The 129,536-nt window shown below is 42.4% G+C and overlaps 3 protein-coding genes across 6 annotated transcripts; 2 read left to right on the forward strand and 1 right to left on the reverse strand.

The window, feature by feature from the left end:
* The first annotated feature begins 17,566 nt into the window (after positions 1 to 17,566).
* Positions 17,567 to 78,252, forward strand: ZNF318 (zinc finger protein 318). 3 transcript variants are annotated; one of them, XR_013487015.1, is made up of 13 exons: positions 17,567 to 18,136; positions 19,216 to 19,367; positions 24,483 to 25,101; positions 26,239 to 27,657; positions 29,510 to 29,609; positions 30,490 to 30,821; positions 32,960 to 33,166; positions 33,633 to 33,732; positions 35,240 to 35,358; positions 47,824 to 47,913; positions 61,978 to 62,101; positions 70,387 to 70,523; positions 77,879 to 78,252. XR_013487015.1 is itself a non-coding variant. In XM_020976810.2 (11 exons), exons 1-11 carry the CDS (start codon positions 17,651 to 17,653, stop codon positions 55,321 to 55,323), a joined length of 3,825 nt encoding a protein of 1,274 aa, XP_020832469.1. In that variant the 5' UTR covers positions 17,567 to 17,650; the 3' UTR covers positions 55,324 to 57,294. The 3 variants fall into 3 exon arrangements, 2 of the variants coding, with proteins under 2 accessions (XP_020832469.1, XP_020832468.1); XM_020976810.2 differs by lacking the exons at positions 61,978 to 62,101; positions 70,387 to 70,523; positions 77,879 to 78,252 and adding an exon at positions 55,123 to 57,294; XM_020976809.2 differs by lacking the exons at positions 47,824 to 47,913; positions 61,978 to 62,101; positions 70,387 to 70,523; positions 77,879 to 78,252 and adding an exon at positions 35,764 to 40,209 and having other exon boundaries at positions 17,574 to 18,136.
* Positions 78,253 to 100,873: 22,621 nt separating this feature from the next.
* Positions 100,874 to 107,602, forward strand: CRIP3 (cysteine rich protein 3). 2 transcript variants are annotated; one of them, XM_020976890.1, is made up of 8 exons: positions 100,874 to 100,964; positions 101,827 to 101,921; positions 103,043 to 103,100; positions 103,348 to 103,491; positions 106,020 to 106,091; positions 106,268 to 106,362; positions 106,711 to 106,768; positions 107,064 to 107,602. In XM_020976890.1, exons 1-8 carry the CDS (start codon positions 100,922 to 100,924, stop codon positions 107,123 to 107,125), a joined length of 627 nt encoding a protein of 208 aa, XP_020832549.1. In that variant the 5' UTR covers positions 100,874 to 100,921; the 3' UTR covers positions 107,126 to 107,602. The 2 variants fall into 2 exon arrangements, with proteins under 2 accessions (XP_020832549.1, XP_020832551.1); XM_020976892.1 differs by lacking the exon at positions 103,348 to 103,491.
* A 936-nt stretch (positions 107,603 to 108,538) lies between these two features.
* SLC22A7 (solute carrier family 22 member 7) lies at positions 108,539 to 119,946 on the reverse strand. The gene is made up of 11 exons (XM_078155344.1): positions 119,864 to 119,946; positions 118,738 to 119,757; positions 117,557 to 117,660; positions 117,093 to 117,247; positions 116,040 to 116,208; positions 115,544 to 115,667; positions 113,706 to 113,815; positions 112,999 to 113,213; positions 112,211 to 112,319; positions 109,010 to 109,216; positions 108,539 to 108,788 (listed from the first exon to the last, which is right to left on the reverse strand). Exons 2-11 carry the CDS (start codon positions 119,107 to 119,109, stop codon positions 108,734 to 108,736), a joined length of 1,620 nt encoding a protein of 539 aa, XP_078011470.1. The 5' UTR covers positions 119,110 to 119,757; positions 119,864 to 119,946; the 3' UTR covers positions 108,539 to 108,733.
* Between the last annotated feature and the right edge of the window lie 9,590 nt (positions 119,947 to 129,536).

Raw genomic sequence — 129,536 nt, forward strand, 5'->3', positions numbered from 1 at the left:
ATTCTTGATCTCCTTTTCTAGTTAGTTGACTTTCTTTTCATAATTTTCTTGGATTGTTCTTATTTTTTTCCCTAATTTTTCTTCAGTCTCTCTTATTTGATTTTTAAAGTCCTTTCCAAGGACTCTTTTTGGGAAGGTGACCATTTGACTAATGTACTCTTTGGGGTAGTAGAGCCTTTTTTTTTGCTTCAGTATCCTTCTCTGAAAATGAACCTTGGTCTTCTCTATTCCCATAGTAGCTGTCTATGGTTGGGTTCTTTCTCTTCTTCTTTTTTTTTTTATTGTTGTTTTTTGTTTTGTTTTGTTTTTTTTCGTGAGGCAATCAGAGCTAAGTGACTTGCCCAGAGTCACACAGCTAGTGAGTGTCAAATGTCTGAGGCTGGATTTGAACTCAGGTCCTTTGGACTCCAAGGCCGAGGCTCTGTCCACTATGCCACCTAGCTGCCCTTGGGTTCTTTTTCCTGTGCTTGCTCATGGGTTTCTTTTCTTTTTTTTTAAATTTTTAGCAGTTTATTATTGCAATCATCTCTAGGCCTGGGGTGTGAAGGATGGTGCCTCTGGCCTCAGCTCCTTCTTACAGTTATTTTCTGAGCTTTGTCCAGGGCCCGACCTTGACACTCTTTTCCCCTTCCAAGCCACAGCTAGGGCTCTCCCTATGCTAGAAATGTACTTGCTCCCTGAGGACCCTCCAGTGGCTATGACCTTCATTTCCCCCTCTAGCCTGGAAGGGAAACCAAGCACTGAGCTCTCCTGTAAGTGCCCACAGCCAGCAGCATCCTGCCCCACTGCCTCTGTACTCATTGGAGGTGTGCTGGTTCCTTCTTGCCTTCAGCCACAGCCCAGGATCTTGTTTTGGCAGCACAGCTGGGTCTGGCTTCCCTGGACAGCAGAGGGTCCTTCAATCTTCCCCTGCTCAGATATGTGACCCTCCCCTCCCCCATTCCCTCACCTGCACTGTAAGTGAGGTGAGAATTCCTGCTGCCTGAGGCTGAGGCCACCTCCCAACCCAGCTGCCCCCAGGGCTTGTTGTTTGTTGTTTCAGTGGAGATAGCCTGGAGATGTTTGCACTTCACTCCTGGGATCTTTCCTGGGACCTTCTCATAGCTGTAGTTCACCCTGAGGTGCTATTTTGTCTGGTTTCTGGAGGAAATCTAGAGAGCTTGGAATTTTCTGACCTACTCTGACATCTTCCCAGAATCTCCCTTCTTTGTTTTTTTTTGTTTTGTTTTGTTTTGTTTTGGCTAGGCAGTGGGGTTAAATGACTTGCCCAGGGTCACACAGCTAGTAAGTGTTATGTGTCTGAGGCTGGATTTGAACTCAGGTCCTCCTGAATCCATGGCCGGTGCTGTATCCACTGGGCCACCTAGCTACTCCCAGAATCCTCCTTCTTAACTAGAGGTTCTGCTTGCGCTTCCTGCAAGGACCTCCAACGTCCTCCTAGCATACTGGCAAACTCACTGTCTGTGCTATATGTCTTGGGCATGATTTTCCACAGTCCATGGGCTTGGGAAATATGTCCTCCTCTAGGGTTCTTATGACAAGTGTCCCACCTAGGTGACCATCGTACTGACCTCACTAGGAATTTCTAGACTTTCTAAATTGCTAGCTCTGATCAATGGGTACCTGGAGGAGTGGGATTGAAGAGGGGGCTGAGGGAAGAACAGGGAGAGGAGAGAGACAGAGACAGAGAGAGAGACAGAGAAAGAGAGGGTCAGTCCTTTGCTCAGTGGACAAAAGTACTCTCCACCAGTATACTGGGTGTAATCACTATTTTGGACCCATTTCTACTGGGGAATAAAAGTGTTATTATAAAAGCTGTAGTGGCTTTGTCCCTCTGGAATGCTACTCTGGCATGTCACCAAAAAGCAATCCAGTTTCTTATTTTCTGAATGTCTCATCATGTGCAAAAATTAATTACCTTTTTGGCAATTTGTTACTTGCAGGGGAAACCCTCCTGAACCTTCTGAATTTTTGATAGGGAATGTTATTTTAGTGGAAAGTCCAGGGGCATATGAATAAGACAAGCCTGCCTTAGCTAGTGCTACCCTACTGAAAAGAATTAGATTAACGGGACAGTGGAGCATTGTTGTATATCAAGTAGATATATTCCTGGGTGGAAGCGTGAATGAATGAAAAAAAAATATTTATTAAGCAGATTTTATATGCCAAGAACTATGTTAGGGACACAAATGCCAAAGCAAAGACCACTTCTGTTCTTATGGAATTTACATTCTAATAGGGGAGACAATACACAAAGGAGAGTGCAGGGGAACTTTGGACCAGAAAATTACAGGGATGATGAATGGAAAGGAAAGAAAGTGAAAGGAAAGAAAGAAACAAGCATTTATTAAGTGCCTACTTCATGCCAGGCACTGTGCTAAGCACTTTACAAATATTATCTCATTTGATCCTCTAAACCACCTTGGGAGGTAGGTGCTATTATGATCCCTATTTTACAATTGAGGGCACTGAGGTATGCAGAGGTTAAGTGACTTGCCCAGGTTCATACAACTACGAAGTTTCTGAGGCTGGATTTGAACTTGTGTCTTCCTGACTACAGGCTAAGAGCTCTGAGAGTCACTGTACCATCTAGCTGCCAAATATATTGTTATGCCCTACTAAAGAACAATGGAACAGCTAGGTGGTATAATGGGTAGAGTGCTGGGCCTGAAGTCAGGAATACTCATCTTCCTGAGATCAAATGTGGCCTCAGACACTTATTAGCTGTGTGACCCTGGGCAAGTCACTTTATCCTGTTTGCCTTTATTTTCTTATCTATAAAATGAGCTAGAGAAAGAAATGGCAAACCAATGTAGTATATTTGCTAAAAAAAACAAAACAAAACTCAAATGGGGTCACAAAGAGTCAGACCAACTGAAAAACAATGTCACTCAAGAAAAATAGCAGAGCTCTGAGGGACCACGTCACACCTATCGGATTGGCTAACATGACAAAACAGGACAATGATAAATGTTGGAGAAGATGCGGGAAAATTGGAACACCAGTGCATTGTTGGTGGAGTTGTGAAATGATCCAACCTTTCTGGAGAACAATTTGGAACTGTGCCCAAAGGGCTATAAACATGTGCAAACCCTTTGACCCAGCAATAGCACTTCTAGGCCTGTATCCCAAAGAGATCATACAAATGGGAAAAGGACCCACATGTACAAAAATAGTCATAGCAGCTCTTTCTGTGGTGGCCAAGAATTAGAAATTGAGGGGATGCCCATCAACTAGGGAATGGCTGAACAAGTTGTGGTATATGAATGTAATGGAATACTATTGTGCTATAAGAAATGATGAGCAGGTAGACTTCAGAAAAACCTGGAAACACTTGCATGGACTGATGCAGAGTGAAGTGAGCATTACCAGGAGAATGTTGTACACAGTAACAGCCATGTTGTGTGATAACTATAACTAATGTTGGATCTAAGACATCTCCAAAGGTCTCATGATGGAAAATGCTATCCACATCCAAAGAAAGAACTGTGGAGTTTGAATGCAGATCGAAACATACTATTTGCTATTTTTTTTTCTTCTGCTTTGTTTTGTTTCCTCTTTCTTGTGGTTCCTTCTATTGGTTCTAATTCTTCCTTACAACATGACTAATGTGAAAATATGTTTAAGAGGAATGTGTATGTATAGCCTGTATCAGATTACATGCTGTCTTGGGGAGGGAGGTGGGAAGGGGAGAAAAATTTAAAGTTTAAAGCTTATCTAAGTGATTGTTGATAAAAACAAATTAATAAAAATTAAAAAAAAGAATTGGAAATTGAGAGGATGGATGCCCATCAATTGGGGAATGGCTCAACACGTTGTGGTATATGAATGTAAAGGAATACGATGAATGTAATGGAATATTATTGTGCTATAAGAAATGATGAGCAATAGAAGGGGAAGGGAATGGGGGGGGATAGAAGGAAGAATAGATTGGGTGAAGGGGGAATCAAAATGCAGACCATCATGGGGTGGGGGAAGGGGAGGGATGGGGAGAAAATTTGGAATTCAAAATCTTGTGGAAGTGAATGTTGAAAATTAAAAATTAATAAATAAATTGAGAGGGGGGAAGAAATGATAAGTAGACAGACTTCAGAAAAACCTGGAAAGACTTATATGAACTGATGCTGAGTGAAATGAGCAGAACCAGGAGAACATTGTACATAGTAACAGCCACACTGTGCAATGAGTTTGATAGACTTGGCTCTTCTCAGCAACGCAAGGATCTAAGACAACTCCAAAAGACACAATGGAAAATGCTATCCACATCCAGAGAAAGAACTATGGAGTCTGAATGCCGATGGAAGCATACTATTTACTCTCCTTTTCCTTTGTTGTTTTGTTTTATTGCTTCATTCTTGTGGTTCCTCCCATTAGTTCTAATTATTCTTTACATCATGATTAATGGGAAAATATGCTTAATATGAATGTATAAGTAAAGCCTATATCACATCTAGGGGGAGGGGAGAAGAAGGAGGAGAAAATTTAAAACTCAAAATCTTATGGAAGTGAATGTTGAAAACTAAAAACAAATAATTAATTAATTAAAAAAATAGTAGTAGAGTTGATTTGATCATAGTTGTGGGGGTAGGGGGGGAGGGAGGCAGTGAAGTATTTGGCAAGGAAGAAATGTCTAGAATGAAATGGAATATGGTATCTAGGGCCTTCCTGAAGCAGTGGTTTGGGACAGGTTGTCACCACCACTCAGAGTGGAATGGGGGAAAGTATTTGAGTGAGGATCAATGGAGAGAGAATAAAAGTGGTAGTATGGAGGCTGTATAACCCAACTATCTAGCCAGGAGAAGGAATTAGAATGATGAGTACCAGGAGGTGCAAGCTAGTACAGAGGAAAGATATAGAAAATGATGGGAAACGTCAACTCTCTGGACACTTGCTGGTGGTCTCACAATGCGGAAAGCAGAACTCAGAAATTCTTGAATTGTTTTATTAATGACCTCATCCTTCAGATGCTATAAGAGGAAATTTTGGATCTCTCTGAGGGAAATGATGGGAAACTCGGGAAGAGAGGAGTGTGATGTCTGAGAATCCAACACAGAGAAAAATTTAGCATAGTCTATTGTGCTCTAGGTTTTAGGAGAGATTTCAAAGAATTCAGAAAAACAAAGACAGGTAGAATCCCATTCTATAAGGAAATTAAGAGGCATGGAAATTTCTCAAGACTAAAAATCTGACATCGCCTAGACAAAGGATTCTAAAAACAAAGCAAAGGAGTAGTATAAAGAGACCAATGTGTCTGCACAGGGAGTTCATCAAAACAACTCAGGTTCCAAAAAATGTACCAAAGATGGAAGAGAGAGTGAGCATAAAAGTACAACATGGCCTTGTAAGAATGCAAGGAGTGGGGCAGCTAGGTGCAGCAGTGGATAGAGCATGGGTCCTGGAATCAGGAGGTCCTGAGTTCAAATCTAGCCTCAGACACATAATACTTACTAGCTGTGTGACCCTGGGCAAGTCACTTAACCCCAATTGCCTCACCAAGAAAAAAAAATAATGCAAGGAGTGTTAAAGACCAGAATCATTTGACTTGGACATGAAAGTTAATCAAAGAAGGTAAGGGACTTACTGTTGAGTGGATGGAATGACAATAATGGACAATGGGAAGAAGGCTGAACTATTCAAATCCTGTTCTGCTTTGGTGTCCTCTATCAAGGAGAAAGAGCTTCAGACTAGAAAGGGCAAAAAAAAAATTGGTTAACAGGGAACTGCAAGCTGAGATAAATGAGTAAGAGTATCTGTCTGTCAGTGCTTTTAGGTTACTAGGCCTGGATAAACTATACCCTGGTGTAATGAAAGCTTTTAAGATGTTGATTGTTGAGCCTTGGTCAGTGATCTCTGAAAAATCCTGAAGAATGAGACAGGTGTCACAAGACTGGAGATGGGCAAATGTCCCAATTTTTTTCCCCTCAATTTTCAAAAAGAGCCAAAAGATGGACCCTTACTGGTGGATGCAGTGAACTTGACTTAGATTCCTGGCAAAATTTTAGAGTGCATTTGTAACGAACCACTGGCCCAGGGGGATGAGGGAGCTCTCTCCCACCAAAGAGCCCCAGATCTGGGCTCAGGAGGAGAAGATTCAATCCTGGGAGAACCCAGAGGTGTCAGGCTTTCATTGTTTCTGGTTCTTTATATCTCCCTCCTACACTATACAGTCCCAGGGCAAAATCAATTAAAGGTATAGCAGAAGCCTAGAGTCTCACTCCCTAAAAGCAATCAGTGTCCCTTCAACAAAAAGGTATTCATTGGACAAAATTGGTAGGAAAGACATTTATATTTTCTCTAAAAGAAACACAAAGAATGCATAAGAATGTACTGACAGGAGCAGCTAGGTGGCGCAGTGGATAGAAACACCTTCTCCCCCCCCCCCCCCCCCCCCCCCCCCCCGCCGCCAAGTTCAAATCTGGCCTCAGACAGTGTACACTTAACTAGCTGTGTGACCCTGGGCAAGTCACTTAACTGATTGCCTCACCAAAAAGCAAAAAAAAATGTGCTAACAAAGATTTTAAACAAGAGAAGGTCATCCATATTATACTCCCCTAGGAGACTGATAGAACATCAAACATGAAACATTTTGTGGTACTACTGAACAATCATTCTGATGAGGATGGGATCTGGACCCCAGAAAAGAAAAACCCTGGACTTTCCCACAAGGCCAAATCTCTGGTGTTCCCCTGAGGCTATAATCAACTGGCCTTTTGTTATGCCTGTACCCAATTTCCCAATTCTCTGTTACCCTTAACCTAACCTAGCCCTCCATTATCTTACCTCCCTATGGCCCCAGGCCATTTCCCACCCTCAATCCTAGCTAGGCTCCATTCTCCTTTGGCCATGTGGTGCAGGTCCCTGGCATTCTATTACCTCATAGTCCCAGCAAACTACATGGCCACTCCTAGATCCCTCCCACAGTCTTTCTGTATATAAGGTCCATCTTGTCTCCAATAAGATGCTTAGATTCTTATAATCTAGTCACTGCTCAGATTTTTACAACCTAGCCAATAGCTCACAGGTGCTCGGATTGCTTAAGAGTCTGGCTAATATGGCAGATCTTTAATAAATCTTTTCTTTGGCTGAGAGAAGGCTTGGGTTGAATTCTTTCGGACAGGACCCGCATATTGTGATCTCGGAGTCCCAGCACCCCTATGCCTCTAGACCTCATCCCTGACCAGGAAAAACTGCCTAATACCAAGCTCTTCACCAGCCAAGACTGGAAGGTACATAATTCTCCCCTCTCCCCCTAATCCCTTTCTTGCCCTGTAATTGGGTAGATTTCCAAGTAACTAGGAAGGCTTGTCTTGGAAGTGCTTTTCTGTCCTGACCTCTCAGGTCCCATTAGGTCAGATAGCTAAGAGGCTGTCTTGAACTCAGCCTGTCACTCTCAGGCTCCCAGTCCAGTGATTCTGTTTAATCTTGGACCTGTGCACACCTTCGGACTCCCTATCCGGAAGCATAGGCCGAATCCTCTCAATTCTCTCAGCGCTAGGGACTTGGAAAAACTTCAGGTATTTCTTTGGGCTTTTGGTTTTTCTGTTTGTTTCCCAAGGCTTATTCCAAAATCTTTTAAGGAGGGTGAGACTTCCAGTCCCCTGCCTGCAAAAGGTCAGTCCTCTTCAATTCCCAAAGATTTGCCTTTGGGCTGGCTTTTGCAAAATTGGGAAAAATGTAGTTTCTCTAAAGAACTTAGAAAGGAAAGGCTGGTGTCCTTTTGCAACACTGTTTGGCCTCAGTATCACCTGGAAAATTATGAGGCATGGCCCATTTTTGGGACATTATAGCAACTCTCAGAGTTAGAAAGATATTGTAACAGAGAATTGGGAGATTTGAGTAGGCAATAATAAAAGACCAGTTGATGGGATTATAGTCTCAAGGAGAATGCCAGAGATTATTTGGCCATGAGAAAGTCCAGGGTTTTTCATTTCTGGGGTCCAAATCCCATCCTCATCAATTCCAGTTTCATCTCAACTCAGCACTATTCAATCAACTCCCCTGAGGTCCATATCTTTTGGTGAGCCAAAGCATGACTTGGTGTCATTCTCTTGGAGATAATTATTTTTTTCTGCTCAACGAAGCATTGTAGTATCTGCAGAGATCACTTTCTGTTACTAATAACCCAGATATCTCAATAAATCCAGACATGTTAAGTCTTCAAAGGTAGCTGATAAGCCTGGAAACAGCTATCAGATTACTGCATGGTCACCTTCCTCAAGCTTCTCATGGTTTTCTCACCCCATCCCACCCCCATCCTTTGAGCTGACAACTTTGTCCCATATTTTGATGAAAAAAATTGAGGCCATTCACTGAGAATTCCCTCTTCATCCCTCCTCTTCATCTCACATCACTCAGATGCCTTCTTCCACTATATCCTCCTTATCTCACATGAAGAGGTGGCCTTACTCCTTGCCAAGGCTAGTACTAATGTCAAACGTGCTAATGTCAAACTCCAACTTGATCCTTCTGTCCAGCTAGCTATGGTCCTCTCTCTTTTCTCCCTTTCTTGGCTGAATGACATGAGAAAGCCATCTACAATCAATATTTGCATTTCCTTTCCTCTCACTGTCTTCTAAAATCTCTACAGTCTGGATTCTGATCTCAACATTCAACTAAAACTGCTCTTTCCAAAGTTACCAATGATCTCTTAACTGCCAATTCTAATGAACTTTTTTCGATCGTTATCCTTCTTGACCCTTTGTAGCCTCTGACAAGCACCCTCTTCTCATTGATACTTTCTTCAATCCAAATTCTCCCATCTCCAACTACCCGTAAGACATCTAGAAATAAATGTTCCATCAACATCTTAAAATCAACAATTTGAAAACTGAAATTATCTTTTATACCCCTTCTAAACTCTATCCTCTTTCTAACTTCTCTATTATTGTCTTGAGTACAACCATCGTCTTAGTCACCCAGGTTGGAGACCTAGGTGTCATCCTCAATCCTCATTCTGTCACCACTCTGCCCTTCCCTCTCCCTGTCAAGTCTTGTTGTTTCTTCCTTCCAAACATCCCTCCAATACATGCCCTTCTCTCCTCTGACACTGCCACCACCCTAGTGCCTGGTCTTCATCACTTCACACCTGGACTGTTACAATAGCTAATGCTGGGTCTCCCTACCTCAAGTATCTCAACCACTTCAGTCCATCCTCCACTCAACTTTTTTTTATGGTAGTTTTTTTGTTTTGTTTTGTTTTTTAGGTAATTGGGGTTAAGTGGCTTGCCTAGAGTCACACAGCTAGTAAGTGTCAAGTATTTGGTCTGAGGTCACATTTGAACTCAGGTCCTCCTGACTTCAGGGCCCTTTATCCACTGTGCCACCTAGCTGCCCCTCCACTCAGCTTTTAAAGTGATCTTTCTTCAATAGAGGTCTGACCGTATTATCTTTCCCCATTCAAAAAATTCCAGTAGCTTCCAGTTGTCTCCATGATAAAATTTAAACTCTACTCCTAGGTTTTTAGAGCCTTTTACAAATTGGCTCCTTCCTACCTCTCCAGTCTTGTACTTTACTCCCATCCACATTCTATGGCACAGCAACACTGGCTCCCTTGCTGTTCCTCATACGTGATATTCCATCTCTTGACCCTGTGATTTTTTTTTTTAAAGAATGTGCCTTCCACTCTTTCTCAGGTAGGAAAGCTGGAGCTATTCATAGACCTGATCCCACTACAGATCAGACCTGCTTCATTTCAGACCACACCCACTCTTCCTTAAGGCTGAGGTGGAAATAAGATAGCCTTCTGGCTCACTAGTGATAGATTGAAGGGAAGAGCCCAGCAAATATAGAGGGGGTTCATGTGATCAGATGCCAAGACCAGCCTTGGCTCCCCATTGTAAAGAGCCCTCCTGATTGTATACTGGGAGTCCTCTCTTTGTGACTGGGAGGCAGAAGAATTAGCTCGATGGGTATTGGAGGAAGCTGCCAGGAAGCACAAAGAAAGAGCCAAGGCCTACATTCCCTGGTGAAATAAGCTCTTTGAGGGCAGGGACTATCTTTTGTTTCTTTTTTGTAGTAGGTGCTTAATAAAGTGTACTGAATGTTTGATTGATTGATAAGTTGGACTGCAGGCATAATAAGACTGAAAGTATACTGCTCCTTCTGCAGTCAGTAAATAAAGACAGACATCTGGGCTTTTAGCCATGGTACAAAGAAAACTAAGGGGTGGGTCATGTAGCTAGTGGCTATGCAAGTGAAGAGATATCTTCACTTGGTGGGAGTGGGGACTGAGGGACCCCAGACAGGAACCCACCCTGCCGTCTCTCATCCAGAGGTTCAGGTTCCTCCTGAGATTAGAGCCAGGAGACAGAAAGAGAAGCATCCTGGGAGGAAAAAGAGAAAAAGGAGGAGGAGGATGACTCCCTATCTTGAGGGAGTTGGTTGCTGGTGGACTCTCTTCAGAGAGCCTTGCAGGAGTAGTTGAGTGAGAGAAAAAAAAACCAAACCTATGAGTCACTGGAGAAGGGTTTAATGGAGCTTAATACCGACCTGCCCTCCTGTACTGATTTCCATAGCCTGGGGGAACTCTCTGAGGGCCTGCTTTTGTTGTTTCAGTTGTGTCTGACTCTTTGTGACCCCATTTGAGGCTTTCTTGGCAGAGGTACTGGGGTGGTTTGCCATTTTCTTCTCCAGCTCATTTTACTGGTGAGGAACTGAGGCAAACAGGGTTGGGTGACTTGTCCAGGATCATGAATCTTGCTGACTTCAGGCCCAGCACTCTATCCAGTGTGCCTAGCCCAGGGCCTTCTTTTACAATTATCTAAATTTATCAAGTGGCTAAAATGGAATTATTCCTGCCTAGCTTCTGTAGAGATGAATTCCCTTTGGAGCAAACTCCAGATGGGGATCTGCTCAAGGGGGTAAAGTTCCCAGAGGAAATGGGTTTATAGATTGGATTTAAGAGAGGGGTATCTATCCTACTCTATTCTCATCCTATTTTTGAGGCCATTAGATCCCACCTTCAGAAAGGTAGAGCCTTACCCCAGTAGCTTCAGATTTTACCTGTTGGTCTCTGCTACTACACAGGCAGACAGGTATAATCTAGTCAATTGCTGAAATTTGAGCAAGAGGGGCAATTGTGGCTTGTGCAAACACTTCTGATAGTTTGTAAAGACATAGTGCAAGTTTCACCCAGTTGGAAAGCTTCCTTTCCTCTGGCAAGGTTTATACAACCACCACCTAAAAAGGGATTTTAGGGGACCATTCAGCCTATATTTTTGGGTGATGCCTTTAAAGAAGCTTTAAAGAAGTGAAATTATCACTGCTTAAGTCTGGTGAATGTGTATTTACTTTTGTTAAGTCATTTTCAGTCGTGTCTGACTCTCTGTGACCCCATTTTGGAGTTTTCTTGGCAAAGACACAGGAGTGGTTTGCCATTTCCTTCTCCAGCTCATTTCACAGATGAGGAAACTGAGGCAAAAAGGATAAAGTGATTTGTCCAGGGTCACACAGTTAGTAAGTGTCTGAGGTCAGATTTGAATTCAGGAAGATGAGTCTTCCTGACTCCAAGACCAGTGCCCTGTGTTTGCCAAGAAAACTGCAGATGGGGTCACCAAGAGTTGAACATAACTGAATAACAACAACAAAGTTTGATACTGAGGTGGAGGAAAGCAGATTCCTTGGTTGACTTGTTAAGTAATTCTAAGTTACAGGAGGGGTGAGGGAAAATCCTTATTCAGCAACTCTGGAAGAAGAGGGAAACCTCTCCACAGAGGTCTCTAGGGATGCAAAGATTTTGTATCATTGCCCTGATTGTAGCTCTTGAGGAGGGGCAGGTTTTGGCCAGTAGGCTTGATATTTTTTTTTTTTGAGGCAATTGGGGCTTGCCCAGGATCACAGAGCTAGTATCTGAGGCCAAGTCTGAACTGAGGTCCTTCTGACTCCAGAGCCGGTGCTCTATCTACAGGGCCACTTAGCTGCCCATCCCTGCAGGCTTTCAAGTGCTGAGTGGGTTGCCGTTCAGGGAAAGCCTTTGTATCAACCTAGATCCGAGGGTAGATTCCATGCAAGAGACTTATGACCTTTTAGCCACTTTACTGCAGATGTCTGTGATGTGTGATGAAGGGTTTTTGATTGTGCCCAAAGTGTCCCTGTGGCCCTGATGTTTCTGGAGCTACTGCTGCTACTCGTCATTACCAACAAAGGAAATATGTGACTCTATGTTGTCATCTGTGCCCTGACTCTGATATTCCTGGTTCATCATCACCATCTGGAGAGGGTGCAGGAGGGGGCACTCGGCACAGTCCTTGGCACACAGTGGGCAATTAATAAATAATAATAATAAAGAACATTTTTATATTTGAACCGCTATTCCCTGGCATTTCTAAAAGTCTATTAAAAAAAAGGATAGTGGAGACTTGAGTATGTTGTAAATTAGGAAGGAAGTAGTGGTGTGGACATAGATTGAAGATAAGAGAGAATGTAAATGACAGTGGAGCAATCTGCTGGAGATGGGAGGGAATGGGATCAAGGAAGCATGTAGAGGGATTAGCCTTGGCAAGGACAAGGGTCATCTCTTCATCTGAGTCAGGAGTGATGGAGGAGATGGGGGAAAAGATGCCTGAGTGATGTAAGAGGAGGAGGGGAAGGGGGAACACCCATATGAGAGCCTCAATTTTTTTTCCAATGATCTCAATTCTTTTTATTGAAATATGAGATACCTGAGAAAGTAGGTGAATGGGAAGCTTGAGGGGAGAGGAGAAGGTTTGGACCAGTTGTGATGGAGAGTGCAATGGTGAATTGATTAGGGAAAAGTAGAACGATTGCCTTGCTTCATTGAGGGCCAAGTTGTAGTGGGCCCTGTTTGTCTCCATTTTGTGATTTCCTCCAGCTCCACTCATTACTATATGAAGAGGAGCAAAAGAAGATGAAGGTGGGAGTGATACAGGATCAGCTGTAGGACAAGGAAGCAAGGGATTCAGGAAGAGAGGTTAGTACCGAGCTGACTTGGTTGACGAAGGGGTTGGGATAGGGTAAGAAGAAGCATCTGACAGAGGAATGGAGGAATTTGAGGTCATGGAGAAGACAAAGAATAGATTTAGGAGAAATAAAGCATAGGAATCAATGGAAAAATAAAGATATAAGATATCTGCATATGAGAATTTCGGAGTTCTTGAACATGAAAAGGGAATAATTGTGGGTGATGGCAGTATTAAAAGTGTATGGAGCTGAGGTGGAAGGATATCAGCATTTATTAAGCACTACTATGTGCCAGGTACTGTGTTCAGTTCTTTTCAGGTACTGTATTATTTGATCCTCACAACAACCCTGGGTTGTAGGTGTTATTATGATACCCATTTTATAGTTGAGGAAACAGAGGCAGACAGAGGTTAAATGACTTGATCAGGGCCACATAGCTAGTAAATGTCTAAGGCTGGATTTGAACTCTGATATTCCTGTCTCCTGGCTCATTGCCCTATCCACTGCACAACCTCATTACTTATGTTGGAGTAGAGAAGTAGGTTAAAGGAACTGACAAGTACATTCAAAAGAAGGAGATCAGGACAGTGAGGAAATCCAAGACATGTCAAGGAAGAATTAGTGGGAGGAAGTAGACATGTGTAGCCCAGAGAGTACGATGATACTTACAGTGACGGGATGGTTGTCTTTAGTACTTGAAGGATGATCTTGTAAAACAGGGGTGAACTTTCTTCAATTTAGCCCAAGAGAGCAAAAGTGGGAGCAGTGAGTGGAAGTTACAGGAAAGCAGATTTCAACTACATAAAAGAAAAATCTTCTAACAAATGGAGTCCTTCATAAGTAGAATGGGCTGTTTGTGTGGGAGATGGGGGAAAGAATGAAGGTAGTGAGTTCTCCGTCACTAAGAGGTTTTTGGCTCAATGTACAAGGATGGCTAAGGTTGCTGTAGATAGTTCTTTTCCCTATCCCAATAGGCAGGGGAAAGAGCTCTGTGTTTAGAGGCAGAGGACCTGGTTTCAAACCCTGCCTCTGGCTCTCCTTTCTGCAGTTCAGCCTTTTAGAATCTCTGACTCCCATCAAGACTCGGTTCAGGTACTACGGACAGTGCTTTAAGGTTTGCAGAGCACCTTACAGATATTATCTCATTCGATCCACACAACAACCCTGGGAGGGAGAGACTCTTATTGTCCCCATTTTGCAGATGGGGAAATTGAGGTGAAGTGATGCCCAGCAGAAAGTATCTGTGCCAGGATTTGAATTCAGATCCTCCTCTTCCCCAAGTCTACTGTGCTACCTACAGATATCTTTCAAGAAGCTTTTTGTGACTCTCCCCAGGGAGCTAGAGTGCCCCTAATTTATTTTGTATATTCCCTGTGTGTATATAGGCATGGTGTCATGACCAGATAATTGGCTTCAAAGCCAGGAAGACTTGGGTTCAAGTCCTGCGTGGCTCATACTGCCTGTGATGCTGGAGAAGTCTCTTGACTTCTCAGGGCTCTAGACAACTCTCTAAGGCTGTAAAGTTGCAGAGAGAATAGGCTGGATTGGTAAAGAAGTTTCCTCACTGGGGAATTCTCTAGACCAAAGAAATCACAGGTCCAATAACTATCCCTATTCCATGCATTTACTTATCTGTGAACAACATATTAAGGTTGTGTGGTACAGAGGAAAGAGCATTGCCTCTGGTATCAGGACCGCTGGAATCAGATGACTGGCTTGGTGACATTGGGCAAGTCTCTTAATTTCCATATCCAATCAGATATCACCCCCTGCCTCCTCCACATCCTCCGCTGGTCTGACAATTGCCCTATCCACTAGACTTTCATCACCTCAGGGCTGGAGTATTGCAATAGCCTTCTGGGTGGTCTCCCTGCTTTAAGTCTCTCCCCACTCCAGTCCATTCACCACAGCTAGGAGGCAGATGGACGGTGCAGTGAATAGAGTGAGGAAGACCTGAGTTCAAATTTTGCCTCAGATGCTTCCTTTTTTTTTTTCTTTTGGCTAGGCAATGGGGTTAAGTGACTTGCCCAGGGTCACACGGCTAGTAAGTGTTATGTGTCTGAGGGCAGATTTGTACTCAGGTCCTCCTAAATGCAGGGCTGGTGCTCTATCCACGGCACCACCTCGCTGCCCCTCAGATGCTTCCTAACTGCGTGACCGTAGGCAAGTCATGTAACCTCAGTTACCTCATCTGTAAAATGGGGGTAATAATATCATCTATCTCTCAGAGTGGTTCTGAGAATCAAATAAGATGATATTTGTAAAAGTGCTTAACACAGTGGCTGGCACACAGTTGGTGCTTAATAAATGTTTATTCCCTTTCCTTCTACTCGGCAATCAAACCGATCCTCCTAAAATACAAAGTACAAGTCTGACTATGCCACACGCCTTATTCAGTAAACTCCAGTGGCTTCCTATTACCTCCGAAGTCAAATATAAAATCCTGTTAGGTTTTTAAGGCCCTTCATAACCTGGCCCCTTTCTACCTTTCCAGTCCACCTTACTGTCCCTTCACCTGTGAAGTAATCCGGTGAAACTGGCCTCCTTGCTGTTCCTCAAACATAGCTCTCTACCTCCCTGGGTGTTCCACATGCTTGGAACCCTCTCCCTCCTCAATCCCCACCCCTCTTCCTTGAGGTCTCACTCTAAAGTCTCCCCTCCTTATACTTAGTGCTTTCTTTATTAATCCTTGTTTGTACACATAGTTGTTTACCAGATTGCTCCTTGCAAGTCTTTTTCCTCTTCGTATTCCCAGCACTTTGCACACGTTGCTTGACACATAGTTTCAGTAATTTCAGTCGTTTCTGAAGGACTCATGACTGCATTTGGGGTTTTCTTGGCAAAACTACTGGAGTGGTTTGCCATTTCCTTCTCTAGCTCATTTTACAGATGAGGAAACTGAGGCAAACAGGGTTAAATGCCCAGAGTTACACAGTTAGGAGGTATAAGCAGGCTCTTAAGAAATGCTAGTCGACTAACTGACCTACCTGTAAAATGAGGAGGTTGGAACGATAAACCTCTTGAGGTTCCTTGAAACCCTAGATCAGGATTCTTGACCTGGGCGGAGGGGGTATCTGTGAACTTGTTTTAAAAAAAATATTTTGATAACTTTCTTTTTTTTTTAAAGGAAATTTAAAGAAAAGTTATACTTCAGTCTTCACTCAGGCTTCATCGGTTCTCTCTGGGGATATATAGTATGAGTCCTTCAGAATTGTCTTGGATCTTGCTAGCCTTCTCGAGGAGGGGGGAGGGGAAGATACAGGGGAGTGGAGGGAAAGAGGAAGAGGAGGGAAGAAGGGAGGGAGAGAATTTGGAAGTAAAATTTTTAAAAAATGAATGTTAAAAATTGCTTTTACATGTAATTGGGGAAAAATAAAAGATTAAATTTTTAAAAATATGTATGGAATTGTCTTGGATCATTGTCTTGATCTGAGTAGCTATGACTTTCACAAATATTGTTTACAATATTACAATATTGCTGTTACTATGTCTGATGTTCTGGTTCTGCTCACTTCACTCTGCATCAGTTCATATAAATCTTCCCATGTCTTTCTGAAACCATCCTGCTCATTATTTCTTAAGCACGATGGTATTCCATCACAATCATATGCCACAACTTGTTCAGCCATTCCCCAATTAATGAATATTCTCTCAGTTTCTAATTCTTTGCCACCACAAAAAGAGCTGCTATGAATATTTTTGGACAAACAGGTCCTTTCCCCTCTGCTCTCTTTGGCATATAGACCTAGTAGGAGCATTGCTGGCTCAAATGTTAATGGACACCTTATAGCCTTTGGGCATAATTCCAAATTGTTCTTCAAAATGGTTGGATCAATTCATAATTCCACCAACTGCATTAGTGTCCCAATTTTTCCACATTCCTCCATTAATATTTTTCAATATTATTGGTCTCCTTTATAATCCTATTTATTGTATAAAAACATTGTAAGAAAGGGTCCATAGGCTTCACTATGATGTCAAAAAAGGTTAAAAGCTACTGCCTTAAATCTATGACTGCATGACCATGATCTCCCAATTTAACTTAACCAAAATTTATATTAAAATTTTTGTATTTTTAAAAGCATAAAAATAATTTAAAAAATTTTTAAAAATGCATTTGTGGTAGGATGGGCCTACTGTGTCAAGGAACTACAGTATCAGAAGCCTGAGATCTTATCACTCCCCCCCCCCCCGTGTTTTTTTCCCCACAGCGGAGGCTTAGGAGGACCATCCAGAGGGGAGGGCGGGGGCGGTCCCTCTCTCAGGTGCCCGGCCCCACCCATTTCTCTTTCCTCCTTTTCCCCAACCCCGCCTCCTTCAGCCCCGCCTGCGTCCCCTCAAATCTGGGGCCAGCGAGCGGAAGAGTCACGCGACCCCAAGAGGCTGGGCGAGCGGCCGCCATCTTGGCGGGGTAGCGGCGCTCGCGTCAGCTCTCGCCTTTCAGTCCCGCCTCCCGCCTTTTCTCCCTCCTCCCGCTCCGCTGCTCCCGCCCCCCCCTTAATCCCCGCGGAGACGCGGGTGGGAGGGAAGGAGAGGAGGAAGGAGGCGTGTCGCGGGCTCGCCCCAAAGACCCGGCGGCGCGCGCGGCCGGCCCCCCGCGGGGGCCCCTGAGGCGGCGGCGGCGGGGGCGGGGGCGCGCGCGCGCGGCGGCGCTGGTTTCCAGGGCACCGCGGAGTCGGAGCGGTCTCGGCCTCCCTCTCGGGGCCGGGCCCGTGCCGCCCTCGCCGGCGCCATGTACCGCAGCGGCGGCCGCTCGGCGGTGTCCTCGCATCGGCCCAAGGAGGGCGGCGGCGGCGGCTCCCGCACCAGCCGTAGCGCCGGCTCCTCCTCCTCTTCCACCGGGCCGGTCCGCCGCGCCTCCCCGCCGCCGGCCTCCTCCTCCTCGTCCTCGGCCTCCTCCCGGGCCCCGGGCCGCCGGCCCCGCTCCCCCTCGGGCCACCGTGGCCGCCACGGCTCGCCGTCCCCGCCGCCGCACTCTATCCGCGGCCGCCGGCGCGGCTCTCCGTCTCCTCCCTGGAGCCGCCGCGGGTCCCCGAGCCCGCCGCGGGGCCGCCGGGGCTCCCCGCCCTGCTCTCGCCGGGCCTCGCCTTCTCCGACCCGGCCCCGACGCCTCTTCCCGTCGGGCTCCGGCGGCTTCCGCGGCAGTAGCCGCTCGTGCTCCCGCTCCGACTTCGCTCGGGACGGCCGCGGAGACCATCCGGGGGACAGCGGCAGCCGGGTAATCCACCCCCGTGCCCCGCCGCCCCCGGGCTGGGGCCCAGAGCAGGCAGGTCCCCCGCGCCCTCGGCGCCTCCCGGGCCGAGGCAGTGTAGACACTCTTCCGGGCCTAGCCGGCCCCGTAGAAAGCGTGCCCGAATAACGGGGTCTTCCCTGAGGGATAACGGGAGTCGGGACTCATAATGGAGGAGCCCTTGTGGTGATGGACAGTGTGTTTTCCCAGGCTCTGGGTGAGATATGTGGGAAAATTTGGCCCCCCACCTACCCGTTTTTCTTTTTTCAGTAAGCCACCTTACATGTCACTCGTCTATAGGGCCTGGGTAATGGCAGTGCAGTGGTTTATTTTCCTGAGCAATCCTGCCTTGGAGGCACTGCAGTCATTTGGGGCTTCAGCCACCCCCCGGGGCTTGGGATAGACAGCTCTTGTCTTGCCAGGCTTCCCAGCAGAAAAGGAAAAAGTGGTATTCCTCCAGTCTTTTCTCTTTCTCTGAAATGAAATTGGCACTATTCAGAGTGGGGAAAAAGAGAGCAGAAAGGGTGTGAGGGGAAAGATTATCCTGGACAAAACGTCGTCTGTTTCTCTTCCCTCTCTTCCTTCCTTTCTCCTTTTTCCCCCTCCCCTTTTGAGTTCTGCTTGCTGAGCAACAGACCTTTATTCTGAGAGGTCTGTCTTGAATCCCAGTGACAGAATTTCCATTTCCTTGAGTGGTTCTGTGTGATGATGTACATGTGAAAGGTCATGAGCAGGGTTCCCTGGGTTTTTGGTCATGGATGAATGGACTATTTCTGTCATAAAAAGAGTAAGAGTATGGTGTCAAGGTCAGAGGAGAGGAAAAGGGAAGACACTTTGGAAAGGTGGAGGCAGATGCATCCTACCTTCAAGGAAATGTTCTTGAAAGTACTTGGAGTTAAGGAAACATCTTTTAGTGATTTTTTTCTTACTCTGGAAATAGTGCTTCCTGGAAAATGGGAGATTTTTTCTTGGTACTTTCAGCTTTATTCTTTTATTTTTAACCTCTGTGATCCCATACTCTTTCTGTCAAAATTCAGGGAACCTACCCTTATGTTTTGTCCCTGCAGAGGCGATCTCCTGGACTCCGTTCTGAATCTTCAGTGGAACAAAGCTTGCGGATCACTGTTGGCAACGACCGGTTTTGCCTTGGCTCACCTGACCCCCGGAGGCTTAATGATCGATTGGGGTCTCCAGTGGATAACTTGGGTGACATAGACAGGTAGGATTCTCCTAAAGCTAAGGGTAACGGTAGTGGCTTGTAATTGTAGACAGGAGGCTCTTAATTGCTGAAGTTCTTGTGTTTGAAGTATTGGGTATTGGCACTGAAATTTTGGACCCAACTCCAGCACAGAGTGTAACAGGGGAAAAGTCCTCAGGGGTTGGAAGGCCTCTGGGAAGCAAGGTTACTGATAAATACTATGCTGCCTGATAAGTCTATTTGGGTAAAAATTTGGAAGGGGGAAGGTTGATCGAATATGGTCAAAGTCTATAATTTTAGGAAAGGATTGGATAATGTGACTATGTCATTATTCAACAAGTCCTGGAATATTGAACTAAAGTGCCCTTCTTAGAAAGTTTTTGGACTAGACATATAAGCTGAGAATATAGATTCATAAGAGGTTAAATTAATGGGTAAAAAATCACAGCACATTTAAAGGGAAATTATGATGATGCTAAAATGGGAATGCATGGTAGCTGTCCTCCAGTCCATTGGTTATTGGTACCACCTTTAGATGCAGACATAATTTAGACATGATTGGTCTGACCCATTAAGGCATTAAATTCTAATATTGCTGCAACTAAAGGTTTTATTAAAAACTCAGCGTTGAGCAACAATTCAAATAATTAAACTAGCTTAATAACTTTTCATTTAAATTAATTTTATTGAAGAAATTTCACCATTGTTTCTGTTGCTCTGTTAGAATTCTTAGTTCCTTAATTCTCATTAACTTTTCCTAATGTGATCATTGTGTGAGGTCCATTCTTGTGGTTCTGCTTGTTTCACTTTTCATTATTTAGGCCTTTATAGGCCTTCACAGATTTCCTTTTATTTCAAGATGCTTATTGACCTTAATTGCATTGTATTATTCCACTTTATCAACATGCCATCTTTTAGCCATTCCTTTACTTTGGAACATTTAGGTTGTTTTTTTTTATTACATATAATTCTACTATGAAAATCTTTTAACAGATAGTTCTCTTGCTTTTGATAACACTTTCAGGGTATATCCCCAACAGTGGAATTACTGGGATAAAAATCATGATGATTTTTGTAACGTATTATGTACTTTCAATTTCTCTTCAAAAAGATTCTACAAGTTTGCAATTTCATCGACACTAAGTGTGCCTTTTTCTCTACAACCCTGTCAACCTTGAATTTTATTGCTTTTAATTCTTGCCTATATGAATGGTTATGAAGTAGTACCCCAAAGTTGTTTCAATTTTAATTTCTTTGACTTTTAGTAGGATTGAGCAATATTAAAAACTGATTATTAACAATGTGTTTCTTTTGAAATCCTTTGGCCATGTATCTTTTATGGATAGAGTTAACATTGTGCGTGGTTATATCAAAGTAAATTTTTATAACAGATAATTAAAAGAAAATAAAAGATTACATATTGAGGAACTATTTACATCAAACATGACAGATAAAAACTTGACATTTTAAGTGTGTAAGGAACTGTTCTGAAACTATTAGGTGTCAAAGAAAAGGAAATATATTTTGGAGAGAACTAAATTTAGACTTGGCATTGGTTCCCAATTATACAAGGAAAGTAACCATTTTGGCACTTGATTTTCCCAACTTCCCTTGAATTATGTAAGCTTGAGGATTGTGACAGTGTCTGTTTTGGTCCATTCCCAGCAGATTGTGAAAAGTGTACAAATTGTTTGGCAGTAAGTGTAAATTTGCTCTCAGATGAGAATGTATTTGTACACAATGCATAGAGCACGTGAATGGGGGAGGAGGGCATTGGACACAAATGTGAAGCAAGAATGAGAGCAACATAATTGCCCCTAAATAGCATTCACCTCAAAGCATCACTTGAAGTGGGCAAACTACAATGAGAGAAGGTAAAAAAATGTATATGGCTCTGTAGCTTTGAAGCCTTTGGTCTGGAGTCATGGCTTCAGTGTATATGAATGAGCCATACGTAGAAAACATTTATATCCACTTTTCCCAGCTACTTCTGTTTCAGAAAGTGAGAGGTCAGCTTAGGTAAGCTGATGAGGTGATTCTTTAATATACTGTGTGCTGGAGGTGATTTGCATATTTTTTATTGTTCACCAGAATATCACCCTTCCATTATAATGTACTAATAGAAGGACCTGTTTTTTAAAATAAGTAAATTTGGTTCTGCTTTTTAGAGAAAGGTGAAAAGTACAAGAAGTTCCACAAGGCTCTTCTCTATCCTTTTCTACCCCCTATCGCACTCATGTTTTTACATAGTTGTGACTCTTTTTCCTGCTCAGCTTGTGTTAGTCTTTGTTCCTTGAGACTGTCCACCAGGGCTTGTGTTATCTTTGGAACATCCTTTGGCAGTGAGCCAATTTTCATCTGGTGGTGGTGGTAAGAGGAGCTATTCTCCCCAACTCTTGTGTGTAAATGAATTATTTACAAATAACTTGGGGTTCTCTTCTTTTACTCAGTGTCTTTATTAAATCACATCAATCAGCTAGTATTAAATCCCTGTAATTTGCCAGGGATACAAAGGAAAAAGAACTATTCTTAAAGTGCTTACATTCTATGCAAGGAAGCAACACATACATATGAAAGTATATACAAAATAAATACCAAAGTAGTTGGAGAGAGTACTGGCAGTGGGAGGAAGATCAGGAAAGGCTTTATATAGAAAGTGAAGCTTGCACATCATCTTGAAGGAAGGGAGGGATTTTTAAGAGTTGTATGTGAGAAGGAAACATAGAGGATGTCCAGTGCAAAAGTGTGGATATTGAAGAAAGAGTGCTTTGTGTGTGAAATGGAGAGAAGTTGAGTTTGGCTGGATAGTAATGCACAGAGGTTTGGAGAGGAGAGTAACATGTAGTGAGCCTAGAAAATAAATTCAGGCTAGGTTGTGAAAGGTTGTGCATTTCGTGTCAGGATAGTTTACCTGGATGGTCATTTCTGCTCTGCTGAGTACATTTCTTTTTAGGATACCAACCTCCTCTTGGCATGTGTCCTAATTGGTTGTGTGGAAAAAATTTGTAACAACTAGCCTTATAAGCCAAAATGTGTTAGGTGAATGAATACATTGGCTTATGGGGGAACCAGTCTGGTTATACAGGAATTCTCTGCTGTCATGATACCTCCAATGCAACAACTTCCATTCATAGAACTTATTTCAGTACCTCTCATACTTAATTTTCATTCTTCTCCTTTCAAAGTAGGTTAGAGCCAGTACTTTTTCCCTTGCTTTTGCCAGGCTTGGAGAAAGGAATTTCCTAGAGTGCCATATGCAAACAGCAGTAAAGATTGTGGAGTCCCAACTAGACTATTTTTCTAACAGCCAGACCCAGCCAAACCTTGCAAAGGGTACCCTTTCCAGAACTGGACCTGACAGCAAGAGCTAAAAAATTTTTTAGAGCTTTCTGAGACTTTATGATCACTACCTTCCTTTGGGGTTACTTGGCTCATTGAGCCTTATTTGGGAAAGGAGACTTTTAAGTTTCTCTCTTTTTTTTTAAAAGGCAGTTGGGGTTAAGTGACTTGTGGAGGGTCACACAGCTAGTAAGTGTCAAGTGTTTGGTCTGAGACTGCATTTGAACTCAGGTACACCTGGTTTCAGGGCCCGTGCTCTATTCACTGTGCCACCTAGCTGCCCCTTATAAGTTTCTCAATGATCTAATTTTGGTATGTGTGTTCATTTAATGTCTTACTCCTTCCAGTATCTTTTCACTTCTTGTTGAGATGAAATCTGAGATCTTATGACTGGATTCCGGCTTTCTGGGAATTACCTTTCTTCATCTAGATTGACAGTACTTTATGCTGATACCTCTTCCAAGAAATAGCTTCCTTTACCACTGAAGATATTCGGGGGAAGGCTGGCTGTCCCTTTCTTAGGAATGTTGTAGAAAGAATTACTATTTAGGTATTTGAAATTCCTTCCAACTCTGAGATTCTGTAATATGGTTAGGCACTAAAAGTCTACATTATTTGGTAGTTGCATTGCACCATCATGTATTCTGGGTCTGACTAGGATCTAGCTTTGGCAGCACAAATGAATTTGCCAAATCCATATCTTACACTGGGACTTGTAACACCTACTTTACCTTCCACCTTCCCCAACACAGGGAAGAGGTGGTAATAGGAACATTTCTTCCTCGGTAGTGGTTTTATTTTCAACCTTTTCTGGAAAGATAAACTTTATCCTGGACAGCTTTTCATAGGGTTGTTAAATGTTATTCAAGTCTAGACCTGTAGAGGAAATCATGCCTAGTAAATACAAAATCAGTAGTAGAAACTGCAGAAGGCACCAATAATGATCATCCTAAGTTTAGGATACTGTCCCTTTGGATCTGAGTGAGAGGTAAGCACTTTATTTTTTGTGTTTTTTTTTTTAATGCAGATTTCTGAAAAGTTTCATGCTTTTGAAGTGCTAGAAGGTCTTTATAATTTGCTCCTTACCTCAAAAGACTCTTCCCTTCTTTAAATGTAAGCTGTCATTGGAAATCTGTCCTGACCTGGGTAGTGCTATTGAAAGCTTATGGTAGTGTGACATTTGATGTTTGAGGTATTTGACAACCTCTTCAGGAAGTGTGTGTTAGTACTGAGGAAAGAACACTTTGTGTGATGAGTACTTTCTGGGATTCCCAGAGTTAGGCTAGAAAGGTTACCTTTGCTTTGTAACCAGAAGCAGGGATATAGACAGGACAAAGGTTTAATCCAGTTTCTGTTTCCTCCATACTTGAAACTCCCCTTACCTTTTTACTTCTTTGAGGTAAAAATGTGATGAGCCAGAATATCACTTAATCTGTCCTTACCTGAAGAATAGCCTACTGCTTTATGGGCATTCAAATAGGGCAGAAGAAAGCTGACAGGAGAGGCCAGAGGATCTTTGAAACTTGGAAGCCAGCAGTATGATACATAAATGAGACATCTAAATACTCCCGGGAAAGTCATGTTCATTCCAGTGGAAATCACTTAGTAGCTAATTTTCCTTAAAATGGCTATTTCATGGCACCAAATATATGTTCTTAACTATTTTTTACCTTCTTGTAATATTATATTATCTTTTAGAATGCTCTGAGCAGTCCCAGAAGTATCTGTCTTTAATCTTTTCTGTCCTTACTGTCTTGAAATCCATTATATCCAGTGATTCCTCTCTGTTTTCTTCAGGGATGACCTGGCTGATGGTCCTATCTTCACACATAGTTCCCAGTGCTCCCGGGGCCTTGAGCGCTACACCACCCGGGAAGAAGGGCCCCTTAGCCCTTTTCTGGGGCGGCTGGACGAGGACTACAGGACAAGAGAGGCCTTCCTTCATAGGTCTGATTATAATCCCCATGTTAGCCGTCATGATGATCTCCTTCGAGACAGAGACAAACTCAAAGTCTCCTACTCTGTTAGATCTGAGGAAAGAAGCCGGGAAGCCAAACGGTCTCGTTATGATGACAGTGAGAAACTACATAGTTTGGGTGGGGACCACTCTAACTATGTCTCAGGTGCTCGAAACTATCGACAGCGAAGGCATAGCCCAAACTCCCGGTTCATGGACCCTGAGTTCCGGGAGCTAGACCTTGCCAGGAGAAAACGAGAGGAAGAGGAAGAGCGAAACAGGAGCTTGGGTCAGGATTTGGTTGGGGTAGATAGCAGCAGCAGCAGCAGTTGTACCATCTCTGGAGTATCAGGGTCAGAGCCAGGATATACAGTGCATCGACCAGAGGATGTGCCTATGATGCCCAAGAAGTCCATTTTGAAGAAGCGAGTAGAAGTAGATGTGGAACCTTCCTTGCAGGTCTGAATCCTATTTCTCTTTTTCATGTGCCCAGTCCCTCCTCTGAGCCAGTCTGGGTACATTTTTTTCTTATTGTTAAATTTTGTTTTTGATATAGCTTTGGGTACTTTCCTAAAGGGCTCACCTGAGCTCCTTTTACTGTGTTATACTGTTCAACTAAAGTGTATATATTGATAGATGCAAAGGTTTTCTTAAATAGGAGGTATTCTATCCAGGTCACTCCTAGGGATCTGTGGTGTTAATAGCACATCAGTGTTTAAGCACCTAGTTCTTTCTGTTTGTAAGAGGACCTACAAGGAGTTGATGGAGAGAACTAACAGGGGACCTGTCGGGTTTGCAAGACTGGGTATAGCCCTGTGAACCTAGAACCAGTCTACTTTGTAGTTCCTTGTTTTCCCTTCCCAGAATACCCTCTTCTCCCTCCCCACTCCCCCTCCCCCCCGCTTGCCTAAGGATAATTTTTTTTTTCATGTATAAGTTCTTCAACTGGCTCAGTAAGAACAAATGCATTTTATTTTTTGTTTTTGATTTTGTTATTTATTATTCTTGACAAATGAAATCAGAGCATGAGCATTTCTATTTTTATTTTTCAATTTTAAGCATTTTATCAATTTTTATATAACTTCATCTTCTGTAATTGATGTTGGTACATAAACTTCAGTTATCTTTAGGGCTGTCTTCTTTTTTTTTTGTTTGTTTGTTTTTAATTATTTTTTTTTTTGTTTTCAACAATCACTTCCATGAATAAGCTTTTGAGTTTTAAATTTTCTTACCCTCCCTTCCTACCTCCCTCCCCAAGACAGCATGCAATCTGATATAGGCTCTACATATACTTTCCTATTGAACATATTTTCACCTTAGTCATGTTGTAAAGAAGAATTAAAACCAATAGGAGGAACCACAAGAAAGAAGAAACAAAACAAAACCAAAGGAAAATAAAGAGCAAATAGGATGCTTCGATCTGTATTCAAACTTCATAGTTCTTTCTCTGGAGAGCATTTCTATTTAAAAAAAATGTAAAGAGAATTGTATATGAAACTATAACTTTTACAGTGTTGTAGTTGAACAAATGCATTTTAAATAGGATCCTGCCATGGATCTACTTAGGGGCTAAATTGATGGTATTTTTCTTTGTAGATGGAGAGTTATTCCAGCAGTACCAACTCTAGCCAAGAACTTCCTCTTCTCTCTGGCCACCCATCTCTTCCTCCAAGCAGTGCTACAGGCCCTTTTGCTTCAGAAGTTGAAAACAGCAAAGGAATCATGACAGAGACTATATTGAAGGAACCCCAAGAATCCTATCAGTGGGGTCCTCTTTCTGGGCTGCCTAAGGATACTAGCCCCCTCAGAGAGAAGTTTGGGAGTTTTCTAAGCCACAAGGAGAAAATAGATGGGAAGTCTGAATCCGGTGAGCGGCACACAGATTTTTTGTTACCCCATGAGAGAGCCAGCCAAGATGGCAGTGGTTTTTCCCGAATTCTGGGTATGTTGGCAGATCCTACCAGTGCACAAGAAAAGAGGCGACGTAGCTTCCCGGACATAGAGGATGAGGAAAAGTTTCTCTATGGGAATGAAGAAGAGGACTTGAAGCCAGAGTCCCCGCCAGAGTCCCTTGGAGGTCTTGGGAATGAAGCTCGGAGAGAGAGAGCAAGCTCCTCTCCCTCCCCATCATCAGCTCTGAAACTGGATGCTCGAGAAGAAACCAATCCAGAATATGCCAAAATCCATAACTTGCTCAAGACCATAGGGCTGGATATTGGGGTGGCAGAGATCAGCAAATTGGCTGTGCGCACCCAGGAAAGACTCCATGGAAAGAAGCTGTCCTCACACTCCTCAGCTGATCGACGTTCAGTAGATCGACGTTCTTTATCTGATAGGAGTTCTTCAGACTCACATAGGCTGGAAAGCAGGGAAGCGCGGCGGAGTGATACTCGTTCCCCTGAGGTGTCCCGGCCACATGCAGCCTCTCCTGTGGATCCTTATCTGAGGGCAAAGAACAGCCCCCCATTTCTCAAGTCTGACCACCCCATGAGCCAGATCCCCGGACCAGAAGTGGCTAGCAGCGGGCCCCGGTCATCTGCCATCAGATGTCTGATTCCCTCAGCCCCAGCTCCCCCCATTAGACTCCCACACTGTACTTCCTCTGTGACCCAGTTTCAGATTCCTACTAATACTCAGTTCTCTGCAGCTCCAATCCCACCAAACTACCAGACACCTGCTATGCCTCCTTCTACCTTTGATGCCTATAGACACTACATGGCATATGCAGTCTCTGCTTGGCCCATGTACCCTTCTCCCCAGCAACCTGGCCATCCACTGACTGATCCCCACAGACTTATGCCTATCACTAAACAAGTCACCCCTAGCCGCCCCAATCTTCGTGTAATCCCCACTGTGACCTCTGCTGAAGCCAAGAGGGATGAATCTCTGCTAGTTCCCATCCCTGTCATCAACAATTCTACCAAGGTGCCTGTTCGACTACCCATTCCACCACTCATGAGATACAATCCAGAAAAGATCTCAGATGAGAAGAACCGGGCTTCTCAGAAGCAGAAGGTGAAGATTAGCCTTGTGGTTGAATATCAACTTGGGTCCTTTGTTTTAAGCCATGGTGGGCAGCTCAGGGGCACCAAGTTTGTTTTTGTTTTCTTCTGGGGATGGGAGTTGTGGTCATTCACTGGTTTCTTCAGATGCTGCAAGAATTACAATACTCTGCTAGGCAAGTGTGCTTGTCCCCCCAGGTTTCCTTACATGTTGCTCCTTAGAGTGAGTGGTCCTTCCAGGGTGTGATTCTGGGTCCAACCTTGGGAGGACAGTTGTCTTTTCAACTTTTCTAACTGCCTTGTCATGGTGTCTGTTCACATTGCTGGGCTTTTGTGGTATTGAAAGCAGAATGTTTTGGAGTGGAAGTGTAAATAGTAATGGCTTTATCAAAAGCTTTCTGCCTAAGGGGGTGGGCAGTAGTTATGGATCTTTGTGTTTTATTCTAGTGAGTTTTGAACAGTGATCATAGGAAATAGATGTGGCTTGGGAAACATAAGCTCTGCTGTTTGAGCTTTTTCTAGCTGTCCTTACAGTGAGTAAAGTACCAGGAGTGATAGCTTCATAATGGTACCTCACATTTGCAAAGCACTTTCACATACATTCTTATTTGATAATGACCCTTTGTGTTCCCAGTCTGTAGGAGAATTGTAGAGATGTAGAAAACCTCAGGAACTTTAAAGCCATGGAAGAAACTTTTCAGCATTTTGTTTTTGGAGGAAGTTTTTTGTTTTGTTTTTTGCCTTGTTTATTTTTTGGAGGGGGAGGGGACTTAGAGATTAGAAATGTTTAGCACAACTGAAATATATGCAACACAATTTGAATGCCTGTTACAGATCTTTATGGGTCTAAAATAATTTTGTTACATTAGGAACATATATGTATGTATGATATGTATAGATATAGATACAGTTTTTTTTTAAATTTTGTACATTTTGAGATATGAAAACATTGGAAAAAGAACAGAAAATTAGAGTGTTTTTTTCCCCTTTTTGTTTTTTGTAGGCCTTTACATTTCTGTGCCTAGGTATTATAAGCTAGGTGGAGACAGCTAGGTAGTTGTATAGTAGATAAAGCACTAGATTTGGAATTAGGAAATCAGGAAGACCTGAGTCTAAATTTGGTCTCAGACCCTAGTTGTTGACTCTTCCATATCATTTACATCTCTCTCAGCCTCAGTTGTATCATGGGTAAAACTGAGATGATAGCTGTAGGACTTCATAGTATTGTTAGGAGAATCAAACAAGTTATTTGTAAGATGATTTGCAATACTTAAATGGCTATGTGAATGTCTGTTGTTGTTCATCTATATTCTTTGGCTTTTGAAATGGAGGCTGGTGGCTTCTATTAGAGACAGAACCTAAAAAAACTCAGAGCCAACTTTTAGTTACTGATTCTTCTCCCACAGTCCTGTGTATAGGCCCTACACCCAGGGCCAATGAATGCAAGGGCTTCACTATGATCTCTGAAGTTCAGAAATCATTCAAATCCATTGATCTGTTCTCTTGGTCCAGAAACACCATCTGCCATGCCCTTCAAGTGGAATTCTATTGGATCTAACTTCCTAACTTAGAAAGAGACTTACTGGGAGTAATCTGGTACTTCCTCAAATAGTGTAGCTGACTGAATAGACAATGTCTAGAGAGAGAAGGGAAGAGAAAGGTATGAGTTTTTTTTCTTTCCACTTTAGTAGAATAAAAATTAATTCAGGTATGAGCCCAAGGATACTAGGCTCAGCTCTAAGCAGGCATGTTCATCTCTTTGAGATTGTCAGGTATAAGAACTTTTGGGGAAGGGATGTTAGTAATACAGATGGAGTCTGTTGCTGGAAGTGAGAGGAAGCACCATACACTTCTGTACCCTACAGGTTATAGAAGAGAGGGAAAAACTGAGGAGTGACCGGGATGCACGGCAGAAGAAGATGTACTATCTCAGGACTGAGCTGGATCGGCTACATAAGCAGCAAGGTATTGTTCCTTGCCCTACAATGAAGCTGTTCCTGTGAGCCAGGCCCTTAACCCAGTTTTAAGAGAAAAGCCAATTGGAGAGCATTTAGGAAGAGTCTAGGACAATGTATTTGTTGCCCTTAAGGCCCAAGTTATACAATTTTACTGCCTTAGAAACTTGAATTCCTAGCCACATAGGAGAGGTAGGGCATCTTGCTCTAACATTAGTACTGGGATCTGTCAGTTTCATTGTTACAGTGGTGTGGGAGAAGAGTGGGTAAGAGTTTCAGAGAGGTTCATACTATCCCTGTCTGGGTCTGGAATAAGTGACCAAATAAGAGTAGAGGAGGCTCCATTATTACCTCTGTAAGAACCAGCCTCGTATAAGTAAAGAAATGTACCTGAGTGATTGGGAAAAGAAGGCTATTTCTAGGCCTAAAAAAATGTAGTAGGAAAGGGAGAGAATCTGGAATTTTGTAATTGATTTCCAGTCTGACTAGGAAAGCCAAAATGGCCCTCTGAATCAAGTTTAAATGAGACATGAGCAAGAAAACCTTTTCTGGTTTAAAGGCCCATTTAGCTATCCTATTTCAGACCATCCAGTCTCAGGAAGAATTCTAGATCGAGTTATCATTATCATCATCATCATTGTCATCATCGTCATCAGATGTAGTCATGGAATAGAAAAGGCCACCAGAGATTATGTAGTTCCTTCATCTATCTCCAGTTAGGCTTTACTTAAAACAAATGACTGCCTATTTTGCTCTTAAAAACCTTGGAAAAAAATTATACAACTTGTTCTAGTAGTTTGTTGTGTTTTTTTTTCCCCATTGAAATTGAAATAATAGCATATGCTCTTAACTAACTTGCCATATGATGCTTTCTGCTGCTGTCTCACCAGGAGAGATGCTCCGTAAGAAACGGCGGGAGAAAGATGGCCACAAAGACCCACTTCTGGTGGAGGTGAGCCGACTGCAGGACAACATCATGAAGGACATGGCAGAGCTGCGGCGTGAGGCAGAGGCAGCAGAAAAGAAACAGTCTGAGCTGGACAAGGTGGCTCAGATCCTGGGGATCAACATCTTTGATAAAACCCAAAAGCCTTCTAATGATAGCAAAGAGTCGTCAGAGAAGTCTGGGAAGGCTGAGAAATCCAAGAGCCCAGAAAAAGTGTCTCCATCCTCTAACAACTCTTCCTCCTCCTCCTCTTCCTCCTCTTCTTCCTCTAGCAAGGTAATGTCTGAACTTAGATATTGATAAGGAGGAGAGAGTCTTGGGGCTCATCAGGCCTAATCATCTGTACCTAGGTCAGGGCCTAGAAGAGCAGGGCATATGTGTACTTTTCAAACACAATCAGTTGTGTGTTATCAGCTCTCTTATTTAGGGACTGATTATTTCCCCAGAACTTATTGGAGTTGATAAATGTTTTCCTAGCATGTGGTGGTACCTTATGTTAATGGTTGAGAAAGAAGCATCAGCCCGGAGGTGGTGTGGTCCCTGATAGAGATCAGAACAGTGTGCAGAAAACAATGAGTTACATTCTTGGCCAGGTGAGATAGCAGGTTTTTTCCCTTTTAAAATAATAGCTTCTAAAATCACCCTTTTTGATGAATGTATTTATTTTTCTTGAATGAACTCTTTTGCGTTTGGCTATAGAATAGGTTTCTGGAATTCTACTGGCAGTTTTCAGCTCTTGGTTTTATTACTTGAATTTTTTTTTTTTTGTGGTCTGAGTTGTTACTGTGGACCTTGGGAGACTTAAGGGAAAGTCTGAATATGACCTTGTCTGAAGCTTAATACCCAAATGACTCAGGCCCTATATAATTTTGTTTTATGTCATTTCCTAGCCTGTTTGGCCTAGGATGAATGAGTTTTAGTATCCCAATGTCCTTTTAACACAGTTTTCTTCCTCAGCTAAAGGGAGTTGTGGTTCCTATTGCCTGCATCATTGTGAGTGGAGGAGCTCTGAAGGGAAAGAGTGCTGAAGTCTTGGTCCTTTGTAGTTGGCACATAGGTTATGATTATTACCTTCCTCAGATTTTGAGGTGATCTGTCAGCTTGACTGGCATTAGAGTCTGTAAGTCCTCAGTCTGAGTTGGCAGAGACATGAGTAGACCTGATGCTTCTGGGCTAATCTTGCAGTCTAATTTTCCTCTTCCTGTTGAAGAACTTCTTCCATGTCCATATCCTTTTGCCCTTGCTATTTCTCCTCTGTATAACTTCATATATGGATTAAAGGTTAGTGTTCTGAGTATAGTGATTCCCATGCAGAATGGCAAAAATATTTAGCATTTGCCTTTGAATCTCTAACACTTTCCTTTCTATTTCCTCATAATGCCCACTCTGCAGTGTATCTCCCATATCCTAAATTATACTTCTGTATCACTTCCACCGCACGCACACCACCTTCCATTTCTTTAGTGCTTTGCTCTCAACTAAAATATTTTAATGGGTTAATAAAACTGGTTTATGAAGGAAGATTTAGTGGGTTACCCTGAGGGGTTGTGTTTTTTGTTTTTTGGCTAGGCAGTGGGGTTAAGTGACTTGCCTAGGGTCACACAGTGAGTGTTATGTGTCTGAGGCCAGATTTGAACTCAGGTCCTCCTGACTCCAGGCCTTGTGCTCTATCCGCTGTGCCACCTGGCTGCCCCAGATGGGTTATATTTTATTTTATTTTACTTTTTTCCTTTTGTTTATTTATTTTTTGCTAGGCAATGGGGTTAAGTGACTTGCCTAGGGTCACACAGCTAGTAAGTGTCAAGTGTCTGAGGCTGGATTTGAACGCAGGTCCTCCTGAATCCAGGGCCGGTGCTGTATCCAGTGCACCATCTAGCTGCCCCGTGAGGGGTTGTATTTTTAAAAAACACAGATAAAACTAAAGGAATGGATCTCTAATGATGGAATTTTTATTTTTGGAGGTAAAGGGACATTCTCAGAGTCTTTCAAATCATAGTCTGAAGGTAATTACCTGTTCTACCTATGCACAATGCTTAGGCCTTCTCTTAAGCTTCTCAAAGAAGGAATTAAATGAGTGCTATAGTTTCTAAGAAAGGTTCTTTTGGTGCATTTTGTCTTATCTACTGCTGTGACTTGGTGCTTGTGGTGAGGTGAAACTGTGAAGTATCAGTGACTTTGTCTGAGAGCCAGTCTTCTCTAGGTTCCCTCCTTTTTCCTGAAGACCTAACTGATAGGTAGAGCTTGTATCCTGGAGGTATAGTCATATGGACCCTACTAAACCTGAAGTGGGGAATACTTTCTTTGAATTGTCCCTAGCATGGCTGGAGTTATTATGATAATACCTTTTTCTGAGAGGGCAGGAGCTGGTTAAGTCCTGAGCTCTTACTATTTGAAAAACTTCTTTCTCCCTGTAGGAGTCAAAGTCGAATAATGAGAAGTCTCATGCCAAGAGCCCCAAGCCCACAGATACCTCATCCCAGCCCTCAGCCAAGCAGTCTTCCCAGCTGGCTACTGTGTATGAATATTATGATGCTGGGAACCACTGGTGCAGGGATTGCAACACTATTTGTGGCACCATGTTTGATTTCTTTACTCACATGCATAAGAAGAAGCATAGACAGGTAGGTGTCCTGGCCTTTCTCCTCTCTTCCTTCCCTTCCCCTCAAACCTCTCTATCTCCTTCCACATCTCAAACTGTCTGGTGAGTGAAAAGTTCTCACGTGGGCAGGAGCCCTAATTCAAAGAGCCAAGCAACCCCTCCGAAGGAGACATCATCCCCAGAGCTCAGTCCAGGGGTCCTGGCTGTACCTAGACACCATAATAAGTGTAAGTGGAGCTTTTGTCTCTTGATTCCTTGAGTACCTGATATTTTTTTTGAGTTTCACTTCATCCATTGCTGGCTGCTTGCTCTAACATTTGTTTACCTTTTTCACAGGTGATTTCCGTTTTAACCATTTGGCAGATGGGGAGGAGGGGGAGGGTTGCTGGGGCTTATGGCCTCAGGTGGGAGAGAAAATGACAGAGAGGAAAGATGTATCCTTGAGTTATTAGTGCTGTTGTGTGAGCACCTCTGCCTCTTGCAAATAGACATTGGATCCCTACAACAGACCTTGGGCTTCGAAGATCCAGAGTGAGGCCAAGCAAGACACCACAAAGCGCGTCGATAAAATAACTGTCCCTGCCAAAGGTATGAACCCTTCTTTACTTACCTCATTTTTCAGCCAGTTGGTAGAGGATTCCTTGGGCTATGATAGTGGGAGGCAGCACTGGGATTCTTCTAAGAGAAGTAGCAAAGGATAGAAGTAGGGCGAGTGGTGTCCTCATGATCAAGGTCAGGCTTTCAAGTTATTGGCTCTCTTATGTACCATCCTCTTATTCAGTATTTTTTTCTTTATTTGAAGCTCAGTGAACTAAGAAAAGTCAGAGAGATGATAGTTCATTTTAACTACTTTTGCTTCTGAAAGAACCAAATAGGGTCTAGATTAGTTGTTAGGAGAGTGAAGTACTTAGAGTAATGGGAAATAAGTTACTTTGTCCTTGATCTTCCCTAGTTGAAAAGTAATCGCCATTTGTCATACTGTGGATCTGATGAATAAACAACTTTAACTGAATAATTTGACGTCGAATAACTCATATGAGTAGTTCTGGTCTGACTGTCTTGTAATACTGTTTGCAAACCTTTTTGGATGCTTAGTGGTAGTTGAGGTTCCAAGAGAATTGGCAACAGAATTATCTATCAAGGGACCATGAATTGCCTTCTGAGAACTCATCAACAAATGGCATCAACATAATTGAGCAGGTGACAAAGCTAGTTGTTTTGATTCTTTTGCATGTGGGGTGGGTTTTAGAAGCTTTTATAAAGTCTTTGTTCAGAAGGAGAGTGATTCCAAGGAGCCTGAACCAGTCGTAGGACAAGGCTAGAATAAGTAGGGAATGGTTAAAAGAATGTGCTCCATTCTTCCTGAAAACAAGGCAAGAAAAACTTGCAAATATTTCTTTAGGGGTGCTGCTTTTATCTAATCAATGAGATTTTTAAAACCCTGGTTGATGGAACTGTCATGGCTTCTTTTCCAAGATCTCTTGTAGTTGGCACATAAGCCTCTATCCCTAAGATGACACTTTGCTTTTAAGAAGGCCTGTATCAGAAGTATTTAGTGATTTTTTTTTTTACTGTTGTAAGGGATTTCTAAGAGAGATTTAACCTCTAGAGAGTGGAAAGTAAGGGGATGGATAACTGAATGAAAAAAATTTATCATTTTCTATGTGCCAAGCACTGTGTTAACAAATACAAAAGCAAGTCAATCTTTTACCACAAAGAGCTTGCATTCTAAGAGTGGGGGAAAACAAATGTAAGAGCCTGCAGCATCAGGGTGGATAGCAACGCCCAGTAGTCCAGAGAATGTAGTAGCGAGTGGAAGACACTCCAGAGAGTGCATTAAAAGGGTGGATGGAAGGGCCCAGGTTTCCATAGGTGTGAAGGATGGCAAGTCCTATGTTCAAGCCTTAAATTTGAGACGGGAAGAACAAACCATTGAGAGAGCTTCAAGGGAATAAGATTTCTAACTTAATGTAAGTGAAAAGCTTTGTTCTTTACCGTATTGACTCAAGGATGGGTAAATGGAATTTCCTTTAGCTGGTGTCATGGTGGGTGTTGTGTGCTCATTTCTTTAACTCTTTTTATATGCTTGCTCCAGGCTCTGAATTTCTGATTCCCATCACTGGATATTATTGCCAACTCTGTGAGGAGTTTTTTGGGGATCCAATTTCTGGAGAACAACACGTGAAGTGTCACCAGCACAATGAGAAGTATAAGGTTGGTTTCTTGAGTAGCATAGTGCATTACCCCATTTCTTTTAGTGCCTTTTTTTCTAACTTCCTTTGCCACCCCAACTTCACCAACTAAAGCCCATACAGAATTTAAAAAAAGAAAAAGTCATTGTTGCATTTTTACCCAAGTAACGCTGACTGATATGACTGCAGATTGGAGCTTTTTGTTTTTTAAAGCTCCACATCAAAAGGGACATCTTCTAGGAAGGTCTCAGCCCCCAGAGAGAAAGAGACACTGAGCCTGTCAAGAGAGTGTGTACTTCCTTAGAAAGGTAACCTCTGGTTTTCTGTACTGGTAACATTATTGTTCAAAACAGTGTCAGGACCAAGGTTTTCTCATTTTCCTAGTAACCCAAACTAGTCATTGAGTCCCTGCCTTTTCTTTTTCCAGAAATATGTGGATGAAAACCCACTGTATGAGGAACGAAGGAATCTGGATCGTCAGGCAGGTCTGGCTGTGGTCCTGGAGACTGAGCGCCGAAGGCAAAATGAGCTGAAGCGAAAACTCAGTGAGAAGCCAAAGGAGGAAACAGATGAGAAGAAGGCAAAGGTTGTAAAAGAAATGAAGGAAGATGAAGAAAAGCTTTCTGAAGAACTAGATGAACAGCTCTCTGAGACTTGGAACTCCCCAGACAAGCTTGAGAACAAGCGAAAGATGACCATAAAACTCCAGCTGAAAGAAGAAACAAAGGAGCCACAGACATCCTCCTCCTTTGGGAAGTTCAGCTGGAAGAAGTCAGAAAAGGACGATGAAAAAAGCTCTGCAGTAGCCCCAAGCATCCCTAAGGAAGAGAATATGGAAACCAACAAGGACAAAGAGGATGGCAAAGCCCAGGCTGGGAAAGTGAAGCCCATTGAGATCAAACTGTCTGGGAAAACTGTCATTGCTCACACCAGTCCCTGGATGCCTGTTGTTGCCACCTCTACCCAAGCCAAAATCCGGCCTAACCTTCCTATCCCTACCACAGTGCTGCGCAAATCTGGTTCAGCTACAGTGAGCAAGCCTGCACCTCTTAACACTTTCCTGTCTATTAAATCCTCAGGTGCCACTGCCAAACCTCTGCCAGTGGTCAAAGAGTCTTCAACTGATCTCCTGCTACCTCCTGACATAATCTCTAAGGCATTTGGTGGGGAAGAGGTGATTTTAAAAAGTTCCCCAGAGGAAAAGACTGTATTGGCTGAGAAAAATGAGCCAGCTCCCTTACCTGAGCAGCTATTGCCTCCACCTCCCCCACCGCCGCCACCGCCGCCACTCCCAGTTGCACTTAAGTCAGCTACTGCAACACCTGCTCAGACAAGCACTGGACTGTCTCCAGTCAAGTCAACTCCTACCATATCCCAAATCTTGACCCCCGGTATAGGGGGATCTAACCTCTTGACTCCAGTCTTGCCAGCTTCCATCTTGGCTCCAGTGCACCCTGTTGCCATCCCTTCAGATGAGGTGGCACCTGGGGTAAGTGAGAGTGACCATGACCAGGCGCTGCTGTCTGTACTGGTTCGTCCTCCACCACCACTCTCAGGTGTATTCAGTGAACAGGCCAAAAAATTGGAGAAGCGGAACTCATGCCTAGCTACAGCCAATGCCAAGGATTTGTATGACATCTTCTACAGCAGTGGTGGTAAAGGGAATCCAGAAAGCAAGTTGGGCAATAGCACATTGTCCAATGGGGAGAGTAGTAACTCCTCTAAAAATGAGAACTCTGATAGTTCTTTCATCCCTAGGGAGAGTGGTATTCTCCTAAGGGGGATGTCCCAGGATAAGAGTTTGGCCAGTGTTCCTTTGGACAGCTGTTTGGCCAAGCCCATTGCAAAGACTATGGGATCCCCAAAACAGCAGACAATTGTAGAACAGAGTTTGGGACTAAGGAATAGAGGTTGCCTACAACCTCTAGGAATGGACTTTGGTTCTGCTTCTCTGGCAGATGACCAGGGTAAGCCCCAGGAGGAAGTCAGCCCAGAGGCAAATGCTTCAACCATGTTGCCCTCTAGTCCTTATGAGAGTGAGACCAGTACAGACATGTGTCTGGAGGGGGAAGCTGACCTCAACTCAGGAGAGCCAGGTCCTCCTGGTGTAGAGGAGCCAGCCCCCCCAATGTCAGACGTAGCATGTCCTGCAAAGTTGGTAGATATGAGGGACCTTGGAATGGTTGATAACCAATCTAAAAGGATTCAAGAGCCCCACCTAGCTGAAGAGCATTGTGGAAGTGAGGTAGAGGCAGCCTCTGAGCTGGAAGAAGGGAGATTATTATTCTCAGAGGGTGTGGGGAAAGAGAGAATAGGTGACCAGGATGAGGAGCTTCAGACTTCATTATCCATAGTGCAAAGGGACCCCCACAGCCTGAAGGATTCCAGTTTGAAATGTGAAGACAGCTATGTATGGAAGAGAGAAGCCAAACAGACCAACCTGCCAAGGGATGACCAGATTGTTGATCAGCCTGAAGAAATGGTGGTAGTACCTGAAGTGAAAAGTCTAGGTAAGGTAATGACAGAATCACATACACAAGCTCAGTCTACTATGGAAATAAGAACGGACTCAGTTCAGTCAGATGCTAGATCTATGTCACAGACCCCACAATCAACAGGTGTCCAGCATTTTGCCCTAGAATCATCTATCCAATCCATAGTCAGGAGAAACATTTATTTAACAGGCAGCCCACAAGAGCAAGTTGTGCTGTCTGGTTGTGAAGAATGTCAAGAAGACCTGTCCCTTGAACCAGCTGGTGGAGCACCTAAGATCAGAGACTTCAAACCAGTGGGGGAAGAGCTGAAGAAAATGACCTGCCAACCAGCTATTTTGGAAGAAGAGACCAAGAAACCTGAGAACATCGAGATTCCGAAGGGACAAGAGTCAGGATTCTCAGACTCGTCCATTGTTAGTACTGAATTAATATTGGCAACAGAAAGCAAACCTGTAGAAGGCCTTGAAACTACAGATTTAGGGGAACTTTGTGCCCCAGGCAATCCAGCTTCTGATTTCTCCATTGGTAAGTTAGAACCAATCCGAGAGTCTTTGGCTACCCAGTCTGAGAATGTACATGAAGGGAGATTTTTGTGTTCAACAGGGTCAACTAACCTTACCTCTACTTTTTCTGAGTTTTCTTTTGAATCTCCTGAAACCATGGCACTTGACTTAGGGATGAAGGATGAACAAAACTCTAGGCCCAGAAATGAGAAGATGCCTGATTCTGATACTTTGGAAACTCAGCTGGTGTTGAAAGCTGTTGACGAGGACATGGAAGTAGCACGTGAATCCTTGGACCTTCAGGCTGAAGGAATGCTTCCTGAGGATACAGAAGAGACTTTCAAGTTAGAAGCTGAGGGGTCACTAGGACTGGAGTCAGATACCGTCTGCTCTCCAGGCCTTCGGCCATCTGCCTGCCAGCCAGACCTGGTCAGCTTTGTAACATCAGTCTCTGAAAAGCAGGAAGAGAAGCTTTGTTCTCTACCCACCGAACCAGGTGATATACCTGAGAGTAGTGGCCTGGATACAGGCACACTACAGCCTGAGATTCAGAGTCCCCCATCTGTGATGGAGACCTTTTCTCAGGTGGACAAAGACAGCACTTTGAGTGCTGCAGATATGCCAGCCTCAAGTTATCCTGGAAAAGAATGGGTTGTTAGTGCTGCTGTAGGCCCTAAGGAAATGCCAACGCAGGAGGAAGGTACAGTTGATGCTACCTAGAACCACACAAGATCTAGTGTTACCAGTGTTAGAAATGGAGAGGAGAGAACTTTCAGAGCTACTTGTAAATAAGTTGTGTTGGCTTCTAAAGCTCTGGTATTTAGAGGGTCCAGGAACTGACTGGTCCTCCATTTTGGAGACACCATTTAATGGTGCACTTAGCATCCTACAATGAATATTGGTTGAAGTTAGAAAATATACTTTCTTCTCCCTTTCTGAAAAAGTACTACATATACTGCATCTTCTTCTGTACAGATGTTTAAAAAAGAGAGAATATTTTTTTTCTGTGAATTCTTTTGCCAATTTCTTTTCTCGTGCTTTGCCATTAAAATGGATTCTGTCTGGCTCAATACATGGTGTGTTTTTGGTTGTATTTTGGCTTTGATTCTTTGCCAGTTCTTGGATTTCGGGAAAGGGAACTGGGGTTGACTAAAAAAAATTCTTTTGCTGTACTCCTACCCAGTTCCATTCCTTGGGGATATTGATGGATCTCCTGTTGGGAAATACCATAAGGCATGTTGACTTGGGAAATCTCCATGGACAAATGGAAAATAATAGTTCTTAAGCATTCGTCCTGGAATGACTTTGCTTTTGTGGTGTTTGAAATGAAGTGTGAGTAGTTCATTTTTTCATTGTCTCTCTTGATCTGTGGCATGTTAATCTCCCCAAATCCCTTGATTATTACCTGTGCTTGAGACCATCCTGTCCACCCACAAACCTGTATGGAAATGGCCTCAGTAAACATGGAAGAAAATCTAGCTGACTTCTTTTTTGGAAGACAACAAATCGGTAAGGCTCATGGCTCGACGCCTGGACCAGACACACTTTGAGGTCACTTACATGATTTTAAATGGACTTTCATTCGTTGTATTGTGATCCAGTAACTTTTTGTGTTAAATCGTTTAGCAGCTGATCCTGCACTGAAGAGGCTGAAGACCTGAACCTTATCTTGGGATCAGACTCTGTCCTTGTGCCAGGAACCTATGTGTGCCCCTCCCTTCACCTCCCATCCTTTCAGGCTGCTTCCACCATAGAGTGGTGTTTTGGGTGTATATTTTGTTAAAAACAATTAAAGAATTCATGTGTTTGGCTCACACAAGTTTAATTGTTTTATTTTTCATTGTAAATCACCTTGGAATAAATATATTGATCCAACATGTTTCATTCTGGATTTTTGTTTGGAAACCAAATACATTTGAACTGCAAAGGAAATGGGACCTTCAAATCCCAATGGAAATGACTTTGGTGAACACCGAAGAAAATCTAGCCAGACAATTCACTCCCTACCCCCAAAGCCTGAAATTGCTAATCATATTTTCATGGGAACTAGTAACACAGTAACTAGCTTTTGAATGATCAATATATGGGAAGTTGTAGGACAAATATGTGGACTGGCATCATCAGGTACTTGCCAGATTCATTTGTTCAATGTACCTTACCTGGGTACTGAAATCACAGGGCCCATGACCCTGATGTGGAGTGCTTCTGGAAAACAGGGCTCTTAACCCTTAATTTCCTTAATTACTAACATTAACGCTTTTGCCCCTCTTTGGAACCTGACAGAAATTGGGCTTCAGAATATCCACTTAATAGGATAATCCATAAATTACTATATAGATAATCTGTAAGTCACCATATATAACACATATCTCCTATATACACATACACACACATACATATCCTATAGAGCAAAGACCAGACTTTGCTCCTAGCCTGGGGTTGCTGTTCCATCAATGGGCCTTTTCTCATTTAAGGAGAATGGGTTCCTTCCCCACACCCCCTCCACTATGTCTCAAAATCCCAAATATGTGTTGGGTAACATCTCTTCCCCAGAGCAATGACTGAAGTGCATTATCCATTAGTATCTAGTAGCCACTAGCTTTTGTAGAGAGAGTTAGTGGATGAGAAGTTAATCAGTGATTTTGCATGTCCAAGTCCTGACCTAAGGTACCTAAGCATTATTAATCCTGAGCCCCAGAAGTTAGGCTCTACTTCTGTGGCTTGGTAGCCTTAAGCAGACCCAGAAGGTACCCTGTTGAATAGTAAATTCCTAAGCTTGATTTTTGTCACCCTAAGTCTTTATCTTTCAGGCTGGGTGTGTCCAATGTATTTGGAAGTTTAAAAGAAACCTCTTTGGACCTGTTTTTATCCTGATTTTGATTTTTTGCCCAGCACTGATTTACTCACCATGGTGGAAAGAATATGTTTAGAAAAATTATCATTTGATCCTAATGCTGCCCGCTATTGAGAAACTCGTCTTTTCTCAGCTAGAATCAGCCCCAGTTGGGAAGAATTATTGGTTCCCAGTGGTTTGGGAAAGCTTAGAATCATGTTTGTATTTGAGATCACAGGGCAAACAGTTGTGGTACCTCTGCTTTGGTAGTTTGGAGGTAGACACTTCAAATAAGCAGGCACATAGACAAGTCCTATGAGCTGCAGCTAGGATGGAGATTTGGGCTACAGCTGTTCTCCATATAGGTCTTCCATGTATTCCCTGCTGTTACTTCAGACCATTCCTGACACCTCCTGTGGTTTCTAATATGAAATAGCAAACGAGTTTTTAAAATATTCTGGACAGGAAGTGGTGCTGGCTGTGTGTTCTTGATTGATGATAGAGCCAGAACGGAGGCTCTAGGGACACTTTTCCCGGACATAGATAGGTCTACCTTAGGGAAAGAACAGAAGGCTTTCCAGGCTAGGAAGAGCTGGTTCCCTCAAGAGGAGCACTAGCTATGAAGTGGAAACTCTTTTGACTACTGTGCCTGGAGCGCTGTCACCTTAATAGAATCTGGCCTGTAAGTTATGAGACTCTTGTAAATGAGATTTTTTTTCTTGTACAGCTTCAAGCCAGTTCTTAAAAAAAACCCCACAACCCTGTACAATTTTCCCCCCTCAGCTCCACTCTAAATTCTAGGAGCAGTGTTATATAGTAGAAAGAATCCTAGATTTGAGAGTAGATCTTATCTTATGAGCTACTTAAGTCATTCTGATTGTAACACTTCCTTTGTAGAATGAAGGCTCCTTGAGGGCAAGGACTTGTTTGACTTTATCTTTGTGCCCCAGTGCCTGGCACAGAGTAGATGCTTAATGCTTATTTATTTAATTGAAGGGGCATCCTTTCCCTTCCTGACATTCTGTGAAATAATTGAACCGCTTTCATTGTGAAAGTATCTCCATAGTAGATTTGTAGCATTGGACTTGGAGTCCAGAGACTTGAATTCCCATCCTAGTTATCGTTTATGTGACCTTAAGCAAGTTACTTGTTTCTGAGCCTCAGTTTATCCTCTAGAATAAAGATAATGATGTTTGTCCTACCTGCCTTCATCCTGTTATAAGGAGGAAGGTGCTTTGTAGACCTGAGAGGAAATTGAAATGTGGTTTAATTCAGGAAAATAACTCTGTTTTAGCCAAAATTTCTTAGATAATTTCCTTGGCTTTACAAATGGAGAACTGACACCTGTATATCCTTTTCTTTAGCATGCCCTCGGAGGATAATTAGCAAATACAATATCCATTTATAAGCTGCCTTTTAAGTGCAACCAAAGAATCCATGCCTTTCTCCCCAACCTTCCACAGTATGGAAGGGGGACAAGTGAAGATTATCCTTATTTGTTAGCCAATGTTAAGGAGATAAATGGTTCAGGAACGTCATTTACCATGTTCTCAGTAACTAGAACCAAGAAAAGAACCAAGAAGGGAGAGCTTGTGTTTACCAAACGTGTCTACGTGGTTAGTTAGCAGGGTAAGGCTAGAAAGGCATCTTGGCCTACCAGAGAGAGGTTTAAATTCAGTCAGGGAAAGATTGTGAATCCAGCCCCACTCCCAGAGCAAGCCACTTAACCTCTCTGAGTCTCCAGTTTCCTGATCTGTAAAATGAGAGCCACACAGTAGTGCTGGAAAAATAAGGTACTAGTGCTAGAAATCTGGTCATCCTTGCTTGGACCAAGTAAGTAAACCTTTCAAGCCTCAAAACAGAAATTTTGTAACTTAAGTTTTCAATTCTAAACAACCTATAGGAAAAACATAGAATGTCAGAACTGGAAAGGACCTTAAATGTCATGTTGTCCAACCTCATTTTACAAATGAAAAAAAGGAAGCTTAGAGAGGGAAAATAACTTGCTAAGTTATTCAGTGACAGCCTCATTTTGAACCTAGGTTTTCTAATTCAGTTCAGTCCAATTAATTTTATAAGTTTAACCTGGGGGTTCTTAACCTTTTCTGTGTCATAGACTCAGAATGATTTTTTTTTCTTTTAAAGCTTTTTATTTTTAAATTTTATTTATCTGTTTTTAGTTTTCAACCTTCGCTTCTGTAAGATTTTGAGTTCTAAATTATCTCCGTCTCCCTCTGTTCCCCCCTTCCCAAGACCTCAGGGAATCTGATATAGGCTATATATGTGCAATAATAGCAAAATAATTTTTAAATGCACAAAATAAAATACATAGGGTTATAAAGGAAACCAATTATATTGAATTGTCAAAATATTAATAAAAACAAATTCACAGGCCCCAAGTTAAGGACCCCTGGTTTAAACTAAGAATTTTTTTACTTCTCGTCCCCCTAAAAAAACTCACCTCAAACACACTCAATGATTGTACAGATGTAACATTTCTTTGCTTCCATATGTTGGCTAATAAATAAGGATCATGGATTTGGGGAGGGGGGGTTGAGACTTTATATAAGTAATTTACAAACTTGATAATCCCTCATTCTCTCTTCACTTGTTCTAGTCTTAAAAATGAGCCCTTCTTTTTGCAAAAACTAATCTTGAGGGGCAGCTAGGTGGTGCAGTGGATAGAGCACCTGCCCTGGAGTTAGGAGGACCTGAGTTCAAGTCTGGCCTCAGACCAAACACTTGACACTTACTAGCTGTGTGACCCTGGGCAGTCACTTAACCCCAATAACCTCACCAAAAAACCAAAACAAAACCAAAAAACCAAACTAATCTTGCTACTTGTACCTTCGAACTTTACCCCTATCTCTCTTCTCTGGGGAGGTCCCTTCAGTCATCTCACTCTCTGTAATTGTCAACCTCTCCTTTATTCACTGACTTTCCCTGATGCCTACAAACATGCCCAGATTTCCCTGATCTTTTTTAAAAAAATCACTTGACCATACCATCTCAAACTACTGTACTACATTTATTTTCCTTTTATTTATATTCAAACTCCTAGGAAAAAGCTGTTTACATTTGTTGTTTTTACTTCCTCATACTCACTTCTCAGTCTTTTGCAATGTGTTTTTTATTCCCTCTATTCAACTAAAATTGCTTTCTACAAAATCACTGGTGATCTTTATTGCTAAATCCAATTGCTTTTTCTCAGTCCTCATACTTCTTGACCTCTTTGCAGTGTTTGCCACTGTTGACCACACACTCCTTTTAGATAAGTATTCTTTTTAAAAATTTAATTACATTTTTTTCCAATTACATGTAAAGGCAATTTTTTTTAAAGGCAATTGGGGTTAAGTGACTTGCCCAGGGTCACACAGCTTGGTCTGAGGCAGATTTGAACTCAGGTCCTCCTGACTTCAGCTGGTGCTCTATCCACTGTGCCACCTAGCTGGCCCTATGTAAAGACAATTTTTGACAATTGTTTTAAAAATTTTTTGAGTTCCAGATTTTTCTACCTCCTTACCTCCCTCCCCTCCCTGCTCCCTAAAATGGTAAGCAATTTGATATAGGTTATATATGTGCAATCATGTAAAACATGTTTCCATATCAGTCATGTTGTGAAAGAAGACACAGACCCAAAGGAAAAAAATGGAAAGTGAAAAAATGGCTAGGCAATGGGGTTAAGTGACTTTCCCAGGGTCACACAGCTAGTAAGTGTTATGTGTCTGAGGCGGGTTTGAACTCAGGTCCTCCTGACTTCAGGGCTGGTGCTCTATCCACTGCACCACCTAGCTGCCCCATAACATTTTTTTGTTTTTGTTTTTTTTTGTTTTTTGGCAAGGCAATTGGGATTAAGTGACTTGCCCAGGGTCACATAGCTAGTAAGTGTCTATGTCAAGTGTCTGGTGTGAGACCAAATTTGAACTCAGGTCCTCCAGCCTCCAGCCTTCAGGGCTGGTGCTTTATCCACTGCGCCACCTAGCTGCTCCAAAAATAATATGCTTTGATCTGCATTGAGACTCCATCAGTTCTTTCTCTGGATGTGGATAACATTTTCCATCATGAGTCCTTTGGGATTGTCTTGGATCATGGTATTGCTTAGTTATTCATAGTTGATAACTGCACAATGTTGCTATTACTGTGTATGATGTTCTAGTTCTGCTCATTTCACTGTGCATCAGTTCCTACAAGTCTTTCCAGGTTTTTCTGAAATCTGCCTGCTCATCCTTTCTAATAGCACAATAGTATTCCATTATATTCATAAACTACAACTTGTTCAGCTGTTCCCCAACTGATGGGCATCCCATCAGTTTCCAATTCTTTACCACCGCAAAAAGAGCTGCTATAAATATTTTTGCACACATAGGTCATTTTCCCTTTTTTAATAATCTTTTGGGGATACAGAAGTAGTAGTGGTATGGCTGGATCAAAGGGTATGCACAATTTGGTTGCTCTTTGGGCATAGTTCCAAATTGTTCTCCAGAATGGTTGAATCAGTTCACAACTCCACCAACAGTACATTAATGTCCCAATTTTCCCATGTCCTCTCCAACATTTATCATTTTCCTTTTTTTGTCTTATTAGCTAATCTGATAGGTGTGAGCTGGTACCTCAGAGATGTTTTAATTTGCATTTCTCTAATCAAAAGTGATTTTGATTATTTCTTTTTTATGCCTTATAGATAGCTTTGATTTCTTCATTAGATAAGTATTCTGTCTTCACTGGGTTTTTATAATACTGCTTTATCATTATTTTCTTCCTACCTGTTCAATATATTTTTCTCATTCTTCCTTTACAGAATCAACATCTGCTTCTTGCCTACTATATGTGGGTGAACATCTGGACTCTGCATCTTTTTCCTCTCTATACTCTCTTTTGGTGATCTCTAATATGGATTCAACAACTATCTACACAAATTATATCCAGATTTACGTATCCAATCTTCTTCTTTCTCATTTGGAGTCCAGGATCTCTTACTACCTGCTAAACATCTCTTTCTAGATGTCTCATAGGCATCTCAAACTCAACATGTCCGAAATAGAACTAATTTTCTTTCTTCCTAAGCCTACTCTTGCTCTTGACCTCCCTATTTCTGTTGAAGAACACCACCATTTTTCTAGTCACTTAGATTTACAACCTAGAAGTCATTTTGAATTTTTCATTCTTATCCAATTAATTGCAAATGTTATTGATGCTACTTCATGGGTATCTTTAGCATCCGTCCCTATTCTATACTCACACAGTCATCAGTCTCTTCAAGCCCTTATTACCTTTCTCCTAGACTATATCAACAGCTTCCTAATTGATCTTGTATCCAGTTTCTCTCCAATCTATCCTCCACAAAACTGCCAATTTGGTATTCCTAAAGCACAGATCTGTGTGCTCCCTTGATCAAGAAGTTTCAGTGACTCCCTATTATCACTAGGATAAAATACAGACTCCTCTGTTTGGCATTTAAATACCTTCACCATCTGGCTTCTGCATTTCTTTCTAAGCTACCTGTATATTACTCCTTTTCATGTACTCTACCTTCTAGCCAAACTGGCCCTATATATGACATTCCATCTCCTGCTTTTGTGTCTTTCACCCATTGCCTAGACTTCCCCTTCCCAACTCTGTCTTATAAAATCCTTCACTTCCTTCAATGCACAGCTTAAATATCACCTCATATAGGAGGTCTTTCCCTGTTTTCCTGTTATTCTCTACTCCCATTGCTTTCTATTTTTATATACATATTTACATTTGATGAAACGTAATAATACATCCCCCCAAGTAGTATTTTCCTTGAAGGCAACCTCTAGGCTGTTGTCTTTGCATCCCCAGCACCTAGTATGGTGCCTAGTACCTAATAAGTAGGCTATTAATAAATGAATGTTGGTTGATTGAATAACCATTAATCTGGAAACTGTTTGCACAAGATACATTGACCCTGTTTTTCCTTGATTCTGTAAGTCACTGTGACCCTCTTTTCACTTAGAAGACTATCTGAGTGTTCTCTTATATTTTAGGGAAGATAGGTGAGGAAGGGGTGCTGAAAGATGGCAGTTCTTCGTGCCATCCTCCCTGTTATCATCTCAAGGATTTCAAATTAGAGTGAAGAAGTGAGGGAAAGAAGTCTCTAAGGACCTTTAAGAGAACATTGAAGCAAACCTTAGGAAGAAGGACTCTTCTCCACAAGGAAGCCCAGCAATGCTTAAGTTTACATGACCAACCTACCTCACAAAATGGATGTGAGGAAAGCAAAGCACTTTGTGAACTTTAAAATGATATAGAAATGTAAGATATTATTAAAGCCAGCTATTGTTTCCACATCAAGTAATTGGATGGTTGGGGTTTGGTTTGGGTTTTTCGGAAGGGGGAGATTTTTCATTTTAAACAGAGAACAATTGAGATTTCTCAAAAAAATTATAATCTCAATTTCACTGTGTCCTAAACTTACCTGGAGATCTGGCTGAAAGGAGTTGATTAGCTCCTCATGAGCTAACATTCCTAAACCCCTTTCAAGGACCTAACCAAGAAGTCCCCCAGATCCCATTAACTCTTTAGTCTTCCCATTTTCTTTTCCTCAGTAGATCCCTTTGTTCTTCCTAGGTTTCCTATTTTCTATGTCCTTTTGTTTTTAATATTTGACTTTTTTCCAATTGGCGCCCAAACAGGGACATGGAAGACAGTACGAGGAGAGTGGCTCTCTTGAGACTCCGGAGAAGAAAAGAAAAACCTTGGTGGCTCAACACTGTGGAAACAAGGTAAGAGAGCGACAGTCGTAAAATACAGTCCTTTAGCAGTTTTAGGGCTAAAGGGGACACCAGGCTAAGTGGGATATAGGGAAAAGAAAAGAAAAAGGCTCGGTAATGGGAGCATAAGAAAATAGTGTGGCTTTGGAAAGGCCACGAGCACATACTTTCGATTTTGAGAGGCGCACTTGAAATTGAAAGTATGGGTCAAGTACAAAGTGCGAAAAAAGATCAAGATTGTTATTTAAAATTGTTAAAGAAAATGGTAAGGGAAAGAGGTTTACTTACTCCAAACAGCTACAGGAATTCTTAGACTGTGTAGAGAAATGTTGCCCACGGTTTCCACAAGAAGGAACAATAGATTTAGAGAAATGGGAGATTGTAGGCAAGCAAATGAGTGAATATTACAGAGAAGTGGGTCCTGGTGCATTCTGGATTGCTAACTTTTCAATTTGGAATGTGTTAAAAAATATGTCTTACGCCCCTGGAGAAAGTACCGTTAGCTACGAAAGTGATTTGGGTAGATATAGGGGCAGCAACAGATGAGGAAGAAGAAATGAATAAGGCCTTTGAGGAACAGTTGAGAATTGTTGAGTGTTGGGGATCTGTAAGGATGTAGAGGACCACAGGCTGTTCATGAGGTCTCACTGATGGGCGGAGGCCCCTCTCGGGTGCTGATTTATGAGCAAAGGTCACCTGGTTCGGTGCTCCATTCTATGGATCCTTAACAATCTTTTAACTCCGCTAGTTATTGTATGGTCATCAGCCATTTATTTGGGATTGGAGTCAGATAAGTGCACAGGATGTGCATGCACTGTCCTTAGCACAGCATGAACTCTATGTCATTGTGACTTGAGAAGAAGTTCCTGTTACTTTACTACTTAAGTGAATGCTTTGTTAAAATTAAACGGAGTTGCTTCCATCTTGTCTCCCGCCTCATCAATGCGCATTCGAGATAGAAGGTTAAGCTGGTCTTATCCCTTCAAGGTTAGTATAGGATCCTTGCTCTTGTGGTGAGCTGAGCTAGTCGTAGGACAGTTGAGGAGGATGAGGAAGACATTCCTTGTCAAGATTCTATAATACCGTCAGCCCCATCAAGACCACCTCCCTCTTATAGATCAGGTTCCCATAAGGACGATGAGGTGAAAGGTGTGTATTTCCCTTCTGTTAAATAACAGAAAGGTGAGTATTCCCCTAAACAACAGAAAGATGTGTATTCCTCTTCTGTTAAACAAGAGCTTGGGAAAAGGTTATGATGCAAAGGGTTGTTAGAAGAAGCAATAGAAAAGGCAGAAAACAGAGGGGAAGAAGTGCTCGTGGAATTAAAATTAGCTATTCCAAAAGGCATAATGTACCCGATATATGAAGGAAGAGGACCCAAATAATCCAGGACAAATGATTAGGGAACATAGGAATTTTGAATTAAAATTATTAAAAGAGTTTTAAAAAATCATCAATAGAATATGGGCCAAATAGTCCATATGTTCAAACATTATTAGATTCAATAGCTAATACAGCCATGGCTCCACATGACTGGTATTCACTGGCAAAGACATGTCTGGAGCCAGGAGATTATCTAGTATGGAAATCAGAATTTTTTGAGCAATGCCAAGAGCAGGAGGGACACAATACAAGAACAATGATCCCTGTTTCCATGGAGCAGCTCACAGGAACAGGGATGTTTACTGAACTGCAGCAACAACTAAATTATCCACTTGTAGCATATGAACAAATTATGAAGGCTGCACGGGAGGCGTGGTTAAAGGTTCCTGGGAAACAGGGTAGGGGAGCTTCGTTTACTCAAATAAAGCAAGGTCCCCAAGAAACTTTCCCAGATTTTCTAGCCCGACTTATGCAAGCCATACATAGGAGTATCTCTGATTCACAAGCAGCCCAAATACTCCTTCAAAAATTGGCCAGTGAAAATGCTAATGCCGATTGTAGAAAAGCCTTACAAGGCAGCAAGCCTAATATGACTATTACAGAAATGATTCAGAGATGTCAAGGTGTAGGGACCACACATTTTCAGGCACAAGTAATGGCAGCGGCTCAGGCAGAAATGATAGCGGCTGCCTTTCATAAAAATCAGAAGGGTCTGCGAATGTTAAAATGCTTTAATTTCAGGAAGCCCGGCCATATGAAGAAGGAATGTAGGACCCCTCGAAAGGCATCACTCCAGCCCCCCAGTACTCCTTGTCCTAGGTGTCAAAGGGGAAATCACTGGGCATCACAGTGCAGATCTACTACAGATGTTAATGGGCAGCCTTTAAACCCCCCCCCCGGCGGGGCTTGCTCCAGGCCCCGGCAAACAATAGGGTCAGTGCTTTCATTACTACACCCAGTCCCTGCTCCATGCCCAAAAGACTCATAATAACAGACCTTATTCATGCCACCCCGGGTAGTGCTGGACTAGATTTCAGTTCCAGTCTTGATAAGGACATCAGGGGTGAAGTGGTCTGCATTCCCACTGGAGTACATGGTCCATTACCCCTGGAGATGGTGGGTCTTATACTAGGTCGTAGTTCCCAGACACTTTGGGGACTCACGGTCATCGCTGGAGTGGTGGATTCTGATTACGCTGGAGAAATTGAGGTTATGGTATATGCTTTTCCCCGTTGTCGTTTTTTCATTCAAAAGGGGGAGAGGATAGCACAAATGATTGTAATGGACTATAAAATACTGGGAAAAACAACAGAAGAAATAAGGGGGACAGAAGGATTTGGTAGTACAGGACTGTTTTGGCATAGAACTGTCACAGACGCTCAACCAACCTTAAAAATAGAAGTACAAAGAAAGGAATTTGAAGGGCTAATAGACATAGGAGCTAGTAAGCCAGTTATCAGTTTAAGGGTCTGGCCTAGGGAATGGCCACTAGATGAAGGGAATGTGATGTTACAGGGAATAGGGGAAATAGATGCTCCTGCACAAAGTGCCACATAGCTTACATGGAAAGTAGAAGGACATCAAGGAAGATTTAGACTGTATGTACTACCACATATTCCATGTTGTCTTTGGGAAAGGGATTTATTGAAAAACATGAATGTTACAATAAATAGCAAAAATTTTTAGTAGGGTCATGGCGGATGAGAAAAGAATCATACAAGTACCAAAGATCACATGAAAAGAAGGGCCTCCCATTTGGGTGGACCAGTGGCCCCTTAATTTAGAAAAAATCAGGGCTCTTCAAGATATAAACTGGACAATTAGCAGCAGGTCATATAGAATTTTCCACTAGTCCATGGAATTCTCCTATATTTGCTATTAAGAAAAAATCAGGTAAATGGAGAATGTTAACAGATCTCAGACAAGTTAATGCCCGTATGGAAACTATGGGAGCTTTACAACCTGGATTGCCTTCTCCAATTGCAATTCTGGCAGAATGGCCTTTGTGGGTAATTGACTTAAAGGATTGTTTTTATACTATACCCCTTAGAGCAGAAGGTTGTAAATATTTTGCATTTTCATTACCATCAGAGAATCTGAAACAGCCTCACCAGAGATACCAGTGGAAAGTGCTTCCTCAAGGGATGAAAAATAGCGCTACCATGTGTCAACAATATGTAGTGGATGCTATAGATCCCATCAGGAAAAAATGAAACAGCCTCACCAGAGATATCAGTGGAAAGTTCTTCCTCAAGGGATGAAAAATAGCCCTACCATGTGTCAACAATATGTAGTGGATGCTATAGATCCCATCAGGAAAAAATATCCTCTAGCATACATAATTCATTATATGGATGACATTCTTTGTGCTCATCCACAAGAAGAACAATTAGCTGGTATTATGGGGGACATGTTTAAAGCTCTTAAAGAGCACGGCTTGGAGACAGCACCTGAAAAGATTCCAAAGGCACCTCCTTATTTGTATTTAGGACAAGTAGTAGGAATGAAAGAAATTCAGCCTCAGAAGATATGTATTAGACAAGATAAGCTAAAAAACATTAAATGATTTTCAGAAACTCCTAGGAGACATTAATTGGGTCAGACCTTATTATTTAAAAATAGGAACTCGTGAATTAAAGGATTTATTCTTAGAGGTGATCCTGACCCTACATCTTCTCGAACACTTACCACAAAAGCAAAACAGCAAGTAGAAAAGATACAGAAATCAACTGAAACTGCAATGGCTTAGCGCATAGAATCTGGTATACATTTAGAAGTTACAATATTGGATACCCCAGATATACCTTTTGGATGTATACATCAGAAAGACAAGTTACTAGAGTGGGTTTTTCAGCCTTCACAGCCAAAATATACTCTTCAAACATATCCTTCTATGGTAGCAGACTTGGCTAAGAAAGCCTGAAAAAGAGTATTACAGTTAGTTGGACATGCCCCTAGTATAAACCCTATGATAAAAAACAAATAGAAGAATTAGTCAAGATCACTCTTGGCAGGTGCTTCTTATTGTTTTTCAAGGGGAAATAGACAATACATATCGATACCCAGTTTTACAATTTGCTGGAAAACATCAGTGGATTATCAACACGACAGTAAAAAAGAATCCGCTAGTGGGAGCACTCTCTGCCTTTACTGATGCCTCCTCTAATCACATACTTTATTCCCCCTGATGAAAGATATGTAGCACGTGCACCATTTGATTCTACCCAACAAAATGAAATATATGCTATAATATTAGCACTACAAAGATATTCCGGTCCTCTTACTATATTTTCAGACAGTAAATATGCAGTAGGAGTGATTAATAATATAGAAACTGCTCAAATTAAAGTGTCATCTAATTATAATATCTTGCAACTTTTTATGATGTTACAAAAAACTATTTGGGAATGAACTTCCCCAATATATTGTACACATTTTTCCTTCACATTCCAGGACCCCTTACGCAAGGAAACCGAATAGCCAATGAACTCACTAGACCCACACTATTAGTCTTATCAGTTAATGAAACAAGAGAATCTCATAATAGGTTTCATCAGTCTGCATCGATGCTAAGAAAACAATTTTGGGATTACTAGAGAACAAGCTCATCAAATAGTGAAATCCTGTTGTAAATGTCTCCCTTACACCCCCGTGCCATATAAATTGGCTGTTAATCCACGTGGATTACATTCAGGAGAACTTTGGCAAATGGATGTTACTCATTTCAGCAGCTTTGCAAAGTTGCAATTCATTCATGTTACAGTTGACACATTTTCATCTTTCACGATGGCTACTGCACAACCAGGAGAAGCAGTACAAAATGTTATAGATCATATGCTTCATTGCTTTCCATTTCTGGTGTGCCTTCAGTTTTAAAAACTGATAATGGCCCTGCTTATGTTTCTTTATTTTTTAAAATTTTTAAAATTTTTTATTTTTTTAAATATAAATTTATTTATTTGTAGTTTCCGACATTCATTTCCACAAGTTTTTGAGTTCCGAATTTTCACCCCTTCTCACCCTCCCCCCACCCCAAGATGGCATGCATTCTGAATATCCCTGCCCCTAGTCTGTCCTCTTTTCTTTCTCTCCCCCGCTTCTCTTATCCCCTTCCCCTTCTAATTTCCTGTAGGGCAGGATAGACTTCTGTACCCCATTTCCTGTATTTCTTATTTCCTGATAGCATGTGAAAACTTTTTTTTTAAACATATGTTTTTATAACTTCAGGTTTCAAATTTCTCTCTTCCTCCCTCCACACCCACCCTCATTGAAAAGGCAAGCAACTCAATATAGGTTGTACATGTGCAGTTGTGCAAAACACTTCCATAGCAGACATGTTGTGAAAAACTAACTCTATTTCCCTTAATCCTATTCTGCCCTCCCATTTATTCTATTCTTTCTTTTGACCCTGTTCCTCCTCAGAAGTATTTACTTCTGATTACCCCTTTTCCAATCTGCCATCCTCTCTATCATCCCCCTGCTCCCCTTGTCCCCTTCTCCCCCTATTTTCTTGTAGGGTAAGACAAACTTCCATACCCAATTGAATGTGTATGTTACTCCCTCCTTAAGCCAAATCCTATGAGAATAAGATTTACTGATTCCCTCTCACCTTCCCCTGCTTCCCTTTCACTGTAAGAGACTTTTCTGTTTTTTTTGTAAGATAATTTACCCCATTCTACCTGTCCCTTTCTTCTTCTCTGAGTGTAATCCTCCCTCATCCCTTAATTTTATTCTCCAGATATGACCCCTTAATCTTCAACTCACCCTGTGTCATTATCTGTCTGTCTATCTATCTATCTATCTATCTATCTATCTATCTATCTACATACATACATATAATTTTTTTCCTCCAACTACCCTAATACTGACAAAGGCTCATGAGTTATAAATATCATCTTTCCATGCAGGAATGTAAACAGTTCAATCTTAATAAGTCTCTTATGATTTCTCTTTCCTGTTTACCTCTTCATGTTCCACTTGAGTCCTGTATTTGAAAGTCAAATTTTCTATTCAGCTCTGATCTTTTCATCAGGAATGCTTGAAAGTCCTCTATTTCACTGAATGACCATTTTTTCCCCTGAAGGATTATACTCAGTTTTGCTGGGTAGGTGATTCTTGGTTGCAATTCTATCTCCTTTGCCCTCCGGAATATTATATTCCATGCCCTGAGGTCCTTTAATGTAGAAGCTGCTAAATCTTGTGTTATCCTGATTGTGTTTCCACAGTACTTGAATTGTTTCCTTCTGGCAGCTTGTAATATTTTCTCCTTGACCTGGGAACTCTGGCATTTGGCTATTATATTCCTAGGAGTTTTCCTTTGGGGATCTCTTTCAGGAGGAGATCTGTGGATTCTTTCAATTTCTGTTTTGCCTTCTGGTTCTAATATATCAGGGCAGTTTTCCTTGATAATTTTCTTGAAAGATGATGTCTAGGCTCTTTTTTTGATCATGCCTGCTTATGTTTCTCATGCATTTTGTACATTCTGTCTTATGTTTCACATCCACCACATTACTGGAATTCCATATAATCCCACTGGTCAAGCAATTGTAGAAAGGAAAAATAGATCTCTTAGAGTATTTCTTCAAAAACAAAAAGGGGGAGAAGCCAGGGGCAGACCACGTAGACAATTGGCCCAAGCAGTATATGCTTTAAATTTTCTTACACCCGATAGAGAAGGCTCTACTCCTGCAGAAAAACATTTTAGACAAAACAAAGGTAGTTGGGATGAGAGTTTACATATCTAAAAAAGAGTTATGTGGAAGAACCCAAAGACCAATTGTTGGTTCAGGCCAGACAGGTTATTGACATAGGGATGAGGGTAAGCTTCTGTCTTTCCAGATGATGCAGAAGGACCAATATGGATCCCTGAATGTAACATCAGACTCTGTCTCAGAGATGACCGGGAGGTTCCAGAAGCTCCAAATTCGAAGAAGGAGGAAAGAAAAAAGACTAAGGAAGGAACGACCCAGACGACGGAGAAAGTTGGCAGGCAGGACAGCTGCTACAACTGCTGATGATGTTACAACTAACCACTATTGAAGCAAGAACTTTACAGCTTTGGTCATACATCGACGACCCCCCCTGGCCAAGACTACTCACATGGAATGACCCAGTTATTAACATTATGCCTGCAGGAGAAGCGGCGGAAATTTTTGGACAAGGGGATTTGGGAATTAAAAAATTAAAAATGTATGATATAATAGGATACAATTTCAAAGGCAAAGCTGACTCACCCCCAATATGTTTTGGGATCCATGTAACCTCTATAGATTACGGTGTTAAGTTAGAAAATATCACTCACTCTGCACAATTATTTCCTCAGGAAGTAGTTTGGAACATATCTATGTTTAGTGTCAAAACTATTGAGTCTGTGGAAAGACCAGTTCATTTTTCTCCTTGGCCAGATTGTTTTAACATCTCTGTAACAACAAAATGGCATACATTTCTGCCTTGGGTAAAATGTCATACATCCTATAGGGGTGTAGCTAAATATAATTGGAAAAGATTTGAAATATGGAATAAATTAGATAGTAATGTTGAGGGTGCAAGACAAGGGAGGATCACGCCAGGGATTATCAATAGGAATGGTGTACATCAGGAGAAACTTTGGTTAGCAATGGCAGCATTTGATTCTATATACATACATGCTGCCATTCCCTCAAGAGATGATACCACTCTTTGTTATAATAAAACAAAGCTAGTTGCCTGTTTACCCAGGCATCAAGCATTTCTTTTTGGAAGACCCAACATCACACGGACACCTGATGGGTATTATGAAATTGAATGCAAGAATTGTATAGTAAATAGATGCTTATATTATGCACATGGAACTTGGGAATATGTAGCTATGATTTTAGAAAGGCCTAAATATTGTATCTTTCCTGCTCAAGTGGAAGAGGGGTGGTTTTTAGCTCCTGCGAATCAAAACGTACTATCTTCATTAAGAGATCTCTTTAAGAAAAAAGAGATGTGTACAATGTGTCATCTGGGGAATTGTGTCCTTGGTATTACTTATCCCATCCCTTGTTGCATTAGCAGTATCATTCGATACGTTCACACAACAATTACATGATGCACGGTATACCGAAACATTGGCTCAAAATGTGTCATTGGCACTTCAAAAACAAGGAGAAATTGATTTAGATTTTCAGAAAAAACTAGACGTGTTAAAAGATGCTGTGGAATTTATTGGGGATGAACTTGCAGAAACAGAATTTAGAGTTACTTTAAAATGTGATTATTGATTTACTATGGTATGTGTTACTCCCTTGCCATATAGTAAAATGGGACAGGATTAAGAACCATTTAGAGGGTATTTGGCATAATAGTAGCCTTTCTGCTGATTTATCTTTTTTAGCTAATATAACCCAGGAGATCACAGACAATCATATCCCAGGGGCCAATCCAAAAAATCTGGCTGTAGAGATCTTAAAAAAAAAAATTAAGTGCGATCAATATATTTAAACATTTACTTGCCTTGTTATTTCATGCATTTTCTTGGGCAGTGTTGTTTATCATATTATGTTTCATTATTCCTTGCGCTGTCACCTTGATTAAATCACGGGTCAGAGTGTTAGGAACAGATGTTCATCGCCTCAAGTTGCTTGCAAAACAAAAAGGGGGAAGTGTGAGGGCCAGCCCTGAAGAGTCTGATCTGAGTTGAAGAACCAGGACAGAGTTTGACTCTTGCCCAGTCTTGACCCCTAGCGCTCACATTCTTAGGAAGTTGGCTCACCAATCTCCCATGCAAAGGAGGCTCTTGAAATATTCCTTCCTGCTCTTTGAACCCTTAGATTTATATACCATCCTTCCAATAAGGTGGCGCCAGGGAAGGTCTTGGAGTATACTGCCCTATCTATAAGCCCTGATAACAAGGAAACATATGTTGTAATGTCACATATACAGAATATGTATAGGAAGTGTCTTACGGGAATGACTCTTTGAAGTTATGTTAGGATTCTCTATATATACTGTGACCCTGAGATTAATAAACGGCTCAGTCTTCGCTGACCTGCCTGGCCCACGTCTCTTCATTTCGCACTCTCCTGTGAGGTGCCTCACTTAGTTGCCAGCAACATCCAATCACATGTAAATACAATTTTTAACATTTTAAAAAATTTTGAGTTCCAAATTCTCTTCCTCATTCCCCCTTCCCCCAAGACAACAAGCAATTTGACATAAGTTATACATGTGCAGTCATGCAAAATATTTCCATATTAGTCATATTGTGAAAAGAAAACAGACCAAAATACAGGCACCATAAAAAAAGTAAAAAATAGTATGCTTCTGTCCTCATTCAGACTCCACCAGTTCTTTCTCTGGAGGTAGGTAGCATTTTTCACCGTAAGTCCTTCAGAATTGTCTTGAATCTTTGTATTGCTGAAAATAATTAAGTCATTCACAGTTAATCATCTTACAAAATTGCTGTAGTGTATACAGTATTTTCCTGGTTCTGCTTACTTCACTTTGTATCAGTTTGTGTAAGTCTTTCTAGGTTTTTCTGAAAGCATTCTAGTCCATATACCACAACTTGTTCAACCATTCCCGATGGGTATCCCCTCAATTCTCAGCCATCACAAAAGAACTACTATTATTAGCTTGTACAGAGGTCCTTTTCCATTTTTAAAAATCTCTTTGGCATACAGACCTAGTAGTACTCTTTCTGGGTCAAAGGGTATGCACAGTTTTATTGCCCTTTGGGCATAGTTCCAAATTACTCTCCAGAATAGTTCTAGGCCCTTTTGTATATTGCACAATTTGTACTGTCAAATCAGAGCCACAATGCCTATTATGAACCTTCAATACTCTTGTTTTCCTTTTTGGAAATTGTTCTTTTTATTCTGAACTTAAGCACAAAAAATGAGCATTTCCAAATATACAGTAAAACCGAAAAAGCAGATCATGTATGAAACTGTGAATCTCCATTTCATATTGGTTGCCTTTTTTTTAAAGTAACAATTTCACATGTTCCTTTCAAAACTATCCTGCTTTTTCAAGATGCTTCTTTCTGAACTTCCTTCTTTTTCCTTCTACTTAAAAATATTTCCATGAAATCCCCTCTCCTTTTTTTGGCCATCACTATTGTTAACTCCCCTTTCCAACTCTGGCCCCAGTTAAAAAACAAAGGAAAAATATCTTATATAAATAACCAGAGTCAAACAAAATGAATCCACACAATGGCTACATCCAAAAATATGTCTTTTTCTGCACTTTGAATCCATCACCCTTCTGTCAGGAGTTGGTTGACATTTCATGGTATATCCTCTAAAGACATGGTCGATCATTGCATTGATCAGAGTTCTTAAACTTTCAAAGTCATTTTTCTTTGCAATGTTGTCCTTATATAAATTATTCTCTTTATTCTGCTCACCTCATCCTGTACCTTATACTACCTAGAATCTCTGAAATCATCTCTCCCTATTTCTAATGATGCCATAATATTATATTACATGCATATGCCACAATTTGTTCAGCTGTTACCAACTGATAGACATTTCCTATATTTTAGTTATTCAAAGTAGAGCAACTACTTTGCTTTTGTAGTTCTTTGGATTTCTCCATCATGTCTTCCTTCCCTGGGAAACTCATTACTGGGAATCTCATTACCTTGCAAGACTGAATTTGCTTGGTACTCACATTTCGTCAGTACCCTCTGCCCCTCTGATTGGCTAAAGGACAGGGCCATGAGCTCCAGCATCTTTTTAAAAGAATAGGGCTGAGGGCAGCTAGGTGGTGCAGTGCATAGAGCACCGGCCCTGAAGTCAGGAGGACATGAATTCAAATCCGATCTCAGACACATAACACTCCCTAACTGTGTAACTCTGGCCAAGTCTGGGGCTCAGCACAGTCTTCTCCCCATTTACTGTCAGCTATATACTACTTTGGGACTTCTTTGGAATTCTCCATCATGTGGACACCTCCCCTCACCTTTTTTAGCTTTCTTTTGTGTGTTGACTTCCCAGGTTAGATTGCAAATTCCATAAGGGAGGGAACCGTTTTTTTTTTTTAACTTGTATTTGTATTCCAAATACTTAGCACATAGTGGTTGCTTAGTAAAAAGTTCTTTGATTGACTGTTGAATTTTATCTATTTCTACACCAAATTCTGAGTGCTTGTGTATGTTTAATTCTCCCTTATTATGCATTTCAGATAAAGGTGAGATTCATCTGATGCCCACTCCCTTATCCCTTACTCCTCTATGTTCATATACTTTTCTTCTCAAGCACCCAGCAAGTTCTACCCCCTTCTTCCTTTGTATGGTGGCATATTCCTTTTACCTTCCTTTCTCTTTTCCCTCTTCAAACCTTAAGAAAAGAACCAATTCTTCCCAGGTCCTCTGTTTTTCTCATTTGATTCCATCAATATCTTTGAAAACATTAAGATTCAGAAAGAACACTGATTTCTTCTCCATCATTAGAATGTCAGCTTTTATCATCCTATAGCTCCTTCCAGTTAAGTTACCTTTCTAGGTTTCTCTTGACTATTGTGTTTGGATTTAAAAGTTCCTATTCAGCTCTGGTCATTTCATAATAAGTTCTTGAAAATCTTCTTTTCCATTAGAGATCTGTTTCTTCTCTCTGTAGGATTATACTTAGCTCTACAAGTTGTTATTCTTGATTGTAAGCGCATATCTTTTGCCCTTTGGAATATTATATTTCAAGATCATTTCTCATTTATAGTAGAAGTTTCCTGATCTTGACATTATGGTTCCTTGGTATTTGAATGGCTTCCTTTTGAGGCTTAAATTAAATTTTTTTTTTACATGGAAGCTCTGAATTTTGGCTATGATGTTCCTGGGAGTTTTCATTTTGGGATTGATTTGTGGATTCTTTTTATCTTCACTTTGCCCTCTGTTTCTAATACATCTGGGCAGTTTTCATCTGTGATTTCATGAAAACCTAATTCTGAAGCTTTTTTCTCTTAAATTATGATTTTTCAGGGAGTCCATTGATTTTTAGATTATCTTGACCTGTTTTCCAGATGAGTTGTTTTTTATATCAGCTATCTTTTTTTCCTGGTTTTCTCATCTTCTGATTTTGTTGCAATATTTCTTTTCTGTCTCATGGAATCATTATTTCTGTTTGGTCTATTCCAAATAATTACTTGGGTAATAATAGCTAGCTTTATGCTATAAATATAATAGAGAGCTTTAAAGTTTGCAAAGCACTTTACAAATATTTGCTCAGAGTGGTTAAAATTTATCACTTTCTCTGTAATCTATTTTATTCTTCTAATTCTTTCCTTCAGAGTTTGTTTTTTATCTTTTGTTTCATTTCTTATTCATTGTATTCATATAGTCCCTGTGGGGTCTCAGTTTTTTCCTTTGAGTTTTGCTTGCAATTGTTACAAAGTTACTTGCTCCTTGGCTTAGGGATTCTTTAGATCTACAACAATTTTTTTATACTGGTTACCGTTTTCTTTGATTTATTCATCAAAATTTAACCTCTAGCGTTAAATTCTGAATTGGAACTTTGTTGCAGGGCCGGTTCTGTCCTCTGCTATGCTTTTGCATGGGCTGGTGGACCCTGATTTATCTCTCCCTGAGTCACTTTGGTTCCTATGTTGACTGAGGTTCTTCTATGATATCTTAGAACAGTGTGCTAGAGACATTTGAGCCCCTGGAAACCTACTGTCCCAATCTGAGTGCTGCTATGCAGCTTTGCTTGCTGCCAAAGTTTCCCCAGACTTCCAAGGTTCCCACTTTGAGGTTTTCTGACCTCCTTGAGTTTTTTTTTTTTTGTGGGGGAAGAGGGATCCCTTTGTTCTTGCTGCCTCTGGTTACGGAGCCTTGCAAGGTGTGTGTTTCTCTGGCCTGTCTCGGGTGCTGCTGGGTGACTGACAGCTTTTTTGCCTATTCTGGTGCTGGCTTTGCTGGCCTCCCTTTTTTCTTTAGCTTGTGGGCTTCTGGCTAACTTTTTGTGTAGTTCCAGGATGGAAGAAGTCACTGTAGTGTCTCATTGGATTTCTTGATCACTATATGATCTGATGTGAATTTCAGATTTCTGCTGGAATAGTCATATGAAAATGGGGTGGTCTGTCTCCTGGTCAGACAGCCATCCTGGCTGAAAGGCCTCCACTTGCTTTTCCAATCTTGATTGAGTTTGCTATGTACATAGTCCTGGGGATTTCTAACTTATATGCTGTGTTCTGAGGCAGATATGTTTGCAAAGACATGGTTGGAGTGAAATGTTAATGAAATGTTGACATTCTTCTCACCTGTGAAATACAAGTGTCAACCCATAAGTCAATAGGAAGCCCAATACTTCCTAGACCATTGTTGAGTCACAGTGTTTCTGAACCTCAGTATCCTCATCTTTAAGATGAGGATGACAATACCTCAGAGCATTTTCACGAGGATCAAAAATGCTTTAGAAACCTTAAAACAATATGCAAATGTCATTTATATGCAAGGGATGGTTTATAGACATCAAGGAACAGGATGAGAATTTAAATAGATAGTATGATGGTACAGAGTATAAAGAAGACAAGAAAAAAGTTGGCAGTGTGATTAAAATGTTAGCAATGGGATTTTTAAAATGTCAGCTTATGTTTTCTTCCATACTTTCTGATAGTCTTCCCTTACTTATCTCCACTCCTCTGTGTTCAGGCCTCACTCAGTCTTTAGTAGGCCTTCTTAATAGTGGAGATGACAGTGTTATTAACCATTACTTGGACATCTTCCTTTCTCTGCAGGTAGGATTCATGTTGCCGCAAACTACTGTACTTCAGGGAGGCATGGACAGAAGACAGGACATCCACAGCGGCACTCTGCGTCCTTGCCTTGGGGAAGTTGACTCCAGGATCAAATGTCCAGAAGGTGGGTATGAGGTGGAGCAGAGGTTAGAACCAGGAAGATGAAGCCCAGAGAAGTAAACGGACTGCTCGAGGTCACACGAATTATAGATGCTGCAGATGCAGGGCTCTAGCTCAGTCCTTTTTACTATGAATCCTGGGCTCCTTTGGCTGTACACATATACTTCTCCCACGAAGCTCAGAGAGAGTGTCAGAGCTGAGCACATACAGGAGCATCTTAGGCCTCCCTGTACTGGTAGGAAATGAGGGAATCCAGTCATGCCTCTGCATGTATTCCTTTCCTGTAGCTATAGGAGAGAGAGGTGTTCTGATCTCCTACAGTAACAAAGATCATCTCGGGAGAATCTTGGTCTTTGTGTCTGCCTGTGCTGGACCATGGTGGAGTGGAAAGACAGGAATCAGGAAGTAAGGGTTCCAGTCCTGCCTATGCCAGTTACTGACCTCAGGCAAGCCCCTCCTATTCAGCAGATACTCATTAAGGGTCTGTTATATGCCAGTTCTCTGCTAGGCCAGGTGCTGGGAATACAAAAAGCACAGGGAAAATCTGAAATCATCCCTGCCCTGAAGGAACTTACTTTCTATTGGAGAATTACAACATGTATCCAGAGAAATAAATAAAAGTAATTGGGAGAGGGAATGACTACTAACTAACAACTAGAGATCAGAGAAGGAGTCACAAAGTAGATGGCACATGACCTAGGCCTCAGAGGAAAAATAAGGATTCTGAAAGGTGGGGATGAGAACAGATTGCATCCTAGGGATGGCAGTCAAGAGTTTGTTTTAATGCTAGAGAAGGAAATAGCATGCTGAGTACCAAGGAAAACTAATAATCCTATTGGCTAGAATGTAGAGTACATGAAAGAGAATAATGGGAAATGAGAAATAATGGGAAAAATAGATTGGAGTCACTTATATAAGTCATCTCTCCATTTCCCCCTCTGTAATGATGAGGGGGTTAGACTGGATACCTAAAGCCCTTTCCAGCCCTAATATTCTAGGATTCCATGACTTTTGGAGCCTATCACCAAATGCCCACAGTGGTTGCAGCAGTGAGAAATACAAAGGCTGGATTAGGGAGATGGCATGTTCTTGAAAGAGTTTAGTGAAAGGGAAGGGAGAATGAGTCACTAAAGGATACAACAGAAAATCACAGGATCTCTAGGGCCTGATTTAATAAAATTGCCTATGTTCAGAGGGGAGACAGCATGGTACAACAGAAAGGATTCCAGATTCAGCATCAGAGCACCTGGGTTCAAATCCTGATTGTTACTTACTACCTGTGTCACCTTGGACCTGTCATTCATCTGGGTCTCATTTTCATCCTATAGATGAAGAGGATGGACTTTGTGACCCCTAAGTTGCCTTGACAGCTCTAAATTTATTATCCTATGGTCCTATGAAAGCCTGTTGTGCCTTTCATTCCCTCCATCCCTCTTATCCTCATTAAAACTCTTGGTTGGGCCAAAATAGAAAACTCTTAGCCCTGAATTCCTTTGAAATACCAGTAAAGACTACGTAAGGACGTAGAGCCTTGGCTCTTAGACTTTGTTGAGATTCTTCAGCTTCCCAAGGTAGCAGCACCTTCTAGAACCAGGCCTAGGAGTCTTTGCTATTTATCTTCAGCATTTTCACTTTCTCCTATGCCAAAAACTTCATTCAACTTTAAACCAAGCTCCTGAACCCCAGCAATAGGCACCAATCCTCCTGAACTTCCTAGTCCCTGAGCCTGCTGAATTCTCTGGGTTCAAAGCACTGCTGTTCTCATTGCTCATTACCTTTTTTCTTTCTTGATGCCATTCATCTTGATGCCCAAATCTTGTACCCATTGCCTCATATTCTTTTTACACATGCCAACAACACTTTTACAAGAATGCTTTTCTATGGTTTATTCACAAAGGAGCACCAAGGCACAAAGTAGTCATGAAGGATAATTTGGAGAAATATTAAGACCCAAATTGCAGGTAATTGAGTCTATATAAAATAAAACTACCTTGCCTAAACTGGGTGGTACTTAAATCAATAAGTTCTATATAGATACAGTTCCCTAGGCCCAATATGGGACCTGTGGCCCTCTCTTGTTCTGGAACCATGCCTCTGTGATCTACTCCCTCATGTCTCAAGAATAGAGTAGCATTTTTGTTCCAGAACATCTCTCTTTCTCTCTCTCTCTGTCTCTCTCTCTCTCTCCACACACACACACACACACACACACACACACACACACACACACACCCCTCCACTGGATTAGCCCCCTCAATGGCCTGAAGACAATCCTAGACCCAACCTTAGACAATCAGGAAACTTCTTGGTTGATGACAGACTTTTCGTGTTCTATCCACATTTCTCTATACCTGCTGACTATCTAAATGCTTCCCCTTTCTACTCCCAAAGTGAGTGGAAGATTATCATATAATGACATACCTCTTTTGTTATAGTGCTCTCTACTCCCATCCCCATATCCCAAGTCTCATCCTGAGTTTACCAGACATAAGGATAAAGGCCGAGTAACAGAGTGCCAAAAGGAGCTGTTCCCAGTTTCAGGCTTGTCCAGCAAAGAAATCACGCTCCTTGAATGTCCACCTTTTTCTACTGGCCTGGTTTGCTCCTCAAGCACACCTAGATAGAAAGTGGTGTCTCTTTGTTTTAGGTCTTTTTTGTTTGAGTGATTGATTTCAGTTTGATCCTTGTAACAAATATCAAGAGTCAGGATAGTGTAATGGAAGGAATACTGGAGTTAGGTACACTCAATCCATCTGAGGGACCCTGAGCAAGCCAGGTCTCTTCCAGCCTCAGTTTCTTCATCTATAAAATGAGAGGTTGGCCTGGAGGACCTCTAAGGTCCTTTCCAGCTCTAGATCTATGACTCTATGAGTCTATGATGCATGCACAAATCCTGAGTATACCTTATATTTCTTTTTAAAAAATTTTTTTAAAAATTAATTTATTTTGATTTATCAATAATCACTTCCATAAGCTTTTGGTTTAAAATTTTTTCTCCCCCTCTCCCTCTCTCTCCCTCCCTCCCCAAGAGAGCATGCAATCTGTTGTAGGTTCTACATATACATTCCTATTAAATATATTTTCACATTAGTCATGTTGTAAGGAAGAATTAGAACCTATAGGAGGAACCACCAGAAAGAGGAAAAAAAATGGCAAATAGTATGCATTGATCTGTATTCAGACTCCACAGTTCTTTCCCTGGATATGGATAGCATTTTCCATCATGAGACTTTTGGAGATGTCTTAGATCCTTGTATTGCTGAGAAGGGCTAAGTCTATCAAAGTTAGTCATTGCACAATGTGGCTGTTACTATGTACAACATTCTCCTGGTTCTGCTCACTTCACTCAGCATTAGTGCATACAAGTCTTTCCAGGTTTTTCTGAAGTCTGTCTGCTCATCATTTCTTATAGCACAATAGTATTCATTACATTCATATACCACAAACTTGTTCAGCCATTCCCCAATTGATGGGCATCCCTCAATTTCCAATTCTTGGCCACCACAGAAAGAGCTGCTATAAATGTTTTTATGATCTCTTTGGGATACAGCCCTAGAAGTGGTATTGCTGGGTCAAAGGGTATGCATATTTTTTATAGCCCTTTGGGCATAGTTCCCAATTGCTCTCCAAAATGGTTAGATCATTTCACAACTCCACCAACAATGCATTAGTGTTCCAATTTTCCCACATCTTCTCCAACATTTATCATTTTCCTGTTTTGTCATGTTGGCTAATCTGATAGGTGTGATGTGGTACCTCAGAGTTGTTTTGATTTACATTTCTCTAATCAATAGTGATTTAGAGCGTGACTATAGATGGCTTTAATTTCTTCTTCTGAGAACTGCCTTTTCATGTACTTTGACCATTTCTCAATTGGGGAATGACTTGTATCATTATAAATTTGACTTAGTTCTCTATATATTTTAGAAATGAGGTCTTCTTCGGAGACACTGGTTGTAAAAATTCTTTCCCAGTTTTCTGCTTCCCTCCTAATCTTGATTGCATTGGCTTTGTTTGTGTAAAACTTTTTCAATTTAATGTAATCAATATTATCCATTTTGTATTTCATAACGTTCTCTATTTCCTGTTTGGTCAATGAAATCTTCTGTTCTCCATAAATCTGACAAGTATACTATTCTTTGCTCTCTCAGTTTGCTTATAGTATCAGCCTTTATATCTAAGTCATGAACCCATTTTGACTTTAATTTGGTATATGGTGTGAGATTTGGGTCTATGCCTAGTTTCTGCCACACTCTTTTCCAGTTTTCCCAGCAGTTTTTTTCAAAGAGTGGGTTCTTATCCCAGAAGCTGGGATCTTTGGGTTTATCAAATAATACATTACTATAGTCATTGACTGCTGTGTCTTGCATACCTACCTATTCCACTGATCCACTACTCTATTTCTTAGCCAGTATCAAGTAGTTTTGATGATTGCTGCTTTATAATGCTATTTAAGATCTAGGAAGTCTAGGCCACCTTCCCTTGTATTTCTTTTCATTAATTCCCCTGATATTCTGAACCTTTTGTTATTCCAATGACTCTTGTTATTATTTTTTCTAGCTCCATAAAATAATTTTTTGGTAGTTTGATGGGTATGGCACTGAATATACCTTATGTTTCTGTAACAACATTGTCAGCATGATGTATTGGAAAGACTGGCATACTTGGAGTCAGTGTGAGTCTGAAGCCTGTCTCTGTTAATGTTATTAGCATCTGTGTGAACAAGAGTGAGTTCTTTCCACTCCCTGGACCTCAGGTTTTCCATTTGTGTGGAACCAGAGTAAAGATTTCCTGGTTATTTCAACTGAAAATATTGAGAATTAATATTCCTCAAGTCTATAGTCCTTTCCAGACTTTTCCCTTTAGGAAAATGTGTAAAGGGTCAAGAATGAAGGCTAGGGCTTCAACAATTTGGTGGTAACCAAATTTAGAAAGAGAAATATCTCATATTTAGTTAAGATCCTGGTTTTTCCCCTCCCCCAAGAGAAACTGAGTGACCTATCTAAGAGCAGTCCCCTGTTTCTTCATTTCCGAAAGAGATTAGAGTATTGATTTGAAGGAAAAGGGCCTTTTGATTACTTCATGTTACCTGACACCAGTTGCACAGGGGTAGGAGGGTAAATGGGGAGGCGGGGAGGAGTGGGAAGGAGAGTAAGGGAGAGCTCATGAGGGATTGGTCAGAGGGATGAGTGGCTTTTCAGTGACATTTCCAGAAGGTAAAGTGACTATTATTCTATTGAATGAATAGTTTAATGTTAACCTAAAGCTGTGTTTTATTATTTTGTGACATTTTCCTGGTTCAAGATTCCTACACATGTTTTGCTTCAAATTATCCTGGGATAAAGCTATCTGAGGGCATGGGGATGCAGGTGGAGATTATATCAGTTTCAGCAGTTCTCTCTCTCAGGTAGAAAAGCTTGGATTTAGAATAATGTTAAAATAATAAAAATTGTTTCTGTCAAACTTGTTCCTAAAACCAAAGTCCAATATTAATATTTTTTTCTTCAATATTTGTAAAATGTCGGGTTGGACTAGATCAAGGGTGGTGAACCCGCGGCCATGAGGCCGCATGTGGCCCTCTAGGTCCTCAAGTGTGGCCCTTTGACTGAATCCAAACTTCGTAGAATAAATCCCCTTAATAAAAAGATTTGTTCTGTAAAACTTGGACTCAGTCAAGGGGCCACACTTGAGGACCTAGAGAGCCACATGTGGCCTTGAGGCTGCAGGTTTCCCACCCCTGGACTAGATGGTCACTTCCAGCTCCAGGTCTATTGATCCTAAATTGTCATTGCTTCCAGAAGGACCTTTTGCTCTCTGGCCTGTACCAGGGCAGTGGGGCCCCACATTCCTGAATCATGACCCTGAGGATAAGGTAATGGAAAGAGGCATTGGGCCGGGGCTGCCAGTGTCCCAACAGGCCCTGCCTGCTCTGTCATCAATCACCACATTCTTCTCTCTAGGACCACTTGAAGCTACTAGTCACCTGCCTGCTTTCCTGACCCATCACCCACATTTCTAAGGCCCAGACTATCTGTCCTGGTACCTCTAGGTCCTGCCACACTGCCCAGCTTAGCACTGCTTCCTAACACCCCTACCTGAGTCCTGTGCTACATTGCTATAGATATAAAGACCCTAAACAGACAAAAGCACAAAACTTGGGAAAGAGACATTTTTTTTCCCCATGGACTTCCCCTGATGCTTTCCCTCCATTTAATAAAATGTAAAATGATGAAATTATTTTCTAGAACCATGAATAGAGTATTAAAGAACAAGAATTCCTGTATTCTTACTTGGCCTTGACTCCCCCAAAATAATTTTTAAAAAAATACGCAATAGGAAGTTTCGTATGTAAAACTTTCCATGTTATTTTTGTAGTGAAAAGAATACTGGGCTGAGAGTCAGGATCATAGCTTTAGAGTTGGAAAGGATGTTAGTGCTATCTAATCCATATTCTTCATTTTACAGAGGAGAAATATGATGCCGGGAGAAGTAGAGTGATTTTCCCAAGGTCACCCAAGCATCAAATAACAGAGCTTAGATTTGAACCCAGGTCCTCTGACTCCAAATCTAGCATTCTACTCTGCTGCCCTGAATCACTTAACCTTTTTGGGCCTCAGTTTCCTAATCTATAAAATGATAAATGTTCCCCAAGATGCTAAGCTGAAGAATATAGGGTTATAGAATGTTCTTCCCTTCCCAAAGGAGAAAACCAGGGAAATCTGGGGGCAAAATAGAAGAAATTAAGCCTATTTTCATGACAAAAATTATTGTGCATAAGTATTTTTGATACACACAAAATTTTGTATTTAATATTTAGAAGGAAAATATTGCTAGCCTCGAAATATCTAGACTCAAGCCCTTTTTACATCTTAGGGAATTTCAGGGTTCTTCAGAACACAACTTGTAAAATGCTATACTAAAAAAACTTCTAAAAATTAAAAAAAAATTTTCAGCTCCAAATTCCCTCCTTCCACCTCATCTCCCACTCATTGAAAAGGCAAAAAGTGTAATCACATTATATTTATGAAGTCATACAAAACATAGTTCCACAATAGCTGTGTTGCAAAAAAAATATCAAGGAAGATAAAGAAAGTAGGGAAAAAATATACTTCATAGTTTATCTATTCTCTCCTTGGAGGGAGATAACATTTTTCATCATGAGTCCTTTGGAATTGTCGTGGATCATTGTATTGATCAGAGTAACCCAAGTCTTTCACAGTTGATCATCATTACAACATTGCTGTTACTTTATTGGGTGCAATAATCTCCCAGTTCTTTTCACTTCACTTTGCATCAGTTCATATGGGTCTTACCATGGGTTTTTTTTTTCCTCCTCTGAAACCACCACCTTCATCATTTCTTATAGCACAATAGTATTCCACCATAGTCACACACCACAACTTATTTAGCCATTCCCCAATTGATGGCCATAGAACATCTTTAAGGTCCCTCCTGGGTCTATCATTCTATGATTCCATGACTCTAATTCCTACATAGAGAGGACAAGTATTATAGTGTAATCCTCAAATGCCATGGTAAGATGCATTTGTATTGGGTAGGTTGGGGGAATAGGATGTGGCCATCGGGCACTGCCAGTTTCACAAAAAAAGGAAAGTTTTCATATCTTCTTTGCTAGAGTGCTTTCCCTTGTTGGCTTTCGAGATAGAATTTGGTGGTTGTGTTCTGATGATGTCCAAGGACAGGAAGTGGAGTGGACACTGGCAGCAGCATGCATTTCTATTTTTTTTTTTGCATTTCTATTTTTAAAAATTGCATTCTGAACCAAACACCAAATAAAATTGAGCATTTTTATGTATGGAGTTAGAATAGAAAACAAGGGTTATTTATGAAATTGCAGCTCTATTATGCATAGCTTGCTTTCCCCCTCTAAGTATATAGTAAGTTTAATCTGTAGTGTTCAACCTATATTCTTATTTGTGCTTCTTTCATCCTTTTTTCTCTTCTTTGCATTATAAAAAGATTCCTTAATCCTTTTTTCCCTTTCTCTTTCCTTCCCTTCCCATTCCATTAGAAAAATAAAAACAAAGTTCTTATAACGAATGTGCATAGTTAAGCAAACAAATTGACTGAGTGCAAAAATGTGTGTCTTATTCTGCATCCTGAGTGTCTCACCCCTCTGTTAAGAGGTGGATAGAATGCTTCATCATCAGTCCTCTGGAATCACAGATGGTCATTGCATTGATTATGTCTTTCAAACTGTTTTTCTTTATGCATTCATTTATTTCTACAGCAATTAGAAATAAGATTAATACTGTGCTTGCTCCAAAGGTTAAGGTCGAGGAGTATAAGAATGACACTAAACTTTGGATTTGGAAAGAAATTGGAATCTGGTTCTCTCTGGCCCTGTGACCTTGAGATCAACAGAGGAGTTAAAAAAAAAAGTAGAAGGATTCCCTTATTAAAAGGTAAGAATTAACATTTATCTGAATTTAAAGTCTTAACCTATCAGCTTTACTAGTAAGGAGAGGCCTGCAGGGCTAGAAAGTTGTTGGCAGTTCACCCTTTAGCTCTTTTAAAATTTATGCCTATTGTAGTTTAATCCTTCTGTGTAAATTATGTTATCCCTCATTTTTTCCCCTCAGCAAAATAGTGAAAATTCTAAGCACATAGAAGCATTTCCATGCTGCATGTTATTCTGTCAGGGGAAAATGTAGTTTATTAATAATGTTGGATGAAATGTAATAGATGGAGGGCTGTACTTAAAATTCAGAAAATCTGGGTTCTGATTTGCCTTTGGCAGTTGTGTGACCATGAGCAAGTCAACTCACTAAGACTGTAAGTTATAGATTGCTATGATTCGCTATTAAAGGAAGTTCCCATGTGAGGAGTAAAATTCCAGGCCTTTGGCATATTGATTTCAGTTGAAATATACATTTTTCTTTCTTTCTTTCTTTCTTTCTTTTTTTGTTTTGTTTTGGTTTTTTGGCTAGGCAGTGAGGTTAAGTGACTTGCCCAGGGTCACACAGCTAGTAAGTGTTATGTATTTGAGACCAAATTTGAACTCAGGTCCTTCTGAATTCAGGACCAGTGCTCTATCCACTGCGCCACCTAGCTGCCCCTGAAATACACATTTTTCAAAAGCTACTAGGTTAAACCTTCATGATGGGAGTTATGACGAATGAAGTGTATGAAACTCTAGTAACTGGTTCTCAGTCCAGACCTATTCCTCTTCCTTCTCCTGCTCTTTCTGTATTATCAGTTAGGGTTCCCCAATCAACATATTATAGTATCAGAGAGTTCAAGAAGCTGTATACAAAATATTTTCAGTGTCATCACTTGTGGACAAGATAATACCTGAAGACCAGGAAAAGTTGAACAACTTTTTTTTTTTAGGCAGTTGGGGTTAAGTGACTTGCCCAGGGTCACACATCTAGTAAGTGTCAAGTGTTTGGTCTGAGGCCGGATTTGAATTCAGGTACTCCTGACTTCAGGACCGGTGCTCTATCCACTGCGCCACGTAGCTGCCCCTGAACCACTTTTTGATAGACAAGGTGTGACTATAAGGTAATGAGACTAACATTTTAGTAAACATGTAAGAACTTATACACTTAAGTAGTTACCTATCAAAGAGGACCAAATGCTCAATTTAAAAAAATGTTTTGAGCAGAATAACAGAATTTTAAGGCTCAAAAAGACCTCAACAGATTTCTAATTCACTGTAACACACCTGAGAGATGACCAGGAAGTCTTTTCTTGAAGACTTCCAAAGAGGGAGAACCCGTTGCTTTACAAGGCAGGCATCCCACTTTGGTATAGCTCTAAAAGTTTTCCTGACACTAAACCTGCTTCCCTCTCTGTAACATTCACACATTGCTTCTGGTTCTGTCCTCTAAGGCCAAACAAAATAAGTCTAATTCTTTTTTCTATATGTCAACCATTGAAATACTTGAAGATAACCAGGATGGTAATGTTTCCCCACTCCCTTCCCATTCTGTTCCATTCTTCCCTTCTCCAGGCTAAATATTCATAGTTCTTTCAACCAATCCTAATAGAGCATGAACTCAAGGCTTTTCGCCGCTCACATTACCCTCTGTTGCCCTCTCATTTCTAAACAGTGGCACCCAGAACTAAACCATACCACATGAACACCTATCTGAGGAGGCTGAGGATCCATACTGTATGTGGAGTTTAGGGTTGTAATCCAAGAAAACTCGCAACAAAGTTAAGCTGACATATAGTGTCCCACACCTTGGCTCTTGTGCTGAACATCATTAAGCTTCAATGGTGAATAAATACCATTACACAACCAAATCATATTTTTCATAATTGTTTTCTAATTTAAAAGAGTTTTAGAATTAGAAGGGACCTTATAGAAACCTTCTGTTCCACCCTTTTCATTTTATAGATGAGGAAACTGAGATCCAGACTTTTGAAATGACTTGTCCGTGGGACATGGTGGAGCCAGGATTCAAACCCAAATTTTCTGCCTCCAAATCCAGTTTACTTTCCACATCATGACACATCTTTTCTTCGCTTGAACTGCTACAGAAACCTGTCTGGTCTCACCTGTAGTCTTTTCTTCCTTCAGCTGATACTATACAGTCCAGATTATGCTATGCTAACCAGAATAATTTTTCTAATGCACAGGTCTGAACACATCATTCACCTGTCTAAAAACTTTCAAGGATTCCCTTAATGTCTAGTGAATAAATTCTAAACTTCTTGGTCTGGCATTCAAGGACTCCCACAGTCTGCCTCGAACATTTCTTTCCATTCTGCTTTCTGCCATGTATCTTTTTTCAGGTAAAATAGACTATTTCTCCAAATATATCTTGTGTTTTCCAGCCTCTTTGCCTTTATTAACACTGTTGCCTGAATCTAAAATGTTTTCACTCTGGCATTTTAGTCATTTGAAATCCTATTCATCTTTAAAAGTCCAGCTTATTATCCCAAATCACAGAATTTCAAAGTTGGAAGAGTCCTCAGAGGACATGAAGTCCAACCCGTACTAACTTAATTAATCCACATTTAGGTCCACTGAAGGAATAATAACTCCTTTTCTTTTTTCGTTTTGTCCTTTTTCACATTATTAGGGTTTTTGGTTTTGTTTTGTTTCGGCATCTATAATCAATCTCCATATCAAGTCTCCTTGATATCACAATTCTTTTTCTTCATCATCACTTGTACATATGTAGCACGCATATCCTAGCCAGCAGAGATGCAAAAGCCTGGACTTAAAGAATGCCTGTGATGATGCACTCACCTCATAGTGCTTTGTTGTCAGTGCCTTCTCTAATGCCTCTCTGGGTTCTTGAAGGCTGGAGCAGTAGAGCACAAGGTCTAGACACATTCTCCCAAGCTGAGAAAGCCTTTGAGTGTAACTCTGGCAAAAGACTAGGGGTAAAAGACTAGGAGGGAGGGGAACACCACTGAAAAGTTGGCCACAGGAACTCATCAAGCTGAGCCTGCATGAGGGGAAGGCCCACACCTAGGAAAGCATGAATCTTTTAGAGTTCTGAAGTTGGACATATTCCATTTTTCAATTATATCCTCCTTAAGAACGGGGACTTTCTTCTTTATCCCTCACAACTCTTTAAGTACAAGGTCTGGCTCAAGTGCTGAGGAATTGTTTGTTCAGTAAATGAATAGGTGATTGTGGCAGGGAAAAGTCAGTGCTATTAAGATTCCACATCAAAGAAGGCTGTTAAATTCCCTGGAGACAGATCATGTGCATTCATTAACCTGCCCCCATCAAATACTGTAGGACTGTGGAAAGAGCCCTAGATCGACTGACTAGGTCTGAGTGAGTGAATTTTAAAAAAAGCCCTTATCAAATGCTTGCTATGTTCTAGACACTGTGCTGAGCACTGGGGATATAAATACAAGCAAGCTAGATAGTCCCTGCCCCAAAGAGCTTACATTCTAATACAGAAAGACAACACACTGTATAGAGATGACCAGAAAGTACCCCACTGGGCCTGTGACCAGAGCTAAACAAAGTGGAAAAATAAAAAGTTCACCAATCAGAGCCCAGGGCCATAGTGATGGGAGTCTAAGAGTCAAGTGAATTTTAGTTTTTAGTCCTAATCGTGTCACTAACTGCCTGCTTTGTCCTGGGAAAGTCACTTCCCCTGAAAATGGGATGGGAGGGTCAGGGATGGACACAGATGGTCTCTAAAAGTCCCACCAATTCTTAACATTAGTTTAGAGTTTTATAACTTTTATATAAGTTATATATAATATATTTTCATAATTCTATATGTAAATGGAATTTTATAATTCTAATGCCTCTTCCAGCTACAATATCCTATATTCTAAGGTTCCTTTTGGTTCATTGTGTGGTTTCTGAGTTGGCTCTGTGGCTGTGTCCCAATAAAGATAAGTATGTGGAGGAAAAAGTAAAAAAGAATGCCTGTGATGGTAATGATGGGCAGGGATTGAAAGAGGAGGATGGTGAATAATGCCGAGAGGGAAGAGTAACAATTTTCGATGTTGAGCCAGCTCTCACCTTCCCCAAGATGTTGGCCTTGAGAGTAACTGATAGCTAGACAATGCTATCTCCATGTACAGAAACTCAACAAGCTTTGTTCCAGCACTAAAAAGGACAGAGATGAAGATAAATACAGATATTTGCTCTCATGAGAGGGAGGAGAGTGATACGGAGCTGGAGAAAGATATTATTGTGCTGCCTGTGACAGACCTGCATTCTCTGGTCACTGCATTTATCTGCAGCCTATTACTCAGTTCTGGGCAAGGCTTACCCAGTACTAGAACTTGTGGGCCAAAGTAGAGACCTGAGTGAATGTTAGGGTCTGAGATATGTGGGTGGTGGGTACTTTGCCCTTACATTGATTATTCACTTATATGTTTTAAAACTTTATTTAAACTACTTTGATTAAACATACTATAAACTACAGTTATCCCTTCCATATTGTGGGTATTAAAGGTGTGGCACCCTAGATCTAGATAATCCATGTAAAAATTTTGGGCCTTCCCTTCACACCAGAGAAGAAGTCTGAATTTTGTCTTTTGCTTTTATGAGGCGTTTATAGTACCTTGTAAAATTTTGGTTAAGTATTTGATCATAGATTCCATGTTGTTTGCTGTCATCTGCGGCTTCCACAAAATTCCCTCAAAATTCCCATTTAATTTCTTATGCCAACCCAAGATATATCAAAACCAAGATGGGGAAACTTGTGATGTGGGAGGGATAACTGTAATGCCCTTTGTAAAAGTGTTTTATGGAAACAGTAAAGAACTTCAAGGAGAATGATTAGTAAGTTGGGGATAGGTAGAGCTGGAGCTGAGTTATTTGATTGGTGGACAGACACACTCCTAGACTCAGACTTCAGTACATTGGGATTAGCAGTTTGGTGGTATCCAAATACCCAGAAGGAAAGATGCAACATCGGCTGATATAGTGGGTTTTATGGGTGGATGGATGGTCATTACACATATACCTCAATTACATAGTAAAATGATCATGCATATTAAATAACAAAGGCCCCAGATCTTAATTCCAAGAGCTGAAGTAGTCCCCTTGACTTAACGCTCTCCTGGGTAAAGGTTCACTGTGCATAGCTCATGAGATCCCATCTCTTACCAGTCCATTCCTACGACCCATTTCCAGAGCCTTCTCTTGAAGTAAGCAAGTAGGCATCTGTGTGTGGTATAATGTGTTTGTTTATAAAGGGGCAAGAAGGCATAACAATGGTCACTTTAAAAATATTAGTTTATAATAAATGCACATTTTTAAAGTACCAGAAAATTATGTTCTCCATGGCCCATAGATATTTATTTTATGATTTTGAGTCTCATGTCACAGTGGAGGCTCTAAGTCTCCAATGGGCATGGAGGATGACATTTACCAATTTTGCCTAAGGTATGTGAATGCCATCACCCAACTTGGCTTGTCCTTCTGTCACTTAAGGGCTCTTTAGTTTGGATTAGACTGGGAAGAAGAATGAATCAATCTGTTGTTGTTTCATCATTTTCGGTCATGTCCAACTCTATATGACCTCTTTTTTATTTTAGTTTTTAATTTTCTTGGCAAAGATACTGGAGTGTTTTGCCCTTTCCTTCTCCAGCTCATTTTATAGATGAGGAAACTAAGGCAAACATGGTTAAGTGACTTGTCTAAGGTCACACAATTAGTAAATGTTTGTGGCCAGATTTGAATTCAGGTCTTCATGACTTCAGGCCAGGCACTTCATCCAGTGTGCTACCTAGCTACCCTGAATCAATGTAAGGGGTTCTTAAATAACACGCCCAGTGGTGATCTGGAAGTCTAGTTGTCTGGAAGATCTTGGGTACTGAAATGTTTAAGGCAGCAGAAACTGAGTTGAGACCTTGGCTTGACATTGGGTTGGAGTAGGGGGAGAAGGATACCATGGCAGGATTATGATGGAGGTAGGGAATTAAATGATTCATTCCAGGCATTCATACAGTAACATCAGAAGACCGGCCAATAGGGTACAGTGGGAATAGGTGTTAGCTCTTAGGTACCTGGGATGATGATGAAAGTGTGGGAAGGAGAAGCAAGAAAGGAGAGGGGATTGAACTTTGCATTCTAAAACTGAATTTTGATTTGAGTTCACTTCTTCTGGTTTTGCTTTCCCAGAAATTCCCACAAAAAACACTCCACAGAGTCCCAGTTTCAAAGTGTCACTCACTGGTGAATTCTCGGATAGCATCTGCTTGAGTGCCTCTCATCTCCATGGCAATGCAGGTTTTTTTCCCTCTATATTCTACAATTCTTAGGAAATAGACTTCTAACAGCTACAACATGGATTTATCCTTGCAGAAACCAACTTTTCTTTCTTTTAATTCTGCCAGGTATCTTAAAATAACTAAACAGGTTTGCTGTTAGGGCTAGCTTCAGCTTATTATGGATTCAGGGACAAGGCTTCCTTGCCTTGAATTTTTTTTTTCCTGATGATTTAAATTTCTTCAAAAGGAAAGTAAGCTTTTGATTCCACAATGAAATATAAAACAAGGGCTTGAACCAGATCTCTTCTGGCTCTGACATCCTAGGTTCTGTGGTTCTAAAATAATACAAATTTCAAATATGATTGGGATAATGTTAAGGCACAAGTACAAATAAATTCAATTGGTGCAAATGATGATATCACATCTTTTCCTGTTTAGCTCAGGAAGGAGGAAGTTAAAAATCATGGAGAAACTGGAACCCTGAGTTGGGGGAGGGAAATGATGCCAAGGGCTTCAAAAAGGGAACGTGGGGGTACAATTTTGCCTCTTTAATAAGCCTTGTGTACCAGGGAGTGGCCACTGAGCTCAGTCCTTAAGAGCATGCACAGAGTGCAAGAAAGTGTCTTGGAGGAGCCTGCATAAGCATTCTGTAACTGCACAGGCTGCTAACTATGTGGTGAGTAGGAGCCCTTTTGATTATCTGGGGGGTATATTTATTTTTTGTTTTGCTGGGGTTTTTTGTTTGTTTGTTTTTAGGCAGTTGGGGTGACTTGCCCAGGGTCACACAGCTAGTAAGTGTCAAGTGTTTGGTCTGAGGTGGGATTTGTACTCAGATCCTGCTGACTTCAGGGCCAGTGCTCTCTCCACTGAGCCACCTAGCTGCCCCTAAAGGGTTCATTTAAAAGGCACTAGTCCAGAAGCACAAGGCCGCTAGTCTTGGCTATTTCTCTTGGTTTGACCTCTTGTTTTCTTGTGACTTCTTCCTGCCTGACAATGCCTGGTGAAAGACAATGATGTAAAGGTAAACCCTGAGTCCTCTGACCCTACGGCTAACGTGAAGCCTCGAATATGGCCTCAGTTTTTTGCCTCAACTTCTGTTATTTTGTTTTAGGTAAAGAACAATAATCTGGAGATTGTGACCTTTGAAGTTCCAAAAGGTCACAAGAGTGAGCCACTTGAAGTCCAAAAGCCTGGAAGTGCTGGAGCAGAGTCCATGCCAGATTTCAATGCCCTGAGGATTAAGGAAAGAACTTCAGGACCCAGCCCATCCCAGTAGTGGCTGAGATGAGGTCTCTTCCAGGAGTTATGCCACATTTGGACATTAACTTGGTGGGACAAATGTTATGTAGAAACTGTGTTAAGACTGAACCCATTCTTCCCAGAGAATGAGATGGTATAGGGGAGAGTGTGCACTTGAGGTACTGGGGGGAAATGTTTGTACTTCTGTTCTTACCACATCTTCTAAGTAAATATCCTTTGACAAAAGCTAATTTGTGTTCATTGATTACATGGAACTGGGGTGCTAGTCACTAGTGGCTAACATTGAGGGGAACGCAACTGGAATGGGGGCTTGAGCATGTGATATTTAAAAAGTTCAATAGACATAGTTTCTGGGTAATTAATCATTTTATCAATAAGGTTAGTATTTCATTAATTAAAAAATGATGGGGGCAGTTAGGTGGTGCAGTGAATAGAGCTCTGACCTTGGAGTTAGGAGGACCTGAATTCAAATTCAGCCTCAGACACTTGACACTTAGTAGCTGTGTGATCCTGGGCAGGCCACTTAACCCTGAATCCTTCACCAAAAAGTGGAAAAAAAAAAAGATGATTTGTCAGTCTTGCTCTTGAACCAAAGACAATCATGGCAGCGGGCTCACAACTTATATGCCCTTGGAAAAGTGGGTGTACCTGAGGGTGGAAATCAACTCTGGTTAACAATTAATAAAAGGTGGACTTTACAAAGAGAAGTGGGCTCACTCCAGTGAGGCGCTGAGAGAGAGACATCTTGTCACTTTTGGACAAAGAGACTATCTCTATACCCAGACCATTCCCAGTCTTGGGCAATTTAGACTGAGAATCTATCTCTGCCCAAATTAGCTTGAGTGGAACACTATAGGCAGGAGGAGTTCATTTTAGATTAAAAGTCTGAGGGGCAGCTAGGTGGCACAGTGGATAGAGCACCGGCCCTGAAGTCAGGAGGACCTGAATTCAAATCCGGCCTCAGACCAAACACTTGACATTTACTAGCTGTGTGACCCTGGGCAAATCACTTAACCCCAACTGCCTAAAAAAAAATATTAGAAGTCTGATCTAGTTGAGTGGAGTAATAACACCCAGAATGAGGAGAATGTTAATCTTCTATCAGCCCTGTCTTTGAAAGACTGGGCTTCAGACAAGAACATAGGACAGAGAAAAAAGCCTTGATCTCCCCAATATTCATAACTGGCTATTAATATGAGAGAGAAATAATAATTTCTCTCAAGTAACTGGCATTAAAGATGGTGTTCCCCTAGAATATGAAGGGGGCAATGTTCATGGGTAATAGCAATCATTACACACATTTATTAAGCACCTATCTTATAAAGATTTCTGTGCTAGGTGTTGATAGAAGCACAAAGCAGCCATGAAATAATGGAAATAGTTTTTGATTTAGAGAAAAAAAAACTTGCTTCCAATCCCAGTTCTGCTCCTACTGTGCACTGTTGTAATTTAGCAGCCCTGCTCCTACTATGTGCCTCTGGGCAAGTCATTTTACTCTCTCTCAGGGTCTCAGTTTTCTCATCTCTAAAATGAAGAAGTTGGACTAGATCAGGAGTTCTTAACCTGGGGTCCATGAACTTGTTTAAAACTTATATTTAAATATAATTGGTTTCCCTTATAACTCTGGGTATTTTATTTTATGCACTTAAAAACATTCCTTTTTAGAAAGGTGTCCATGACACAAAAAAGGTTAGCCTCTGAGCTAGATGATCTCTATGGTTGTCCTCAACTCCAAAAAACCTTATAATCCTATCCTAAAACACTATTCCTGCCCTCTTGTAACTTATTATAGTATAGGAGGATAAGCTACCATCAGATATAAAGTATACTATGTATGTATAATGTATGTATGTATAATGTGTCAGAGAGTTACACAACAAAGTGTTAATTTATAGTCTTACTGGGGAAGGTTTTATTGACTGGGAGACCAGGGAAGGCTCCATGGAGAAGGTGGTATTTGCAGGCTATTTAGGAATTCAAAAGGCAAAGAGGGGGAAGGAGAGAAAATTCTAGGGTTAGGAAAAAGTCTGAGCAAAGACATGTGGAGGCTTAAGAATTCAGGAAACAGAGAGTTGTCCAGTGTAGGCTACAGTGCTAGAGCATAAAAGTCCATAGAGAAAATAATATGTGATAAGGGTGATGCCAGGCTAGGCAGTGGGGGAGCTACTGAAGATTTTACACACAGGAGTTACGTCTCTCTCCTGAGCTCCAGGCCTGTATTAACAATTTACTTCCTTTCTGACATCTTGAATTGGATGTTCTGTAAGCATCTCAAATCAAACATCCAAAACAGAATTCATTCTCTTTCCCCCTGGCAAATATATTCCTCCAAAACCTCCCCTCTTACCAATTTTCCCATTATTGTCAAAAACACTACCATTCTTCCAGTCACCTAGACTTTTACAACCACGGTGTCATCCTTAACTAATTACTTATACTCACCCTACACATCCAATCTGTTATCAAATCTTGTCATTCTTTTTTTTTAAAATTTTATCAATTTATTTTGATTTATCAACAATCACTTCCATATGCTTTTGAGTTTAAAATTTTTCTCCCCCTTCCTCCCCACCACCCTCCCCAAGACGGCGCACAATCTGATATAGGCTATACATTTACATTCCTATTAAACATATTTTCACATTAGTGAAGTTGTAAGTAAAAATTAAAACCAATAGGAGGAACCATCAGAAAGAGGAAACAAAACTCAACAGAAGAGAAAAAAAAATGATAGCAATTCAAATTCTATAGTTCTTTCTTTGGATGTGGATAGCATTTTCCATCACAAGGCCTCTGGAGATATCTTAGATCCTTGTAATGCTGAGAAGGGTTAAATTTATCAATATTAGTCTTCGCACAACGTGGCTGTTATTGTGTACAAAGTTCTCTTGGTTCTGTTCACTTCACTCAACATCAGACCATACAAGTCTTTCCAGTTTTTTCTGAAGTTAACCTGTTCATCATTTCTTATAGCACAATAGTATTCCACTACATTCACATACCACAACTTGCTCAGCCATTCCCCAATGGATGGGCATCCTCTCAATTTCCAATTCTTTGCCACCACAAAAAGAGCTGCTATGAATATTTTTGTACATGTGGGTCCTTTTCCCATTTGTATGATCTCTTTGGGATATAGCCCTAAAAGTGCTATTGCTGGATCAAAGGGTATGCACATTTTTATAGCCCTTTGGGCATAGTTCCAAATTGTTCTCCAAAATGGTTGGATCATTTCACAACTCCACCAACAATGCATTAGTGTTCCAATTTTCCCACATCTTCTCCAACATTTATCATTTTCCTGTTTTGTCATGTTGGCCAATCTGATAGGTGTGATGTGGTATCTCAGAGTTGTTTTGATTTGCATTTCTCTAATCAATAATGATTTACAGCATTTTTTCATATGACAATAGATGACTTTAATTTCTTCATCTGAGAACTGTGTGTTCATATCCTTTGACCATTTATCAATTGGGGAATGGCTTGTATTCTTATAAATTTGTCTTAATTCTCTGTATCAAATCTTGTCATTCTTACCTTTTCATCTCTTGTATATGTCTCCTCTCCACTGGAACAGCCACCACCACACTCCTCTGAACTATTGGGATCAAATTGTAGTCTTCCTGTCCCTGGTCTCTCCACTTCAATCCACCCTCCAGATTCAGCTGCCAGAATGATCGGCAAGTCTGACCACATCACCACCATCACCCCCTACCTTCCATTTACATTGTATATATTTATAATGGGGGTTTGGCACATACCTAGAGTGCTTCTGATATTACTGAACCATGGAGAAATAAGTAGAGAAACTGCTTTCAGGAGAATGATGACATAGAGTGGAGGTGCCTCGGAGAGACTTGAACATACGTAGACATTCTGTAACTGATTCCAATTTGCTACCCATGTAGTTAGAAGCCTTTTCAACTGATTGCATAACCAGAACTGGAGTGTTTTCAAAAGACATTTGGGATTAGAGACTCGGTCATTGTCTCTGGCTGCCCTCTCTTGGTTTGACTATCACTGAAGATGTCTGGTGAGAGACAGCTTTGTAAGGAGAGAAGCTTTGGGTTTTCTGCTCTCAGACACCCACCTGTATGTATGGTCCTGTGAAATGGGACTTGGTCTTTTGCCACTGGATCTGCTCTTTTCCACTTCAGGTGAAGATATTAGAGTTTAGAGTTTAGAAAAGTCAAGAGAGACTAATATCTTAGTATCCCAGAGCCCAGATTTTGCAGCCAGCTCAGGGGAGTGACCTTTGGGATGACCTTTGGGATCAAGCTTGTAGTTTGGTTACAGAGACAAGGAATTAGTTATTCCATGTTTGGTTCTAACTGTTGCTTCCTGGCCTGAATACTGGTTCTTCAGGATACAGGTAAGGTGATCTGGTACTCCCATCTCTTTGAAGACTTGCCACATTTTGTTGTGATGCACACAATCAAAGGCTTTAGTGTAGTTAATGAAACAGAAGTAGATGTTTTTCTGGAACTCTTCTGCTATCTCCATAATCCAGCAAATGTTGGCAATTTGGTTTCTAGTTCCTCTGCTTCTTCAAAAACCAGCCTGCTCCTCTGATAATTCTCAGTTCACATGTTGCTGAAGCCTAGCTTGCGGAATCTTAAGCATAACCTTGCTGGTGTGTGAAATGAAGACAGTTGTTCAGTAATTTGAACATTCCTTAGCATTGCCCTTCTTTAGGATTGGGACATAAACTGATCTTTTCCAATCCAGTGGCCACTGTTGAATTTTCCAAATTTGTTGGCATTGAGTGCAGCACTTCAACAGCATTATCTTTTAGGGTTTTAAATAGCTCAGCTAGAATTCCATCGCCTCTACTAGCCTTATTTTTAGTAATGCTTCCTAAGGCACACTTGACTTCATTCTCTAGGATATCTGACTCTGGATCAGTAACCACACCATGGTGGTCATTGATGATGGTTAAGATCTTTCTTGTATAGTTCTGTGTATTCTTGCCACCTTTTCTTAATCTCTTCTGCTTCTGTTAAACCCTTACCATTTTTGTCTTTTATCATGCCCATTTTTGCATGAATTTTCCCTTGATACCTCTAATTTTCTTGAAGAGATCTCTTGTCTTTCTAATTCTATTATTTTCTGCTATTTCTTTGCATTGCTTATATAAGATTTATTATCTCTTCTTGCTATTCTCTGGAATTCTGTATCCAGTTGGGTATATCTTTCCCTTTCTTCTTTCCCTTTCATTTTCCTTCTTTCCTCAGCTGTATGTAAAGTCTCATCAGACCGTCATTTTTACTTTCTTACTTTTCTTTTTCTTTGGGAGGTTTTTTGTTGCTGCCTCCTGTACAATACTGCAAACTTCTGTCCATAGTTCTTCAGGCACTCCATCTACTAGATCTAATCCCTTAAATCTATTCAGCACCTCAAGTTCATATTCATAAGGGATATTATTTAGGTCATATCTATGTGGTCTGATTGTTCTCCCTACTCTTTTCAATTTAAGTCTGAATTTTGCAATAAGAAGCTCCAGATCTGATCTACAGTCAGCTCTAGGTTTTGTTTTTAACTGATTTTCTCCACCTTTGGCTGCAAAGTATATAATCAGTCTGATTTCTATATTGATCATCTGGTGACATCCGTGTGTAGGGTCACCTTTTGGTTTGTTGAAAAAGAGTGTTTGTCATGATCAGAGGGTTATCTCAATGAAACTCTGCTAGTCTCTGCACTGCTTCATTTTGTATTCCGAGACCACACTTGCCTGTTATTCCAATTATCTTTGATTTCCTACTTTAACATTCCAACACCCTATGATGAATGACCTTTTTTTGGTGTTATTTCTAGAACATGTTGTCTGTATTATATATTGTAAAACTGATCAACTTTGGCCTCTTTGGCATCAGTGGTTGGAGCATAGACTTGCATTATTGTGATGCTGAATGCTTTGCCTTGGATTTGAGCAGATATCATTCTATCATTTTTGAGATTATATCCCAGTACTGCTTTTCTTACCCTTTTATTGACTATGTGGGCTACTCCATTCCTTCTAAAGGATTTTTATCCACAGTAGTATGTGTAGTAATCATCTGAATTAAATTCATCCATTACCATCCATTTAAGTTCACTGACACCCAAGATTATTGATGTTTAATCTTTCCATCTCTTGTTTAACCACATCCAGCTTACCTTGATTCATAGATATTACATTTCAGGTTCCTGTACAATATTGATCTTTACAGCATCAGACTTTCTTTTTGTCACCAGATGCATCCACAGCTGAGCTTCCTTTTGTCTTTGGCCCAGCTGTTTCATTAGTATTAGAACTGCTTGTAGTTGTCCTTCATTCTTTGCCAATAATGTATTGGACACCTTTCAACCTGAGGACATCTTTTGATGTTATTTCTTTTTATCATTTTAGCACTGTCCATGAGGTTTTATTGGCAAAGATATTGGGGTGTTTGCCATTTCCTTCTCCAATGGATCACCTTTTGTCAGAATTCTCCACTATGACCTGTCTTAGGTAACCCAGCACGGCATAGCTCATAGTTTCTTTTTGTTTTGTTTTGTTTAATTTATTTCTTTTTATTTCCAATTTTTTTGTTTTTAAAATTTATTTATTTTTAGTTTTCAACATTCACTTCCCTTTTTTTACGTTCTTTTGTTTTGTTAATTTATTTTGATTTATCAACAATCACTTCCATATGCTTTTGAGTTTAAAATTTTTCTCCCCCTTCCTTCCCACCACCCTCACCAAGGCAGTGCACAATCTGATATAGGCTATACATTTATATTCCTATTAAACATATTTTCACATTAGTGAAGTTGTAAGTAAAAATTAAAACCAATAGGAGGAACCATCAGAATGAGGAAACAAAACTCAACAGAAGAGAAAAAAAAGATAGGGATTCAACATCCATAGTTCTTTCTTTGGATGTGGATAGCATTTTCCATCACAAGGCCTCTAGAGATGTCTTAGATCCTTGTATTTCTGAGAAGGGTTAAGTTTATTGATGTTAGTCATCGCACAACGTGGCTGTTATTGTGCTCAACATTCACTTCCATAAGCTTTTGAGTTTTACATTTTCTCCCCCCTCCCTCCCCTCCACCCTCTCCAAGATGGTGCACAATCTGATATAGGCTATATATATACATTCTTATTAAACATATTTTCCACATTAGTCATGCTGTAAAGAAGAAGTAGAACCAATAGGAAGAACCACAAGAAGGAAGAAATAAAACAAAACAGAAGGAAAAAAAAGAACAAATAGCATACTTCAATCTGCATTCAGACTACATAGTTCTTTCTCTGGATGTTGATAGCATTTTCCATCATGAGTCTTTTGGAGATATCTTAGATCTTTGAATTGCTGAGAAGAGCTAAGTCTATCAAAGTCAGTCATCACACAATGTGTCTGTTACTGTGTACAATGTTCTCCTGGTTCTGCTCACTTCACTCAGCATCAGTCCATACAAGTCTTTCCAGATTTTTCTGAAGTCCATCTGCTCATACTATCCAATTACATTTGTTCAGCCATTCCCCAATTGATGGGCACCCCCTCAATTCCCAATTCTTTGCCACCACAGAAAGAGCTGTATAGCTCACAGTTTCATTGAGCTATGCAAGACCCTTCACCATAACAAGGCAGAGATCCAGGGGGGATATAGGACAATAGCTAGCAGCAATGGATGGATCAAGTGAGGATTTTTGAAGATGGGAGAGATGTGGATATATGTGTACACAGTAGGGAAGTAGCCAATAGACAGGGAGAGATTGAAGATAAGTAAGAAAGTGGGGATGATAAAAGGGGCAATTTGTAGGAGATGAGATAGAATGGGATCACTTGTTCTTGTAGAAGGGTTTACCTGGGCAATGAAAAGGACCACCTCTTCATATGAGACAGGGGTGAAGGAAAAGATAATGGCAGAAGGCATCTGGGTGAAATGAGATGAGGACAAGGGGAGAAGAAGGAGCTCTCAGGGAATGGCTTCAATTTTTTCAGCAAAATATGGGGCAAGGATCTCAGCTGAAGGGGTGAAGAGAGGAGGAGCCATAGGAGGGATAAAAAGATTTGGAAGAGCCCCTGTGGAGAGTGAACAGTGAGTTGATTAGGGAGGTGTAGAAGGGTTGCCTAGCAGCAGAGATGTACCAGTTGAGGTTCTGTGACATAAATTTAGAGTGGACTGAATCAGCATGGCTTCGTGATTTTCTCCAGCTTCGTTGTGTGTAGGAGCAAAAGCAGCAGATGGTGGGAGTAATCCAAGGCCAAGGCTTTGCAGAGCAAGTTCGTCAATATTATAAGGGAACAAGGGACTCAAGAAGACAGTGTGGAGTTGAATTGGCTCACCAAGGGGTCAAGATGGGAAAGAAAGAAAAGAGTGGCTAGTGCAAGAGTGATGACCTGGGAGAGAACTGAGAGGCTGAGGAATTGGAGGTCACAGTGTTGAACAAAGAACAGGTTTGGGGGTTGAAAGATAGAGGTAGAGATGTAGTCAGTACTAGAAAGGGAGGTCAGGAAGAATCTCATCAAGAGGGATCCAGGTCACAGTGAGAGTTAAAAGATGGAAGGAGTGGGAAAGTGAAAGATTTAATATGAAAGCAAATTTGTTGCCTGTGGAATAGGTATTCCAAAATGTACAATGGGCAGCCTTACAGTGGAACACTGAGGGGGTTGGATTGAGGTGAAGGATTGGGCAAGGTAGAGTGGGGTGGGTAAGAGGATTTGAATGATGACCATCTGTGACTCAGAATCACTAGAATGGGGAAGGCATGACACCGAGGGAGTTTGTTAATCATTAAAGAATGAGTTTTTGTGAATTTTCATTGTCCGGGAAGCTCTGGCCTCAAGGGGGGAGTCCACTCTTAGGCAGTTAGGCTAGGGAATAGATTCTTGCAGTTGAAGGAATGGTGCTATTTCCCTTCTCCCGATGCAAGAAACTAGGCTAGTGAGTTTATGGAATGCTCTTTCTCTTCTTCCCTTGAATGAGAAAATTTGGTGCCCAGTAGAATGATGTTTTCTTCTCGTCTACCAAAAGGCATGAGACCAGATGGAACTGGTTCAGGAGAATGGCATTTTTTTCTGTTACCCCAAAGCCAAGAGAATGGTGCTTCATGTAATGGCATTTCTCCTCTTCAGAGGGAAACTGGAGACCAAGAGTGAGACCTGGCATAATGCAATGGCATTTTCTCCCCTTACCCAAATGATGGCAGACTGATATTTCTTCTTTTCCTATGAGAGGCTAGGCACCAGGCAGGAGACCCAGCATGACAGAATGACATTTTTACTTACACCAAAATTATGTAGTCCTCACTTTACATGGTGGCAAAGAACTGAAAACAAAATAGGTGCCTATCAGTTTGGGAATGACTAAAATAATTATGGTTCATACATGTAAGGAAATATTATTGTACCACCACCTTGTTAAATTATATATATATATATATATATATATACTCAAAAATATGCGTAACAGAAGTCCAAAATTTCTGATATAATCCTTTTCTTTGTATATTGGAATATTTGTTTGTTGATAATTGTTAAATTCATGACCTGGCTGTGAAGAACACAAGAGAAAACTTATATAATCTGATGCAAAGTGTATTGAGCAGAACCAGGAAACAATATGCACAATGACTACAATAACGTAAGTGGATGGAAAAGCAAGAGAAAGGAAAGTGAACACAGCATAGTTTTAAATGATCAATCTTGGTCCTAAAGAAGAGAAATTATATCTCCTTCCCTTCTTTTCAGGAGTGGGGGACTATGGGCATAAAACATGGCAAATATTATCAAGTTTGCCGATATGTTGGTTTTGCTGAACCAACCTTTTTTTTCCTCCTTACTTCTTGTTCTTTATTATAAAGAATGCCTCTCCAAGGAAGGCAGGTGGGGAGGGGAAATTTATATTGAGAAATTAAGGTGATGTAAAAACAAAAGCTATCAATAATTTTTTTAAACTTCCTGTCTTCTGAGAGTTCAGGCACTAGGTCTTCTAGAAAGAGATTTCCTGATTCAGCACTACCTTTGGTGAAAGCAGAAGGCAGTCCATATGTTCTATTGAAGAACAAAGTTTGTGAGTTATTCAAACAGTGCATGTCTGATGAAAGAGTTTGCTTTTTCAGTGTGCTTCAAAGCCTGGTTACATTTTGGTGAAGTCTAAACCACAGGGTGGCACTACAAGTCTTGGGGAGACTATACGACTCTGTGGGAAAGAAGGACACACTGGAATGACAGAGCATTGCTATGACAGCATCCCCAAGCTCAATTCCTTCTGGGAGGAGCTGATGTACTATGTGAATGCTTTATGGATTCCCATGAGTCTTTAGTATCTTGTGCATTTTCTATGGGATGATATAAAGGTTGTCCAATAGCCATATCCATTGTACACTGAGTGCCTGGGCATGCTTTGAGGTTCCTGCTTGCATGTTTGCAACACCCTATGTTTGCAACACCCTAAGCACAGGCTATAACCGCGATCTATTTTGGAATTTTTCTAGGATTAGTCCAGGTGAATGTATAAGCTTCAATTTACTCTTATACTCTTGCCTGTGAGGCCAATTTTTTAAGGCCCAAATCCATAGTAATCTTGCACTTGGAAGTATAGTTAGGAAATAGCTTGTGTTTATGCCTCCAATTAGAGAACAGACCTCTAACAATGGGCTGAGAATTGCCCTACAAATCTCACTCTCACCTATGTGGTTCCCAAAGCTAGCTGTCCCATGTCTTCATGCTTCAAAAAAGGGGAATAGGGTCAACAACAGATGTTTATGAGAATCTGGTCAAATATATTCTTTATCAGAATAGAAAAACATAAGGGAAAGTTAAGTAGGGTTAGGACCCATCCATTCCTAAAGATGATTTTTCTCTCCAGCTATCAGAGTGAGCACCTGCAATAAAACAGTCACATACCTCTCCATTTTTCCATGGAGAGGTCCCCTCACATGGCCTTGAAGAGGGAGACTGCATGCATTGTAGTCACTGACTTGCCATGACTGTGCTACTGACACCTCTCCTTTCTCCGTCTTCTCTCTTGAACCTAAAACTTGAGCCTTTAAACTCCTGCTGCAAATGAAGAACCTACAAGCAGCAGGATAGAACACTGGGCTTAGAGTCAGGAAGACTTGAGTTCAAATGTGGCCTCAGACACTAGCTGTGTGGTGACCTTGGACAAGTCTCTTAACCTCTGCCTCAATTTCCTGAACTGTAAAATGAGGATAATAATAACACCTACCTCCTAAAGTTGTTGTGAGGATCAGATGAAATAATCTATAATAAGTCACCTGGCAAATAGTAGATATTTAATAAGTTGCTTCCTTCCTTCCTTAAAGACTTATGTGGTCAAATTGCTAGAAGGCTTAACCACATGAATAATGAGAGCCCCAAAAAATTATAGCAAGGGATGAAGTAGAGAAGAGGACCATGAACCAGGTACTGAAGCCGTAGTGAAACTTGGAGAAATAAACAGGAGAACGGTAGATGACAACAATGAGTGTGAGGGGATAATATAGATGATTAGTTTGGACCTAAGAGGAGAGGTCATTAAAGGATAGTAGTAGAGTTTGGAATTTTTATTAGTTTGAGTGTGCAGGAAAGGTTATTGAGAACAAATTGGTAGTTCCAAAGTAGCATGAACTGGGTGTTGAATGAACTTGGCTGGAGTTGGCCTGAGGAGAAATAAAACCATTTAAAGTTGGGATGATACTCTAAGAGGAGGTAGCCTTGAGTATGGTACTTATATCCAAGGTGATAAACCTGAATGACTAAACTAAGCCAATACAACAGGATTGGTAGATTGGTGTGACATAGAATTTGGAATTGGTGTTGAGGTATGAGCCTCTTTAGCACACGAGTCTTCTTTGCTTCTTGATGATGGAGCTGGACGTCTGGACTCTGGGCAGAGCAGGGAGATAACATGCGATCACAAAGAAAAGGTGTGCTAAGAAGTATTTCATGGCCCAGCAAAGCAGGCATCTTGTATGGAAATATTCTTAGAACACCATACACTTACTTATATTTAAATTGCACTTGACGGTTTTCTTTAAAAGAACCTCATGTATTCCATTAAAAATGAGGAGACTGAAGCACAGGATAGCAAAGTGAATAGCCCAGGGTCACACAAACAAGTGTCAGATACAAGATTCTAACCTAGGCCTCACAATTCCAACTCTATTAGATCACATTGTATTGCCTGGTTAATTATACAATGACCATATCCCCAACCCAGCACCAGCAATAGAAGAATCATTTATTCACAGAGCCTGCTCCAAACTCAAGATTTATGCTAACCTAGATTTAATTTCAGAGGCAAAATTGCTTTCTTTGTATCATATTGCCCTCATCAAGAGTTACATCTAGGAAATTTCAAAAATTGTTTATGCATAAGTCTCTTCATATGTAGGGAAATAAGAGTTCTCTGCTCCCATTTACTATTCAAGGCAACAATGCATATATCCATCATAGGACAGCCTTTGTTTCACCCCACAGAAAATGTAGAAAACACATAAAGGACTTGCAGTAGCTTTTAATCATTATGGTTCTCCCTTTCTATTGAGTTTTACTTTTCCCCAGGGTCTTACACTTGTCTGGATTCATTGCACTGCCCTATGGCACTGCCCTTTGCCTACTGGCCTCCTCTCACAAGGACAATGACTTAAGGTTATTAGTGAGTCAATTTTCCAATATTCTGATGGGTCCCATTTTCATCCCAGAGATTGATACAAGCATCCTCCCTTATGGTGCTATCCCAAGGGCTCGAACTCCTTCTGGGAAGATAAGGAATTTGGAGTTGCTGGAGAGGCCCCTGCTTCCCCACCTACAGCTTTCCAGTGAGTTCCACTTCCCCAGGCACCCATAGAGGCTTCCAATCCTAGGGTACCACCCAGAAGACTTGGATTCCCCAGGAAAAGAGACAAGTTTGGGGCTGTTGGAATAGTAGCTCCCTTTTCCATTGGACCTGCACTGTTAAAAGAACACATGGTGACAATGGAGGGAAAAAAGCGGAAGCCACTGAGTCAGGCTGGAACTTCCACGGGGGAGCCATGACCATCCTTAACCCAAACAGCGTGAGCTTGCCTGCCAAAAGAACATGAAGAGTAAAGCAAGTGGGGTAAGGGAAAATGCCAGGATGAAGGGGCTCTCTGCTGCTGCCCAAAAGCAGAACTCAGAGATCATCTAACAGAAGCAGAAAAAAGCCAACGAGAAGAAAAAACTAAGTAACTCTACGGCTTGTGCCCGTCTCTCTTGTTTGTTGGTGATGTGCCTGGAGCCAGTCCTTTCACACTTGGGGCTATACCGAGGCTGATGACATCCCCTCTGCCCTGTGTTTACAGTGAGTGCCTTCTGTACATCCTTCCTCCCCAGGCAGCCTTCGAGGCATTCCTGGGGAAGAGGCGGCTTTTATTCCAGTAGGGCTTACTCCAGAGCATTAAAGGTAGTTTTATAATTAAAAAAAGAAAACCATGGTCATCAAGTTCCAAGGCTTTTGCTCCCCATATCACGGCTCAGATACCCCTGCTACTCCTTTAATTTTGGAGTATCAGTCTGTGGTTTAGCTTTTTCTCTCTTGAAAGGAGGAATGAAAAAGCATTGACATGCTTAAGGATACAAATAAAAAGGCAGATGCATGTGCCTGTTCTCATTCTAACAGAGGATACAGCCTACACAGAAAGTTTCCACTGCAAGTCATATGGAAAAGTCCTGTGATCTGTAGGGTGTAAGCAGCAAAGCAAATCATCATGTATCTTTAATGTCATTTCCACTGATAAAAATCAGTTTCTGATGCTGAATCATTTGATGATGGTTCAAGGACTTTCTTTGGTGGTGAGAACTTTCTTTTCTGGATCTTAAGTTGCTTTGGCTACAGCACCTCTAGAGGAAATGGACAGGCCACATCTCCACAGGGGCCGATTCCCTGGATGATGGTGGGTGGTTGCCCTGGCAACTGGACTTGGGGTCTAGGGGGAACTGCTACTCCTGGGGTTCTTTGGCTCACTTGCCAGCAGATGGCAGTGGGTAAGCAGTGAGGAAGGTGGACCTCTTTGGTGATTGCCCCCTTACTGATGGTAACAAGGGCCAAGCTGGAAATAGAACTAGTGGTTGATGCAAAAGCCTGACACTATGCAGGAATTCCCTTCCTCTTTCCTGTTGAATTCTAGGATCATGATGACCAGAAACTCTTCCCTGGAGGCTTGAGGTTCAGGTATTTGATACTCTTGCAAGAAGCTAGAATTCAGGAACGCTCACTCTTTTTAAAAATCTTTTTTAAAATTAATTTATTTTGATTTATCAACAATCACTTCCATAAGCTTTTGAGTTTTAAATTTTTCTCCCTCTCTCACCCTCTCTCCCTTCCTCCCCAAGATGTCTCATAATCTGATATAGGCTATACATATACATTCCTATTAAACATATTTTCACATGTCATGTTGTAAGGAAGAATTAGAACCTATAGAAGGAACCATCAGAAAGAGGAAACAAAACAAAACAGAAAAAAAAAGAGCAAATAGTATGCTTCAATCTGCATTCAACCTCCACAGTCCTTTCTCTGGATGTGGATAGCATTTTCCATCATGAGGCCTTTAGAGATGTCTTAGATCCTTGTATTGCTGAGAAGGGTTAAGTCTATCAATGTTAGTCATCGCACAACATGACTGTTACTATGAACAACATGCTCCTGGTTCTGCTCACTTCACTCAGCATCAGTCCATACAAGTCTTTTCAGGTTTTTCTGAAGTCTACCTGCTCATCATTTCTTATAGCACAGTAGTATTCCATTACAATCATATACCACAACTTGTTCAGCCATTCCCCAATTGATGGGCATCCCCTCAATTTCCAATTCTTTGCCACCACAAAAAGAGCTGCTATAAATATTTTTGTGCATGTGGGTCCTTTTCTCCTTTTTTTTTTTTGGTTTTTGTCGTTTTAGGCAATGGGATTAAGTGACTTGCCTAGGGTCACACAGCTAGTAAGTGTTATCTGTCAGAGTCTGGATTTGAACTCAGGTCCTCCTGAATCCAGGGCCAGTGCTTTATCCACTGTGCCACCTAGCTGCCCCTCCTTTTCTCCTTTTTATGATGTCTTTGGAATACAGCCCTAGAAGTGCTATTGCTGGGTCAAAGGGTATGCACATTTTATAACCCTTTGGTCATAGAGGAACTCTCACTCTTGAGACCACAATAATTCCTCACTCTACAGCTGCTCCACAGTTGAGAGCATAACAGCATGTCTAACTCATTCACAGCTTCTCCAGGGCTAGGTCCAGGGAAAAATACCCCCCCCCACCACCCCCCCAGCTATCAACTGTCTCTAGGGTGATGTGGATGTCTGGGGTGGGATACTGGGAAACCATGCCAATGTACAAGTGACCTCCCGGAACCGAAGTCCATTCTCAAGTTGATCTCTGACCTGTACTCAGAAAAGGAAAAGAGAGAAAAAGAAAGGGTGTGATTGAAGAATGATTTTAAAGGCTAGCACAAAGTGTGGTTCCTCCTCCAATGATATGTCTGTCCACTAGGTGTTAACAGACGTAGGATCATAGGCCTAGTTCTAAAGTGGTTAGAGCCAACTAATTCATCCTTGTCACTGAGATTCAGTTTCCGTGAGACAGCCAGGTGATATATACCCATCTCTGCCATAGTTGGTTCAAATCACTAGTCCAAAACAAATGCTCACCAAGTTGATCAGGGGGTATTCCTTGATCAATACCCTTGAAATTTTATTGTTGTCTTTTGTTTTCACATCATAGGAATTTCTGGATGTAGGACTTCCCCCACTCTAAATTGCTTCCCTAAGAATTAGATCCTCACTTGTAATAAAGAAAACCATCTAAGCAAAACCAGCCGGTATAGTCTCTCCTCTCTCCATACTCTGTCATCAAGTATTTGCTATTTCTCACACAAAACACTCCATCTCTTGACTCTGGGCATTTTCATTGACTGTCCTCCATGCCTCAAACTCTCTCCTTCCTCATCTCTGCCTCCTGGCTTCCCTGGCTTCTGTCAAATCTCAATTAAAATCCCATTTTCTGCAAGATGTCTTCCCTCTGAGATCATCTCCAGTTTATCTTGTAATTTAACTGATTTGCATGTTGTCTCCTCTATTAGACTGTAAGCTCCCTGAGGATAGGAACTGTCTTTTGCCTTTCTTTGTATCCCTGGAACTTAGTATAGTGCCTGGAATATGATAATAGGTACTTAATAAATATTATTGACTTGACATGACCTGGCTATGTGATATTATGCCCCGTGGTTTCCCACCTCTCTTGTGAGAAGAGGAAAATATGTTACTTTATCTGTTCTCTAGGGCAAAAATTGGTTATCTATTCGGAGTTCAACTTCCTCTTAGTGTTCATTTTGTTTACATTATTTTGGTCATTGTTTTGGTTCTGCTTACTGTTATCGGTTCATATAAGTCATACACATTTCTCTGAATTCTTCACATTGGTAATTTCTTACTGCACATTCCATTTCATTCACATTTGAAATTTGTCCAGCTACAGTCATGGAGCAGCGACTTTGATTGCAGTCAATTTCTACCACCACCAAAAAAAAAAAATGCTTCTATGAATGCTGAAGTATATACTGGACCTTTCTTCTTTTTTTTTTATCTTTCAAGTCTTTGAGGTTTATGCCAATAATGGGATTACAGCTTATTCCTTTGAAGAATGTTTACAGTGACAAATTTTTGTCCTTTATAGATGGATTTGGTTTTTGGAAACAGCTGAAATTCATTTAGAGTCAGGCCTGGTGAGTAATGCCATATTTGGACAAAAATAAGCCTATGAAGGGCTAATTCTTGTTTTCTTAGGTGGCTCCTAAATGGTCTCTGAAAGCAGTTCCAAATGAGGAGATTCAAAGATATTCTAAGCATCACTGCAGTTGCCTCCAGAGGCAATGCTCTTTGCTTAGCTACAAAATGCTCCGTAACTGGTCTCCCTGCTTCTAGTCTTTCCCCTCTCCAATATGATTGACTTGACATTAGGGACCTTGCTGTGTTGGAGTGAGTTTCCCATCCACACATATTCCTCATATGCAAGCCCCTTAGGAGTGATCTCTGTACTTCCTCACTCTCCTCTGTGATGGTATGTATGTCTGTGGGACTATAGACACTAGCTTTATGGAGGGAATATTCTATTGTAAATCTCCTTCCTACGTTAGTTCAGTAAATGCCTTTGCTTTGACTTAATTGTGTCCTCTGGCTGATTATTGAAAGGTAAACATATCAGTGGGAATCTGTGAGCTGTAATTTTAGGAATGTGGATCCACAGAGTAACCTAAGGGATATCTATCTGCCACTGAAGCCACTCTATGAGTGTGATTTACAAGGGGATAAGACATTGAATTATTTCAAACGAAGTAACAATAGGCTAATTTGCACAGTTAAAACTCATCACCTTCCCTTATAGTGGTATTTGTAACAAAATGTAAAGATATTTTAAAAGCAAACTTCATTAGCAATTTGGAAATAAGCTCCAAAGGCTATAAAACTGTGCATACCCTTTGACCCAGCATACTAGGTCTGTATCCCAAAGATATATCTATATCCATATCTATATCCATATCTATATCTATATCTATATCTATATCTATATCTATATCTATATCTATATCTATATCTATATCTATATCTATATCTATATCTATATCTATATCTATATCTATATCTATATCTATATCTATATCTATATCATATCTATATCTATCTATATGTACACACACACACATAGATACATATATATTTAAAGGGCTTATATGTTAAAAAAAACATTTATAGTACCTCTTTTTGTGATGGTGGTAAAGAATTGGAAATTGAGGAGATGTCCACCAATTGGGAAATGGTGATATATGATTGTGATGGAATGCTATTGTTCTATAAGAAATGATGAATAGGCAGATTTCAGAAAAACCTGGGAAGCCTTACATGAGCAGATATAAAGTGAAGTTAGCAGAACTAGGAGAACATTGTACACAGCAAAAGCAATATTGTATGATGACCAACTGTGAATGACTTAGCTATTCTCCGCGATACAATGGTCTAGATACAATTCGATACAACACAATTGTTTTAAACAATTCTAAAAGACTCATAATGAAGAATGCTATCCCCCTCCAGAGAAAGAACTGATGGAGTCTAAATGAAGATCAAAGCATGCTTTTTAAAAGCTTTCTTTATTTTTCTTGTTTATTTTTTAGTCTATTCTTTCACAACATGACTAATATGGAAATATTTTTGTGTAACTACAAATATATAACCCATATCAAATTACTTACCTTCTTAGTGAAAAGGGTGGGGAGGGAGAGAGAAAATTTGGAGCTCAAAATTTAAAAAAACCCAAATGTTAAAAATTTATTACATGTAATTGAAAAATCAAATAACATTTTTTTTGGGGGAAAATAACTCCATTAGGAAATGTGTAATTATTCTACACTTTTAAATTTAATATGACAAATGTGATCATTCTGTGAGCAGACAAACTTTTGCACCAAGCAAATATTTGCTATTGAATATTTATGTAATATTATCAATGACAGAATCATAGATCTACAGGTATTGGCCCAGAAAGGACAAAGATCTGTCACTGCTAAGATTATTCAAAAGAATGGGCTACAATCTAAAGAGCTACAGTGGACAGAGTGTTGGGCCTGGAGTCAGGAAGACCTGAGTTCAAATCTGGCCTCATACACATTGTAGCTGCCTGATCCTGGGCAAATCACTTAAGTTTGCCTCAGTTTCCTCCTCTGCAAAATGGGGATAATAACAGTACCTGCTTAGTTATGAGGCTCAAAGGAGATAACAATTGTAAAGTGCTTAGCACAGCACATATTGGTCACTTAATAAATGCTTTTTCCCTTCTTCTCTTCCTATCTAGTCCAACATTGTTTTCTGTTCTGGCCAGAAACTCTGAGGGCCTTCCCCTCCCAGATTTATATTTTTGTGATAACAAACGAGGCCATCTTTTGTCTCAATTCTTACCTAGTTCTTAGTCACTGAATGGGCATTGACTCAGACAAACCGAGACCTGACCAAGACCTTAATTTAGAAAGGCCAAGGCCACCCATTGCATCTGGGGCCATCGCCAGACAGCTTGACTTTTGTCTTGCCACTGGACTTCGATGACTCTGGAGGAGGGAGTGAGGCTGATGACTTTGTGATGCTCTGCCTCACTTAAATCCAATTCATCATTCGCCAATTAAGACATCACCCTGGTGATGTCATTGGTTCTCTTTGAGACTGAAGGATCAAGAGCAACAGTGAGGAGTGAACTGAAGCCAGCAACACAGAGTGATTTAAAGTCAAAAAGGCAATTAAACATCAGAGGCCAGATGCCCCTCCCTCTAGGGATCCCATCACCACTCCTCCATGCCTGAGTTAAAGTTTGTTTGTTTATTTGTTTTTGTGAGGCAATCAGGGTTAAATGACCTGCCCAGGGTCACACAGCTAGTAAGTGTCAAGTGTCTGAGGCTAGATTTGAATTCAGGTCCTCCTGACTCTAGAGCCAGTGTTCTATCCATTGCTCCATGGATAGAATGCCATGGAGCACCATGGAGCTACCTCGAGTGAAAGGTCTTTATGAGTTGCTGTGGCAGAAAAAAATCATCAGGTGATCACCTCCCTGAATTTAAGTAGGCTGATCCTCAAATGACAGACACACAATCTGTCAATAATAATCAATTTAGAAGGAAGAAGATAATTTTAAGCACTTAAAATTCTTTTCTGCCCCTGGTCTATAAAGCAATGGTCTATTTTTATATTTTACTCTTTGAGTTTTTGTTTTAGTTTCTTTTCTTGTTGTAGAATTCTTGTCCTCTTGGCAGGAGACAAGGAAACACAGCCTTGTGTGAGGAAGGAAACAGATGCTAAGACGCTGTGAAGCTGCTGAAGGTAGGCTTCTCAGAAGCTCAGGTCCAAGTGGGCAGACAAGAGAAGGCTTTGGAGGAGCTCCCCTGGTTTAATTGGTGTCAGGAAAAGAAGCTCATCATCTGGTATTTTCCTATTTTTATTAATTACCTTGCTATATAGGTGCTAAGGCAGTTGGGTGGCACAGTGGATAGAGCTTCAGTGAGGAATGCTTGAGTTCAAATCCAGTCTCAGATATTTACTAGCTGTGTGATCCTGAGCAAATCACTTAACCTTGCTTGTCTCAGTCTCCTCATCTGTAAAATGAGCTAGAGAAGGAAATGGCAAACCACTCCAGTATCTTTGCCAAGAAAACCCCAAATGGGGTCATGAAGAGTAGGATGCCACTGAAAAATAACTGAAAAACAACATGTAGGTGCTAAGTTCAATTACTTCTGTGCTGCAGAAGGAGTACAAGCGTTCTCAGCCCTCTGAATTTTAGAACCCTGGAACAAAGCCCCAGTTGCTTTGCCCTAGTTATGGCTCTGGAGATAGATGCATTTCCAGCCCCATAAGATCTAACAAAGGTTGTACTCTGCTCACAGTGGCTTCAGGAACTCTAGGGCATCTCCTGGCCAAGATGAAGCATTAGAGGAGAGCTCTAGTATGGGCTTTTTGAATAGGCATATTTTGGGGCAGCTAGGTGGTACAGTGGATAGAGCACCAGCCCTGAAGTCAGGATGGACCTGAGTTCAAATCTGGCCTCAGACTAAACACGTGACACTTACTAGCTGTGTGACCCTGGGCAAGTCACTTAACCCCAATTGCCTTAAAAAAAATGGACATTCAACAGGCATATTTTATTCCCAAACTAAGAGATGTTAGGGTTGTTACCCTTTGAAAGTTGGGTGGATCCAGGATCTAACAGGAGAGGGTGCTCCCACCACCAATGCAGAGAGATTGCAATGCCTCCATGTCTTCTCAGCCCATGTGATTCTTGTCCAGGTCCTTCCATAAATGCTCCTTAAAGGATCGACACAATTTACCGGAGGCCTTTTAGTATTTTGTGCATGTAACTACAGTACTCAGGCTGTCTGTCATTCCTGGGTCCCTATGCACTAGCCTACCTCGTTTTCCAGTCCTAAGTGTCCTTGATGAACTTCTTTCATGGCACTTACATGCAAGTCATCATTAATAATATGCCGCAGCCTTCTTACACCCACCCTGAGTATTTCCATTGCCCTTTGGAGGCACCCACAATTTTGATTCTTCAGAGATTGTGGGTATTCCATGATTCACAGCCAAATGGCATTACCAGGAGAAAAGTGATGCTGAAAAGATGGGCTGTCTTCCTATTAAATTCCAGGCATTATGAATATTAAGGAAGCTACCAATAGCTTGACATACATTAAGTATCTGCTATGTGTAACATGTTGTACTAGGGCTGCAAAGGCAAAAACAACACATTCCCTGCCCTCACAGAGATTTTGTTCAGATCTTATTAACTAATATAGCAGTTCTCAAAGTATGGATTGTGGACTGCTGGGAATTCCAGAGACTCTTTAAGAGGGTCCATGAGGTAAAAAATATTTTCAGAATAATACTGCTATTATTTTCCTATTTTCCTATTCCTCTTCCCTTTTCCAAATACATACTTGTGCGCAGCTAGATTTTTTTCATATATTTCATCTACAATAACTTCGCAAGATTGAATGCAGAAGTAGGCATGATGGCGCAGCGGATAGCCTTGGAGTCAGGGGGACCTGAGTTCAAATGTGACCTCAGACACTTAACACTTACTAGCAGTGTGACTCTGGGTAAGTCACTTAACCCCAATTGCCTCACCAAAAAAAAAAAGTAAATATGAGAATCCAGCTGTCTTCTATTAAGCCAAACATTAGATTTCAAAAATATATAAACCAATGCCACTATTATCACTGTTTTTTTTTGTTTTGGAAAATATGCTCTTTCCCCCCCCTTAAAATGTTATTTATGTTAACATGTAATGGGTTTATTGTTATTGTTATTTTTATTTTTTTAGGCAGTTGGGGTTAAGTGACTTGCCCAGGGTCACACAGCTAGTGTCAAGTGTTTGGTCTGAGGCCAGATTTAAACTTAGGTACTCCTGACTTCAGGGCTGGTGCTCTATCCACTGCGCCACCTAGCTGCCCCTATTGTTATTTTTTAATGAATTGATAAATAAAATGTTACCAGTTTTAATTTCTAAGAGTAAATATTGATAGATGTAATCCAAATGAAGAAAGCTCTTTGAGGTCTTCAATAATTTTTATGTCTATAAAGGCCTCCTGAGACCAAAAATTTGGGAACTGCCTGAAGTAGTAGTGTAAGGAACTCTCAGTAAGGAAACTCCCTCTGCCTAAGATGTGCAATTGATAATCTTAGATGTTAAGAGGCTTGCCCAGGGTCCCACAGCAAGTATGTGTCAGGGTCAGGGACTTGAACCCAGTTCTTCCTGACTCAGGGGTCAGGTTTCTATCCACTAACAGCTATGAAGTGTTTTAGGTCACATTTGAACTCATCTTCCTGTTTTACTGGTATTGCAGATACACACACACACACACACACACACACACACACACACACACACACACACACTTTTCCCTCCATATCTTTAAAATTCCAGGTAGATGCTCAAGCTTCTGATCCTGGTAGCCCAGCTTCCTCCTGGGTCCGCGGTCCACACCCTGCACACCGATGCGCTGCTCTCAGCCTACCCGGAGGGGAGTATTACACTGGTGTCCCTGCCCCAGGAAGGGAAGCGTTTCCAGAACCCTCAACCACCTCTGAGACCCCACTTGATGTCCATCCACCTCCAGCAACCCGCCTTCTCTCTATCCTTCCCACCTCAAGAAAATTCACATTCCGGCAGTGCCAGTCAAGAAGCCCAAAGTCGCCAGGTAGAAGAGGCTGAAACTCCTAACAGCCAATAGTAACTGAGATAAAGCAGCCAATGCCCAATGAGGATTGGGAGTGCAACAGTGGGTGGGGAGGGAAGGGAGCCTAAGTGGGCTTAAGTCACCGCAGCCTGGAGCCGAGAGCCCAGAGCAGCGCTGGAACGGGAGGCAGCCATGAGCTGGACTTGCCCGCGGTGCCAGCAGCCTGTGTTCTTCGGTGAGGCCAGGGGAATCTGGGGGAGACCCAGGGATGGATTTAGGGGAGATGCTGGAACCAAAGTTTGAAGAAGTTGAGAAAATTTGAGGGAGACTCTGGGAGTGAGTTTTTGGGAAGTTCTTGGAATGGAACCCTAGAGTGGAGAGAATTTGGGGGATACCTTGGGAGGCAGTTTGTGGAGGAAACCCCGCATATAAAGAAGTTATGGAAGACTCTGGCAACCAAGTTTTGGGGATATTTGGGGAGCAAAGTATGGGGGAGACCATGAGTTATATATAGGAGAGACTGTGGGATGAAAATTTGGTAAAGACACTGGGAGGGGTTATTTGGAGAGGGAATTGTAGGAAGTCATTTAGGATATGATAGATCCTGGGAGGTCCCAGGACCTGAGAAAAGGAAAGGGGGTGGTAAAGGATATGAGGCCTCAGGATTTCCACTCCTTTGCAGTTAGTACCCTATGACATCCCTGGCTGTCTGGGGAGGGGCTGAAGTAGGGGATCTATCTCTTATCCCTAACCCCCGTTGCCTGGAGTAGACTCTCAGGAAAGGGGCTGGGACCCTGGAGGCCCTCTTTACTTCTTCTTGGGTTAATTGGCCCTAAGATTGGGTATCAGGAGCTGGCAAAGATGCAAAATATTGGGCCCACTGTAAGAGGAAGGGTTTAGGCAGAGTGGGAGAATGAGGAGTGGTCTCTACCAAGTACCCTAAGACTCCTCAAGACTTGAGGAAGAAAGGGTCAGTGAGAGCATTCTCTTCTACAACACTCATCTGTCCCCTTTCATCACATTACTACAGTCCCCGAGGGGCTGGGCTGCAAACCGAGATCCTGACACTCCACTGTCCTCTCTGTTCCTTCACATAGCTGAAAAGGTGAGCTCCCTGGGTCAGAACTGGCACCGATTCTGCCTGAAATGTGAGCGCTGCCACAATGTCCTGGCTGCGGGTGGACACGCTGAGGTGAGGCCCCTATTGGGAGGGTGGGAGAAGAGAAGGGAGGGGAGGAGAGAGAAGCTGGTATGACCCAAATGGGTAGAGAGATAAGCATAAGGGCTGTCCAGATTATCAGCCCTGAATGCCCTGCCTGGCTGTACTTTCTGTGCCTGGATCACGTCTCTGTTATCTGACTGCCCTTAGCTCCCTCCCCTGGCACACGGTGAATAGAGCACTGGGCCTGGAGTCAGGAAAACCTGAGTTCAAATCTAGCCTCAGAAACTTACTACCTGTGTGACCCTCGGCAAGTCACATGACCACTCTTTGCCTCAGTTTCCTTATCTATAAAATGGGGACAATAATAGCACCTACCTCACAGAGTTGCTGGGAGGAGCAAGAAGATAATAATTGTAAAGCTCTTAGCACAGTATCTGGCACATAGTGAACACTATATATATGTTTTATTGTTGTCATTGTAGTTATGGCATTTCCCCCATACTTCCAACCCAGTTCTAGCTCCTCCAGCCCTTAAGAACCTTTTAATCGGCAGCCATTTCCCGTGCCACACCCTCTCACCACCTAGCATCAACTTTAAGTTCAGGGAAGCTCAGCTTCACCCCTGTTTAATTTTAAATCCTGGTCCAGGAGTGGAGTTAGAAGGAGGGCTGGTGGGGAGGGAAGGTTAAATGGAACTTCTGGTCTTCTGGTCATTGACGTTCCCCTTCTGCAGTTGGTCATGAGTCAGCCCAGTGCCCAGCTGGCTCTGGGTGAACTCCCAAATGGTACCTGCCCAGGCCAATCATATTTGGGAGCAGATAAATTCCCTTTCCTGTTCTATTAATTGTAAGATCCAGGCCAGATTGGAAGGGACAGGGCAATCAGCATCTTCCAATTATAAGTCATAATACTCTTTGGGTATTATGGGAGAACAGGCACTCCCTGACTCCCTAGACAGCTTTAGGTTATGGAGGTGGGAATCCAGAGAGGATCGGGGCTTTAGAACCCTAAACTGGAGTAGATTGTGCCTTCCCCTCAGCTGGAAAATAAGGGACATGGGGTGGAGGTGGGGGTCCCCTGTGAAATTCCCCGTAGGATCTCTGCAGTGACTTCACCACTTTTCCCAATTTCTGCTTTCTCCCTGAATTCAGCATAACGGAAAGCCATATTGTCACAAACCATGTTATGCAGTTCTCTTTGGACCCCAGGGTAAGTGCCTGTCCCCACAAGGGATGGAGGGAGGGAAGGAGAGCAGTAGAGTGCAGTGTCTCATCCTGACCTGAAAAGAGGGGATATGACGAGATAGTCCTGAGAACTGGAGCCATGGGTTTGGGAAGGGGCAGGGAGTAGCTCCCAGAAAGGACATTGAGGCTGGGCAAGGGGCATCTTCTGAGGATACTTGGATACCCCCATTCTCACCCCCTACTCTCTTCTTCCTTTCTGTTCTGGGTTTCAGGAATCAAAATTGGTGGGGTGGGCTCCTACATGGAAGATCCTCCCCGTCCTCCAACCACCATCACCACCATGCCCTTGACTGCAGGCAGCTTTAGCCCACCTAGGAGCAGGACAGGCCTCCCTCTGGCCAAGAGGGCAAGGAGGAGTAAGTGCCCTTTTTGAGTAAGTGGAGTATATGGCATCAGAAAAACTTCACCCCTAACTCAGCGTCTTGCCCCTTCTGGGGTAGCAGGGAGTTCAGAATTACTGGGAAAGGAGGTTTTCCACTCCAATACCCTCATCACCTACCCTCATCTCTGGGGTCAGAAATAATAGCAATATTTATGCCACTTCCTGTCATATATTCCAAAGCACTTTTCAAGACATGGTTGGAGTCCCACTCTGACATACTGGCTGTGTGGTCTTGGGCAAATCTCTCTATGCTCTGGGCAACTCTCTTAAGACCAGCAACATCAAATTCAAATAGAAAACAGATCCCTGTGGCCCTCATATTGACTTACGAAACCACAGGTTGACATTTTGTATGCTGTATTATATTTTTGTTTATTTTATTAAACATTTCTCAATTACATTTTAATCTGATTGGAGCTGTCAGAGTTTGACACCTCTGCTCTAAGGCTATAAGAGGGTTGGGCTGGAAGGTGCTGACCTGAATTGGCACAGAGAGTTTGCTCACTTTGGAGTTCCTTTTACCAATGAGATCACAAATCCATTCCCAATCTCTCTCATTGGATATTTATGCCAGTTTTGTGAGGTGGGCAGGGTGATTTCTCTGCTGTCATGGCATCTGTGTCCAGCTCAGATCTCCCCCCCCCACCTTGAAATATTGTCCTATATTTACAACTGGCTGCTGGACAACTCCTCATAGATGTACCATTGGCATCTCAAACTCCACATGTCCAAACAGAAACTACTATGTTTTGATCTAAACCTCCCCTCCTCTCCATCCTTCCCCTGACCTTGACTTACCTATTTCTGTTGAGAATGCCTTCCTTCTGCTCACCCAGGTTCACAACCTTGGAGCGCTTTGATTTTTCCCTTTCCTTTACTTGGCCCATGTGTCATCAGTCATCAAATCTTATTGATTCCATCTCCAAAGCATCTGTCTAATTCATCCCCTTCTCTCCATTCTGATGGCCTCTAGCTCAGGCTTCTCACCTCTCATTCCTTACCTCACTATTAAGGGGCAGAAATGTTCAGGGGCTTCCTATTATCCCTGGGTCTTCTCCTATTGTAAGAAAAAACAAAAAATTCTTCAGTGGGGGATTTAAACCCCACACCCATATAGTCCCAACCTACCCTTCCTGCCTAATCCCCTTCACATACTCTATGTCATAGCCGAGGGATGGGGGCCCCAGCTGTGGGCAGAATACATCACAGAAAGAAGAGAATAGGGCCTTCAGAGACACACTTAGAAGACTTCCCATTTTTGCCTGTTTAGGCCTTGTTTATCTTTACCTATGCAATATATATAATATATAAATATATAAAATAAATCAAATATTTATTATATTTTATTATAATAATATTTATTTTATTTTATATATTTATAGAATATATGTTTTCTGTTTATAATAATGTATTAATCTTATAAAGTTATTTTGTTTCTATATATTGCACACATATTATATATGTTATATTTGTTATGATATTTATATGTTAATTTTATTTCTATATAACGTGTATATATTACATAATTATTATAACGTATTTATTAATCATCTGCTGTGTGTGGCACACTTCAAGGCAGTGGGAAGAAACAAATTAGTGCATAGCAGAGAGAGTTGGAAACTACTTTGTATTATGGATCTGCTTCTTAATATCTGTGTGACCTTGGACAGGTCATTTCTCTTGTAAGGTCTTCCGTTTCCTCATTTCTAAGCTCCCACTCAGTTTATAAACCCCTGTAATATTTGTTGAATTTAATGAGGCAACTGAGGTGTAGAGAGGTTAATAAACTGGACTTGACCGAGGTCACACAGCTATTCAGTGGCTAATCTGGGATAAAACCCAGGTCACTCAGTCCAGCATTATGGAAAGATGTGGCAATAGTGATCTTTGTCTTTTAACTTCTGCCCTTCTTCTCATTGCCTGTGTATGGAGTTTTGGGGTGGGAATACGTGCACAGCCCCACCTATTTGTCCCCTCTGCCTCTACTCCCTCCCATTCCTCCCCAGCCCAAATAGGCAGTGACACCGAGTTCTTCAACACCCGACACCACCTGCCCTGAGCCCCAGCTCCAATGTCCAGCTCAAGTTTCTCAGGGATTGAGTTGCTGCAGATTGGGGCCAGGCAGGCGGGCAAGAGGGGGTTGGCACCTTGGCATCGAAGAGGAGAATGACCAGGGCCCCTAATGGAATAGGAAGGAAGGTGGGTGAGGGGATGATACGGAGATACGGGGTGTGTATGTGTGTGTGTGTGTGTGTGTGTGTGTGTGTGTGTGTGTGTGTGTGTGTGTGTAAGGGTGGGGCAGGAAGATGGGATAACGGAGTAGGACAATTCATGGGTGGGTCAAGCCTCTACTTTCCACCCCTTAAACTTGGGCTCTTAATGGAGAGAAGCACTAGCCCCTTCAGCAGACTATCCCTTTGCCCAGTTCTGGTGATGATGAGAAAGGGCTTTGGGCAGATTGCTCCCAGCCCCAGGCCCAGCCAAAGTCTCTTGTTTCCTAAGGCCCAACACAGGTGAAGACGTATGCTGGCGAGACGTCTCTGTGTCCTGGCTGTGGGAACCCCGTTTACTTTGGTGAGTTCAGGTAGGAGTAGTGGGTCAGAGGCAGATCTGGGCAGAAATGAGGTTGGGAGAGACTGCATGAGAATGGGAGGGGGGATCAGAGCCCTCCTCCTCCTGTTACTCTTGCCCAGGCACAGGGAACAACCCCTTAGCCATCCTCTGGGTACCATGACTTCTCTTTCTACTAGCTGAGAAGGTGATGTCTCTGGGCAGGAACTGGCATCGGCCCTGTCTCCGATGCCAGCGCTGCCGCAAAACCCTAACAGCAGGGAGCCACGCGGAGGTAAGCCAGGGGATTAATGCAGGTGGGACGGTGAGAGCCATGGGAAGATTGGGAGCCAGAAACAGGCAAAATTGGGGGAGGTGTCTCAGAGTTCTCCTACAACCCCAGAGCCACAGAACATGAGAGACAGGTTATCTAGTCCCATTCCATCTCATAGATGGGGAAACTGAGGCTCAGAAAAAGTAAATGATTTGAGTGAAGCTGTAGGTAACCTCTGGAGGGGAAAGAAGGAGAAGTGGGAGCAGGGGAGACTCAGGAAGCTGGAGAGAGCCCTGGAAGAAAAGTGGAGACTAGGCGGGGCAGAAGAATTTAGGGTAGGACTAAACCAAGTTCCCGCTGTGTTCCCAGCACGATGGTTTCCCGTACTGCCACATTCCTTGCTACGGATACCTGTTTGGGCCCAAAGGTGGGAGCCCCGACCCCAGAAATACCCAAGCTGATATGCATTTCATTTGCATAGCTTATGCATGATTTGCATGTAGTTCCCTTGTATTTTAAAATGCCTTCTCCTTCATGTACACCCATTTCTTCCCAGTCCCCTACCCTCTCTCTTCCTTACTGCCCTCCTTTCCCTTCTCTCCTACTGTCTCCCTAGTTTCCTTCCCTCTGGCACGTATACCTCTTCCCTCTTCCCTTCTCCCCCAGTGTCTCCCCCTCCCCTCCCCAGTGCCTTTGGTGACTCTACTCTTTTACCCCTCCAGGTGTGAACATTGGTGACGTGGGCTGCTACATCTATGACTCCATAGAGTTGAAATCTGATTGAGAAGCCGACGGAGGAATGTGTTTTCCCTGTCCTGGGTCCCTCCTAGGCTCTCCCCATGTCCCAGGTTGAACAAGAGGGTCAGAGATTTCCATCCTGTCAGATTGGACAGGAGCCTTTGTTCCAGGTAGCCTCAGGCTTCGTTCCCCATTCCCCATCCTGGTTGGTGGCTTGCACTTATCCCCATGCATCCGATGATGGAGGGATGAGAGGTGGCAGTAGAGGAAGAGGGAGAGGATGCCCTTCCTCTTCCTGTGAAACTCAGCATGTTCCCTAGACCTTGGATTCAGAACAGCCCAAGTTCGTGAGGAAGAATTGGGGAGGAGGGGAATCATGACAGGGCTGCCCTGGTGGCAGTGCCATCCCCTCCCTTCAGTGACATCAAGGAATGGCCACCTTTCTCTGTGGGTGTCCCTGCACTTTTACCTTTTCCCCTCCCCTTCCTTGAAGTTCACCCAATAAAAGAGTCTGCTCTTTTGATCTCAGCTTCCCCTTGTCTTGGCATTAGGCCTAGGAAGCTGGGGTCCAGGGTGGGGCATAGCAGGGGAGGACTGTCTGGGAAGAGGGGAATAGAGAGAAGCCTACTGAGTGTTCCTCCTGGGAGAGGGAGTGTGAGGCAGCCACATTAGTAGGGCAGTTCCAGGCTGCAGCATCCATGGAGAGGAGGTAGCCCTTTTTTTCTGGGGACCGACAAAGAATCCCAGTCCCTGTAGCTGCCTTTCCTGCCTTTCTTCCCCCTGAACTGGGGCTTCACCGGAGACAGGGCTGTGGATGTGCCCAGCTACTCCAGGTGACCAGAGTACTTACAATACAAGGGCCTTCTACTTTCCAAAGAACTTGATATGTATTCTTTTTTCTGATCCTCACAACAGCCCTGTGAGGTAGGCTGGGCAGGTGGTGTTATCCCCTTCTACAAGTAAGGGAGGAAATAAGTCCACTAGACTACATAATAGAACTGGGACTAGAACCAGGTTTTTTTGACTCCTGGTCCAACATTCTTTCCCCCTCGTCTTGCCCAGTAACCCTGTCCCCAGAATGGAGAATGGGAGCTATTTTATCCACACATCTCAAGTAGGCATCAGGGAGATGACCTGTGGGCAGCCCCCTTACTAGAGGTATTTAAGCAGAGGCTCTGGGGGATGTCAAGGGGCTAGGGCTAGGCTGTCTCTAAAGTCTGTCCCAACTCTTTTTTTTTTAAGGCAATTGGGGTTAAGTGACTTGTCCAGGGTCACACAGCTAGTAAGTGTCAAGTGTTTGGTCTGAGGCCGGATTTGAACTCAGGTCCTCATGACTTCAGGGCCGGTGCTCTATCCACTCGGTCCCAACTCTTTAAGGGTGTTAGGATAGCCTGGTGCATTGTGGCTGCAGATCTGCCCCATCCTGCAGTGGGGGTGGGGTCTGTCAGTCCATCACTCCTTGCTGGAAAGAGATGGTATTGTTGCTTTTTTATAGTATCATAGGATTCAGAGCTGGAAGGGACCTTGGAGAGCTAATCTAATCCCTCTTATGTTGCGGATGAGGAAACGGAAGCCATTCCTCATAGCAGTTAGCAGAGCCAGGATTCTTGGTCCCACATGTTACTCTTTGCCCAATACCATGATTCTTCCCATCTTAATCTTGCAGTGCCTTCATGGGTATCCCCTCCTCTTGGAGGTCTGACAAGGTCCTGAGGAAGAGGAAGCCATACAGTAGAGGTGGGCAATCCATTGTCACTCCCCAACCTGGGCCTTCCTCCCCACACCTCCTCAGCCTTCTCTCCCACTGGCCCAGTCTGGAGCAGAGCTACTCTCTTGAAAGTGAGGATGTAGGAATCCATAAAAGCTCCTCATCAAAGTCTCAGGGTTTGTTCCATCCCTAGTCCCCTAAACCCAAATCCAGACAATATACCTCTTTTTCTCCACATCCTGAATGGTCTCAGGAAGCTCTGCATTGCGAGTTTCTGGCAGCAGGAGGGCAGTGGCCGAAGCCAAAAGGGCAGTCCCACCATAAGTGATCTTGGGCAGCGGGGGCCATGTCCCTTCCAGCAACATGGCCAGTGGTGCAAGGGAGCCCCCCAGCCGGCCCACCAGAGATGTCAGTCCTAAGCCTGTCTGTCTGTGCCAGGGAAGCAGGAGAACAAAAGATTCAGAGGGAGGTGGTGAGCCTCAAGCCACCCACCTCTGACCAACTGATGGACAACTTGCTCACTTTATCATGGTTCAACTGATAAACTGCAGGACATCCTTCACTAATTACAGAGGTTCAATAGGATAAAGAGCTATAAGAGATCATCTAGTTCTTGGCAAATGGTGAAACTGAGTCCCAGAGAGAGGATGACACATATAAGTGATCCTTACCATCACTACCCTGGATAATGAGAATACACACACACACACACACACACACACACACACACACACACACATTATCCCTATTTTACAGATGGGGAAACTGAGGCTCAAAGAGATTAAGAGATCTACCCAAGGTCACATAGCTAGGAAGCGGCAGAGCTCAGATTTAAACCACTCTAAATCTAGCATCTCATCCTTGTCCTCGTCCTCGTCCTCCTCCATATCTCTCACACTGGTAGGAATTGAAAGGGATCATTTAGTCCAAGCCCCCTCATTTGAGAGGTCAGGAACCTCAGTCCTAGAGAGGGGAAATATGTGAGTAGTCAGAGTCAAGATTAGAACCTAGGTCTTCAGACTGCAAATCCAGAGCTCTTTCCATCAAGCCACTCTCCAAAGCATTTTCTCATTCGTTATCTTATTTCAGAGGCAATGTAATAGGTAGAATGCAGGGTCTGGGAATCAGGAAGACCTAGGTTCAAATCATGCCTCTGATATTTAGTAGCTATGGTGACTGTGGACAAATCCTCTTGAGCATCTCTCTTAGCCACGGGCAACTTTCTAAGACTATATATAAAATATGGAGGAAATTCCCTCACTCATGTCATTTGATCCTCAGGACCAAAGCTTTGTGCTGGATAAGGCTTTTTACCTCCCCTCTTCTCCTAATGCCCATACACAGGTTGTTGGTGGCGATGGTCAGTTGTTTTATTGTTACTGAGTAGTTTTATTCATGTCCAATACTTCATGACCCCATTTGGGGTTTCCTTGGCAAAGATACTGGAATGGTTTGCCATTTTCTTCTCTGGCTCATTTTACAGATGAGGAAACTGAGGCAAACAAGGTTAAGTGACTTGCCCGGGGTCACACAACTAGTGTCTGTGGTTACATTTGAACTCGAGTCTTCCTGTCTCCAGGGCCTATGCTCTACCTACTGCACCACCTAGCTGCCTATAAACAGTTGGGGTCAGATTAAAATGAACACCAGGACGGCTCTGAATAGGAATAGAAGTCTTAAAAGGACAACCTTTTTCAAGAAGGGGAAAGACTCCCACCTATTTTTAAAAGTGAAGTAAGGCACTTGTATAACCTATATCTGATTGCTTACATTCTCAGGGAGAGAGGGATAGAATTTGGAGCTCAAAATCTAAAAAAAGAAGTGTTTAAAAATTGTTTTAACATATAATTGAGGAAGAAATAAAATATGTATTGAAAATGGAGTAAGGGCAGGGAGGATTGATGCTTGTTATTTGAATGTTGGATCTTTTTAGTATCAGCTGGGAGCTAGCTATCCCCTGTTTGCACCCAGCATCCTCCTGGCTCACTGCTGAAGCAGGGAGGTCTGCCCCCATTCATGGTCCTGTGTTCTCAGTCTCACTCCAACTCTGCTCCCACAGCCCTGGGAGGCAGGCAGAGCATACGATCCAAGTGCCCGATAGGCAGTGAACAAACCATATCAGTAGCTGCTCTTTATGTCCCAGAATCCCAGAGTTGGATAGGACTTCAGGAATGACCCAGTCAACTCCATGCCAACTTAAAGCTGGGAGGAAACTCCATCTGTGACAATTCTAGCCTTCATACATGGGGTGTCACAAAAATATTAAGGTCGTTTTAACTTATCAACTCACTAAGACTTTTGGGACACCCTGTACAGAGTTCCAGTGAGGGTAAGACTACCTCGCCCTTTTCTGCCCCTTGCTGGCCCAGTCCACTTCTGGATAGCTCCAATTGTTAGGAAATCTTTCCTTAAATTGAGCCTAAATCTGCCTCTTTGAACCTTTATCTATTAATTCTTTTTTTTTTCTTTTTGCAAGGCAATTGGGATTAAGTAACTTGCCCAGGGTCACCCAGCTAGGAAATGTCAAGCGTCTGAGGTCAAATTTGAACTCAGGTCCTCCTTACTCCAGGGCTGGTACTCTATCCAACACCTATTAATTCTAATTGCAATCTCTGGGACCTAGCAGAACAACTCTAATCCCTATTCTCTTAACAGTGTTGTGTTTTTTGTTTGTTTGTTTGTTCTGGTGGTTTTAGGGGGTGTTTGGGGGTTTTTTTGGTGGCAATTGGGGTTAAGTGACTTGCCTAAGATCACACAGCTAATAAATATCTGAGGGTAGATTTGAACTCGGGTCCTGCTGACTCCAAGATCAGTGCTCTATCCACTTAACAACATTTTAAGTGCTTGAAGACAGCTCTCCTCTTCCAAAGTCATTTCTTGAGGTTCAATATTTCCCCTTTACTCTGATCCTTCTCTGGCAAACCCTCCAGAGTAGTCCTTCCCAATTACAAAGTACTTTGTAGATCTCATCCATTTAAGCCTCACAGATGTTTGTTCAATTCAATTTAACTGCATTTTATAGATGAGGCTGAAGGTCATGTAGTAGGCACAGGGGGGGAGGAAGAGCCTAGATTTCCATACTCTTCTAAACAGAGACGGACCTAACAACAGAGCCTTGTTTCCTTCCAGGTACTTAGACAGACTAGTTCTGATGTTTGCTGGGCATACCCACTGCTGGGTATGGCCCTGGGTAGCAAAGTTTAGACAGAGTGGTGTGTGTGTGTGTGTATATATGTTTGTGTGTGTAAATGTGTTCATGAGAGAGAAAGAGGAAAAGAGAGAAGAGACAGAGAAGAAAGAGAGAGACCTGAGAGGGTGGAGAAGTAGGGTAGAATATGGAGATGTGTTCCTAGGTGAAGCTCTGATGGGGCATAGGACTGAAATGAGAAGAGGTGAACATTGGTAGTTAAGTCCCAGACACACCTTAGTACAGTGGGGTACAGCTCTGATGTGAACAGGAAGGCAGTTGTGAAGGCTGCTTCTGAAAAGCCTTTTCCAGCCACTCCCAGGACTAATCTCCACGTCACCGACTCTGGAAGGAAGAAGAATGCTGGGGAGTGACTGGGGACCTTCTCTGGGCTGCTTGTCAAAGAGGGGAGAAGTCGGGGAGGGGAGCAGGTAGCAGGCATCTCACAAGAAGAGTGAGGCTTTTCAGAATCATAGAGCCATGGGACTTTGAAGAGTTAGAAGGATCACAGCTGCAAGCGTAGGATTTAGACCTTAAAAGAAGCTTGGAGATCATCTAGCCCAGCCCCATTTTACAGATGAGGGAACTTAGGGCTGGACTGGGAGAAATGACTTGCCCAAGGTCAAAGAATCAGATGGTAGTCAAGGCAGAACTAGAACCCACAGGTCTTCACTCCTAGTCCAGTACTCTTTTCTAGTACATCAAAGATCCCCGACAAAAGGAGAGAATTTAGCCTCCAAGGGATGGAAGAGGGAAAAGGAAAATCAGGGAGAGAGGGAAGGTGGGAGGGAGGAAGGAAGGAAGAAATGAAAGAAGGAAGGAAGGAAAGAAGAAAGGGAGGGAAGGAGGAAGGCAGGAAAGGAAGAAGGGACAAAGAAAACAATTATTTATCAAGCACCTGCTATATGCCAGGCACTAAGCACTTTACAAATATTATCTCAGAGAGAGAGAATAGGGCTAAGTACAGGGGGCGTCTGAAATCTGGCAGTACAGTGGGTCTAAGGAAGAATTCCTGGGGACTCACCGGAGGGCAGTAGCAGATTAGTGCCCACACAGAGGGCAGTGCCCAGCAGGGTCCCCACCTGAGTGAAGCGGCGCCCTGTGTAGCGCACTGACAGGTAGACAATCATCTTGGAGGGCACCTCCACTGCCCCAAACAGCAGCTGCGTCTGGTACAGGTCCAGCCCCAGCCCTGACAGGTCCAGGCTCAGGCCATAGTATGAGAAGTTCACCCCAAACCTATGATGACGGGAGGAGGAGGGTCTGTGACACTGTAATCCCTGGCTCACACACTCCCCTCAAATTCCCCTCATTTCTCATAAAGCGCCCCTCCTCATCCCCCTCCCCAGATCCTCCCTGAGACCTACCTCTCAGATGCCTCCTTCTTTCAGACCTCACTGCCCTGCTGACTCCCTCATCCTCCTGCCTTCCTTTCAGGCACCCCCTCACACAATCCACTCTGTACCCCTCTTTATAATCCTCCCCTGGGACCTCTCCTCCTTCACTTATCCTTCACCAATTTACACCCTCCCCACCCACAAGACCCTTCTACTACCCCGGGCCCTAGAACTGGCCTGGGTCTGGGCCCTCCGCAATCTCACCCTCTCTCAGGCTGGACTTTTCTAGAACCAGTCCCTTTAAGATAGACCCTTTTGCCTTTTCCTTCAGAGAACCCAGGCAGGGGAGTCCACCCTAGCTGTGCCCCCTTCAGGATGGGGCCCCAGTTCTCACCACACCACCATGCAACACAGGGAAATGTGCCGGAGCCGGGGTGTCCGGAACAAGTCCAGGTAGGAAGGCCTTCTAACCGTCTTTTCCTTTTCAGCCATCAGACTCAGGGCCTGGGATTGGGAAAAGGGATTTACCCAGATTGGTGTTGTTCGTCCTTCCTTCTCAAAGAGGACCAGTGAATCAGGAGGGTGCTGTCTTGACTTGCAAGTGAATGGATTTAAGTGAGGCAGAGGTGTGCAGAGTCATCAGCCTCACTCTCCCCTCCAGAGTCATCACAGTCTAGTGGAAAGACATAGGTCAAGATGACCGGCGATGGCCCCCACTTTACCCAGGAGAATCGTCAGGGAGGTTGTGGGAATTTGGAGAAATACAGAATCAAAATCCTGGAATGGAAGAGCTGAGAGGAGCCCCAGAGGCTATATGATGCAACTCACTCATTTTACAAATTTCTTTGTCTTTTCCCATTTTGTTGTTTGTTTGTTTGTTTTTACTTTCTTTGTTTCCCTGGTGTGTAGGACATTGCCTGGCACATAGTAAGCATTTCATAAATGCTTGACACAGAGAGAGGAAGAACTGAGGCTCCTTCTTCTAAGAAAGGGAAGTGACTTGGGCAAGGTCATACCACTGCATAGTAGATGGCAGAGGGGCAGCTGGGTGGTGCACTGGATAGAGTGCTGGGCCTGGAGTCAGGAAGACCTGAGTTCACGTCTGGCCTCAGACACTTATTAGCTATGTGACCTTGGGCAAGTCACTTAACCCTGCTTGCCTCGGTTTCTTCATCTGTAAAATGAGCGGGAGAAGGAAATGGCAAACCACTGTAGCATCTTTGCCAAGAAAACCCCAAATGGGGTCACCGAGAGTCAAATCATGACTGAGCAACAAGTAGATGGCAGGGCTGACTATTCCTAAGTCTTCTGTCCCCTCTAAATCCATCTCTTCCTTGAACCAACCTCCCAACATTACCTCGAACTCAAGAAGTCCAAAACTCAGCCCAATGTCTTTCCCCAAAAAACTGTCTTCCTCTTAACTTCCCTATGTCTTGTTAATGGCACCACTAATCTTCCAGTCTTGAGACCTCTCTGCCTCATACTCTGCTTCCCTAATATCCAGCACCTTCATTTTAGGATTGGGGGGGGTTGGGATGGACTGAGGTCCAGAGAAGGGAAGTAAGGTCACACAATCAATCTAAGGTCACACAATCAGTAACCATCAGATTACTTAACCTGTGTCTCCTAGCTCTTTCCACTACCCTCCTATGTGTCTATGGATGTGGGGTTTGGGGGACAGGGTGTACATGAAGTGTCTGGGTAAAAGGTGAATGGTAGTCATTGCAGCCAACAGCATCATCCCCCCCCCCCCAAGATCAGAAGGTGCTGCCAAGGACACCGGCCACAGTGCGATGTCCAACATTTAACCACTCTAACTCTGGGTTCCAGGAAGGTGTGCAGGGCATGGGGGGGAGGGAGAGACAACGAGAAAGAGACAGAGAGAGAGAGAGAGACAGAGAGACAGAGAGACAGAGAGACAGAGACAGAGAGACAGAGACAGAGAGAGAGACAGAGAGACAGAGAAAGACAAACAGAGAGACAGAGACACAGAGAGAGACACACACAGAGACACAGAGAGAGAGAGAGAGAGAGAGAGAGAGAGAGAGAGAGAGACAGAGAGAGACAGAGAGACAGAGAGACAGAGAGACAGTCACTGGAGAGTCTAATGCTTATGCCCCAGCTCCCCAAGTCTATTGGACTTCCCTCCTATTCCTAAAGGGCCAAGGGGTATGTGTGAAGGTGGTGTAGACCATAACCAAGACTGTCCCCCCCGCCCCAGCTCCACCTTACCTCAATGCTTAGTTTTTCCCTAGCTTGGGGCCGGCCATTGAACGCTGCACATTGGAGGAGATAACGTTGGGCTTCCTTTATCCTACCCTGGGTCATAAGCCATCGGGCAGACTCAGGCACCCACCTGGGGGGCAGGAGGCAGAGGGTGGACCACTTCAACCAGAGAGGAGCCTGGGATAGCGAGAGGGGCAGGCAGGAGGGATGGGGTGGGGAACAGGGGTACCCCAAATCAAACTAGTCCCTGGGCCTTAGCCATACGTAAGGATGGGATCCCAGGGCTGAATGCCAAGTGTCTAGAGAAACTCACTCGTTTTTTTTTAAACCCGCCCTTAATGCCAAGGTGTGCAGGGAATGGAAGAGTGAGGGAGGGATGGTTCAAACCACCCACCAGATCACCCACATGAGTGTTCTGCCTTGGAACGCAGTGGGCTGCACGACTCTCTCCTCCCCCGATTTACTCGGTTCTCAATGCCCCATAGCCACACACTCATCTCACCAGACGCTGAGGATGCCCAGGGCGCAGGGCAGGGTCACAGCCAGCAGCAGCCAGCGCCAGTCTCGTATCAGGTAGCCAACCAAAGCCAACAGCATCACCCCCACAGACCAGAAGGTGCTGCTGAGGACACCAGCCACAGTGCGATGTTCAACATCTAACCACTCTAACTCTGAATTCCAGGAAGGTATGCAGGGCATGCAGGAGGGAGAGACAACGAGAGAGAGAGACAGAGACAGAGACAGAGAGACACACAGAAACATATAGAGAGACAGAGACAAAGAGAGAGACAGAGAGAGACACACAGAGAAAGACGCAGTCAGAGAGGGAGACAGAGACAGAGAGACACAGAGAGAGAGGGAGACAGAGAGACACAGAGAGAGACACAGTCAGAGAGGGAGACAGAGACAGAGAGACACAGAGAGAGAGGGAGACAGAGACAGAGAGACACAGAGAGACACAGACAGAGACAGAGAGACAGAGACAAAGAGAGACATACACACAGAGACATAGAGAGAGACACAGAGAGAGACACACACATGGAGAGAGACAGAGACAGAGAGAGACAGAGAGAGGAGCAAAGGATGTAGGAAGAGGGGCAGGGACAGAGAGGCAGAGACAGATAGAAAGACAGAGGCACAGAGGGCCAGATACCAAGGACACAGAAAGAAAGGGAAGAAGACAGAGACAGGGAGAGAACAAAGGACATAGAAAAGGGATAGAGATAGGGAGAGAGAGACAGACAATATAGGGACAGACAAGAGGAAATAGAAAAAGAGAAAGATAGAGAAAAAGAAATACAGATGAAAGACCTGAGTTTGTAATTACTTGGCCCTCAGAAACTTCCCCTCCTCCCAACCTGATCCTCCCCCTCCCAAAGAAATCTTCAATCCCTACAGAAATCCTGGTTCCACGAGGACCCCAGGCCATGGTCCGGTCATCCAACCAGACCCTGTCCATCCCTTTGCCCACACCAGGGCAGGGAGCATGCTGTCTCTCACTCCGTCCCTCCTCCCTCTGTGCCCTGGAGCCCTCCACCCCCAGGCAGGCTCTTACCTAGGGGCAAGACAATTATAGTGAAGCCTGCTAGGGCCACACCTGTGAGGCAGTGAGCGATGACAAACATGATGTAGCTGACAGCAATGGCAGAGACCAGGCCCAGGGCTAGCGTGCTCACATAGGCTACCAAGAGCAGTGGGCGTCTCCCAAACCTGGCATCAGAGTCGTACGGGAATCAGGCCTTCCAAGGGATCAAGAAGGCAATGCTCCCTCCCCCCTTGAATGGAGACTTCTGGCTGGGAAATAAGTCATGGAACCCAAAACATACTTCTAGCCAGGGGATGAAGGGGTATGTCCTTAAGCTGTGGGGCTATACTGGCTTGGGGGGTGGGGCAGTGGGAGGGCATGTCCTAGGCAGAGAGAGATCAGAGCCTGGGGCCTGGGTCTGGCCAAGACGGACACAGAGCGCAGTTGACTTCCCTGGTTCTCTTATTCACCCCAGGCCCTCTGCACCCAGGTACCTGTCAGCCAAGTATCCAAAGATCACAGCTCCCACAAGCACACCAGCGAAGAAGAAGGTGGATACGGCACGATTCAGTCCCTTTCGCTCGCACACTAGGTCCCACTAGATTGAGGCAGGGGTTGTAGGGTATCCCTAGGCAGGAACTTGCATCCTTGCCCACTGTCTGCCTTGGCCATTGTCCTAGACAGTTTATGCTGGCATCCATAGAGGACACAGGACTGTGGCTGCAACTGCCCTGGAGCCTCCCACTCTCTGAAGTCTATCACCCACCACCCTGCCTCCAAGGAGAATGCTCGCCCCTCCCACACTTGCTTTTATCCCACAGAGAGGTAGAAAGACATGGCTTGAACCATCTTTCCCTTCTATTTCCCACCAAGGTCATATAATCCACCTCCTACTTTCATCCCAGACCAAGGACTGGGGATAATTATATTGTTCTTGACTTGATAATCAACAAACATTTATTGTTCTACTATTTTATGTAAAGAAGTGGGCTAAGGGCTGGGGCTACTAAAGGCTTTTTTAAAAGGACATAATCCCTCCCCTAAAAGGATTTCAGAGTTGGCAGAGTCCTTAGTGGGACCTCCTTTGACAAATGAGGGAAACTGAGGCTCAGAGAGGGTAAATGATTTACCCAAAGTCACAAAGCTAACGAGACTAGACCTCAGATCCCTTATTCCTAATGTCTTACTCTTTCCATCCCACTGTACTCTCGCTCCCACATTCAAGAACGTTTCCTATATCCTCAGCCCCTGCCGTCTTTCCCTCCCCTTGTGTTGCATATGGTAGTGGACTGAACACTGGGTCTAGAACCAGAAGTCCCAGGTTCAAATATTGGCTTTACTATTTACTACTTATGTGACCCTGGTCATTAGTTGACTTCTCTGGAGCTTGGTAACTTCCTTTGTAAAATGAAGGGATGGGTCCCTTCCAGCTCTGGATCTGGTCCCCTGCCTCTATCCTGGGAATATGTAAGTAGGGGAATAGGGCTATCCTTTTCATTCTTAAAGTTTCCATGCTTTTGGACTGGTGTGAGTCACTCCTTCCCTCTGTCCTTCTCAAGTATCCATAGACTCTTAGCATTGGCACGACCTAAGAGATCCTGTATTCTAAGAAATCCTCCTTAGCCTGATGCCTTGGATAGGTCCAACAAGTATGACAGGAGACAGTGAACCTTACCTGGGTAGCAATAGTGGAGTAGAACTGTGATTGGTCATATTCCCAGCCTTCAGGACATGGCACAAGTTGGTCCTGCCCTTCCCCCCAGCTAGTGTTGGAGAGTGAGAGTGGGTAGAGATATCGGTAGCAGGAGCTGAGGCTACCATCAAGCTCCCGGGGCAAGTAGGCTTCCAGCCAAGCTGTCTCTTGGGTGAGGTTGTTAAGAGGGTCTTGGGCTGGCAGGGTACAACGGTGGGTGGGCACTGCAGCCATGAAAATCGACAAGAGGAAGTTCAGAGGCAGCAGGATCCGGGGCAGTGCCAACAGCATCACATTTCGAATCTGGAAGTGGCCAAAGCCACCCACCTCCTTCAGAATCTCCTCAAAGCCCATGCCTCTCGCCTGGGCGTGGGGCCCTGGCTGTCAGGCACACACTTGTTAAATCCGCTTCATGGACCCTTGAACTCTGGGAGAAATCTAAGAGCCAGCAAGCTGGGTGAGTTGAGAACCCGCCCACTCTGGGGGCTGGGCTAGGCTAAGGTAGAGAGATGATGCTTAGGTGGATATATAGGCAGGCTGAGGGCCATCTATGTCCCTACTCTCACCACCCCACCCCCCAGAACCCATATCGGGGTTGTTACTCACCTATTTAGCCCAGTATCAATCAATACATTGGCAAGAGACATTATTCAGGAGGCGTCATTGGGGAAAAGAGGAGGGGGAGCAGAGGGGAGGTCAGACCTGAGAAGGGAGACTTGAGATGGCCTTCCGTCTTTCTCCCAAGATTTAGAGGTTCAGAAAATACTCGGTGTGTGATGACAATGATGATGAACTCTTGGTTACCGTCATGGTATGAGCTGGTCAAAGGGAGTGGACAAGAAGGTGCTAATGCCAGGAGTTAAGACTGAGACCATCCCCATCTGACACTCTTTTCCCCGGGGCCTGGCCGACCCTTTACCCCAATATTGTTGTAGCCTTCGCTCCTCTCCTTTCCGTTCAACAAACATTAAGAACCTGCTGTGTCTTGTACCATGCAAGTCTCTGGGGACAAAAAGGCAAAAACGAAACTGTTCATTCCTACCCTTTAGTGTTTCCCCCTCTCCCAATGTTCAACCCTCCTCCAGGTTCCCCTAGCCCTAGTTCTCACCCTGAGTGTCACCCGCTCCCCAGTGTCTCGGTCTTCTCCCCACCATACTCCATAGTAGAGCTCAAAGGCTCTCCTTTCCCAGCCTGAATAAGTGACCTCATGCAGTAGGTTCAGGCTGGGGCAAAGGTGGAGAGATCCTGGACATCATGCCAATTCGCGCCGTGTGTCCTCTGTCCTTGGCTCCCTGGAGTTACCTGGATGTCTTTAAAGTGACAGAAGACAGGAGGGTTTCAGGGCCAATGGCATTCACAGTCTGGAAGCCCAGACCCAGGGACACTGACCCTGGTCCCAAGGTTGACTGCTTATGGGGGTCATTTTGCCTCAGTGATGATCCTGGGCCAAGGGTCCTAGCACATTCCAGCAAGATCCTTTCTATTATATTTTAATGCTTCGTCTTCCAGCATCCTCACTCCCCCGCTTCCTCTGTCCCCCCCCATTCCCAGGAATTTAGTTCTGGCCCCAGTACTTTCAGCCCCAAGACTCCTTATCTACTCCTGGCCTTCAGCTCAGCTCTCTTTCCTCCTAGACTCCCTAGCTCCTTTTAGCCACCCCTCTTCCTTTCAGTCTTTCCTCAGGTCCCATTCTCTGCCTGGAGGGCTTTGAGGTGAGGCTCAACTTGGCAGCTTACTGGTTGTGTGATACTGGGTAAATTCTGACGGTTTCTCCATCCCCAAATAAGAATAATCATGCCTCCCTGCAAGAATGTTGCCAGCAAGACTTTGTAAACAGTAAAGTTCTACGAACTATTATTAAAATAATTAATACATCATCACGACCAATCGATGACTCTGAATGGACAGCCACAGTAATATGGTGAATTAATGTTCATGGAAGTGCCAACGTCCTCCCTGGACCCAGTGGAAAGGCCAGAGCTTTGAACACAAAAAATAAATACAAATTATCAGTGCCTGTCAGTGCAGAAAGTGATGATTGTTCTCAATTCAATTCAGCCACCATTTATTAAGTGCCTACTACATACAAAGCACCTAGTCCCTGGGGATACTAATATGAACTAAAGATAGCTAACATTTATATAGGGATAGCTTGGTGGTAGTGGATAGAGCGCAGAAAATGGGGACACACCAGAGAAAGAAAAGGCAAACGACTCGAGCATCTTTGTTGAGATAGAATCAGACACAACTAGCATTACACAAATATTATCTCGTTTTGTCTTCCCAACAATCCTGTGAGGTAGGTACTGTTGTTGAGGAACTCATGAGGCACATGAGAAGCTGAGGCTAAGAAAGGTTAAGTGACTTGCCCAGGGTCACACAGCTAATAAGTGTCTGAGGCTGGATTCGAATTCAGGTCTTCCTGACTCTAGATTCAGTGCTTCATCCACTATCCCATCTAGCTGCCATAGGAAAGTGAAAGAAAAAAAAAATCCCCTAAGGAGCTTATTATAGTCTACTATTCCTGAAGCCAGACAATGGGTCCTCTGGACTAATCAGACCCAAGTTAACTACAACATCCTAAGATCATGGGATTTAGAACAGGAAGAGACTTTAGATCTAGTTCAACCTTCATTTTACATTTAAAGAAACTGAGGCTGAGGGAGATGACGTCACACAGTCCAAAAGAATCTCAGTGGGTATCTGGTCTAACCTAAACCTCAATTCTTTAATTTTTAAAAAAGTTTTATTGATGCTCTTTTCTTTTCTTCCTTCCTTCTTTCTTTTTCTTTTTTTCCTTCTTTTTCTCCTCTTTCTTTCCTTCTCTTCATTTTCTTCTCTTTCTTTACTTCTTTCCTTCCTTTCTTTTCTCTCTTCCTTCCTCTTTCTTTCTTTCTTTTTTTCTTTCTTCAAAACTGCTCCTTCTAAATGACCACCCAACGTGTCTCCCAACCATCTTTCTGCTCTTCCAGTGTCCCCCAGTTCCTCAGTTCCCATTCCACCATAGAACCTTGCCTTGCAACAAATCAGTAGAGTCAAGGAAAAACAAATTTTCACATTGATCTTCTCTGGTAATATATGTCTCATTCTGCACCTATCAGTATTGGGGAACACCCTTACTGCCTGGTCTTGTACCTTCACCCATTCCCCCTGTCTTCCTGGTCCTAGAATCCATCCAGGACAACGGAGAGATGGGAAGACATACTTCCCACTGGGAATGTTCTACCCTCCTTGCTTCCCACCTCACCCCTACTCCCCTGGCCATGGGCCCCAGGTATCTTAGAACCCATCCAAGGCAGAGTGTGGGGAAGACCTACCATCACTAGTCATACCCTGTCACCTTTCCTTCCTCCATGTTCCCCCTATCAGGGTGCCCAGAACCCTTCAGGGCTGCTTGATGTTCACAAGGCTTGGATGAGATTGAAAATGACCAATTCTATGACTTCTGAGCAGATAGAGGACCACTAGGCCTTACTGTTTTCCCTGCCTCTATATCTTAAAGACCCCAGGCATTATCATCTGACCAATTCCCATAGACTGATGGACCCTGGGCCTTGCCATCCATCTTGCAGATGCACTTAGATTATGAGCTGCTTGACAGCAAGGGCTATACCATTTTTCCTATTTACTTAGCACAATACTTGGCACACAGTAAGCACTTTAAAAAATGCTTTTTCATTCATTCACCTGTAGTCTATCAGTGTAAAACATGCTTCACCATTAGTCCTCTGGAGTCCCCAGTGGTCACTGTACTGATTAGAGTTTTGAAGTCTTTAACTGTTATTTTTTATGTTATTGTGGTTATCATGTAAATTGTTCTCCATGTTGCATTCATTTTGCACTGCATCTGTTTGTTTAAGTCTTCCTAAGCTTCTCTGAAGTTTTCATAATCATCATTTCTTAAGGCGCCACAATATCCCATTATAGTCATAGGCCATGATTTATTCTGTTAGTCTATCATTCCCCCCAATCAATATGCACCCACTTCTTTTTCAATTCTTTGCAACTGTAACATGTGCTCCTGTTTGCCCTCTTATCTCTTTGTAGTGTTTGCCCCTGGACTCAGGGCAATGACTGAGAGGAAGACTGGTAGAGCAGTTTCTGATGACCCTGGCCCACTAGAGGGTGATTGCCCTTCTGGGATCCCTTCACTAGAGATTTCAGTGAACTCGCCCTTGCAAAAGAGAAGTCCTCTGAGAGGAAAAGTGGGAATGTGTATACTGTGGTGTACAAGATTGGCTTCCTCTCTTCCTTCTGCTAACCTCCAACTTGGATTTCTTGGAGAGATTAGGGTGAGCAGCTAGTCCATGGGTACAGATGAAGGTCCACAGAGAACATGACCAGTGATTCATTGAAACCATAATGCCTGGAGAACAAGACAGCCAGGGACTAATGCCATGGAGGAGGTTCAGATCCTGAAAGTGAGACAGCCAGAGATGACGAGGTGAGGTGAGAAGACTGGCAAGCTCTTGGCTGGTAAGATGAGGGAAGGTGATTTTTCTCACTGTCTTTCCTACTTGTTCCTAATCCAAAATCCTGAAATAGGATATTGACAGCTGATTTCTTTCTTCCTTTACCACTAGTTGCTGGTATGTGTGGCCAGGTGGTCTCCTAGGCCCTATAGTCAAAGATCTGGAAGGGTCAGCAGGAGATTACTGGAAACATATAGTTCCACATAGGAGTACTTGGTCTATTTCCTTTCCATTTCATTCTATGTACAATAGATGATATGATCACAATATGCTAAGTCCCTGAGTCTTGTGAATTCAGGAGGCTATGACCAGAGAGAGGGGAGCCCAGACAAAATGTGGTTTCATGAGCATATTACAAATAGTAGATTTGATCTTTTAAGCAATATTCTACTTCATATCCTAGACTGATTTTGGCCATTAAGGATTAGCCCAAACTGCTTAGCACCTCCACTGATGTGTGGGTTTGTGGTCAGAGGAGAAGCTTAGGCATTTATAGATCAAGAGCTATCTAGTGGACAGGGAAAAGTTATCTCTCTCTCTCTCTCTCCTTCTCTCTCTCTCTCTCTCTCTCTCTCTTTCACACACACACACACACACACACACACACACACACACACACTCCTGCACTCCTGAGAAAAACTGACAGCCTGCTATGTTGGTAATTTAAATAAAGTTCCATTTGGTGAATAACTCATGCAGTACTCTCTTGCTGGATAATTAATACAGGGACACACTGCCTTTCTATAGGCTTAAGGACTTCCTTGGGAAAACCAAAGGGAACTCAATTACAAAAAAAGTTCCTCTAAATCAATTTATATATATGGTACCTTCCTCTTTGTATTTGACCACCTTGAATGATAGTCCTATTGGTGACATCTCTGAGTCTGAGTGTATGTAGAGTTTTGTGATATTTTAAACTTTGGAATTCTCTCTACAAAATCCTCTACAAGTGGCTGTCCAGACTCTACTTGAAGACCCTTAGTGACTGGGAACTCCTTATTTATTTAATTATTATTTACAGCCCATTCTACCTTTGTATAGCTCTAATTATTAAGAAGTTTTTTTTCTTGCACATCACACCCATATTCACATTGTTTATTGCAAGAGATTCTAATTTTCCTCCCCCTCCCCCACCCTGAACTCTAAGGAAATTAGAGGGCTAACTACCAGTGAATACTCAACAAAAAGATTTTTATTTATTTTTCTGACTCTGAGAGAGGGACATTGAAGTCCACTAGTACAGCTAGGTTTCAATTAGTGTGAATAACAAATCTGTTGATATTTGAATTTGTATTATTAGAGATTATAATTATGTAAAATATGGTAATTGGTTCTAGCCCAATGGAAATATGCAATACAAATTCAAATAATTCAGCCACTTCCAGAGAGTTATTATTCTCACTAATTGGGCCCTAGTTGTACTACTCTCGTCTGCCCTTTCTTCCATTGATGAGGTTTTGTCCCAGAACCTCCATTTTGGGGAAGGGCCCCAGTCATCCCTCAGTCCCTGGACAACACACCCTTTCCCCAGTACCTCCTCCTCCCCCATACTCTTTTTAAGCTTCCTTTTATGTTTTGCCTTCCTCAGTTAGAATGTAAGCTCCTTGAGGGAAGGGACTGTCTTTCTATTTTGGTTGTATTTGTATCCCCAGCTTTTGATAACATCAGGTTTTTTTGTTTGTTTTTTGCTTTTTTGGTGAGGCAATCAGGGTTAAGTGACTTGCCCAGGGTCATACAGCTAGTAAGTGTCATGTGTCTGAGACTGGATTTGAACTCACATCCTCCTGACTCCAAGGACAGAGTTCTATTCACTACACCACCTAGCTGCCCTGCAACATCTGTTTTCAAAGGAATGGATGGTCAGTTGGATGAATAGCATTTATTTAGCACTTACTATGTGCCAGGAACTGTGCTAAGCACAAACAAAAGCAAGACAGTCCCTGACCTCAAGGAGCTAACATTCTAGTAGATGAAATAACAGATATAATAGAATGGTGGCCCAGGAAGGGTGTTTTTATTTGGGAAGTCACTGGCATGGTAAGTGGCCCACCAAGAAGGAGTCAATTGACAAGCCTTTTTCAGAAGCAACGGCAATATTGCTTTAATTACTGTTTCCAGAGAAAGAGGTGGAAAGCAGGGAATGGGGGTGAGCAGGGGAGGGAGGTGCCCACAAGTCAGCCTGGTGGATGGCAAGGAGATGGCTGTGGCAGAGTTTGATGGAATGTGAAGCATGGCCTGGGGTCTGCTAGGTCAAGTGGGGCCATGTGTGTTTGTACTGGCTGACTCTCCAGTCAGCAGCGTATGGCCTCACAGCTATGGTCCCAAGGCCAAGTGAATGAAGAAACTCAGGGCCTGGTCTCAGGAAATCTGGTGATCAAAAGGCATCAGTAGCAGGAAGGCAAGGCTAGGTCAAGGTGGATGGTTAGATGAGCAAAGCACCAGGGCTGCAAAGATTAAAATGCCTCCAGAGGCATACATTTTGACTTGTGGGGATATGGCTTGCACAAAGATAAATGTGATGTGGGGAGTGGGGAGTGATGTGAGGGAGAGAGTCGGGTAACGTGCCCCAGAAGGCCAGTTCTCACGTGGTCTGGTCTCCAGTTCCCTCACTGTTCCACTTGTCCTCCTCTGGATATCCTTCAGGTTGTCAATAACCTTCCAAAAATATGGTGTTCAGAACTGAATGTCAGTCTCTAGATGTGCTCTGGTCAGTGTCGGGGGCCATGATAGGACCTCTTGGGTTGCTCAGGGGAGCCAGAAATCTTTTCTCTGGAAATATTGCCTTATTTCACCTTCTCCCCACCCAACCCCAGCCCCAAATCATAGCAAAATCCTTTTAAAAACTCTCAAATCTCAAGGGAACCCCAGAGGACTCCAGTCATTTTACAGATGAGGAAACTAAGACCCAGAAAGGTTGAAAGTGACTTGCTCAGTTTTGTTTCCTATTTCTGGTGGTTCCTCCCTTTGGTTCTAATTCTTACTTACAACCTCACTGATGTGAAAATGTTTAACAGGAATGTATATGTAAAGCCTATATCAGATTGTGCGCCATCTTAGGGAGGGTGGTGGGGAGGGAGAGGGGGAAAAATTTTCAACTCAAAAGCTTATGCAAGTGATTGTTGATAAATCAAAATAAATTAATTTTTTAAAAAAGTGACTTGCTCAGGTCAACTCGAAAATAAATATCAAAGCTGGGGTTTGAATTCAGGTCTTTTGAATTCAATTCTGTGATGAACAGCATATTTATATGTGTGTGTGTATAGACATATATGTATATATGTATATATAGTATATATCTGTATAGTTGTAGAGTGTGTAGTATAGGTTTTTTAAGCTAGCAAGATTCTTTGGAGTGTTCCCAGCTGGATGATGTGAGGCATAGAGTTCCCCCCATTTCTGGGTGGGGCAGACTTGCTATACTAGAGGACTGTGGATGCTTATTAGCCCTGACCGCAGAAATTGGTAGGGAGGAGCAGAAGGTTCACTAGCTTTAGAATGAGAGAAAGGGAAGGTTACTGGCTACTGGCTACTGGCCCTGTCACAAAACGGGCTGAGAAACTAGAAGTTATTATCACCATCAAAGGGTGTAGTGTCTCGGACAGAATTCCTGTGTTCCACGACTCATCAATTTTGTGTCCATCGGTTTGCTTTTATTTGGGTGGCTTTCCCTTCACTGTTGATGAAATCCTATTGACAAAAATACAACCTCTGACTTGAGAGGCTAAGGGAAAAAGCCTTGGTGAGGAATAATGACAGTAGGAGAGGACTATAACTTTGCTGTGATTGATTGGTAAAGATTAAGAATTTTTTTTTACAGGAAATGAGGTACAGAAATCTATCCTGCCCTGCAGGAAAGTGGAAGGGGAAGGGGATAAGAGAAGGGGTGGGGAGAGATAGAAGGGACGGCAGACTGGGGGAAGGAGTATTCAGAATGCATGCCATCTTGGACTGGGGGGAGGGGCAAGATGGGGTGAAAATTTGGAATTCAAAATCTTGTGGAAGTAAATGTTAAAAACTAAAAATAAATAAATTTATGTAGAAAAATAAAAAAAAAATTTTAAATTTTAAAAAAAGATTAAAAAAAAGAATTTTTTTAAAAGAAACCATGGATTCCATCCAGGGTTAGCCCACTACTTAATGGAGGCCATTTTCCTTGCAGATGATACTTATGGTCACAAGAATAATGCTAACTAGGTTGAGGGATGAGTTGGAATTATAGGGGTAATGGGATAGAGGAGATGAGAATGAGGATGGGAATGGGAACTAGAGATTATGATGATGGTGGTAGCGACAACAGGGATGGGCAGATGGTGATGCTGGGAATGGGAATGCTAATAGGAAAGATGATGGGGATAATTATGAGGATGATGATGGCAGTAATGATGGTGATATGCTAATGGAGGAGATAGTGATAGTGGCAAGAGGATTATGATGGGGAGGTGATCATGAGGATGCTGACTGAAGAGATGATAATTATAATGGGGAGGCTGAAGGTGGTGATGATAGGGAAATTCATGATACGATAATCAGAAACATAGGGATGATGGTAGATATGGGGATGAAGGAAAATATAAAGGGTAGGCCCTCTGGCCACAGAACCACAAAAGGAGTCCCTAGGTTTGAAATGGGCCTGGTCCGGAGCCTGGGCTGAGTGAAAGACTGGTCTGAATCTGAAGCCTTCAAGCAGGTACTCCTCCCCAGTCTATAAACCCACCCAACTCTAGCTACCCAGAAAGCCCTTGATTCTCTCTGCCCATCCTACCCTCAGCCATCTTCTATCTACCTCAGAGCTCTCTCTGGTTAGAGAGCTTCTGGGTATGGCATCTGGTCCATGGCCCAGTCTTGGGGGAAATAGCAGCAGCAACTTACCTTGGCAGGAGCAGGCAGGAGTCTGGTAAGAAGGCCCTACTGCTATTGCAAGCTGCTGATGGCTGCAAGTAAGAGAAATCTTCCCTACCCATTTTCATCTCTCTTTTGAACTACTCCCTGGTGCCTCTCCTTGTAGTTCCCTCCCCTTCATCTGGGAGGTTCAGAGGAGAAGGGGAAAAGAGGGAAGGAGAAATAGTGGGGAAGAGGTGGGGAGAGAAAAGGAGAGAAAAAGATGGGGGGACAGCCAGAGAGAGAGGAAGAAAAAAGAAAAAGAGAAGATGTAGAGAGGAGAAAGAAAGAGAAAAAGGCGAGAGAAAGGAGGAGGAGGAAGGCAAGAAAGAGAGCAGAGAGAGAGAAAGGGGAAGACAAGAGGGAGCGGGGGAGAGAGAGAATATGGAAGGAGGAAGAGGGAGGAGGGCATTTTTCTGGGTTTCCCTTTTGTCATATGAAGTAGCCCAAATCCAGCCTTACTTAACTTCTCTCAGAGCATAAACTAGCGAAGGTAAACAAGATCCTAGGGTATAACAAGGGACACATTTTTATGTTACTTTCCATAAATGTACATATTTTTAATGCCAGAAAGTTTCACTCTCCATGACAGGTAGGTATCAAATAAGTTAACATGTTAAATACTTTGCAAACCTTAAAGCACTATATAAATGTTACTATTAGTATCAGCATTGTGTTTGTTTGTGTGTGTGTGTGTGTGTGTGTGTGTGTGCGTGTGTGCGTGTGTGTGTGTGTGTGTGCGTGAAGTCTCATATGTCCCAATGAAGACTGAGACCTTCCAGGACACAGGGATATACCTTGCCCAGAGAATCCCAGTGCTGATCACCCTGTGTCTCAGTATCTCCAGCTCCTTAGTGGTAGGGGCACAGAAGAGAGAGAGAGGGGGCTGCCTGGGGGCAAAAAGGAATGGCTTGTAGGTGTTGGGGCAGACTCTCACCATGATTGAGGACAAAGCAGACTTCTACTCCTGAAGCCCCGTGGTTTGGAGACAGAGAATGCCTTCTCTCAGTCCCCATTCCCACTTCTCTTCCCATTTGAGTGACTTCTTCAGGAGACTCAAGTCCAGTTTTAATCCTGGGAATATCTGTGTCTGGCTAACAGGCCTTGGGATTCCTGAGAGTATGATGGAATTGGGTTCTTCTGACCTTTTAGCAACAACCAGGCCTGGGGGTAAAGGTGGAAAAGAGGGAGGCACTCTCAACTGGGATGCAGGTTCTGAGTGTGGAGGTCCATGTCTCGGGCCAAGAGGACCCCTATGTACTGGTCTGATTGCATAGAATTTACGTGCAGATCTGGTTATCATACCTTAGGAGGGACACAGAAGAAATGGAGGAGGTGCAGGCAGGACCTCAAATAAGCAAAGGAATGGATGTGGAAGATGGGGACACCATAGGGGACCAAAGCAAAAGGATGTGGCCATTTTGGTACACT

Source organism: Phascolarctos cinereus, unplaced genomic scaffold (assembly GCF_003287225.1).
Source record: "Phascolarctos cinereus isolate Bilbo 61053 unplaced genomic scaffold, phaCin_HiC Scaffold_5;HRSCAF=322, whole genome shotgun sequence".
NCBI classification, from domain to species: domain Eukaryota; kingdom Metazoa; phylum Chordata; class Mammalia; order Diprotodontia; family Phascolarctidae; genus Phascolarctos; species Phascolarctos cinereus.

What these genes read in the sequence shown, in the direction of transcription:
- ZNF318 (XM_020976809.2), top strand. Translation starts at nt 17,651, where the DNA reads ATGTACCGCAGCGGCGGCCGCTCGGCGGTGTCCTCGCATCGGCCCAAG. An exon ending in TCGGCTACATAAGCAGCAAG is followed by an intron (nt 29,610 to 30,489) that starts GTATTGTTCCTT and finishes CTGTCTCACCAG; the next exon opens with GAGAGATGCTCCGTAAGAAA. An exon ending in CCTCTTCTTCCTCTAGCAAG is followed by an intron (nt 30,822 to 32,959) that starts GTAATGTCTGAA and finishes TTCTCCCTGTAG; the next exon opens with GAGTCAAAGTCGAATAATGA.
- SLC22A7 (XM_078155344.1), bottom strand. Translation starts at nt 119,109, where the DNA reads ATGGGCTTTGAGGAGATTCTGAAGGAGGTGGGTGGCTTTGGCCACTTC. An exon ending in TATAATTGTCTTGCCCCTAG is followed by an intron (nt 116,209 to 117,092) that starts GTAAGAGCCTGC and finishes CCTGGAATTCAG; the next exon opens with AGTTAGAGTGGTTAGATGTT. An exon ending in CTGTGTTGCATGGTGGTGTG is followed by an intron (nt 113,214 to 113,705) that starts GTGAGAACTGGG and finishes CCGTCATCATAG; the next exon opens with GTTTGGGGTGAACTTCTCAT.
- CRIP3 (XM_020976890.1), top strand. Translation starts at nt 100,922, where the DNA reads ATGAGCTGGACTTGCCCGCGGTGCCAGCAGCCTGTGTTCTTCG. An exon ending in TGGGAACCCCGTTTACTTTG is followed by an intron (nt 106,092 to 106,267) that starts GTGAGTTCAGGT and finishes TCTTTCTACTAG; the next exon opens with CTGAGAAGGTGATGTCTCTG. An exon ending in CAGCAGGGAGCCACGCGGAG is followed by an intron (nt 106,363 to 106,710) that starts GTAAGCCAGGGG and finishes CTGTGTTCCCAG; the next exon opens with CACGATGGTTTCCCGTACTG.